Source organism: Drosophila persimilis, unplaced genomic scaffold, assembly GCF_003286085.1.
Source record: "Drosophila persimilis strain 14011-0111.01,24,50 unplaced genomic scaffold, DperRS2 tig00000686-arrow-arrow-pilon, whole genome shotgun sequence".
Classification (NCBI taxonomy): domain Eukaryota; kingdom Metazoa; phylum Arthropoda; class Insecta; order Diptera; family Drosophilidae; genus Drosophila; species Drosophila persimilis.
This window is the reverse complement of record NW_020825336.1, coordinates 1,576,186-1,677,267: the sequence shown is the minus strand read 5'-3', so window position 1 is coordinate 1,677,267 and position 101,082 is coordinate 1,576,186. Positions and strand designations below refer to the sequence as shown.

The 101,082-nt window shown below is 48.0% G+C and overlaps 8 protein-coding genes across 11 annotated transcripts; 5 read left to right on the top strand and 3 right to left on the bottom strand.

Moving 5' to 3' along the window:
• Positions 1-13,208: 13,208 nt before the first annotated feature.
• Positions 13,209-55,946, top strand: LOC6601689 (calcium uniporter protein, mitochondrial). Of its 3 annotated transcripts, XM_026991683.1 has the most exons (10): positions 13,209-13,595; positions 14,019-14,285; positions 24,261-24,360; positions 24,436-24,738; positions 24,810-24,905; positions 54,313-54,544; positions 54,608-54,713; positions 54,786-54,887; positions 54,956-55,159; positions 55,234-55,946. In XM_026991683.1, exons 2-10 carry the CDS (start codon positions 14,175-14,177, stop codon positions 55,492-55,494), a joined length of 1,515 nt encoding a protein of 504 aa, XP_026847484.1. In that variant the 5' UTR covers positions 13,209-13,595; positions 14,019-14,174; the 3' UTR covers positions 55,495-55,946. The 3 variants fall into 3 exon arrangements, with proteins under 3 accessions (XP_026847484.1, XP_026847485.1, XP_002026723.1); XM_026991684.1 differs by lacking the exons at positions 24,436-24,738; positions 24,810-24,905 and adding an exon at positions 50,283-50,609; XM_002026687.2 differs by lacking the exons at positions 24,436-24,738; positions 24,810-24,905 and having other exon boundaries at positions 13,211-13,595.
• Positions 25,924-43,689, bottom strand: LOC113566402 (protein javelin). The gene is made up of 7 exons (XM_026991830.1): positions 43,654-43,689; positions 39,617-39,708; positions 34,485-35,023; positions 34,069-34,399; positions 27,737-31,508; positions 27,342-27,603; positions 25,924-27,263 (listed from the first exon to the last, which is right to left on the bottom strand). The coding sequence occupies exons 1-7, from the start codon at positions 43,687-43,689 to the stop codon at positions 26,377-26,379; spliced, it is 5,919 nt and encodes a 1,972-aa protein (XP_026847631.1). The 3' UTR covers positions 25,924-26,376.
• Positions 55,947-57,832: 1,886 nt separating the features above from the next.
• On the bottom strand, positions 57,833-66,964 carry LOC6601690 (serine protease nudel). The gene is made up of 16 exons (XM_026991821.1): positions 66,620-66,964; positions 66,094-66,237; positions 64,438-66,030; positions 63,298-64,376; positions 62,754-63,236; positions 62,365-62,698; positions 61,189-62,308; positions 60,960-61,129; positions 60,785-60,898; positions 59,932-60,724; positions 59,685-59,876; positions 59,160-59,629; positions 58,797-59,088; positions 58,626-58,733; positions 58,420-58,563; positions 57,833-58,363 (listed from the first exon to the last, which is right to left on the bottom strand). Exons 1-16 carry the CDS (start codon positions 66,636-66,638, stop codon positions 57,946-57,948), a joined length of 7,473 nt encoding a protein of 2,490 aa, XP_026847622.1. The 5' UTR covers positions 66,639-66,964; the 3' UTR covers positions 57,833-57,945.
• Positions 66,965-67,598: 634 nt separating this feature from the next.
• On the top strand, positions 67,599-72,801 carry LOC6601692 (small RNA degrading nuclease 5). The gene is made up of 3 exons (XM_026991781.1): positions 67,599-67,699; positions 70,263-71,115; positions 71,187-72,801. The coding sequence occupies exons 1-3, from the start codon at positions 67,617-67,619 to the stop codon at positions 72,483-72,485; spliced, it is 2,235 nt and encodes a 744-aa protein (XP_026847582.1). The 5' UTR covers positions 67,599-67,616; the 3' UTR covers positions 72,486-72,801.
• LOC6601691 (innexin inx4) lies at positions 67,732-69,330 on the bottom strand. Its single transcript, XM_002026689.2, has 3 exons — positions 68,971-69,330; positions 68,597-68,898; positions 67,732-68,531 (listed from the first exon to the last, which is right to left on the bottom strand). Exons 1-3 carry the CDS (start codon positions 69,248-69,250, stop codon positions 68,007-68,009), a joined length of 1,107 nt encoding a protein of 368 aa, XP_002026725.1. The 5' UTR covers positions 69,251-69,330; the 3' UTR covers positions 67,732-68,006.
• A 728-nt stretch (positions 72,802-73,529) lies between the features above and the next one.
• On the top strand, positions 73,530-82,959 carry LOC6601693. The gene is made up of 4 exons (XM_026991742.1): positions 73,530-73,600; positions 80,379-81,140; positions 81,204-81,855; positions 81,920-82,959. Exons 1-4 carry the CDS (start codon positions 73,562-73,564, stop codon positions 82,144-82,146), a joined length of 1,680 nt encoding a protein of 559 aa, XP_026847543.1. The 5' UTR covers positions 73,530-73,561; the 3' UTR covers positions 82,147-82,959.
• A 6,239-nt stretch (positions 82,960-89,198) lies between these two features.
• On the top strand, positions 89,199-94,120 carry LOC113566411 (glutamate receptor 1-like). The gene is made up of 5 exons (XM_026991855.1): positions 89,199-89,337; positions 90,503-90,655; positions 91,155-91,282; positions 93,795-93,924; positions 94,113-94,120. Exons 1-5 carry the CDS (start codon positions 89,199-89,201, stop codon positions 94,118-94,120), a joined length of 558 nt encoding a protein of 185 aa, XP_026847656.1.
• A 2,187-nt stretch (positions 94,121-96,307) lies between these two features.
• LOC6601663 (glutamate receptor 1) lies at positions 96,308-99,704 on the top strand. Of its 2 annotated transcripts, none has more exons than XM_026991757.1 (9): positions 96,308-96,556; positions 96,723-96,902; positions 97,006-97,242; positions 97,315-97,675; positions 97,745-98,007; positions 98,070-98,528; positions 98,613-98,830; positions 98,887-99,292; positions 99,371-99,704. In XM_026991757.1, exons 1-9 carry the CDS (start codon positions 96,368-96,370, stop codon positions 99,404-99,406), a joined length of 2,349 nt encoding a protein of 782 aa, XP_026847558.1. In that variant the 5' UTR covers positions 96,308-96,367; the 3' UTR covers positions 99,407-99,704. The 2 variants fall into 2 exon arrangements, with proteins under 2 accessions (XP_026847558.1, XP_026847557.1); XM_026991756.1 differs by having other exon boundaries at positions 98,586-98,830; positions 99,371-99,703.
• Positions 99,705-101,082: the final 1,378 nt, after the last annotated feature.

Sequence of the window (101,082 nt, the reverse complement as noted above, 5' to 3'; positions counted from 1 at the left end):
AAGAAGGACATCCATTTTTTCACGATTTTCGCAAAAAATCATGATGGTTACATCATTAAATTTGCCAAAAATCGGCCTCATTTTCGAAGTCGAGATTTTGGTGCAAATCGACAGTCTGGGTCCTCGCAATCCTGGGAAAGTAGGTCCTTCACCGATCTGGCCTTATAGTTCTGAGATATAGCTTACCCAAGATTGGCATATCATTCAAATACTGGTTTTTTCTGTGCGCTATATCTCTGCAATACGGCAGCCGATCGGGGCGCGGCATGCCATTCCGTGCTCGGGAGAGTCCTGCCAGTCGACTGCCTTCGGAAAGAAGGACATCCATTTTTTCACGATTTTCGCAAAAAATCATGATGGTTACATCATTAAATTTGCCAAAAATCGGCCTCATTTTCGAAGTCGAGATTTTGGTGCAAATCGACAGTCTGGGTCCTCGCAATCCTGGGAAAGTAGGTCCTTCACCGATCTGGCCTTATAGTTCTGAGATATAGCTTACCCAAGATTGGCATATCATTCAAATACTGGTTTTTTCTGTGCGCTATATCTCTGCAATACGGCAGCCGATCGGGGCGCGGCATGCCATTCCGTGCTCGGGAGAGTCCTGCCAGTCGACTGCCTTCGGAAAGAAGGACATCCATTTTTTCACGATTTTCGCAAAAAATCATGATGGTTACATCATTAAATTTGCCAAAAATCGGCCTCATTTTCGAAGTCGAGATTTTGGTGCATATCGACAGTCTGGGTCCTCGCGATCCTGGGTAAGTAGGTCCTTCACCGATCTGGCCTTATAGTTCTGAGATATAGCTTACCCAAGATTGGCATATGATTAAAATACTGGTTTAATCGGTAAGCTATATCTTTGCAATAAGGCCGCCGATCGGGGCGCAGCATACCTTTCCGTGATCGGGAGAGTCCTGCCAGTCGACTGCCATCGGAAAGAAGGACATCCATATTTTCACGATTTTCGCAAAAAATCATGATGGTTACATCATTAAATTTGCCAAAAATCGGCCTCATTTTCGAAGTCGAGATTTTGGTGCATATCGACAGTCTGGGTCCTCGCGATCCTGGGTAAGTAGGTCCTTCACCGATCTGGCCTTATAGTTCTGAGATATAGCTTACCCAAGATTGGCATATGATTAAAATACTGGTTTAATCGGTAAGCTATATCTTTGCAATAAGGCCGCCGATCGGGGCGCAGCATACCTTTCCGTGATCGGGAGAGTCCTGCCAGTCGACTGCCATCGGAAAGAAGGACATCCATTTTTTCACGATTGTCGCAAAAAATCATGATGGTTACATCATTAAATTTGCCAAAAATCGGCCTCATTTTCGAAGTCGAGATTTTGGTGCAAATCGACAGTCTGGGTCCTCGCAATCCTGGGAAAGTAGGTCCTTCACCGATCTGGCCTTATAGTTCTGAGATATAGCTTACCCAAGATTGGCATATGATTAAAATACTGGTTTAATCGGTAAGCTATATCTTTGCAATAAGGCCGCCGATCGGGGCGCGGCATGCCATTCCGTGCTCGGGAGAGTCCTGCCAGTCGACTGCCTTCGGAAAGAAGGACATCCATTTTTTCACGATTTTCGCAAAAAATCATGATGGTTACATCATTAAATTTGCCAAAAATCGGCCTCATTTTCGAAGTCGAGATTTTGGTGCAAATCGACAGTCTGGGTCCTCGCAATCCTGGGAAAGTAGGTCCTTCACCGATCTGGCCTTATAGTTCTGAGATATAGCTTACCCAAGATTGGCATATCATTCAAATACTGGTTTTTTCTGTGCGCTATATCTCTGCAATACGGCAGCCGATCGGGGCGCGGCATGCCATTCCGTGCTCGGGAGAGTCCTGCCAGTCGACTGCCTTCGGAAAGAAGGACATCCATTTTTTCACGATTGTCGCAAAAAATCATGATGGTTACATCATTAAATTTGCCAAAAATCGGCCTCATTTTCGAAGTCGAGATTTTGGTGCAAATCGACAGTCTGGGTCCTCGCAATCCTGGGAAAGTAGGTCCTTCACCGATCTGGCGCCATTTGTCTGAGATATAGCCTACCCAAGATTGGCATATAATTAAAATACTGGTTTTTTCTGTGCGCAATATCTCTGCAATACGTCAGCCGATCAGGACGCGGCAAACCTCTCCGTGATCGGTAGAGTCCTGCCAGTCGACTCCCATCGGAAAGAAGGACATCCATATTTTCACGATTTTCGCAAAAAATCATGATGGTTACATCATTAAATTTGCCAAAAATCGGCCTCATTTTCGAAGTCGAGATTTTGGTGCAAATCGACAGTCTGGACTCTCGCAATCCTGGAAAAGTAGGTCCTTCACCGATCTGGCCCAATTTGTCTGAGATATAGCCTACCGAAGATTGGCATATCATTCAAATACTGGTTTTTTCTGTGCGCTATATCTCTGCAATACGGCAGCCGATCGGGGCGCGGCATGCCATTCCGTGCTCGGGAGAGTCCTGCCAGTCGACTGCCTTCGGAAAGAAGGACATCCATATTTTCACGATTTTCGCAAAAAATCATGATGGTTACATCATTAAATTTGCCAAAAATCGGCCTCATTTTCGAAGTCGAGATTTTGGTGCATATCGACAGTCTGGGTCCTCGCTATCCTGGGTAAGTAGGTCCTTCACCGATCTGGCCTTATAGTTCTGAGATATAGCTTACCCAAGATTGGCATATGATTAAAATACTGGTTTAATCGGTAAGCTATATCTTTGCAATAAGGCCGCCGATCGGGGCGCGGCATGCCATTCCGTGCTCGGGAGAGTCCTGCCAGTCGACTGCCTTCGGAAAGAAGGACATCCATATTTTCACGATTTTCGCAAAAAATCATGATGGTTACATCATTAAATTTGCCAAAAATCGGCCTCATTTTCGAAGTCGAGATTTTGGTGCAAATCGACAGTCTGGACTCTCGCAATCCTGGAAAAGTAGGTCCTTCACCGATCTGGCCCAATTTGTCTGAGATATAGCCTACCGAAGATTGGCATATCATTCAAATACTGGTTTTTTCTGTGCGCTATATCTCTGCAATACGGCAGCCGATCGGGGCGCGGCATGCCTTTCCGTGGTCGGGAGAGTCCTGCCAGTCGACTGCCATCGGAAAGAAGGACATCCATTTTTTCACGATTGTCGCAAAAAATCATGATGGTTACATCATTAAATTTGCCAAAAATCGGCCTCATTTTCGAAGTCGAGATTTTGGTGCAAATCGACAGTCTGGACTCTCGCAATCCTGGAAAAGTAGGTCCTTCACCGATCTGGCCCAATTTGTCTGAGATATAGCCTACCCAAGATTGGCATATGATTAAAATACTGGTTTTTTCTGTGCGCAATATCTCTGCAATACGGCAGCCGATCGGGGCGCGGCATGCCATTCCGTGCTCGGGAGAGTCCTGCCAGTCGACTGCCTTCGGAAAGAAGGACATCCATTTTTTCACGATTTTCGCAAAAAATCATGATGGTTACATCATTAAATTTGCCAAAAATCGGCCTCATTTTCGAAGTCGAGATTTTGGTGCAAATCGACAGTCTGGGTCCTCGCGATCCTGGGAAAGTAGGTCCTTCACCGATCTGGCCCTACAGTTCTGAGATATAGCCTACCGAAGATTGGCATATCATTCAAATACTGGTTTTTTCTGTGCGCTATATCTCTGCAATACGGCAGCCGATCGGGGCGCGGCATGCCATTCCGTGCTCGGGAGAGTCCTGCCAGTCGACTGCCTTCGGAAAGAAGGACATCCATATTTTCACGATTTTCGCAAAAAATCATGATGGTTACATCATTAAATTTGCCAAAAATCGGCCTCATTTTCGAAGTCGAGATTTTGGTGCATATCGACAGTCTGGGTCCTCGCTATCCTGGGTAAGTAGGTCCTTCACCGATCTGGCCTTATAGTTCTGAGATATAGCTTACCCAAGATTGGCATATGATTAAAATACTGGTTTAATCGGTAAGCTATATCTTTGCAATAAGGCCGCCGATCGGGGCGCGGCATGCCATTCCGTGCTCGGGAGAGTCCTGCCAGTCGACTGCCTTCGGAAAGAAGGACATCCATATTTTCACGATTTTCGCAAAAAATCATGATGGTTACATCATTAAATTTGCCAAAAATCGGCCTCATTTTCGAAGTCGAGATTTTGGTGCAAATCGACAGTCTGGATTCTCGCAATCCTGGAAAAGTAGGTCCTTCACCGATCTGGCCCAATTTGTCTGAGATATAGCCTACCGAAGATTGGCATATCATTCAAATACTGGTTTTTTCTGTGCGCTATATCTCTGCAATACGGCAGCCGATCGGGGCGCGGCATGCCATTCCGTGCTCGGGAGAGTCCTGCCAGTCGACTGCCTTCGGAAAGAAGGACATCCATATTTTCACGATTTTCGCAAAAAATCATGATGGTTACATCATTAAATTTGCCAAAAATCGGCCTCATTTTCGAAGTCGAGATTTTGGTGCAAATCGACAGTCTGGGTCCTCGCGATCCTGGGAAAGTAGGTCCTTCACCGATCTGGCCCTACAGTTCTGAGATATAGCCTACCGAAGATTGGCATATCATTCAAATACTGGTTTTTTCTGTGCGCTATATCTCTGCAATACGGCAGCCGATCGGGGCGCGGCATGCCATTCCGTGCTCGGGAGAGTCCTGCCAGTCGACTGCCTTCGGAAAGAAGGACATCCATATTTTCACGATTTTCGCAAAAAATCATGATGGTTACATCATTAAATTTGCCAAAAATCGGCCTCATTTTCGAAGTCGAGATTTTGGTGCATATCGACAGTCTGGGTCCTCGCTATCCTGGGTAAGTAGGTCCTTCACCGATCTGGCCTTATAGTTCTGAGATATAGCTTACCCAAGATTGGCATATGATTAAAATACTGGTTTAATCGGTAAGCTATATCTTTGCAATAAGGCCGCCGATCGGGGCGCGGCATGCCATTCCGTGCTCGGGAGAGTCCTGCCAGTCGACTGCCTTCGGAAAGAAGGACATCCATATTTTCACGATTTTCGCAAAAAATCATGATGGTTACATCATTAAATTTGCCAAAAATCGGCCTCATTTTCGAAGTCGAGATTTTGGTGCAAATCGACAGTCTGGACTCTCGCAATCCTGGAAAAGTAGGTCCTTCACCGATCTGGCCCAATTTGTCTGAGATATAGCCTACCGAAGATTGGCATATCATTCAAATACTGGTTTTTTCTGTGCGCTATATCTCTGCAATACGGCAGCCGATCGGGGCGCGGCATGCCTTTCCGTGGTCGGGAGAGTCCTGCCAGTCGACTGCCATCGGAAAGAAGGACATCCATTTTTTCACGATTGTCGCAAAAAATCATGATGGTTACATCATTAAATTTGCCAAAAATCGGCCTCATTTTCGAAGTCGAGATTTTGGTGCAAATCGACAGTCTGGACTCTCGCAATCCTGGAAAAGTAGGTCCTTCACCGATCTGGCCCAATTTGTCTGAGATATAGCCTACCCAAGATTGGCATATGATTAAAATACTGGTTTTTTCTGTGCGCAATATCTCTGCAATACGGCAGCCGATCGGGGCGCGGCATGCCATTCCGTGCTCGGGAGAGTCCTGCCAGTCGACTGCCTTCGGAAAGAAGGACATCCATTTTTTCACGATTTTCGCAAAAAATCATGATGGTTACATCATTAAATTTGCCAAAAATCGGCCTCATTTTCGAAGTCGAGATTTTGGTGCAAATCGACAGTCTGGGTCCTCGCGATCCTGGGAAAGTAGGTCCTTCACCGATCTGGCCCTACAGTTCTGAGATATAGCCTACCGAAGATTGGCATATCATTCAAATACTGGTTTTTTCTGTGCGCTATATCTCTGCAATACGGCAGCCGATCGGGGCGCGGCATGCCATTCCGTGCTCGGGAGAGTCCTGCCAGTCGACTGCCTTCGGAAAGAAGGACATCCATATTTTCACGATTTTCGCAAAAAATCATGATGGTTACATCATTAAATTTGCCAAAAATCGGCCTCATTTTCGAAGTCGAGATTTTGGTGCATATCGACAGTCTGGGTCCTCGCTATCCTGGGTAAGTAGGTCCTTCACCGATCTGGCCTTATAGTTCTGAGATATAGCTTACCCAAGATTGGCATATGATTAAAATACTGGTTTAATCGGTAAGCTATATCTTTGCAATAAGGCCGCCGATCGGGGCGCGGCATGCCATTCCGTGCTCGGGAGAGTCCTGCCAGTCGACTGCCTTCGGAAAGAAGGACATCCATATTTTCACGATTTTCGCAAAAAATCATGATGGTTACATCATTAAATTTGCCAAAAATCGGCCTCATTTTCGAAGTCGAGATTTTGGTGCATATCAACAGTCTGGGTCCTCGCTATCCTGGGTAAGTAGGTCCTTCACCGATCTGGCCTTATAGTTCTGAGATATAGCTTACCCAAGATTGGCATATGATTAAAATACTGGTTTAATCGGTAAGCTATATCTTTGCAATAAGGCCGCCGATCGGGGCGCGGCATGCCATTCCTTGCTCGGGAGAGTCCTGCCAGTCGACTGCCTTCGGAAAGAAGGACATCCATATTTTCACGATTTTCGCAAAAAATCATGATGGTTACATCATTAAATTTGCCAAAAATCGGCCTCATTTTCGAAGTCGAGATTTTGGTGCAAATCGACAGTCTGGGTCCTCGCAATCCTGGGAAAGTAGGTCCTTCACCGATCTGGCGCCATTTGTCTGAGATATAGCCTACCCAAGATTGGCATATGATTAAAATACTGGTTTTTTCTGTGCGCAATATCTCTGCAATACGTCAGCCGATCAGGACGCGGCAAACCTCTCCGTGATCGGTAGAGTCCTGCCAGTCGACTCCCATCGGAAAGAAGGACATCCATATTTTCACGATTTTCGCAAAAAATCATGATGGTTACATCATTAAATTTGCCAAAAATCGGCCTCATTTTCGAAGTCGAGATTTTGGTGCAAATCGACAGTCTGGACTCTCGCAATCCTGGAAAAGTAGGTCCTTCACCGATCTGGCCCTATTTGTCTGAGATATAGCCTACCCAAGATTGGCATATGATTAAAATACTGGTTTTTTCTGTGCGCAATATCTCTGCAATACGGCAGCCGATCGGGGCGCGGCATGCCATTCCGTGCTCGGGAGAGTCCTGCCAGTCGACTGCCTTCGGAAAGAAGGACATCCATTTTTTCACGATTTTCGCAAAAAATCATGATGGTTACATCATTAAATTTGCCAAAAATCGGCCTCATTTTCGAAGTCGAGATTTTGGTGCAAATCGACAGTCTGGACTCTCGCAATCCTGGAAAAGTAGGTCCTTCACCGATCTGGCCCAATTTGTCTGAGATATAGCCTACCCAAGATTGGCATATGATTAAAATACTGGTTTTTTCTGTGCGCAATATCTCTGCAATACGTCAGCCGATCAGGACGCGGCAAACCTCTCCGTGATCGGTAGAGTCCTGCCAGTCGACTGCCTTCGGAAAGAAGGACATCCATTTTTTCACGATTTTCGCAAAAAATCATGATGGTTACATCATTAAATTTGCCAAAAATCGGCCTCATTTTCGAAGTCGAGATTTTGGTGCAAATCGACAGTCTGGATTCTCGCAATCCTGGAAAAGTAGGTCCTTCACCGATCTGGCCCAATTTGTCTGAGATATAGCCTACCGAAGATTGGCATATCATTCAAATACTGGTTTTTTCTGTGCGCTATATCTCTGCAATACGGCAGCCGATCGGGGCGCGGCATGCCATTCCGTGCTCGGGAGAGTCCTGCCAGTCGACTGCCTTCGGAAAGAAGGACATCCATATTTTCACGATTTTCGCAAAAAATCATGATGGTTACATCATTAAATTTGCCAAAAATCGGCCTCATTTTCGAAGTCGAGATTTTGGTGCATATCAACAGTCTGGGTCCTCGCTATCCTGGGTAAGTAGGTCCTTCACCGATCTGGCCTTATAGTTCTGAGATATAGCTTACCCAAGATTGGCATATGATTAAAATACTGGTTTAATCGGTAAGCTATATCTTTGCAATAAGGCCGCCGATCGGGGCGCGGCATGCCATTCCTTGCTCGGGAGAGTCCTGCCAGTCGACTGCCTTCGGAAAGAAGGACATCCATATTTTCACGATTTTCGCAAAAAATCATGATGGTTACATCATTAAATTTGCCAAAAATCGGCCTCATTTTCGAAGTCGAGATTTTGGTGCAAATCGACAGTCTGGGTCCTCGCAATCCTGGGAAAGTAGGTCCTTCACCGATCTGGCGCCATTTGTCTGAGATATAGCCTACCCAAGATTGGCATATGATTAAAATACTGGTTTTTTATGTGCGCAATATCTCTGCAATACGTCAGCCGATCAGGACGCGGCAAACCTCTCCGTGATCGGTAGAGTCCTGCCAGTCGACTCCCATCGGAAAGAAGGACATCCATATTTTCACGATTTTCGCAAAAAATCATGATGGTTACATCATTAAATTTGCCAAAAATCGGCCTCATTTTCGAAGTCGAGATTTTGGTGCAAATCGACAGTCTGTGTCCTCGCAATCCTGGGAAAGTAGGTCCTTCACCGATCTGGCCCTATTTGTCTGAGATATAGCCTACCGAAGATTGGCATATGATTAAAATACTGGTTTAATCGGTAAGCTATATCTTTGCAATAAGGCCGCCGATCGGGGCGCAGCATACCTTTCCGTGATCGGGAGAGTCCTGCCAGTCGACTGCCATCGGAAAGAAGGACATCCATTTTTTCACGATTGTCGCAAAAAATCATGATGGTTACATCATTAAATTTGCCAAAAATCGGCCTCATTTTCGAAGTCGAGATTTTGGTGCAAATCGACAGTCTGGACTCTCGCAATCCTGGAAAAGTAGGTCCTTCACCGATCTGGCCCAATTTGTCTGAGATATAGCCTACCCAAGATTGGCATATGATTAAAATACTGGTTTTTTCTGTGCGCAATATCTCTGCAATACGGCAGCCGATCGGGGCGCGGCATGCCATTCCGTGCTCGGGAGAGTCCTGCCAGTCGACTGCCTTCGGAAAGAAGGACATCCATTTTTTCACGATTTTCGCAAAAAATCATGATGGTTACATCATTAAATTTGCCAAAAATCGGCCTCATTTTCGAAGTCGAGATTTTGGTGCAAATCGACAGTCTGGGTCCTCGCGATCCTGGGAAAGTAGGTCCTTCACCGATCTGGCCCTACAGTTCTGAGATATAGCCTACCGAAGATTGGCATATCATTCAAATACTGGTTTTTTCTGTGCGCTATATCTCTGCAATACGGCAGCCGATCGGGGCGCGGCATGCCATTCCGTGCTCGGGAGAGTCCTGCCAGTCGACTGCCTTCGGAAAGAAGGACATCCATATTTTCACGATTTTCGCAAAAAATCATGATGGTTACATCATTAAATTTGCCAAAAATCGGCCTCATTTTCGAAGTCGAGATTTTGGTGCATATCGACAGTCTGGGTCCTCGCTATCCTGGGTAAGTAGGTCCTTCACCGATCTGGCCTTATAGTTCTGAGATATAGCTTACCCAAGATTGGCATATGATTAAAATACTGGTTTAATCGGTAAGCTATATCTTTGCAATAAGGCCGCCGATCGGGGCGCGGCATGCCATTCCGTGCTCGGGAGAGTCCTGCCAGTCGACTGCCTTCGGAAAGAAGGACATCCATATTTTCACGATTTTCGCAAAAAATCATGATGGTTACATCATTAAATTTGCCAAAAATCGGCCTCATTTTCGAAGTCGAGATTTTGGTGCATATCAACAGTCTGGGTCCTCGCTATCCTGGGTAAGTAGGTCCTTCACCGATCTGGCCTTATAGTTCTGAGATATAGCTTACCCAAGATTGGCATATGATTAAAATACTGGTTTAATCGGTAAGCTATATCTTTGCAATAAGGCCGCCGATCGGGGCGCGGCATGCCATTCCTTGCTCGGGAGAGTCCTGCCAGTCGACTGCCTTCGGAAAGAAGGACATCCATATTTTCACGATTTTCGCAAAAAATCATGATGGTTACATCATTAAATTTGCCAAAAATCGGCCTCATTTTCGAAGTCGAGATTTTGGTGCAAATCGACAGTCTGGGTCCTCGCAATCCTGGGAAAGTAGGTCCTTCACCGATCTGGCGCCATTTGTCTGAGATATAGCCTACCCAAGATTGGCATATGATTAAAATACTGGTTTTTTATGTGCGCAATATCTCTGCAATACGTCAGCCGATCAGGACGCGGCAAACCTCTCCGTGATCGGTAGAGTCCAGCCAGTCGACTGCCATCGGAAAGAAGGACATCCATATTTTCACGATTTTCGCAAAAAATCATGATGGTTACATCATTAAATTTGCCAAAAATCGGCCTCATTTTCGAAGTCGAGATTTTGGTGCAAATCGACAGTCTGTGTCCTCGCAATCCTGGGAAAGTAGGTCCTTCACCGATCTGGCCCTATTTGTCTGAGATATAGCCTACCGAAGATTGGCATATGATTAAAATACTGGTTTAATCGGTAAGCTATATCTTTGCAATAAGGCCGCCGATCGGGGCGCAGCATACCTTTCCGTGATCGGGAGAGTCCTGCCAGTCGACTGCCATCGGAAAGAAGGACATCCATTTTTTCACGATTGTCGCAAAAAATCATGATGGTTACATCATTAAATTTGCCAAAAATCGGCCTCATTTTCGAAGTCGAGATTTTGGTGCAAATCGACAGTCTGTGTCCTCGCAATCCTGGGAAAGTAGGTCCTTCACCGATCTGGCCCTATTTGTCTGAGATATAGCCTACCGAAGATTGGCATATCATTAAAATACTGGTTTAATCGGTAAGCTATATCTCTGCAATAAGGCCGCCGATCGGGGCGCGGCATGCCATTCCGTGATCGCAATCCTGGAAAAGTAGGTCCTTCACCGATCTGGCGCCATTTGTCTGAGATATAGCCTACCGAAGATTGGCATATCATTCAAATACTGGTTTTTTCTGTGCGCTATATCTCTGCAATACGGCAGCCGATCGGGGCGCGGCATGCCATTCCGTGCTCGGGAGAGTCCCGCCAGTCGACTGCCATCGGAAAGAAGGACATCCATTTTATCACGATTTTCGCAAAAAATCATGATGGTTACATCATTAAATTTGCCAAAAATCGGCCTCATTTTCGAAGTCGAGATTTTGGTGCAAATCGACAGTCTGGGTCCTCGCGATCCTGGGAAAGTAGGTCCTTCACCGATTTGGCCTTATTTGTCTGAGATATAGCCTGGAGTGGATAACCGTCATCAAGCGTCCACGCGCTCGTATAAACCGAAAGACCAAGAAGGTGAAGCAGATGATAAACGATGGCGGGCACATCGGTGTCGGCCTAGTATTAAAATTGGTATTGATAAGTTACTTTTAAAATGTATATATTTCATGTACACCACATATAATATATCCATATAAACTTATATTTTCATATCGTGGGTTTCCTTTTCCACAGGTTTAAATATATCGCACATTAACTGAAACGGGTTTGCAACGGAAACGACGCGATTTTTGCTTTCGTATGGGTCAGACTCATGTGCCGAGAAAAATAGCAGCATGTCCCGCAACATGGGCAGAATTCGGCATACCCTAGGGAAAAGGATATTATAGGGTTGCGGAAATGTTTGTCATCCCAGGCTTTAATTAATTCAGAAACTAGTCAGAGACTGACTAAAGGTATTCCAACGATATTTTGCAATTAGTGGTCTTCTTACAGACCCCAAGAATGAGTATCGGATATACAGTATTTACAGGAATCTAATCAAATGCATAAATACGTTTAAAACATATCAGTTTGGGAAAATTGTTGTACTAATTACGTTTCAAAAACTGTTTGGATATCAGGATCTTAGTAATAAATCAACGAAATAGGGTAAACAAATGTCTATACTCTTTTTGATAAGCAATAGGTCTTGAAATACCAGCAACATTGACGTGATAACATTGCGACTGTTTTTTTGCTGAACTTTTTTGTTTAAACCTTGTTTTAGTCAAAATACAATAAAAGCAAGGACTAAAAACTAGCCAATATTGTAGAAAATGTATTGATCAATAGGATAAAACTATGTGGGCAGGGCTGAGAGGTCTATCTACCTAGCAATACTCGACGGAATATCAAAAACGTGGTATATGTTCATTTCAGCTGAGAAAAATCAGCTGATTTTTGCCTACCTTTTATCGATAAAATATACCAAAATATACCAGATTATGAGTCGGAAAAAGTCTAAAACTGCTGCCGGCGCTGTCGCTCTGCCAAAGAACTTTTTGTGCGTGGTGTTTACGGCAGGGTGACCGTTTACGGTATTTTGAATACTTTTCGGTATTTTTTAGGTCAAAATTGAACCGACGATATATTTGCGACATATCGGTATATTTTGTCAATTTCATCAATCTATTAAATTTCCTTTTCAACGTTATATAGAAATCCAATGAAAGCAAGTATTTAGAATAGGCCAGACAAATAGAAAATGGATTCATCAATCGTATAAAATTATGTGGGCATGGCTAAATGGTCTATTTAACTGGTAATATTCGACGGAAGATCAAAATTGGGGAATTCGTCGTATTTCTTGAATCGGTAATGGCCCGGTTGACAACAATGATTCCCGGCAACACTAATTTTCATACCCTAGGGAAAAGGAAATTATAGAATTGAGAAAATGTTTGTCATCCAAGGCTCCGTAGGTATCAGGATCGAGATAAATATATACAAGATACTAATCAAATACATGAATATGTCTAAGACATATCAATTTGGGAAAAGGTCTTTATAAATAACGTTTCATCTTCATATAAAATTAACGAAATAGGGTATACAAAGGTCTATGTTCGCATCATGTCTTAAAAACCAGCAACATTGCGACTGTGTTTTTTGGTGAACTATTTTGCTTAAACCTTGTTTAAGTCAAAGAACAATAAAAGCAAGGACTAAAAACTAGTCAATCTTGTAGAAAATTGATTCATCAACGGTCTAAAATTATGTGGGCAGAACTAAGGGCTTTAGTTAGCCAGAATTATTCAACGGAATATAAAAATTGAACAATATGAATGACTATCGTCTTTGGTTTTGTTCTGTGGTGTGTGCGGCCAACGAAATAACAGTCGCTCTTAGTTGCGTTTTGCGTCAGAAAAGTTCCGCGCGCGACGTTGAGAGGGCGTCTACGTCTGGTTTTTCTCCAAAAGCACTGGCAACAATTTTTTTTTAAATCGAGTGAATAATACATAGATAAAGCACGTGCAAACAGGTACTTGATAATTAGCGACAATTCGAGTCGAAAACGTCGTCGTGTGTTCAAAAAGAGAGCCGGTGTCTGGGTCGAGGGCGAAGAGAGTGCAAAAGAGAAGGGAAAGCAAAAAAGCCGACTTGTTAATAATTAATTGCGATAAGTTAAAGCCGGCGTTGTAGAATCCGAGTGCTTGTCGTTGTGCCGTTGTTTTTTTGTGCATGTTTTGTTTTATCCAGTGCTTCAAGGAAGAGTGAAAAAACTCCGGGAAGAGTCGCTGCCCTTCGGCCATCACCTGTCCACAGCCCAAACCGGTAATTCTCTCCTCCATTGTCATTCCACGTTTTTGGCGCTCGCTTTCGTTGTTGTTGCTGCTTGTTGCATTGCTGAACAACAATTGACATTGAAATAAATTACATTCGTTTTAGTGCTCAAACTAAATTTAAAGTAAAATATTTTTTATTATTGCAGTTCAATTTTTTGTCTTGTAAATTCGTACGGTTAAATGTTTGTAGAGTTTGATACATTCGTTTTTCGAACACAGAATGCGAAGATCGCAAGAACTTCGAAGACAAATCGAATTTTTTTGAAATTTTTGTGACCCGTTTGACCAAATAAAATTTTTCGTGAACCCAAGATCGTTTTAGTCGAAAAACAACAACAACAACATCGGAATTTCGAGTCAAGTTCGTGGAATAACCGTTACGCTCACTCATTTCTTCTTAACACGCTCGCAGTGTGTTTGTGATTCACTCAAGTCCCCCCCATCCCCCACAAACGTATTGCTGTGATCCGGTAGGCGTGACAAGCCGTCCCTCCGCCAACCACCCACCACCCCCTCGAAGTGCTGGTTTTTTTTTGTTGTAGTGTAGTGTAATCGGACGGAAAGCAGCATGTCCAGAAGCGGCGCTGCCGTGGTGAGCGCCTTCCGCCTGCTCCTGCGTCCCTCGGGTGTCAGTCGGCATCGTGGCCTGCGTTTGGGCCCTGTGACGGCCTTTGCTCTGGTAAGTGGAAGACAAAACCAAAAAAAAATAGAATACGAAAAAGATACAGACACAAACATACCCTGCGCTCCGGGGGAGCAGCTGTTGCAGACGTCACTGGCGGGTGTATTGGAATTTATAAAAATATACTCAATGTACACGCAAAGAGATACACAAATACATATGCATGAAGATGTTCGCCTCATGCGTGCGTTGTCCACGTTCTTGTGTGTGTGCGTGTGGCATATGTTTTATTTGAAATTATTAAAATTTAAGCAAAGAACCAGTCCGAAAAGTCAGACAAACAAACAAGCACTTTTGTTGTTGCTTGATTTCTTTCTTTCTGTCTGTCTGTTTGTCGCTCTTCTTTCAGCATGTGCGGCCCCCTGTTCGCACTCCACTCTCTTCTTGTTTGAGTCGGACTTCAGTTGGAGTTTAACTCCCTCTCTCTTTCGCTCTCGCTGACTCCGTTTCGGGGCTCTCTTCGAGTGAGAGTAAATGAGTTACTATGTAGTTCTGTAGCTTTGTGGCACCTGCGCGTCGTCAACTCTATCTCCATCTCCATCTCCCGCTCCCTAGACCCTGGGCAAAGGTGAAGCAAAAGAAACAGCAAACAAAACAGCTGTCAAAAATGTTTATCATTGCATTAGGGAGAATGACAGCGATGGCATGAGGCGGCGGGTGGGGGAGGGGTGATTGTTAATTGCGGTTTTTCGCGAGAGCGAGAGAACAGTTTCCTCTCACAGCAGGTCAGGCTTGAAATTGAATAGATTGTAGAGCTTCTCGTATCGAAATGAATGAATCATTCAATAATGATGCTGTTTCGGATTACAATGAGAAAGAAAGCACTGCTTATCAGCTCTCATACATACATACATACACACAGATCTCTGATTGTACGCGAATGAATCAGCAAAGGAAGCGTAGATACTAGAAGCAACATATAATGCAGGAATACAAATGCTTTTCCTCTCTGTTTTACTTTTTCATGTAAAACTCGATTTGCATGCAAAATGTTTAAATTCAAGCGTCACAGAGAGGCAGCACAAGCCGGCGTGCTCTCCCTATTATGACAGGCACAGAGAGAGAGAGAGAGAGAGAGTGGGAGAGCGGTAGGCACACGGGCAAACAGTGGAAGGGGTGGGGTGGTGGGGGGAGGTAGAGTGCAAAGATAGCGGCGCCACTCTTCGTGTCATTTCGGGGAGATTTTGTAGCGGGATTATTTACCTTTCAGCAAGTTATTTGTGCACACATACACACACACATATCTCTCTCTGTGTGTGTGTGTGCGTTCTGTCTATCTCAATTTGCATTGCTGTCTTTTTGCTCTCTTTTCGGCTGATTAAAGTCAACAAAAGCAACAACAGAAGCAGCATTGATTGCGAAGAGCATACAAAAAACACTCGCACTCGCACTCGCACTCGCGTATTTGAATAAAAAGTTTCGTCAACCTCCCGACACGGCTTTTGGCCTTTGGACCCTCGAGGCTCTGGTTCCCGCCTCCCGACTGATACATTGAGGAGGATATTCAGATTAAAGATTGGATGGGATCTCATATTTATTACCCTCCCTGCTTGAGTGAAGTTTTTTCTTCATGGCTTTCATTCTTTAAGCTCGAATTTCGGAAGTTTTTCCGGCCACAGGAAGATGGCTTCATCTTTAAAGTTTCGCCGAGTCCTTCCTCTTTGCTGCGTCGAAAAACTTTTATTGGCGCCATTCTGTCTGCCACACAATACTCATACACGGCGGAATGTGTGTGTGTGTGTGTGTGTTTGCAATATCTCTCTTTCTCGCTATGCTCTCCACTCTTTCGCTGTCTGTCTGTCTCTCTGTCTCCCGATTCGACAGACACTTCCCTTTTCAATGGGATTTTTGGCTTGCGCTCGGATTTTGGATTTGTTGGCCATTTGTTTGTGCCTTTGTTCCGGCCATACATATATTCGTGTTCCTGATGGGCGCTGGGGCGTGGCTGTTGCTACATATGTGATCAGCCCCCCCCCTACCCCGCTCTCTCTCTGCCTCTCTCGGTAAACAATTATTTTTGGCCCTGGGAACAAAGGATGGCGTAGCAATCAATTGATATTTGATTAAATATACGAATTCGAGTGCAATGATTCAGGCTTTGAAAGCCGGCTTTATTTCTGTCCGTGTGGAAAAACGAATAAACTATGCGACATTTATGCAAATGGAAATACATCCTGCACTCGTATGAATGGAAATGTGCCACACTGCCACCGCCACTGCCACTGTGCGGCCAAAGGTCAGGCTTTAAGCGGGAGATTATGCCCCCCGAGTACATCCATGATATGTGTCCAGAGGTCACTTTTTCCCCGTCGCCACTCATTAAATCAGGCTTAGTGGGTGATACTTAAAATTCCCCGCTTGGTCTGCCCCCCCGCACCTGCTAAGCTGAAGAGCTCTCTCTGCGCCGCTTAAGCACTCTATTAAAATCATTTTCTAGCCACTTGTCACCGAGGAAAAGCCAAAGTTTGTTCAAGAATTAGTTGGATTGTGGCAAAAAAGGCTTTTCCTATCTGTCGCCCAGCGCCTTGACTTTTGCTAATCTACAACTACCTCGAATGCTATCAAATATTGTTTGATCAACAAATTCCCACCCCCCACCCACCATGGGGTGGGGCACCACATGGCAGAAAACACACGACTTAAGCCCTGGCAAAGCCGCAGCAAATCTGCATATAATGGTAAGGGATTTTGCACCACCCACACCACCCCCCACCCCCCGTCTTGGGGGATTTGCCAACTTGTGCACGTTTTTGCACATTTATCAGCGGCTACGAAATCTTTTGCGCCCAAAACCGAAAAGTAGAATTTGCATATGGCAGAAGGGATATTCGCTTCCCTTTCCGTAGAGTGCAAGATTATATGCGTAATTAATGCTATCGCATGCAGGATGCTATCGCACGATGAGGGGCTAATTGGGCCCGCCAGGAGGCTGGAGGCTGGCCCAGCGAGCGACCTCATTAGGGTCCTTGTCGACGGCATCGGCGGAAAACTTCAAGTTATGCCTGCGGAGGAGGGGCATCTACCAGAGGGAGGCATCTACTAGAGGGGGCATCTACTAGAGGGGGCATCTACGCATGAGTATCTGTGTATCCTCTGGCCATAACAGTTTTGCAAGTACTTGCCATCGGAAAGCCAAAGCCGGGGGAGCGAAGGACATTACAAGTATCTATACAACTATTATGGCTGCTTATCTGGCACTCTCATATATACACATACATATATACATACATGTGTATTAAATACGTGTTTGTATGTGTATACCGTTTAGTGAAGTTGCCTCTTGCGTGTTATGGCCCTGCACTTGACTTTGGCTTTAAGTCGACTGCCACCCACACCGCCCCCACGCCGCCCATTGAATGCCACACGCTTTGATGTTTATCTAATGACTATTGGCTGGCAGCCACTGGAACCATGCCCCACTTGCTTCACGTGTATCTATTAGATAGAAAAACACGCTCTACCCCTGCCACCCACCCCCACCCCTCTCTTTCTCTAATCTACATATTTAAGCATTAGCTACTTCCCTCTCCCGCCCCTTCCCCTCTCCTCCTTTAACACGGAAATTTATTCATTCTTTATCAATGTTTTTTTTTTGCCGCCCAAAGCACTTAAACTGCCACAGCGATACCACACTCTTATCAGCAGCAAAGATTGCCAAAGGGAAACTATATATATATATATGTATATGTATATCCCCCCCCCACCCTTCCCCCTACCCCTACCATTCCACTGAATATTCTGCACACAAATAAATTGCTTGTTAAATCACAATTCAATTTAAGATTTCTCAAGTGCTGCCGCAGTTGAAAGATGAGATACATCCACGTTTTTTACCGGAATGGGAGGGGGTGTGGGGGGGGGCCGCACTTGTATTCCTGCAGTGTATTGAAGTCCATATATTGGACATTATCTTGCCATAATCCCCACCACAAACAGACAAGTACAAAGTGCGAGTTTCGAGTGGCAAATATTTGGAGCAGGACACCAATCTTTGAATAAATTTCGGGTGGCGGGTGGAGGGTGGAGGGGGGACAATTTAAGGGCTAAACAAAAGGGACAGCGAGCGAGCGAGGCCCGAGAACCGCATAAAAGGTTCCATTATTAATTCAGGCCATGTCTAAGGCACGGCACTCCTCTTGTGGCATGCACCCCAGCCCTGCTGCTGTTTGCCCCACAGCTGGCGAATATTCCTGCTATTATATGCAAATTTCTGGCACCGGCAGGCGGCGGGTGGCGGGCGGTGCCACACAGAAAATGAGCAACATAAATTCTGTCTCTGGTTTTTCCCAGGAGAGGGTTTGCTTAATATCCACTTAAGTCTGTCATACGAATGGGGATACGTTAACGGATGTGGATGCCACAAATGCCACAATGCCGCGGATGACGCGGATCTGTGGTGCATATAAATATTTCTGTGGACAAATACTGTATCTTTAAAGAATAATTGCAACAGTTTTTCACACACACACACACAGACACACACACACACACACCCACACACACAGACACAGATTCCACTGATTGAAACGATTGGCATTTTCCAAAAATTTTTTTTTTTTTTTTTTGGGAGATATTTCAAAAAAATATTCCACTCCATTTGCAAGTCCATGAATTCCATTAAACATTCCATCCCCGTGTGTTTTTTTTGTGTGCCTTTTTTGAAGCACAAAAAAAAGTGCCTGTCGCCTGGCGAGGCCTTTAGGCCATGCCCCCTTGGCCTTTTCGCTGATAAGCATTGGGCCGTGTCGCCGCAGTTCTGTGTCCTCTTTCTTTTGTCGCTGGAATTTATTTTATCGCTTTTTGTGAGTGTTAATTATATTTATATTAAAATTAAAATTACAAGCGACTGTCTGCCGCTGCTGCTGGAAATTGCTCATGCATATGGCCAAGAGGCCACAGCCACAGCCACAACGTGTGGCAGAGCAGGGCAGGGCAAGGGGCCAAGGGTCGTCCCTTTTCAAGATGCCGACAGCTGGATTTTCCTGCCAGCCGAAAGGCAAAAGGCGTGTTTTCCTTTCCTTGGGAGGAGAAAGAACGAAAGAAAGTACTCAAAGGGGGCAGGGGCAGGGGCAGAGAAGCCTCGGCTGGAAATTCTGGCGAGTATTCTGCTCATTAAAGCCTGCCCATTTTTCTAGGCAATCTCCTGGCCTTCCATTGGTCCTTCCCCCTCTTTCCTTTGAGCCAATGAGCCATTATTTTGAGTGAGTAATGCAATTACTGTCTGGGGTTTGGTTCTATGCCCACACACGGGCAGTGCCCTCCCCATTGAGGCGCTTGAATCGGTTGAGGCTTTTAGTGGCCGCACGAACCACTTAACCGGCGGGCAGGTGCCACACAGAATCTCTCTCTCTCTCTCTCTCCCGATGTGTGCCCCCTGGGGCATCTCTCTTTTTCAATTACAATTAAACCATTAATTAATGGAATTTGTTTTAGTCTTTTCGTAATCCTCTAATGGAATCAATGCTCAGCAAATGTCATATATTTTCACGCCACATACGGCCTGGCCATTATCAAAATTGGCCTAAGCGGGAAATTCCTGAATATTACGCATACGCCATGCAGGCCCGGCCACAGCCGACCCCTCAAGACGGGAGTCGGCAAACAATTCCCACAGCAGGCATTTAAACAGAAGTAAAACATTTATAAATGGTGCCATAAAACCCAAACACTTTTCGGCGAGGGGGGAGGGGGGGGGGGGGATAGGCCTGGAAAAGGCCTTAAACAGGCGGACATTCCGTTTCTGCCTGTGGAGGGTGGAGGAGGGGGGGTGGAAGGAGGAGGATGAGCAGCCTTCGTACGTGTATCTATGTATCTAAGTATCTTTGCATTCAGGTCGAAACTTCTGTCTATCTTCTTGGCCATTTAGTCAATATCTTTGCCCCCTCTCTTTCCCTCTCCCTCGCTCTCTTGGAATGTACATATCGCCAAAGTTCTATCAAAATATGATAAAACCGACAAACGAAAAACGACAAATTGTGGCATCTCTTTTCTCATGTGAAAAATCTATCTCGTTCCATTTATTTTCGGCTTTTGTGCCTGTGTATGCGTGCGTGTGTGTGTGTATCTGTCAATATACACGCTCGCAGCACATACTAATTTTAGTCCATCGTCTGGTCTGGCTTCTGCCTTCTGCCTCTTTCTGTTGCTTTTATCTAGTTTTTCGCTCTCCTTTTTTTTTCTCCGTGTTTTCTGCGAATGTCGGATGATTTCTGATGGTCTCTGGACTGTCTCTCTGTCTCCCTCTCTCTCTATTCCGCGGGTGGCAGTACGAATTTTAGCCAAGAAATGCCCGAATTCTGGGGATCTGTACAGACAGTTTCGGTTGCTCCTTGCTTGGCGATCGACCTGCAGGTCTTCTTCAATGTGTTTTTTTCGCACAACTAAATATTTACTTTGCACAGCAGAAATGTCTGCGTGTTTCTGGCATTTCTATTTACTGTGAAAATCAAGAGGAAAACCCAGAAACCACACAAAAAAGTATACAGAATTTTCCCACCGACTGCCGGGGCATGTGGCTAATTTATTAGTTGTGTTTTCCTGCGCCACACCGCTTTTCTCTTGGCTTTCTTTTGGTTTTTCCTTCTATCATATATTTATAGACAATCTGCGAGATTATTGACGTGTCTTGAGATCTGCTTTCAGGCTATATTTCATACTTTTTCCAACGCTTTGCCCCCGCTCGAAGGATGGATGTTCTCTTGTCCTTGCATTTTCAACGCTTCGGTTTATTGTTTCTGGAATTCGCTTTAGTTTTACGAGCTCTGCGCTCTGGAGAGGCTTTTCCTCAAAAGTATTTTGTTTGTTGACAAATGGATTCATTATTCCATTTGCTCCTTTGCCCAGCGAGGCCCCCTCCCCTCCCCCCACTTGACACGCGACTTTGTCAAAGAAAAGGAAGAACAAAGGAGGAGCCAGGAGCCAGGCAGGGCTTCTGTTTGGGACTCTCTTTGTTGCAGGCTCTTGTGTCCTGTTTCCTGTCTCCAGTTTCCCATTTCCCATTTCCCATTAAATGCAGCTGCTAAATGCCTCTAAATATTTAGTTTTTATTTCGAATGAAAGTTGCAAACAAAGTTTTTGTCTCGCTTTTATGCAAATTTCACTTTCAATTAAATTCTGGCTCGTAGATTTTCAGACGAAAAAGATTTGAGGAACAGCCGGAAGACAGTGTGACATTTCCAGGGAAGCCTCGTGTCCCTCCGCCTCTCTGCCTCTCTGTCTGTGTTTATTGTTATGGCCTGGCCTAAAGCCTCATCCTCCCCCCCCCTCGCCTTACGAGTGCCTTTTGTGATGTCAGCTTCCTTCTTGTTTGTTCTATGAGGATTCCCCCTGTTCCATTAAGAGGCAATTGCTGCCACATGTCCCGCAGACAGCCACTGTCGCTGCCACTTTCCTTTTGGGGGGGGGCAAAGCTGCCCCAAACACACAAATTAGCTGGAAATGATTTGACTCTGTCCCTGCCACACTACTTGCCGCAAACACAGGGAAAAGCAGGTGTAATTTATGAAAATACATTTCCCCAACCCCCACTCCCCACTCCCCCCACCCCACTCCCCGTGGTAGACGCAGAAAAGCTGAGCTGGCCCGAAGGTTATCCTCCCGCAGGAAGCGGCGGCTGCGATTTCAATTTATTTGGACAATCATAAAAACTTTTGAGGCCGTGTGGCAGCAGGCCGTGTGGCAGGCATGCCTCACCCGCTGTCGGAGCTTGTTAAATTCATGGCCCGCCTAATGTTTCATTTGGGCTGCCTTTTGGGGAGGTTGGGGGGCAACTTTTGAGCATTTTTGATGCTCCACCGACAGACCAGACGTTGGGGCGAGGGGGGATCATAACTTTCCTGCCGTTTTCCCAGGGAAATTCTCCGTGGAAACTCGATTTGTGGCAGTGCTTCTCCCGCAGGGATTTGTGTTTGTCTGTGGTGTGGCGGTGGGGTGTTGGCTGGGGGCACTGGGGGGAGGGGGAACTTTATTTTATTCACCGTTTGTGCAACTGTTCTCCCATTCTGTGGTGTCACTGGCGGATGGACAGGCGGCCAGAAAATCAGAAAAAGTTTTTTGGTGTCCCCCCAAAATCAGTGATCCTCTTGGCGGCGGGGGGGAGGTGGTGTGAGTGATGGCATGCTATTTAAATTTCAATTACTCCCTGGATACAATTTGATATTTCTTCAGTTCTTTAAGGGGCAAGGGCGTGGGGCGTGGGGCGTGGCGGGGCCATTTCCAATTGCCATTTGAATTATTGAAACGCTTGATTGGAGGAGGCCCTGAGCTTGAGCGTGAAATCCAATCAGAGAAAAAGTTACAGCACATATGTGGCGGTCTGGCAGGGGGTTCTACGGGGGGGTAGATGTGGCAGGGTGGCGGAGGGTTCCAGTCTAAAGAACTTGCAATACACATACATATGCCCACCTGTATATACATGTGTTCTCCCGTATGTATCTATGTGTATGTTGATGGAAAGAGGCCACGGATGGCACACAGATACAGACACAGCCACATTGACGGCTGCCGCCCAAAATTATGCAATGAATTTCTAAACATGAATTTCCAAAACATCATCTGAAGGCAACACAAGGGTCGGAGGGCACTCGGGTGGATGGAATATATTTTGAGAGTCCAAGGGACTTTTCCAGGGGAGATGCCAGATTTACACATTTCCATGGTTGCCTTTTTAGGACTTCCCCCAACAGGTTTTTAAAGAAAGAAATTTAAATATCAAAATTTAAAAAAAATAATCAAAATACAATCCTAATTATACAAAAAAAAAAAAAATAAAAATTTAAGATAAAAAAAAATTAAATTTACAAAATATTTTATAAAATAAATTCTCCATAAGTGCAAGAATTCTACCTGTATTTCAGATCTCAAACATATAGCATATATAGAGAATCTCTCGGGGAATTTGTGGTACGGAAAATTCGTAATATTTGTGGCACAAAAGTTCTTCATAAAGAAGTGCCACTGTAGCAGATTTCTGCCCATCGTTCCATGATATTTCCATCAAGAATCCACGAATTAATCCATCAATTAAATGTTGATCCTTGAGAAAAGTTTGGAAATTAAGTAATCTCTGATTGAATGGGTTTCCCTTTAGGTTTTGGTAAATTAATCGGTAAATTGGGGTCATCCGAAGCGGGGAAATCCTCAATATATATCCGATTTCAATCACTTTCGATGTCAGAAAATGGCAAAAACGAAGAGTTGGGATTTTTTGTGTGTGTGGTTTTTTTTTAAAGTAATTCCAATCAATAAATTGGCTTCATGTGGAGCTTGAGTGTGGAGCCTGGTCGGGATTAACCTTACGACCGTGGCAGGAGGTCCGGGCTCCAGGCTCCAGGCTCCAGGCTCCAGCCTCCCCCTCTGTTTCGGGGTCGGGGCGGCGGCCTGACAGTGTAAACAGTTACATTTTCGATTTCCTTTTTTCCCATTTCGAGTTTCGAGTTTTCCCCAGGTGTGTGAAGGGGGGGGTTCAGCAGGAACATAAAAAAAGGTTCTTGAAGAAAATTGACGTGGCAGAGAAACAGAGAGGCAGAGAGACAAGAGCGCATGCCATGCCACCAACAATAACTGTATTTACGCTTTGGAGTTTTTCCGTTTCCCCCCCCTCCCCCCTCTTTTCGCCGCCTGCCGCTCCTCGTTGGCCCTCGTTATGTGAAGCACGTGATTTCACTTGGGAGCATTTTAACTTAATTAGGAAACAGGTCCTGAAACGCGCTGAAACATGCAACAGCAGGAGGTGGGTGACACTCCTAAAGGGGGGCCAAAGGGGGGCGTATGTATCTGCAAGGATGTGCCACACAACTGATGGGCGGCTTATAAATTTCCCTCAAGGCTTTCGCCTTTTTGTTGTATTTTTGTGAATCTTTGACGCCACATTTAAGCCACAATCAATATTGCGGAATGGTTTCGGTTTCGTTTTCGTTTTCGTTTTGTGTAACATTAAATGTTAATCCTTTTCCTTTTTCCCATCGTTTGCAGCACTTGCGGCCTTGCGGCGGCCATGAGCTGCAGCAACACAGAACTTTCGCTGCCACAACGGAGGACGATGACAAACATAAAACGCCACTGGAAACGGGAGGTGAGTGGAGTCTGTGGCAAGGGATATACTCTTTGAGGGGGATCAATCATTTTCCATTTGCCCGACCTGTCGCAGATTCCATGGGGCATCAAGATGGGCAAACACCCGAGCAGGAGGGGGAACAGGGCCAGGAGAACAGCCACGACAGGGACAGGGCATCGGAAGAGTCCGAAGAAGCCAAGGAATCGATGGAGCAAGAGGAAGACCACCCGAAGCCCAAGCGCAGGGAAATTCAAGAATATCCATATCCCATATTGTTAGATCGAGGCCCAAGGGGCAACAGATCCAAAGACCAGCAGAAGAAAGACACCCAAGAAACCTCTAGAAACAGAAAGAAGATTCAAAGGCAGATTTTGGATCTGATCGAAAGGGAAAGAAGTGAGTCTTTGCCGCCTTGTCCATGGGGGGGCATCATTCCTATAATCTCTTCCGAAACTCCTCAAAAATAGCTAAATTTGAACCAAGGCCCATGAAGAAGAACCAAGAATACAGAATCAAATGCGTGGGCCCTGAAAGTGGGAGTGGCAAAGAAAGGAGTTCTGAAGGTAAGCCATAAAACTGAGGGGAAAAATCTAGATCCAAGGGAGAGGCAAGGGCTGGCAATGGGAGAATATATTATCCATAGATATTATAGCCAAATTAAAGCAAAGAAACACCAAAAGACCTGGAAAAGAGCTGGAAATGGGGAGGGGCTCTACATTTTGTGTTGCCTACTTTTGGGCTGTGTATTTTAAGAGATTTCCTTACCAGCCCTAATGGAAAGCCACACAAATTAGTACAGTTGTGCCGCCTTATAGCTAATCTTAAGGGGAATTCGCTACACAGAAATTCGTAGTCTGGAATTTATTTTACAGGCAAGGGGGCCCCCACTCGTATGTATCTGTAAGGATGTGCCACAAATTCCCTTAAGGAAGAAATCGCAGCTGCAAATCATCGGGAATGCCAAAATTATGAAATATAATTAAGAGACGTGAGTTCTAAGGCCACAGACATACGTGGGGGTTGCTGGGGAGTGCCAGAGGCAAATTCCAAGTGGCTTACATTCACTTTTCATGAGGGATTGATGCGGCCAATGATGGACCCTTGATGGACTTTAAACTCCAAAGAGTCTCTCAGTCAAACGATTCCTTAAAGTCTTCTTCAAGACGAGCTTTTGCTGGCTGCCCTTTAGGCCCTTAGTAGACCTTCCAAAACTCCCAGTAGTTGCTAATTTGAAGTGAAATTGAATTAAATTCAAAGAAAACTGATCCACTATCCATCCGGTGGTTTTCTCCGCTTTCCACTTTTCTGCCTGCCAATTTCATAAACATTTCTGTGCCATTAAAGGCTGCATAAATCGTTGATTAATTATAGATTAGTTCTGAGGCAATTAGTGGCATTTGTGGCCTGCACTGGGGCCTGCACTTCCCTCTCCTCTCCCCCCTCTCTCTCCCTGCATTTGGCCATCAATTTCATTAGCCATTAACTAAATGAAAATGCACTTGGTCGGCGGCTTGGGGGCTGGCAGGATGGACTCTTAATGGGCTCTTCCGCGTAGATTATTAAATAAATTGCATATTTATTTTATCATCAAATGTTTCTAATTTACAAATTGAACAAATCGCAGGGACATTCGATTTATGGGGTCATCGATTTATCGATTTATGGGGTTATAGATGGATATCCTATCCTCTCTTCATGAATTACTAACACTAACACACCTCTCTCGTACTCGTATTCGTATTCGTAATTTTCGAATTAATTATTCTCTAACATCGCGTCATGCGGCAGCGCCTCTCGGTCGCTTGCGCGTAAAAAAAAGCAAAAAAAAAAATACATATTTTATGGTAGTTTTTGGATAGTTTTAAACCTAAATTAAGGCATAAATTGGAGCCCGAATTGGGGCCCGAAAACCAAAAAAAAAAAAATGTGTAATAATATGATTATATTTTGGTATTCTTTATAGATATTATCGATGCGATTCGATTGTCGATTGTCGATTGTCGACTGAAACCCCCTTTGAGCATTTGATTCGTTTTACATTTTGTCGTCGAGGCTGTCGTACAGCTCCGCGTCCGTGGGGGGCCTCTCCTGGCGCCCCTCCTGGCGCCCCTCCTGGGGCTCCTTGCTGGGATCGTACACCTCGAACTCCTCGAACTCGATCTCGTCGTACTTGCGGCGCTCGTAGATGCTCCTGTCGTTCGCCACGTAGTGCCGCACCACCGTCTTGTCCACAATCGAGGCGGCACTGCTGCTGGCATTGCTCAGCCGTCGCTCGGGGGCAGCACTGGGCAAAGGACCTGCCACCTGCTGCTGTATCTGCTGGTGTATCTCCACTGGCACAATGATTTGTGGTCTGCCACTGCCACTGCCACTGCCATTGATTGCTGCTGCTGCTGGTGTTTGTTGCTTGCTGACAACTTTTGACACTGCCACATCCTCGTTTTGTGGCAGCCGCTGATTGCCTTCGAGGGCCGGGCAGGCCCTTGCCTGGGGCGTCGGCTGCTTGGCCAATGTATAGGCCAAATCCACATTTTTATTGCGGCAAACTTTGCTGGCACTCGAGGCACTGCCACGTGCCACATCGAGGCGTATGTTCATGGCCTGCGACTCGTATGTGGGATGAGATATCTCTGTGGCCTCTGCCCCAGCCGAGTGGCTGCCTCCATTGGAGCTTTCATTTCTGTGCACCGCCTGGACGTTGATGTGATTATTTACCGTCACTTGGAGGCGTCTCGGCGGGGCAGCTGCCTCCGTTATCTGGCTGTTGATGGTCACCGGGTCCGTGGCTGTTGCCTCGAAATGATGGACCATCTTGCGCACCACCTCGCTGTCGGCGGCGCCCCCGTTGACCTCCGTGTCGGCGCCGGCGAGCTCCAGGCGACTGCTGCAGCTGTTCGACTTGACCAGCTTGAATTTGATGCCTGCCAAAGAGGGGGAGAGCGAGCACAAGTATATCTTTCTCTCTGTCTCGGAGATCTGGGAGTATCTGTGGGCCTCACCCTGGTAGGAGTCCTGCGACTGCTGCTGCTGCTCCTCGAGGCTTTGCTTCGTCTGCAATCGGTGCTCGCATCTCTCGCTGGGCAGGCACACGTTACATGCCTCGATCTGGCGTATGCGAGAGCGTGTGCCGCCATTCGTCTGCTGGGCGGCGGCGGCGGCGGCCTGTGGCGGCGACATCTTCGAGGCGGGGCCACCATCCAGGACCCGGCCGCCGTAGTAAGTGACTGTGGAGCCGCACTCCCGTATCTTGGCCAGAATGTCCTGCAAAAGGCAGCACGGCGATTAGTGCTGGGACCCAGCTCAAGGACATCAAAAGGCTGCGCCACACACGCACAAAAAGAGTCGAGCCGCACCCAAAAAAGACAGAGAGGGAGGGGGATGGGGCGCTACTTACGTTGCTGACATAATAGTTCTCGCACATGTCCTGCTCGTGGGCCTGCTCCTCGTCCTCGTCGTCGTCCTCCTCCTCCTCCTCGTCGTAGTGGCCCTCCTCCTGCTCATCCTCTGCGTCGTGGCCCAAATTTTGTTCGTAAATCTGACGATAGAGCGAGTCGCTGGTGGCCGAGGCCCCGCCCATGCACCAGGTGCGTCGCGAGGCGAACTTCGCCCGGGCCTTGGCGTTCGCCGCATTGCTGTTGTGGCGCCGGACCACGTCCTGGACGTGCACATCCTTGCAGGCCATCACGGGCGACGACTCCTGCGGATGGCAGTCGCCGCAGGGGGAGCTCAGGTCGCCGCTGGAGATGCCGCTCGAGAGACTGCCGGTGTCCCAGTGGCCCAGCTTGGAGTGCTTCTGCTGCTGGTGCTGCTGCTCCTCCTCCGCCAGCAGATCCATGCCCTTGGGCTGCTCCACGCCCGACGAGGAGGAGTCGCCTCCAAAGCTCGTGTCTATCGTCAGATATCGGTACGACGATCCCTGGGCGGCCCGCCTGGCTGTCTTGGGACTCAGTTGACAGGCGGAGCCTCCGAACTTCTGCTGCGACTGCACGAGGAGGCCCTGCCCCGGCGACGGCATCACGTTCTGCTCGAAGAAGCGACGCACATTCCGCACGGTGTCCGGATCGGGCAGCTCGTCCTCGTACAGCTCTCGGTTGACCCTCACGGGCTGGTAGAAGAAGTGCCGCTTGGCCGCGGCGCCTCCCCCGCCGCCACCGCCCCCCATCTGCCGCTGGCGGAGGGTGGTGCGTCGCGGCTGCGACCCCGAGGCATGGATCACGCGCGGCGGCTTGGGGGGGCCGGCGGCAGCCACCCGCGGCGCTGGGCCGCCGCCCACCTGCAGCGGCCGCTCGATCTTCGTCCGCACGGGCTCCACGATCACCACGTTGTTGTTGCTGAGCAGCTCCTGGAAGGAGTAGTCCTGCAGGTACTGGATGAGCCCGTCGAACTGGGCCTCCTTCTTGTTGCGCGTCGAGTGGTGCAGGATGTTGCTGCGGATCAGCTGCTGCGACTTGAGCACCTTGTAGCGGATGTGATCGAACTGGGCCTCGTCCTGGTCGTCCTCGTCGGCATCCGGATCGGGGGCGGCACTCACAATGGTCGCCTTCTGGGCGCCCTCGCCCAGTTCCACGATCTCAATGGAGGGCGGCGGCATCATGCTGCAGAAATCGTTGCTGTGCGGCTGCGGCGGCTGCGGCGGCTGCGGCGGCTGCTGCTGTTGCAAGGCTGTGGTCTTGCCACCCAACTGGAAGTGGAGACCCGTGCGGCCCTCCGCCTCCCCCTTGTCCGTGTCTGCGGCCGGCGTTTCTGGTTCATTGCCCGCCAGCTTCTGCCAATAGCAGCGCACGGCATCCACTTTCTGGAGGTATTCCGTGGCCACTGCCGCGCCGCCCGCCCCACTGACGGTGGAGGCTATGCTCCTGGCACTGCTGCGGCGCCTCAGGCTGCCTTCGGCGGCGGCGCCTCCGTCCACAACGTGCAGGATCTGTGGTCGCGACATTTTGCCCCGGCCAAAGGTCGACTCGCCGTGGCTGTGGCCTGCGGCCAGGACTTTGATGGGCCTCGCCTTGTAGATGGGCGCCCCGCCGCTGTGCAGGATGCGGCGCTCCGGGGGCTTGCCACACGACGAGCTCTGGGAGCGGCGTACGGTGCGGGGTCGCTGCAGTGAGTGCTCCTCGTGAATGGCTTCCTTTTCGATGATATTGTTCTGGGCGTCGGTGACGATGATGTGGAACAGGGTCTCCCCTTCCGCTTCCCCTTCCGCTTCCCCTTCCTGTTCCGCCTCCTCCTGTGGCTGCTGCTGCTGCCGGCGCTGCTCCTGTCTTCCGTCGGGGTCCTTGCGTTCACGGATTTCCTGGGCACGTCGCTCGATTAGTTTGCTAAAGTTTGCCACTTCGATGACAGGCGCCTCCTTGGGTTGTTCCACTTGTGCAATGGACACTGGCTCTGGCTCTGGCTCGGGCTCCTCCTCGGCCTGGGGCTCCTCCTCCTGCTGCTCCTCTTCTGTCAATGGAGGGGGTGGTGGAGGCAATGGTGGCTCCTCCTCCTCCTCGGGCTCCTGCTGCCTTTGTGGCTCTTCTGCTGCAACGATTTCCTTTGTTATCTTTGGCTTTTCCTGTCTTTGGGCTTCCTTCTCCCCTCCTGCCGCTGCTGCTGCTTCCCTCTCCCTTTCGCGCTCCCTCTCCTGGTGCTCCTTCTGCCTGGCCTTCTGGTGGGCCCTGCCGAAGCGTCTGATGGAGTCGTAGGTCTCTGCGCGGGTCACCACCTGCGCCCCCCGCTTCGAGTCCTTCCGCTGCTGCTGGCGCTGCTGATTGTAGGAGGATCTCAGCTCCTTGTCGATGCTCTCGCACACCTTGAGGCTCACGCCGATGTTGACATCCGGCAGGCTGTGGTACTGGTTCTCCTGCAGATTGGACACCACCACAAAGGAGTCGGTGGCCGGCTGCTGCTGCTGCTTCCCTTGCGCCTCCTCCTGCTTGAGCTTCCGCTTCTCGACGACTGCCAGGATCTTGGGCTTGTTCTGCGGCGTGTGCTCCACCTTCAGGACCTGCGTGAAGATCTGTGCCTCGACCTTGGCGGTGGTAAGCAGCGGCTGCTGCTGCTGCTGCTGCTCCTCTGAGGCTCCGCCCTTCTTGTGGTGCTTCGCCTGCGGCTCGTACACCGTGTCCTCGATGGAGATGTGCAGCAGGCTGCGCGTCTCCAGCTCCCCGCTCTCGCCGCAGCTGGTGAAGGTGCGCTGCTCGAAGGACTCGCAGGACTCGCCGATCAGAGTGCAGTCGGAGCTGTCCTCCGACGACAGATACACCGAGTCGTAGGCAATCAGGTGCTCCCCGTGGCCCCGCTTCAAGGTGCTGTCGCTGTCGCTGGCCGGGATCTCCCCAGAGGTGGGGGTGAGGCGGCTCTCCTCCTCGACGTGGTCGGCTCCCTCCTGGTCGTCGTCCGCCTCCTGGTCGCTGCAGCTCTCCTCGAATCGCGTGGTCCTGGCCGTGGTCGTGAGGCTGATGATCTCGTAGCTCTCCTCCACTCCGTTAGCTCCCACTGCCACTGCCACTCCCACTCCGCCTGCCTGCTGCTGGTAGATCTCCTCGATGTGCGTGAGGTCGTACTCCTGCTCGGAGAGCGAGGGGCTGTCCGTCTGGTCGTCGGAGTTGCTGGTCGTTGTCTCCGGGAAGACGCTGCTCTGGCTGTGCTCCGGACAGGACTCGCCGCCCGTGTCCTGCTGCAAGTGCCGCTGCAGGTGGCACTGATGGTGGTGGTGGTTCCGCTGCTGCTGCTGCCTGCGCGACTGGTAGATGCGCGGCCGCTCCTTCAGCAGATTCACTGCCGCCTGTTCCAATGCCTCGAACTCCAAGGATGAGGGCCCCTGCTGCTGCTGCTGCTGCTCGAGATGGTTCTGATGCAACGAATTCTTGAAGTAGTCCGAGTTGAGGCTCTCCAAGTCGCTCTTGTCGTTGTGCCACGGATGCAGCTGCTCGCTGAGACCCAACGCCAAGGCGTCCAAGCGTTTCAGATTATCGTAGTACAAATCAAAGTCACGCGATTCCCCTCTTCCCCGGGGATGTGCCTGCTGTTGCTGCTGTTGCTGCTGCTGCTGCTGTTGCTGATGCGAATCACAAGTGCCGCTGTTGTTGCTGCTTCTGTGACTTTGAGTGTCATCCGCCGGTGGCGTCTCCAGTGGCTGCTCAATCGTGGAGGAGGTCGTCTGCTGCTGCTGCTGCTTGGCGTTCAATCTGTGGGAGGGAATCGAAATGATGATGATGCCATTGTCAAGAGTAAATCGTAAACTAAAGGGCCTCCAATCTGCCGCACTTGATGGCCTTGTTGGCTCCACAAATCGCATGCCCCGCCCCCGTAGCACGCACTCCAACAGTCAGTCAGTCAGTCATGTGACTGAGATTGTTGGTTCAATCAATCAATGGATGGCGACAAATCAAACAAACAACCGCCGAAAAGATGAATTCTCATTCCGCAGTGGAAAACGGAAAACAGCCACTGCTAAAGGATTGATTGATGAAGTTTGACAGGAAAAAGCACACGGGATTACATGTGTGTTGGCTGCTTGATTAGGGACTCAAGGTCCATCTCTGGCAGCTCTTTTGATTGGGGATTCAACCAAAAGTCGCAAGTTTGATAGAATACAGATCCCAACAGAAGTTGGAGCTGCTTGATTGGGCACAAAAAAGGATAGCAGGAGTATGAGAGACCCTTAATGCCAAGGAATATCCAAAGAAAGGTTCCCCAACAAGTGGCAAAGGGCTCTCCCATGTCCGTTCAAGGATTGCAGTGAGCTTCGATAGTTTTCCAGGCGCTCGTTCAAGGACTGGAATCCCGCAGAAGTTGAAAAATCACAGCGCAAGGGGAAGCTCTGCTTCGCCCATCAGTCAACATCTCGAGTGGCGAAAAATGAGCTTCCATTAGCCAATATCCGTGTCATCCTTTGCCATCCGACTGCAGCGGACATGGACATGCCCCCGATGGAGTCAGCTCGGTTACAGCTGCACGTGGCAGTGGCAGTGGCAGTGGCAGTGGCAGTGGCAGTGGCAGTGCCTGATAGTGGGATGCGGCGAAAGTTTACCCAGCCACTTGATGCGACGATTTGCGGCAAATTAAATAAAAAGCGAGGGACAGCGAAAGCTGCAACTGGCAGCAGACACATTGCCTCGGGATGGCAGCAGGAAGGAAGGAAGGAAGCTTCTTCCTCTATTCCATGCCGCATGCCCCATGCCCCATGCCTCAAGCCCCGGCTGTCGTTGCCAGGATAACGTGTGTGTCTGTGGCTTTGTGTGTGTGTGTGTGTGTGTGTGTGTGTGTGTGCTCTAATGGCATGACGAGTGGCACGAGGGCTAAAAGCTTTTCCATCTCGCTGCCATGCAGCGCCTGGAGGCAGGCGGGAGGCGTGGCAGGCATCTGCCCAAGCAATTGACAAACAAAAAAGTTTGAAATTTTAATTAAACAAGCAACCAATGAGCCAGAGAGAGAGAGAGAGAGTTGTGGCACTCTGTTATGCAACACGCGACATTGACACTGCCACTGGCACTGCGTGGACTTTAAACATTCTCGATCGCTCGATGGACTTTGCAGCTGTCACAAATCAGGGCTTAGGCCACAAGCCGCAGCGGCAGCGGCAGCCACAGCCACAGCAACAGCATCCGACGGCTGTGTTACGGGAGTGCAACAATAATGACCCCGCGAATGAAATGCTGACCCTGACCAGATGACAAAACCCATAAAACCAACACAAAACACAAACAGCAAAACACAAACAGCAAACAGCAGCAAACCAACCGCAACAATTTCGCTGCCGGCGACTGTCGGGTGGCGCGCGGGACGTGGCACGTACTGCGATTTGAAGCCGTTAATTTGCGCCGTGTGTCGCGCGGAGAGTTACGGGCGGAGATACCTGTTGCACTTGCGGTGAGCGTAGCTCGGCGACTGACAGCAGATCTAGCAGACTAGCGCAAGCCAGTGGTCTACGGGGCGTATGCGTGACGGGCACCAGACAGCATGAGAAGGTGTTTGGGCTGGCGGCTGGCGGCTGGCTAAAACTGATGTCTCTGTTCGATAAAACTAGTTTGGGGTAATAGAATTTCACTGGCTCGGCCTGGGGAAACCAGATTTAACTCAATTAGAAGACGTTTATGGGGGCGGGCGGTGAGTGTTACAGCCAGCACTAGACAACAAAACTAGGGTTTTATATACGGAAGGTTTATCCTAGATTTACTATGGGGTTTGTTTTTATTTTTCTGTAATTTTTAAGGCAATATTATGTAAAAAATCCTCCAATTTAATTGAAATTCCTAAAAAAAATCTATCATTTATAATTCAATAAAAACTCTAAAACGGGTACAAACTCCACACTAGAGCCCCGCCGAATATACCCTCGCTGCTGCTCGGTACTCAATTCCTTCGAAGACTAAAGCCCGTGTCTCTCTCTCCCTTTTGCCTTCTCCTTTCGCGCTTCATTTGATTTGCTGTTAGAGAGAACGAGAGAGCAATACAAAAGCGTCGCATCTGCCTAGAAAAAATATTATGCTTGTGTGGCTGTGTGGCTGTGCGAGGGAGGGTTCGTTCTCGCATGCAAACGAAGAGATAAGCCGATCAGCTCGACAGCCGAAAGCACGAAAGCTCGAAAGCCGAAATTCGAAACCCATGTAAATTGCAATACAAACAATTTTTGCCTCTCTTCCCCCTCCCTCGACCAGCAAGAACATTTCCTATCTTGTATTTGTGCATTTCCTTTTGTGCTCGGCTCAATTGCTGTGCAGCCCAGTGTCTGGGTGACTCACTTACCTCGGCGATTCACGGAAAAATCCACGATTAACGAGCCGCGCACGCGGTATTAGCTGCGATCTCCGCCTGCTGCTGTTTGCCGAACCAATTTGCAGGTCACTAAATGTCTCCTCACGGATCACCGCCAAGCTGCGCGATCGCCTCAGGCTGCACGATTCGCTGCCCAATAGATCGAAGAGTGTAGCGGCGGCAGTGGCTGTGGCTGTGGCTGTCGCTGTCGCTGTGGCACTGGCTGTTGTGCCACCATTTACTGTGCTGCTGGTGGCTGGTGGTTCTCCTGCTGCCGCTGGTGCTGCTGGAGTTGCCTCAAAGTTGTCGTTGACGGGAAGCACTGGGGAAGCAAGTTAATACAATATTATATTAATTGATTGAATTACAAGCGATATGCTTGAATGGATGCCAAGGCTGGCACTCACCCGCGTAGCTGTCGCCGTGGTCTAGCGGAGCTTCCGCATCGAATCGCCAGTAGAACTCGGCGATGTCCAAGGCGTTCTCCTCCCGCTCGAGCTGCGTGTAGTCCAAGGAGCGGGCGTTCCTCAGCTGTCCGCTGCCTGGTCCGCCTCCTGCTGCTCCTGCTCCGCCAAGGCCCACGCGGCACTGCGTCCAGTGGGGCTGGGCGTGCGGATGATGCGAGTGGTGGGCGTGGTGGGCGTGCTGCAGGTGGTGCGGATGCGAGTGGTGGCCGTGTGGGTGGTGCTGCGTGTGGCGACCTATGCCATTGCCAGCTGCTTCATGGCAGCTGGTGGCCAAATCGAGATGCGACACGGATTTGTGCGTGTGCCGCCAGCCAGCGGCAGCAGCCCGCAGTCCCTGCGGACACCTCGGATCGTGGACGTTGCTGGTGCTGCTGCTGCTATTGTGGTAGTGGCTGTGGTGGTGCTGGTGGCCCCCGTTCGTGTCCTCCAGACGCACCCGATCCACGTAGTTGTGCTGGTAGCTGTAGCTCTCCTTGCCCCTGCCACGGACACAGAATGGACGCCAAAGGTTAATTGATTTTATGGAAATTATCAGACATTTTCATGGGCCATTGCCACCTGTCGCGGCAATTGAATTAAGCCCCCCAAACGGTGCGAGTGATTCAATGGCCAATAAACAATAAACGTATTTCCCCTCCGCTCGGCAAAAGCCAACACAAGCTAAATGCAATCATTCATTCCATTCAATTCGATTCCATCTCCTCCTGCCCCACACACACGCGCGCCAGTGCCCCACCTTTACGATTCTCCGGTAGAACAGAAAGTTTCGCCATGAAAGCATTTAAGCCAAAGGACTATTTGCTCTTTGAAGGATTGGAGGGAAAATTGCTTAGCCACCAGTCGGCAGCCGGGAGTCAGGAGCCAGGAGTCAGGCATCCCATTCCGAGAGCAGCGCGAAATGAAGCGTGGGATCTGCGCCACCTGCCGCACGTGGCGTAGTTGTTGTGGGCGGATGCCATTTGCAAAGTGGAATACGTCTGCCATGGATTCCCAGATTAATGGCCAGAATTATGGCCGTGGCTCTGGCTCTGGCTCTGGCTCTGGCCGTGGCTGGGTTTTTCAATTGGTTGTAGCTTTAACTGATTGGCGGCTGGGGGGGGGTCCAGGGGGCTGCAGGGGGCTGCTGGAACCTCGATGATTCGGTGAAAAGTGCAACCCAAATCGGGAAGCACATTTGAGTGGGAAAAACTTCCATTTCGGGGCCAAAATGTATCTCTCAGATGATAATCTATCCCCAGGATTTGGTCTCTTTCTCCTCTCCCCCCTGCCCACCCTCCCCTCTATAATCTCTCTGCAAATAGTCGCAAGTGAACTTTTCGTGAGCCAAATCTCCATGAATATTGGAACTTTTGCAATGGCCTTGCCACCGATTGTTGCCATGCTAATTGTCAGTGCCTCCTGCCTCCCGCCTCCTGGTCGACCTCCTGGCATAGGCGGCGCCACTTCAGAGCACACATTTTACCGGATGGCTGCATATTGCAGGGGCATGGGGCACGGGGCACGGGCCACCAAGCAGGGGACCCAGCATTTGCCATTACAATTGCAAATGCTGCCAACTAATGTTTAACTATGCGGCGATCCATTGGATGCCATTGGGGCGCCATTCTGGCGGCTGCCGGATGGCTGCGGCCCCCAGCTCCGTCCTGCGCCCTCTGGCTACCGTTTCTATTCCTGGCTCCAGCCAGCTCCAGCACATCCTGCCGTGCTGTGAGTGTGTGGCGGGGCGGCCTTGTCCTGAAACAAATGCCACTCCGCCCTTCACATCTCAGAGCCGGCGCCTGGCCCCCACTTTATGGGAGGAACATAAAAACTAAGGAGCCAGAGAGTACTCTTACTCTGCTCGCCAGCTCTGGCCTCATTTCTGGCCTCGGTCTTTCGGTCTTGCATAGGTACTCGACGAGGAGTACTATTATTTATTTTCTATTTCTATTGCTCTCTCCATTTCGGGGGCACTGTGGGGTTAATGTGTCTGCTGCTGCTCCGCTTGTCCGTGCTTGTTTGTGCAACATTCTGTCGGGTGTTGCGGCATACCCTGCTTTCTGTTTCAATTAAAAGCCAATTGGGCGGGATGTCACCACACTGTGTGGCATGCCGCCCGATAATTCGTTGCGTGTTTAGTTTTTCCAGCCAATAAAATCGGTCACTTTTATGATTACGATTATTTTCGCTGATGAAATGTGAAATGCTTTTCCGGAACCCAAGGATTCGGGCCTCGGTTCCTGCCACATACATATGTATGGGGCATCCACTTGCTAATTACTTTTTACGAGTACCACCACGAAATGCCATAAACATTCATTGTGTCGGCATTATTTCTCTCTTGTTTCTCACTTTTTTTCTCCTTTTTCTCGCGTTTTTTTTTTTTTTAAACTGCAACAAAAAATTGCGAAAAATTGCGTTTCTGCTTTCATGTCACGTGCTGGCCTTTTGTTTCATTTGAAAACTTAATTTTATTGTGACACGCGCCGCATTTATTTCTCGGCAGCAGCAGCATCTGCTCTGCCGCGAGGCCATGCCACAAAAAAAAAAGCCGCACAAAAGCGATTTGCGTGCGATTTTCATGTGATTAGCAGGCGACTTTAATCGCGCAAAAAACGAACAACGAAAAAAAACCAAATATTTATTGCTTCGGACGCTTCAGGCGTTAAATAAATAATCTGAGAAACCAGAAAACAAAGCTAATTAAAGTGCCACAAATTATTTAGCATAAAACCAGCAAAACAGAAAAAAAAACCAATTCAAAAAGAAATAAATACAATTTAAAGGCCTTTAAAATATTTAAGTAAATTATTCAAACAAGAGAAAATAAATAGAAACTAAAAATCAGCATATTCGTGCTAAAATGGAAATGGAAATGGAAAATGCGAAAAACACTCGCATGACGGACTCAAATTAATTAACACAGATATCTATTGGATGTAGTACGAGGAGTACGAGAAAAACCAACAACAGAAAGCGCGATTTACATGGCCAACAACAACAACCACAGCGGCCCCGGCGCCCACGAATGAACAAACAACAAAAAAAATAAAACATTTGCAGAAAATCCAACAAACGAAGCGTAAATCTCCTGCCCTGCCCCCTCTCTCGCCCTCAGAAAAAGGCAGCAGCTAATAAAATCCATGAATAAAATCATTTTCAATTGGCATTTTCACACAGGCAGCAGACAATACAGCAGCACAAACGAATGTACATATTTTTGGAATTGTGAAAAATAGAATTAATATTGAATAAAAGAACGAACCCACCGTGCACCGCGCAACGCAGCGCATCGCAACGCAACCGGAATAATCAGAGCGTATTGTCAGAGACACAGATCCAATGACTAGACATCTATAGATATGGATACCCGAACTGCATTACCAAATTTGTGAAGCACGAAGCCCCAGGGTGCCGCCGCTGCAGATACCCTGTCCACAGTCTCTAAGCAGGGCATATATTCTGTCGTTTAACATGCCCTTCTGCTTAGAGGAGGAAAAATACCCCACAGGCACTATAGGGCTAAAGGGAAGGCAGCATGCGAAGAAAGTCCAATGTCCAATCGAAAGAGCGAGCGCCGTCGGCTGCGTTTTGAATGGCAAGAGAACGGGAGAGGCAAAATCATGCGATCGCTCAAAAATGCGTCACACTCCAGACTGAGGAGAGAGAGAGAGAGGCAAACGAGCGAAGTGTAGGAAAAGGAATACAGGAAAGACGTCCGATTCATGCTGGCCAAACTTCTAATCGGAACAAAAATACCCTCTTGAAAGGGTATGAAAAACCTGTCGAAATCCAGATACGGGGCCCAAAGCGATGAGAAGAAAATAATGATGACAACAATAATGAGGATGGGCATGACGATGGGACGATGACGATGACGGTGGCGAACGACCGGCGACATTTCAAATGACATTTTCGGCTAAATTGCTGGCTGCTGCCGCAACATCATGGCTGCTGCTGCAGGCCAATGGAAGTACAGAAGAAGCAATGAAGAAGGGAGGGAGAGGGAGAGGGGAGTAGGAGAATAACGGAATAGACTGCGTTACTGACGGGCGAAATAAATGCTAAATCAATTTGCTGTCGCTGCCGCTGCTGCTACTGCGGTCGCCCACAAATTGCATTTGCAGCCTTTTGCACGCGATCTGCTTCGCGCGGTCCCGTTGTAGAGAGACACTGCTGCAGGCAGGGACATCAATTATGTGAAAAGTTTGCTGCAGGAGCAGCCAGAGGACAGATGAGAGCGGGGGGCGGGGAGCGTGGAGCGTCCGTTGTCAATGAGCAGACAAATAAGTTTCGCAGTTTGTCGCAGGATACTCAATCATCGGAAAGTGGAGAAACGAAAACACGATTATGGTCCCTGTTTTGAGGGTAATAGGTTTTCAGGTGCATATTTGCCCGGATTTTGTCGGGGTGGGATCATTAGCCCACCGATAGGTAATGGCCACCATCAGAGAGAAGCCTTGGCAGGATTGCACTCCAATTAATTGATGGTTTGAAGCCCAGCCTGAATGGCAAATCGAATGCATTCCGAAATGTTTAATTCATGTAAATTAATGAGCCATTCAATGCGCCTCATTGATTCCTTAAGGCCTCTCCTAATGCAAACGATGATGTGTTCAGATATTCGAAAATATTTACAGTACAGACACACACACACACACACGCACACGGACACACAATGACCGATTGATGTTGCTGTTGTTTGTCTGTGGTTTTGTGGCCCACATCTTCATTGCGGCTTGAGCTGCGGCGGCGGCGTCTTGGCCAAGTGCAAATACATACGGCCCTCCCCTCCCTTTTCCCCCCCTCCGGCTCCCACTTGGATGAATGCTTTCTATTGATGGGCGGGGCGCCGCGGCCGCCTTTTGCACAGTTTGTTGATTTTTGTGGTTAATGCAAAATGTGTTTATTGTCCATGAAATGGCCAAAGCGTCATGCCAAAAAAAAACAACAAAAAAATATGTGGAAAACGCGCGAAATTTCTATGCTGCACACACTTTTCTCTCTCTCTCTCTTTCGCACTTTTTTTCTCATACACTTCTCTCGCTCTCTCTCTCTCTCTCTTCTCAGCTCGGCTTTTCTCTACGGTTTACCTTTCTCTCACTTTTTCGCTATTATTTTCTCCTCGCACCCGCTTCGGCTTTGATTTCCTCTGGTTGTTGCCGCTTTTACGTCTCGCCGCTGACTGAAAATCCACAAAAAGTTGAGCGCAAGCGCCGCTGACGCAGACTCTGAGGCAAGTGGCGACTGCGCAGCGGCAGCGGCAGCAGCACCTCTGTCAACGCTGACGTCGCTGGCATTTGTTTATTATTTTGTTAACCTTTTTCAGTGGCAAGTGGCACAGCCCTCCAGCCCTCCAGTCCCACTCCACTGTGCACCCTTTTTTTTATTTTTGCTCTTTTTTGTGTTTATTGTTCGCTTGCTACAAACAAAAGAGTGATTTTACGAGCAACTCTCGAGTTACAAAGTTTTTGTTGTTGTTTTTTATGGTATACCCTTTAGGAGTGGCGGCGGGGGTATAGGGTTTTTTTCGGACCAGGAGCCAAGGCTCTAAAAATATATATTTTTTGTGCAAATATTAGGAATATTTTTTCTATAATTTCCCTGGGCGCTCGCTTTGCTCGGGCGCCAACCCCAGGCTCACTCGCTTTTTGATATAATACAGAGATGTTTTCGCACAATCCAAGAAGGTTTTGTGCCAATCGAAAGACTATTTATACATATATAATAGAAAGGCCATTGGAAAAATCTATCTTTTGTATGGAAAACGATGTAGTTTCTGAAGATACATCTTCCAGATCACAATTCAATCGAATCGAATCACTTTTAAAGGGTTAAAGGGTATCAAACCGTCGGCCCCCCACTTTTGGGGCCGCCTTTCGTGTGCTTATGGCCTCGCGCTGTTAATGAAAATTTCATGTTTAATCGTTATCGCAAAGTGAAAAGTAATTTGGAGCTCAATTAAACAAAAGCCAGTGGCAGAAACTCGGCTCATTATTGGGCGATTGGGCTGTCGTGCCACAGCTGGTGGCAGCTTGAAAATTGCAATTGCCGCACCATCAAAAGTGAATTTGTAATCCGCACGGGGGAGGCAACCCTTTCGCCTGCGAGTGGATGATGCCTTTTGAATGACAAATGACTTGGGAGCCAAGCTGTTGGGGCACGCAAAAAAAGGGAGAGAGAGAGAGGGTGAGAGGGAGAGATTTGTTTGCTTGCCAACCGAAAATAAAAACAAACATTGGGAAACATACAATTTTCTTCAAGTTGAAGCCCACTCGAATTTTCACTCTTGAAGATGTTGCCTCCCCGCCCCCCGCCATCCCTCGTGGCACCTCTGGGTACGCCATGTGGCAACGTGCTCGTGAATAATGCAAAACGAAAAAGTTCCCAATGGGCAATGGGTCGGCTTTTGTGTGTTGTTTGGGCTTTGAACTCGGATGAACTATGGGGCGATGGGGCGATGGAGCCCATGAGTACACTCGTTGAACCTTTGACGTACACTCGCACTTTCGCAGTGCCTGCCGCTGCTCTAGTCAGGTGTTTCATCATCGGAGAGCCGGACTCTGCCATGCTGGAGCGCCGGAAATGCGTTTACTCACGCTCTCTCTCTCTCTCTCCCTCGCTCTTTGCCGGAAGTGAGCGGCTTGCACCACTCAGTGGCTTATTGTCGCCACACGGTGGGGCAGTGAAGCGCAGAAGAGCCGTCAAATTTGATGCAAATGCCACCGCGTGGCTGGCTCCGTGCCACTGCCACCGCCACCGCCACTGTTTTTGGCCACCTAAAAATGACTTTTTAATGCTGTTGTGACGTGTGTGGGGGGCGACGACAGCCAACGGTTGGGAAATGACCTGTCCAGAGCGGGCCGGGCTCTGCTTTTCCCCACTGCTTTTCCCACTGCTTTTCCTCTGCTTTCGTTTGCCCATTTTGACTGGTTTTCTGAATTGGTTGCCAGGCACGCATGGAGCTCTGCCACTGCCACTGGTTATGCCACTGCCTTTGCTTCGGATTTGGCTTTTGATTGGAGCTTAGGGGGTGAATGGGCTTCCTGTTTTGTCGCCTTTTGTTTTTTTTTTGTTTTTCGGTCTCTCTGTGGCTCTCCCTCTCTCGCTTGCTCTCTGTGGGGGCTAGTGCTCAGCCACCGTGAAACCAATGAAATAATTTTTGCTCTTTCAGCCCCTTTTTCAGAGCCGCACCGCACAAAAGAGTTGTGTTTTTATGAAATACGATTTTGGCAGAACTCCGTTTCAGCTTTTTGGTTTTTGGTGCGAAATAAGTCAACTGTGACGACAGATTCTTTTAAAAAGAGTTCTTTGGTGGTGGGGTGGGAGGGAAATGCGGGAAAAGCTTTTCGAAATAAAGGTTTTAATTGTGGAATTCCATGGGGAATATCTTTTATCTTTGATTGGCATTACGCCATGATTTGGTTATAGTTTTCCCCTGGTTTTTCCCCTCTGGCTTTTAAGTCTCGCCCTTCATTTGGTGTTGCCCCAATTTATATCCAACTTTGGGGGCAGCATCACGTCCTGCATAAATTGATATGAACTGCTCTTTGGGGCTGCCGCGCCCCCCAGATGATCATTGGGATTGAAGAGAGCTGGCATGTACTTGAGCTACGACCTGGCCCTCGCCCTCGCCCTCGCCCCCCGCCCCCAATGGCGCCATCAACTTGAATCCTCCAGCGGAATATTGTACTGCTAGACGTGTGGGGGGGCAACAGCAACTGCCCCACAATGCAATGCCTTTTGGCCAATTTCGAAGCTGAATACTCCCTGGCCGTGGCTGTTGGCCGTGGCCGTGGCCGTTGGCCAAAAAGGAGTGAAAGGCAATGTCTAATGCAGTTGCAACGTGCGCTGCAAGCGATTGACAGACCGTGCCCCTCCGTGTTGAATATTTATAGAGCGCTGCGCAGCCAGTGATTTGTTGCCCATTGATTTATCCTCCGTTTTGGCTCGTCTCTCTCTCTCTCTCTCTCTCTTTGGGAGATGGGAGAGCAAAGCAGAGGCAGAAGCAGAGGCAGAGGCAGAGCAAATATCTTCAAAGTGCATATTGAAAATGCAACGAAATGGAAATGAGAGTTCCTTTAAATTAAAACAAATCTTGCACAAATGCCCGCTCGTCGTTTCATTTTGCTCGCTTTCTCCGCTTTGCTCCGCTTTCCTCGCTTTTTTATTTCTCTTGGGCTTGAATCGTTCTCGAAAGTTGGGCAAATCATGGCCGCATGACACAACAAGCGCTCTTGAGCGACGGGGATACCCTTTCCCAGCTGCTGTCACGTTGTGGGCGGCTGGCGGGGGGAGGGGGCGGCACTGGGTGCCTCCTCTGAGACATGAGGCACGTTCTGGACGAGCAGAGATGTAATGGCTGTTCGCTGTGTGTCCTCCTCGACTGCAAAAGTTCCACTCGGGGGTTCCTTGATACCCTCTAGCACCCCCCGAGCCATGGGGTGTATCGTTTCCAAAGAATATCGTATGTTATTTCTTGTGGTTTCCACATTTTTGAAGCCATGGATTAAATACAATGATAATATCCCCCTAGAAACCCAAAATCAGAACAAACGGTTAATAATGGCAGCCAGGACACCCTTTGGACACCAACTAAATCCCTTTTTGGTAACCTTTTGAGCTCTTTTCGACTTACAGGGTACCCCTTTGGTCTCTGGGCTCTCTGGGGGGGGTGGGGGGGGAGTTCTTGCCTGCTTTGCTGTGTATTTTTCTGCCGCTTTAAAGTTGCCAAAGTCGAGAAGTGCAATAAAGCGTCCTAAGCCAAAGCATTGCCAGCAACAAAGTGCACAGAATAAGAGGGAGAGAGAGGGAGAGAGAGAGAGGGAGGAGGCTTTAAGAATGGAGGTGGAAAGCGAAGCCAGAATAGAGCCAGAACAAGCGGAGGAGAATAAAGTTCTAAGCAGCAAATAAATAAAACATATGCCTTCCATCCACCCTGCCCCCCCGCACCCCCGCACCCCTGGACCCCTCACTTTTTCCCTGTCTCTCTGTTAAAGAAAACTTAGTGCATTGTTTTTGTTTTTTGCTTTTTGCATTTTTCCAGAGGGGCCAAGAGAAGAAATTGCAAACTTGTTTACGCTGTTTTGACACATAAACTAGAATGCATGCATAAATTTATGTACTGCACTGTACTGGCCGTATCCGTGTCCGTGTCCGTAGCCATTTTTACGAATAAAATATTGCGTACTCCAGAGAGTCCCCAGGACGGAGATCAGGCCAAATATTGTTGGCCGCAAGGATATGAAAATATATGGAAATACTCGGATGTATTTTCCTGTATGCGTACTCGGAAAATACAAACAATTCGATGGAGTACGTGTATGTGTGTGGGGGGTGGGGGTGGTTAATGGATCGGTGGTAGGGGCGTCTCTGCTTCCCCCAAATAAATGCAAATGCAAATAGTTGCAAACGTGTGTTTACTTAAACGTCAGTCAGTCGATGGATAGACAGGCGGATGAATGGATGCATGTGTGCCCGCGGGAAGGGGGGCGGGGGGTGGGGGTACTACTCTTGCAAATTGCCTTGGGCCCAGGGCTGGGGTCTGTCTGTCAGTTTGTGCATTACGAAAATCTGACTTGGAAGATAATCAGACAGGTTATCAGAGAGGGAGGTGGAGGGGGAAGGGGAGAGCCTGTAGGGCCAACAACAGCAACAGACTTGACATCGAGACAACCCAGAATATTATCCGCCTCGCCGGACAGACATTGGCAGCCTCCCAGTGAAAGCCTGAGAGAAGAAAGCCCCAGCCAGCCAGGTACGGGTAGACAATGAGTTGTTGAGGAGTAGCCGGGTCTCAAGCGATATTCTCGCTCGTTACGCCATCACCCGCCCCTCCTCCCATAGGCTGGCTGAATGGCTGGCTGGCTGGCTGGCAATTTTGTGTTGCCTGCTTTCAGGCGGCTGTCGCTCGTTCGCTCGTTTTGCGGAAATTGTCTCAGGTTCTGCTTTATTTTGCCCCCCGCTTAGGCTGTCATTCGCAGACACACACACACACACACACACACACATTTGCCGACAATTTGTTGCCCCTCACTCATTCGGTTCTCGTTTCGCTTCATTTGAGCCCCGATCCGGGTCCTGGGGCCCGGGGGCCTGTCTCTCGTTTCGCGTTTCCTTCTTTAGCCTCTCTTTTAACACTCATTGTGCAATTTAGTGTGAAATATTTATTATGCTCGTGCAGTCGTCATAAACCGCAGCGGAAGGATGGCAGCAAATGGCAGCGAAGCGAAAGAGAAATGCAATTATTTTGTACTTATTTTTGTGTGCCACAAAAGTTGTGGCACATTCTAATTGGTAAATTGTTGCCGGTCCTTTCTCGCTCTCCAGCTCTCTGGCTCTCCAGCTCTTCGGGGTTTTTTTTGTATGCCTTGGAATTAAATTCCGAAATATATGCGCAAAAGTTGTCGGCTGTCGATTATCCCTGGTACTTGGCAGCTCCTGTTGTTGGCTTTATATATATATTTTTGGGGGTTTTTTATTGGGGCATGGGCATGGCCCGAATGGGCTTCAAACTTTTTTAATGAACATCGAAATGTTCGTTAAAAAGTTTGCAGCCCGAAAGTATGCAATGCCGCTCGACGGCACTCTCTGCAGTGTCATCAAATTTCGCCCGCAGCCCAAAAGTATGCAATGCAATTCGAATTAAGCCCAGAATTAAGCCCTTTATGTGTCGTAAAAACATTTTGCTAACGATCTATTTCCTCGTTTTGATCTCTCTTTTTTTTGTACTCCATTTGCAGGTGAGTTACGAGGCGAAAAGCGGCTAAAACGAGGCGAAAGAGAGAGAAGTACAACAAGCCTTACGTGTTACATGCATACCACTACACCCACACACCTATAGACATGAATCAGTCATCCCCCACCCCATGGCCATGCCCCTAGACATCTTTTTCTCTATATGTATGCGTGTGTGTCTGTGTGTGTGTGTGTGTGTGTGTAGACATTCAATAAAAATTCACAGCTACAACGTTTGATACGTGACCAAATGCCATCACCATCGACAATCCACCATCATCATCGCCGGCCATGAAGAACGGAGAGTGGTGGACGGATGTGCCCCTCTGTGCCCCTCTGTGCCCCTCTTTGTGTATGTTATGCATAAATCGATTGGTGTTTGTGTTTGTGCCGCCCAGTGGCCGAAAAAATTGTCATCGAATCGCTGTTGTATCTCGTGGAACATCTTTATGTATCATTTTCCTCCTCCTCCCCCCCCTCTGGCTCGACTTGCTAACGGGCTGTCAATATCTCCACCCCCCACACACACTCTATATGCAAATGAAGCCGTATATTCCCTCCCTCTCTGCCTCGTCCCTGTCGTAGCAAAAGCGGCACAAGAAAATTTACAGCCAGAGAACAATTCAATTTTTGGAACAGGAACAGGGGCAGGGGCTTCAGTGACAGGGATACTCTTGTGTGTGTGCCTGCCCCCCCGAAACGAGGTGTGCTGCAAGTCTACGCATAGCTGCCACAACCATCTAAGGACCAACTAATTAGGGAGTGAATTCTAGAAGCGCAGTCTGGAAAACTTAATTGAAAAATACCTCGCATGGGGAATGCGCCGCCTCTCAATATTAATTGGAAAATGTTTGCGGCCGCCCTCGATGGAGGAGCATTGGAATTCGAGATGCAGCCCGCGTCCTGGACCTGGCCCTGGACATCTATGCCACCATTTATCCGTCTCATGTAGGCAACGCGGCGATGGCCATTTTTAATTGCCGCCCCTTTCCGGCTGGCTTTGGCGTTTAATTAATTGCCAGACACCAAATCCCTTATGCCTCTTCCTTCTCTGCCTCTCTCAGCTCTCAGCTCTCTGCTTTCTGTTCTCTTTTGCTGGCAATTAACTTGGCAAATCAATTCGATTTTGAGCCCCTACTTGGGTATTCAAAGGTCAACCAGTTGTCCCGTCCCTACCGTCCCTCCCGTCCCTCCCGTCCGTCCTGGCGCTCGCGTAATTGTGTTTGCAGCAAATCCCAAGGAATTAACATTTCCTTTTGGCCCTCGAAAGTTTTCTCTTGCATTCCCTACTTTCACACGTGCCACAAAGAAGCTTCTGCCTGCCACTGCGACTGCGACTGCGACTGTGAACACAATTGAAAAAGTTGGCGCTCCTCTCAAGTCCTTGGAAAGTGGCCTGTTGAAAGGATTTATTCTGGCTGGGAGGCAGGAGGGGCTGGGAGGGGGACATTCCTCACAGTTCATTAAGTGGCACAAGAAATTTACAAGAAAATACTTTGGTTTTTCGGTCGACTATTTGTCAAAGTCATAAAGTAAACCCAACCACATGCCACATGCCCCATGCCACATGCCACATGCCACAACTATCGATGTTCTGATTAAGGCGACAGATGCTGACAGCGGCAGCCTCATATGCTTGCAACTTTTATGGCTTTCCGCAGCCCCCCCCTTGACCGCCCTTTATTAGCCACAACTCCCTGTCTCTCTCTCTCTCTCTCTCTCTCTCCAGAGACTTGACCCACAATTCAGGGGGGTGGGGAGGGGGGATGTCCTTCCACTTACCGCTTATCCCGCTGGCGGGACGACGATGTTGATGTTTGTGACGTTCGAAAATATCCGTTGCCCATCGTGCCGCCATAGCAGAGGCTGTGACTCTGTCCGGAGCCTATTTTGACGTGCAAAATGTGCCGGGACGGACTCGTAGCCAAATAAAAATCAAGCTCAAATATTTAGTCCTGTCCGGGCTCCTTCCTGGCGCTCTGCTCGCTCTCCTTCAGTGCTGCAACGGATAAAGTAGTGTTTGGCTTGACATTTAATTTGCAAAAAGTTTGTGCAATTAATTTAACTTCTGGGTGCCCTCAGAGGCAGAGGCAAGGGGCAAAGAGTGAGGCAAGGGGCAAGTGGCAAGAAGGAGGAGCCTGCCCGCAGACAGACACGTCACGTTGTTGTGTCGTCTCCCACTCGACAGCCTCAATGTCCTCGTTGGCGCCCATGTGAAGTGCTTAAAGAGTTTACCCAGGCATGCGAGGCTTTCCTCTTGTTTTCCCAAAGGGCCAGAGGATTACACATGGCGCACAGAGGCGCCCAGGGAAACACACAATTTCCGCCCTGTGCGTCGAGAGTCCAAGGTGAGCGGACGAGAGGGAGAGATGGGATCCCTCAAGGTTCAGTGGTTCAGTGGTTCAGTGGGTGCCTAAAAAGGGAAGCCGCACATCAAAGGCAGGACTTTATAAAGAGAATACTGTTTCCAGAGGCCACTAAATGATGGGCCATCTCCGAGATTTTGATGGGTAACAAAAACCGGGACATAACATATGCATTACCTCCGAAATCACATTTCCCTTCCAAGTACATAAATAACGGCACATCCTTTGGGCCCAGCCATGACCTCGTTTAGGCCTGCACTCTCCGCTTCAATCGCTTCAATTTTTAATGCAATGCTAAAAACAGATTTCTTTCTTTGGCCATAAATATTTCCCACACGAGTGTGTGTGTCTCTGTGTGTGTCTGTGTGTGCACTCGACGGCACAAATTGCATTAGAGATGGCTTCCCGATGGCACTCGATGGATTTCGTGTACCCTGGCTGCACCCTCGATGGGTGGACACAAGTTATGGATGGAATGGAATCAGAATCGAATAATTATTTTGCGGTTTATGGCAAAAAACTGTGGGATTTGTCCCTTGAGAAATGTTTTATTCGAATATTCGATTTATCTCTCGATAATCCCTGGGGGTCTGTTGACCTTCTTGGAGCTTTTATCCTGGCCAAATCGGAGGCCAAAGGTGTGTAAGAAGACGATTAACGAATATTTTAATGCAATATTCTCACGAATCGCTGGGTTTTTCGGGCCCTTCTGGCCACAGCGATTCCTTTTTTCGATTCCCAATTGCTTCCAAGTTTAGAAGGGACTGTCCTGGGGAATACTCTACGGGATTGCAGCGTTTGAAGGTTTCCACTTCGCGGAAGGGCTGGCAAACAGAAGAGCGAAAATTCGTTGCCTACTTTTGTGCGGCAGGCCACTCGACGGGGCCCTGCATTTGAAGTTGCCATCCATCCAGCCCATCCCCATCCCCCTCTATTATTGTTTTGCAAGGTGGGGCAGGGGGCAGGGCCAGGGGGGCAGGGGGTACTTGCTGTTTGTCTTGGCCCACAGTTCGGGGATTACTCTGCAGTTGAGGCTGCCTTCGGCTTATGCGGCGGAAAATGAAGAACATATGCGGGAGAGATGCAAGAGATGCAGATGGAGAGGGTGCCGTGCCCCAAGCCGCAGAGCCACAGAGCCACAGAACCACAGAATAGAATGGGGCTCAAGGTGAGAGCCGGAGAACACGGCGTGGAATAAAATATAAAGCAAACGGCGTTCCGTTGAAATATTAAAAGGCCTAAGCACAATGCAAAAACACAAAAGAGGTTAGCGCTGCGGTGCGGTGCGGTCCGATTGTGGTTGCCACAAAGCCTGCCTCCCCGCTTGCCTCACGCTTGTTTGAGTTTCGAGAATCAGCGAAAAGCGGCCTGCAATTGAGGGCGGGGCAGGCGGCGGCCTTTTTCCATTAATTAAGTGGATACCCGGCGTGGCAGCAGCCGCAGCTTTCATGGCAACAGTATCCGTGTCTATCTTCCTCCCCCTCCCCCCCCCCCCTAAATGATGCCGAATTTAATTGTTGGAAAATATGATGCGGATTTAATTGTCGGAAAATCTGCATTGAAAGAGCGCCAGCGGGGGGCAGGGGGCGGGGGCCTTCTGTTACCTGGGGGTTCAATCGATTTTGGAGCAGGCTTTGGGGAAATCTGTGTCTGTTTCTGTTTCTGTGATTATATGATGCCCATTGGCCAAATGCCAATAAATAAACCCGACAGTAAACCGAAAAATAAACCACAAATAAAGGGCCACATAAAACAGGGATATTTTACAAGATTTTTGTGTCTCCTGTTTCGGCAATTTCATAAATATTTTATGAGCTTAAAGTCGCCTGGCATCCGATGTGTGTGGGGGCGGGGGCGGAACTTTTGGATGGAAAATTCATTAAACAGGAATAAATGAATTGCGAAGCGGCAGCCTGGAGAACTTTTATCCTTAGTTTAGCAGGGGGCAGAGGGGTTGCGGGGTTCAGGCATTTATGAACAAATCAGGGAAGAAATGCCACAGTTTTTCCTGCCTTCTTTCCTTTATTTTTCCATCATAAATCCTCATGCCATCCGTCATTCGTTCTGCTCGGATCTGATCTGTTGTCATGCCTCCTGCATGATGGCCATCGGGACTGTCATTGTGTTAATTTTAAGGCTGAAGCCTCACAGAGCCATTAAATTTAATGTCCTTGCATTTCGTTTGATGGCCCTCGCCCACGCAGCCTCCTTACCCCCCCTTTTGTGTGTGTGCGTGTCATTTCCCGGTTTTCCCGATAAGAAAAAGAGACGAATAAAACAGATGTCACCGGTCCGGAGGCGCCTCTTCCTGCCCCTTGGAGCGTGGGCCTCGGCGTCAACATTTTTCATGCTTTTTCCTTGTGTACATTTTGTTAAACTCATTTTCCGACTCTGCTTTTCATGTGCACTCTTTTGTGGCGTTAACTGCACGTGCCACCATTTTTACTGCGCTTCCTCATCTTTTTGTTTGCCCCCCCCTGAACCGTGCGGGTGGGGGGGAGGGTGGGAGGCAGCGCACCTTTTGATGGAAATTTTCCCTTTTTAATTTCTTCTTTTTTTCTCCATCACCTTTTTTTTTGTCGGCACGCCTCTATTTGCGCCCCGCCCTGCTCTGCCACGCCTATCATTATCTTGTGGGGGGGGGGGATGGGTGCAGATATCACGCGACTCACTTTGCCCGAGCTGAGGACACGCCTGCGAGCCCTCGGACTGAGTGCAACGGGCAGGAAGCAGGCGCTAGTCGAACGCCTAACAGCGACCCAGGCAGGTCCCACGCCCCCCCGAGCAGCCTCCCCTGCGGAAACAGACTCCAATTTGTCGATGATGGAGGTGACAGGTGGCGGGGGCCAGGGCCCTGGCGCTGGCGCTGGCGCTGGGATGCCCGGGACGGCAGCAGTGGCAATCTTGGCCGTGCAGCAGCTCGTAAATAATTCGAACACGAGCGGGAGTCCTGCCCTCGACAGCCAGACTGCAGCACAGCATGGTAGGTAGCACCCGAGGAACAGGACTACGAGGAGCACAGGAATGCCAGTGTCCGCCAATCAAGTACAGGGCGGCGCACTTTCGTGTCTTTGGTCGGGTCTTTCTAATCCCCGAAACCCCAGCGACTTACCCGCTAAATGGCCTTGGCTCCGGCCTGTCCTGTCCGGGCGGCTGGAGCTCCCCTTTGTTTTTATCGTTCAATTAAAGCGTTTGTTCGTTTATTTTTTATTGTATTTTATGCCTGTTCTGGCTGCAGCTTGGGGCTTGCCTCGTGCTTCGTAGTTCGTACTGTATTATGCATTTAAGGCTGGCCAACAGCTCAGCGACTGCGCTGCGGCTTTATAATTTGATTTAAATGCAGAGGCACGCGGCATGGCCACACACACACACACACTCGCACACACTCGAAGGGAGGCAGAGAGAGAGCGAGAGAGACAGATCCTGTGGCAGTGGCACGCGAATCTTGCTGAAAATGTGGTACCGACAAAAATTAAATCACAAAAAAATATGCAAACACGGAGGCGGCCACAATTCCTGGCATTTTTAATACTCCACAAAGGACAATTTTTGCATGTGTGGCAGAAAACGGAGGCAGAAGCGGGAGGATGGAGCAGACAGCTCTTGCTCATGTAATCACACACACACACACACACACACACCACACACACGTGGAAAGAAGCAAAAGTCAGGCACACATTTGTCGGGGGCTTTTTCCGAGATTGCAAACTCAACGGGAACGGAGGGGCGTGGTGGGGAGGGGGAGGGGAGGGGAGCGGCCGGAAGCGCCACCTTATCGGAGAAAATGAAACTTAAGTGCTGGCATAATCATTCCTATTCCTGTTGCTATTTCAGTGCCTAGAAAGGGTGGCCCTGGGTGCCACCTTCGCTCTGGCTCAGAATTCCCTGCAACTTCTGATTCCATCCAACTCTTGGCTCCACCCTGACTTCTGGCTTCTTTCTGCGAATAGCCCCTGACTTCTGAATCGTTCTACGAATAGCCCCTAACTCCATAATCCTTCTACGAACAACTCCTGCTTTCTGACTCCTTCTGCGAGTAGCCCTTGACTTCTGAATCGTTCTACGAATAGCTCCTGACTACTAACTCCTTCTACAAGTTACTCCCGACTTCTGACTCCTTCTACGAACAACTCCTGCCTTCTGACTCCTTCTGCGAGTAGCCCCTGACTTCTGGCCCATTCTACGAATAGCCCCTAACTCCAGAACTCCTTTTTCAAGTTACTCCTGACTTCTGGCTCCTTTGTTGCAATTAAATAAAAGAGTGTGCTACTAAATTTAAATAAGAGTTAATTGCAAGGGCTATGGCCAACACACACACACAATAACAAGGAGAAATGGCAGAGAAAGTCCTGTTGCCGAGACTCCAGCACTGAATGCCCTTGCAGATCCTTTCTGTTCACTCCTTTCGGCTCAATGAGAAATATAAACAGGCTCTGCTTCCTTTTTATTTGTTTACATCTTGTGGGGGTTTGCACGAATTTCTCCAAGAATCAAAGGGGATGTTTTGTTCTGGAACTTCTTCCTTAAAAAGATTGATATTTGTGCCCTGCTTTTAAACGATTTTTGTGATATAACGACTCCAGTGAGTATTGAGCGGCGAAAACTGAAGGATTTACTCCATATAGATCTCTGTTTGAATGAAGGATTAATCTTCCAAAAAGAGTCGGCAAGTTCTTGCCGTTTTCCTGCATTGCCAAACCCCTGCACACGATCGGCAGAGCCCACCGAAAGGGTACCAAAGGAGCCCCTTAAAAAGGAGTTTTCTCGTTATAATATTGTGGGCTGGGGGCTGATTGCCGCTTGCATTTCCGCCGACGCTGCCAGCAGGCGGAAGCGGTCGCAGGGCCACACTTCACCTCCCCTGCCCGGCCCTGCCACACTCTGCCCTCATTTTGAGTGGCAGCCACGTGTTTCAGCCACACATGCAGCAGAAGCAGCAGGGGGTGTGGGCCGTGGGGGGGTGGGAATTCCATCAGGAACGTACTCGTACGAGTATGCTTGACACTTGTTAGCCCTGTTTTGGCAGGGATGCGGAAACTGCCTATTAAGTTTTGATGAGGCAAAGTTGTTGTTGTTGTTGCGACGCCCTATCAAAGGATGTGCCCGGACTGCTGCCTGACAGGACAGGGTATTATCAGTGTTGGCACGTCGTCTGTGGCAGAGGTACGACGGTGCTGAGGCACGGAGGCACGGAGGTGCGGTACGGGAACACAACCGAAAAACCCCACAACAAAATCAGTGACAGACCCACAGAGAAGTTTTTCTTCCTTTCCCCGTGTGTGTGTGTGTATCTGTATCTGTGTGCGGCTCTGTGGCATGTCATAGTTTGTAAATTAAACTTTTTCAGCGATGTTATCTGCTCCGTTCTGCTGTACGTTGGATGTGTGTGTGTGTGTGTGTGTGTGTTTTCTGGGGGCATGCCACACAGAGAGTGGAGTTGAATTGAATTTTGCAACGCGGGCTGGGGATGTTCTCCTGCTGTCGGTTATGTCAGCGACTGTACTGTGCCACAAGTTAATCAAATACAAAAAAGTCTCTGTGGCACGGTCAGCTGTGATTGTTGTGATTGTTCTGATTGGGCTTTCGTGTTGTGTGGCTGTGCTGGTTGCTGCCACGTACACACAAAGAAAAGAAAACACGCCGGAGACCACACACCGTAGAGCACGGAGCGAGAGATCGGAGACGGAGAGCAGACGTCTGCCAGCGCGAAAATCTGAAAGTTAACTGAAAATTATAACAAAAATCTCAAACTATCAATAAAAGAAGAAGCGGCCAACGGCAGAAGCGGCCAAACAGAAGGCACAAGGCAGAAGGCAGAAAAAGAAAACATAAAATGTTTAAAATCCCAAAAAATCAAAGTCCATGAAAATAATCATCATAGAAGAAGCGAGCGGCACAGAGCCGCACAGAGCCGCAGAGCCATGGCCATAACCACTACCAGCAAAACCATTGCGATGGCGATGGCGATGGCTAACACACTAGTTACCCACATTTGGCGCCGACTGCAATTGCTAATGGGTTGAACAGACCCAGACCCAGGCACTGGCACTGGCACCGGCACCCTCCCGCCGAATCTTCATTAGAAGAGGAGCCACATCCAGCAGATTGGCGTGTGGTGGTTGCATCTTGGCTGCTGGCTGCTGGCTGCTTGCATGAGTGGCAGCGATACAGATAGATGGATATACTCGTATGTTTGTGCTACTTCATGGCTGCATAAATCCCACATGCGACAAAGTGAAAACTTTTCACTCCGAAATGAAGCTGTGCCTCTGCCTCTGCCTCCGACTCAGGGAGCGGGTAGCAGGGGGGGGCCCTGCTAATTGAATTGTTTGTCATCTGGCAGTACGCTTATGGTGTGTGTCATCTAGATCATACGGTAGACAATAACTGGTGTTGCCGTTGCAGCCTGTCTATAGATCCCCAGGTATATTGCACTCTTAGCCGTCGTCATGCCTCGGCGGACAATGCGAGCGCCTAACTGCATTCGACTTGCAGCAGCGGCAGCAACGGCAGCAACGGCAGCCCACTCGATGAGCAAATAACCTTGAGTGGCTTTTGATTAATTAAAACAAAAGCCGACAACTGTGCTCCACATTACAGAAACCGCTAAGAAGGGAGGGAGTACGAGCCGGCTGTACGCCAAAACCAACAGCAGATAATCCAGCAATCCCCCTCTCTCGTTTCAGATGACATCTTCGTGGAGTACGTGAACGGTATGCCGCACATGACCGTTCGACTGCCAAGTCGCAACGAATTATGTCAGTTCGCCCTGAAACCGATCACGCACAACGTGGGGGATCTCCTGTCGATGCTGAGGCAGGAGGACCGGGGCATTGACCGGGCGGCGGTGATCAACAAGAACGGAGTGCGCATCGCCTCGTCCTGCACGATCGACAGCCTCCTGGACGATACATTTAGGTGAAGTAGCGTGCTCTGCTCTCACGAGTGCCCCTGCTAATCCATCCCCCTAATGTACTACAGCATACAAATCAACAATCGGACTATGGAAGTGAATCCACCGAAGCGCGACAAGATCACAGTGGAGTCCATGGACAAGGTGGGCGACGTGCGTAAGGTTATTGCTCAGGTAAGATACACACACACATATATCCCCATTAAGTGTGGCTTTTAATGTGTGGCCATAACTCTCTGTTGGCAGCTCTATGAGGCATTCAACGTCGGCGAATATCAGCTGGAGAAGAGCAATCAACTGGCCAAGGAACTGGAGAGCATACGCTACGAGCTGGAGCCCCTCGAAGAGGTACGATTCCATTCTGCGAGCGACTTCCACACGTGCGAGTGTTCCCATTGTTCTCCCTCCACTTGCAGAAAAAACTGGAGCTGAGCAGAAAGGCCGCTCGTCGCACCAACTTCATGACCTGGATGGGTCTCGGCCTGATGTCCGTGCAGTTCGGCATCCTGGCCCGATTGACCTGGTGGGAGTACTCTTGGGATATCATGGAGCCGGTCACGTATTTTGTTACCTACGGCACGACAATGGCCATGTATGCCTACTATTGTGTGACCAAGAGGGTAAGCGGGGCCCAGAGGATGGGAGCCACGGGAGCCACGGGAGCCATGATACTACATATGTCTCTTCCCCCTAGGAGTACATGATGGAGGCTGTGAAAAACCGCGAATACTCGCTGGCCATCTACAAGAACGCCAAGAAGATCCAGTTCGATGTGGATCACTACAATCAGCTGAAGCGCAAGACGGCGGAGCTGGAGTACAATCTGAGGAGGATCAACGATCCGCTGAACATGCAACTGCCGTCGCATCTGGTGCGCACCCAGGAGAACACGCCCCCGACCGAGGAGCAGCAGCAGCGGCAGCCGGACGACCCCAGGGAGGGTAAAAGTAACTAAGGACATGGCTGGACTTTGCGGCAATCAGCCGCAGGAGGACACCGAAAGAAGGAAATGAAACTCAAACTAATTTTTAAATGAAAAATAAAGGCCCCCCCCACCCCCGACCCCCACACTTAGCAAATGTTCAGGGTGCAACCCCCCCTCCCCCCAGCAAGCACAAAAACTCTTTGGGAGTTTCCCCATTTTGTATGTTAACTAAAATGTTTTAGTTTTTTATGCCCATGCTTATAGTTAATTAGCGTAAGCCCAAGAGTGGAACGCATACTTAAATGTCTGACGCAGGCCCAGTTGTAGAGCTTACTTTATGTTTAATCTTTATTTATTTTAGTGCAAGAGATCGAGATTTGTTTTATGCCCAAGGCGCCCCAGTCTACTCTACCCCTATACTCTACCATCTGTGTGCAAAGTTCTAGTAAAATATATGATTTATTTATTGACTATTTTTTGCATATTGAGTTTTTCCTTTTTTTCGTTTTCGTTTTAGCAGAAACATCCAAGATTACCTTTTGGGGAATCCAACAGTAGCTTGTAGTCGAAAATTGTGGGCGGGGAATGCCGCTAAGAATTTCCACAACAATTTACAACGATAGTTATCAAACCGTATAGAGAGATACATTATAGAGATACACAAACACAGAGATGATCAGCATACTGTGGTCCAATCTACTCGTATCAGTGAAAACTCATGAAAACTCATCCAGTGAACTCTACTAACTCTTCATAAGCTTTAATCTAGCATACTATATATACTATAAACTATACAAGTACATATACATATACATATACTACCGTGAACCACTAGAGAACGAGAACAACAATTTGTACATAAAAACGCACCAACTATTCCATTAAGATTTTAGCAACAGAAACGGAAACAGAAACAGAAACAGAACAGAGAGATTCGTAGTTAGTAAAAGTTAACGAAATCCTAAACGTAATTTAGTAGATACGATTAGATATGTAAATATTATAAACTGCTGTGTTTCATGACAACGTAAACGATATGATGATGTGTGAGAAGAAGAGTCGCCAGTCGCCCCAAAAACGAGACAACATTTAGCTTAATATTAGTTTAGTGAGAGGCATCTACCCAAACTTGTACCGCAACTTACGCTTTCTTCAGAACTCTGCTCGGACTCTAGATGCGGGGCGATATGTACTTTTAAAACTTAGAAATTGCCAAAAGGTTGTGTTTGAGAACTGTTTGCCTGTGCTATACTATACTATACTATACTATACTACTATACTGTACACATCCCCAGGAATCCTACAAGCCAATCCGTAGACTACTCTACCTACTAGTACTATTCTCTGAAATTTACCTAAAAAAACCAACAAACACCCAAACAATCTCTACACCTGCATCGCTTTTCAATGCACTCACACATACACGCGGGATGCACACACACACACTAAATACTAACTAAAATTTGGAAAGATTAACTCTAGCCTAAGAAGCGCACTATCTATGCCTCTAAATACTTTAATGACATTTGTGATTCAATTTCAAATTATAATGGTGGAGACGATTATTTACTGTACAAATCGAACATTAACTTTAATCAAAAAACAAACAAGCGAAAACCAAAAAAAAACTAGCCCGAAACTAACTTTGAAAGTTTATGTATTTTTGCCTAATCCAAGTCCCAACTAATTAATGTTTATGTTAATTGTATCTAATGAATTATACACTTGAATTACCTCCTACACGGGTACGCGTATCTCTTATCCTATACACACACACACACACACACACATATATGTATGACATACGAGTATATGAATCTTAATCCTAATCAGCGCCAAAGACTTATGAAGAAATTTAACAACTAGTTCCCCAGTTACTCCCCCATACATCCATCCCCCCACCCCCCTTAATGCTCGTTCAAGTTTTTTAAGCCTTTACTATTTATACGCATAACGCATGATTATATAATTACCAACGATGCGCCTGAGGGACGGGGACAGTCCCTAGTTTTCTGCTCTCGAGGGGTGCATATATTTATAATTCTCAAGTACCTTCTTTCATAAAACATAAAAGAACAAGAAACAAAAGAAAAAAACTAATCTTAACTTACATCCTTTTTAACGAATTTAAATGGAATCCAACATTTAATTAAGTGCTTTAAGTAATCAAATTGTTTGAATTTTGTCTAAACAACAAAGTGAATTTTTTACATTTATAAAACAACCAAAATTCGTTACGAAAATTCCCAAGAAACCCAAGCTTAAAAACAAACAAAAACAAAATCAAATCAAGTAAAAAATATACAACATATGCGAGCGCAAACTGATAAAAGAACTAATACAAAATTAAAATAATAAAACAAAGTTATAAATTATATGATTTCTCTCGCATTTATTTGCTACTAAAACGCACAAAGGATAATCGCGGGAGTTAGGGAAGCCTTAGGCACTTCACAGAGGGGGAGTCTAAGGACTGCCCCTTCAGGCACAGCGTATCTCCAGCCTGTAGCACCGATCCGAGTCGGTGGCATTCCACCGGACCAACTCGGCAATGGGCCGGCTCGACTTGAGGAAGAGCGTGAGCCGTTCGTTCAGCTGCAGTGGCGAGAACTTACTGACAATCAGGGCCTTGGTGGAGTCGCGGTATTTGCCCACAAGCGACTCATTGCTGAAGCTGCGTCCCCGCTGGTCCAACAGCTCATACGTCTGGACGGCCTTGTTCTCCTCGTCATCGATCAGGCGATAGCTGGGCTGCCGGTACGGGTTGTAGCCCAGCTTCTTGCATATCTCCCGCACTTCATCCATGTTGGGCGGCGCGCTCTTCGGGAAGCACTTAGTGTGCCAGATACCATAGGTTTGCTCAATCACTTGTCCATACTGTGGGGCTATCTCCTTTGTGCTGAAAAAGAGAGTCCGATGCACATAGAATTGACTTGGATTTCGTTGGATATTTACTTGAACTGGCTGTATGCCCAGAAGTCCTTCTTTTGCTGCTGCAATGGATGCTCTATGCCAAAGCAGTATCGCTCATCTTCGCCATTGGGGCAGTCGGGCTCTTTATCACACACGAAATCACGTGGAATACAGTCCTCAGGGGATCTAAGAGTACCAGTCACTTAAATCTGAGCTTCCAATACAATAAAATTAATCGTTTAACTCACGAACTGCACTGGAAATGATCTGAAGTGCAATTGCACAGCACAGAGCTCTCATCGCTCTTGTCCCAGCAGTTTCGCTTGCCATCGCATATCTTGGAGGGATCCGTGGCTCTACAGATGAAAAGGGAAACATATAGCAGTGCCCATTCTGAGGTTAGTTTAGCTAGAGCTCACTGTAGATAAGTAAAGCAGCTGCAAATCGTCGGCTCATCTGTCATGTCCTCACAGTCAGGCACATGATCACAGAACTTGTTCTTCGGCAAACATTTGAAACTGGAGCGGCACTTCATCTCGCCCGGGGCGCATCTGTGCTTTAGCTGTCGACATTTTGCCTCCTCCTCATCGCTTCCGTCATGACAATCGGATCTATCATTGCAAATCGCCGACTGCGGCAGGCAAACGCCCAGCGGGCATCGATGGGTGCTGCACTCTGGCGGTGATTGTGGATTTTTGCAGTTGGGCTCATCTGTTGGGGTAGAGGATTAAAGTTTATTGGGTCCGGTCCGTAACTAGTAATTAGGTCCGCAAATAGCCCACCTATGCTGTCCTGCAGGGATTTGTAGGCCCGCTCCAGTGTCCCAATGCTGAATGGATGTTTGAAGCTCTGGCAATCGGAGTTGTTGTAGTTAAACAGAGCCGTGGGGAACCAGCCCGTGTGTGGGTCGCGACAGACAAGCACTCCCTGGTCGATGGGATTGTGGTGCGTGTCAGTGAGGTTCTTCAGGCCAAACTGATGGCAACTGGTGAACTTTGTGATGGCTGGGAGTTCTGTTGCGGCCGCACCGTTCATCAGCTCCACCTCCTCCGATATGGAGGCCATATCCTCGGCACTGACGTTCAGCAAACGCATTAGGTTCACTGGCGGCTGCTTCTCCTGCAGCTTATAGCACGACGGGCACTTTGGGTCATTCCTGATCTGTGTGATGGCAACCGTTTTAATTCGTCCCGTGATCTCGTCGTGCAGGACACTGATGCAATCCCGCAGAGCACTGCCATTATGGTGAGAGCTGCAATGAAAACAGCGATTAGGATAACTCCCTAGATGGCTGTTGAGCCACTCACCTGTCGGGCAGGAAGGTGGGCAGCACATGTTTGGTAAAGCGTGCGGGTTTCTCCAAATGAAACAGCAGCACATTGGACTTGGGCACTGCCTCAGAGCAGTCCACGCGCCGGATTTGCTCGTGATTGCTTCTGTGGAGGGACCGCTTCGTTTTGCCACCGCCCAGCAGTGCGCTAATGTAGTGCGTCTCGAGGCTAAAAGGGATTCACAAATAGGATATAAATGCATTCAATAGAAGTGTTTACTTACCTTATTCCCGAGAGGCAGCTCTCGTGGACCAGCAGCCAGTGCTTGTCGATAAGCACGCCAAGGCACCATAGCTCCCCATTGGCATAGACATCGGCCAGCCAGGGCCAGTGCAGCTCCTCGATGGCTTCGTGCAGCTGCTCGTTCACCAGCAGCGTCTTGTTCTTCTTGCTCTTGATTAGGTTATCCAAACGGTCGAGCACTTCATCCTTCTTGTTGACTATCATTGTGGCCGGCACTTGCGGCTTAAAGTGGACATTGGGTCGGTTGTGCGTCTCGATGGTGGGCAGTAGGATGGGCATCTGCTCCGCAGGCTTCTGCTTGACCGCCTGTCCCGCACTCAGCGTCTTCAGGGGCGTTGTCTGGTTGGAAAGGGGATTGCACTCCACATAGATACCCAGACACGTGCTGGGCAGCAGGCGGTCCTTCTCCGGTCTCGACGGCGAAAGCAGGCCCTGCTCAGGCATTGCCTCCTCGTTTTCCGAGAGCTGGTCGTTGTCATTGTCCATTGAGCGGAGCTCCACAACCAGCTGCGTCTTGCCCGGTAGCTCTGGCGTAATGGGATGCACATCCCGCTGGCTCACAATCTCCGAGCTGTTGAAGTAGTGGGCTCCCTTGAAGCCCAGCAGGGCGCAAACAGCATCCGCCGTGTTAGCCTGGTGCTCATGGTAGCCCGTCTCATGGGCGCACACTACACGCCACACGCCATGGGCGTTTTTGGAGAAGATTCCGGCGCTACTAAACTTGGGCTGCTGATGCACATCAAAGTGTACATCTTGGCCATTCGTCAGGGCAACTGTTTGGGGGGATACATGAGCTTCTTTCATCACGACTAATATTCTGTTCTCTCACTTACAGCAATCCTTTTCATCCTCCTTGAACTGGCAGTCCGCTTTCTTGTCGCAGCGCTTCGACATTGGCAGGCAGGTCTTGGACAATGGGCAGCGGAACTCATTTGTTTTACAGCCCACTGTTGGGATTGAAAGCAAATCTTAGACGGAACCGAATGGGAATTGGTTTTTGGAGCCTACCGCAATCCTGTTCATCCGTTAGATCCTCGCAATCCGGCTTGCCATCGCATATGAGTGCGCGCAGACTGCCCTTCATGTAGTCCCGACAGCTGCACCCCAGCTCATCCGTGCCATCCTCGCAGTCGACTTTCCGATCACAGCGCATCTGCAGCTCCACAATCTGAGCCATTCTGAAAATAATTGCATACAAATTAATGGGTTTATCCTCCAATAATTGGATTTTACTCACTTTTTGCACACAAATTTATTGGGAATCTCCATTTTGTTGGTCGTTGTCTGTGGAGGAGCACTTGTAGTCGGCGCCGAGACTGTGCTTGTTGTGGGCCTTGTAGTGGTGAGCCTTGTAGTTGTTGTAGAGGGCGTACTACTACTGCTAATTGTAGTTGCGGCTTCTGTGGTTGTGCTTGTGGTTGTGGTTTCCCTAGCCCCCTCCGCTGTGATTGTTGTTGGAGGAGCATCTGTTGTGACTAGAGACAAGGGGGTGGTCATCATTGTGGTGCTCTCCTCTAGGAATTGTGTGACCAAATCGGAGAGCTTCTTGAAATCCTCTGTCGAGGTGGGTATCGTTGTAGTTTGAGCAATTGTTGTGAATGCAATAGTTGTCGTTTCTATTGTCGTAGGTGCAGTAGTTGCTGCTGTCGTCGTTGAGTCGATTTCTGTCGACACTCCAGTGGTATCCTTTCTTGTTGACACATCCCCTGATGGGGTGGACGTTACATCAGCAGACAGAGTGGAATCAATTTCATTTTCACTTTGGAAAGTGGTGCTTTGCCACACTTCCTCCTCGTCTTGACTTGCCAGCAAATGGTCATCTTCTAATGCAATTTCCTGGCGGTGTTGGGTAGCCTTTAGCGGATGATAGTCACTCTCCGTTGTGGTGCTTACATTCTGCCGAGTGCCTCCCACCATATCGGGGATAAAGTTGTAGACACAACCCACTTCATCCTCACCGCCCAGACAGTCGACATTGCGATCGCAGCGCTGACGCTTGGCTATGCACCGCTTGCCACCCCACACGCAGATGAATCCCGGACAGAGCTGCAGCGGTTTGCGTGCGGGCAGCAGGCGGGGAGTCACCGCCAGCTCCAGCCAGTCCAAGTAGAGGGCCACCCTCGTGTATACGCCAAACTCCTGGGGACGCGCACAGCCATTACCATGGCTCACAACTCCTGCGAGATAGAACTGCTCCGGCTGGGTGACGCTGCGGCAGAAGAGTGGACCGCCTGAGTCGCCCTGGCAGGCATCGCGTCCACCGTCCGGATCGCCAGCACAAATGTCCTCCGAGGCCCTATCCTCTGGATCTGTGCAGCCCTTGCGTATGGGCACCGTCACTTGTCGCAGGGGATCGCCTACCAAAGATTCACACTTCAGAATATACTTAAGGTCAGCGTTCGTCGCAACTTACTGCTTGGACCCTTCTCCCTGATGGCTCCCCATCCCACCACCGTGCAGAGGGTGTGCTCCTCGGGACCCCATATCCAATCGTCGCCGAAGGTCGTCCTTCCCTGGTCGGGCAGACAGATGGGCTTCACCCAGCGATTGAAGTGCAGCGGATTGGCAAGTCGCAACAACGACAGATCGTTTCGCATGCTCCGCCTTTCGTAGGCCTGGTGGACGACCACATGGGACACTGGCTGGATCTGGGTGGCAGGAGAGTAGCTGGAACGACGCAGGAGTCCAGCACGCACCTCGTAGTAGTATTTCGCATAATTGATGACACAGTGGGCGGCACTGATGATCTGTAAAATAGAGATTTAGACCACATCGAGAAGGAGAATCCTTTGCTGAACTCACCCAACGATCCGAGTAGATGGTGCCACCGCAGTGGAACTTCCCGTCCCGATAGATGGCCACCACAAAGGGCCACTGAAGGGCACTCGTGTAGCCTCCTCCAACAATGCGTCCTTCGCCGACGGTTTCCTTAGCTTCCGCCACAGCTCTCTTCACGCGCTTCGAGTGCTCCATTTTGGTCGTATTCTTGGGCAATCCACATTGTGTCGGAGGACACCGGACATAGGCCACATGATCCACTAGGGAATCTGCGTTGTTGCGACCATGACAGGCCTGTGCAAAGTGGATTCCCGCATGCAGCGATGGCTCAATAAAGGGACCCGGTAAGATCAGCGGCTTAAAGGTGAGCTCGGGCACAGCTCCTTCCACCTTTCCATCCTGCTCGCAGGCAGCGTCTGCCCACTTTTCGCCATTGTTGCACACCGGGTGCCAATCGCCGCGATGATTGTGATAGAGATACCCCTCAGAAGCAGAGGCCGCGTGTGACTGGAGAAGATTAGAACGGATTAGAAGGGAGTAGGGCTGGAGGAGAGTTCGATTCACCTACCATGTGATGAGTGACATCTGTGACTAGCATACTGCACTGCTGCTCATCGCGACTATTCAAGCAGTTTAAGAAGCCATCGCAGCGCTCTAGGCGGCTGTAGCACATGGATATCGTGGAGCGATTGTGACGGGCATATTCCTCCAAATTCTCGTAGCAGGAGAAGGCCAGAGGCTCGCAGCCAAAGCAGCCCAGCTCATCCTCGCCCATGGGGCAGTCCTGATAGCCGTCGCACAGACGCTCCTCGTTCAGACGGTCGCCGCAGGTGCAGGCCGACTCATCGCTGCCGTCCTTGCAGTCCACACGATTGTCGCACCAGTGGGCGGCTGGAATACACTCCTGGCCCCCGTAGCACGAGACCTGATCCGGTTCCGGGCACTGCGAGCGCTCCATCGGTTGCTGTGGGAGTCCCGCATAGCTGGCGTAGATGATCTGTCCCTGATGATGGACGGCACTCGTCAGGTTGGCGTCGTGACGCATCTTGAAGTTGGCATTGGAGAAGGTCGACTGGCCGACTCCCTGCTGCTGGTTGAGTCCCTGGGACTGCCCTTGGCCCTGGCCCTGACCCTGGCCCGATTGGTTCTGCATGTAGCTGCAGTAAACCTGCTGCTGGGCATTCGACAGCTTCTGCGGCGAGGCATTCTTCGAGAAGATGTTGGCGCCCTGGCCACCCGCTCCGGAGCCGCTGCTGCCACCGAAGAAGTTGCCGCTAGGCCCAAACTGCTGCGGCACAAAGAAGACTCCGCCTCCTCCGCCATTGTTGGATGGACCACCGAAGTGTGCCCCCTGCATGCCCATAAACGTGGGCGCGGCCGACCACATGGGCATCCGGAAGTTGGCCGGCGTCATGTAGAAACAGACGGGGATGCTGGGCATCCCGAGATTCGGATTGAACATGAACTGTGCGGAGGCCTTCATCGTCTCTCCGGAGACAGGGAATCCGCCGGGCGCCCGGCTGGTAAACTGCACACTGGGCGAGGCCGTGAAGGTTTCTCCTTTCTGCTTGGTCTGTTCTCCATCCGCCATGGCGGCCACTTTGTTCCGCATCCGCTCACATAAGGTCATCAGCTGTGCATCCGCAGCTGTGGAGGAGAAAAGAGGGTTAATGTTGATCAGAATCAATCGATTGAATCCGCTTTTTACCATTCAGGAGATGCCCATTCAGTGGATTGATCTTCGGTCCCATTTTGTCCAACACTTTGGCATCCAGCGCCGTGCCGAAGGTGTCTATCAACTCATCTTTTGTTTCCATGGCCTGCGCCTCGAACTTCTTCAGCCAGTGCTGGCGCTCGTACAGATCTGTGACTGTATCCTCTGAGGATTCGTTGCTGGACAGCACCTTTATGATGGGCTTCTCCGGTTCGTGCCGCTCGAAGCTCTCGAGCATGTTCTCAATGCTGCTGGGATTGTCCAATGGATGACCGGGAATACGGGAACCTTTCTCAGTGGTGGGTGTCTCCGTGGTGGTCGTTAGCTTGGGTTGACTGGTCGTGCTGCTCACCTCTGCGCTGATCACATCGCTGTCAATGATCCAGCTAATCTTCACTGGCTTTGGCTTGGTCGGATATGCCGTAAAGTTATGCGCGTCGCTGGCATCTGTGGTGCTGACTGTGGCTTGGGTGGTGGTTGCGGTGGCACTAGAGTTTCCCATCTCTGGCTCCGGCTCAACTACTTCCTCGCCATCAATGATCCAATCGAACTGCAGCTTCCGTGGCACTGTTTCGTTGTGGGCTACGGCAGGAGTGGTCGTGGACAGGGCTTCGGGTGCGTCTGTTGTCAGCTTTGTCTCCCAGACAACGTTTTCCGAGGTGTGCTCCAGCCCAGAGTTCGGTGCGGCTGCCGTGGTGGTCAGCTCTCTGGTGGTACGCTGTCTGGGCCCCTCTGTGGTGTGCACAATCTCCTTGGGCTTGTCGAAGCGGTCCAAAATCCAACTGATTTGCTCCGTTGTGGTCCCCACAATCACCTCAGAGGGTCCCACGCTTGAGGGAGAGGTCTCCTCTACCGTTGCCTGGGGTGTCGTCGTCTCCACCAGCGGCAAAGTGGTGTTCATTGGCTCTTTGGTGGTCAATGATTTTGGCGTATTATCCGTATAGACCGCACTGTCGTCATGGTCATGGCCGTCTATGATCCAGCTGATTCTCGCTGGCTTTATTTTGGATCGGACGGGCTTCTGCGAGGACGTCTCCTCGGTGATGTTTGCTGCGCTTGTCGTGGGCCCAGCAGTCGACTCCTGGGTCTTCTCGCGGGTCTCATTCGACTCCATGCTCCCAGACTCCAGCTGGGGCTGCTGCGCCCGCATGATGGCCTTCATTTTTTCCATTTTTTCGGTGATTTCCTTGGCCATGTTGTACATCCGCACAAAGGCGGACATGCAGTCGTGTGGGGTTTGCTTCTTGCATCTCACATACTCGCTCTCCAGCAGACTGAGGGCCTGGCGGGCCCGCTTGCTCCTCAGCTTCGAGTAGATCTGCTGCATGTTGGCCTCCACCTGAAGGGGATCGAGTATGTCACTTCTGGACAGGTCACGCGGCACACGACGCTTATTATACAATCGGAACTTCCAGCGCAAGCTGTTCAAGCGGCTCTGCCGTTCATTCATCCCCGCGCTTTGTCCGCCGGTCTTAAAATTCACGTGCAATGTCTGTGGGCTGACGATCAGTACATCCTTATCCTCATGGACGGGCTCCTTGAACTGTCGATGCTTTTCGTTCAGGGCGGCGATTTGCTGAACGCGATCTGGAGGTGGTAACACTCATTAGTTTACGTAACAAACTCATCTTTTTCTAGTAATATTCTTACCCATTCTCTCCACCACAATGCCATGGTAGATCAGCATTAAGAACATCGCCAGGATCACCAGCACGGTGATGGCCAGGACGCGTTTGTTGGGCGTACGGGCACACCAGTAGCGCGGACTTCGCAATAGCCTGGTGGCCTCCAGGTCTAAGAAATTCATTTTCTCCAAATTATAACCGTAATTATCTCGAATGAAATTCAAAGTCGGCTCTTATTTGAACTAAATTGCTTAAAATAAAATACTAGTTGTTCCTCTTTTGACAATACGGAAAAAGTGATGTGGACGTTGTTTTAATTTTAACACGATTAAAAATTCTTAGCCGATTCTTCGTTTTTTGGTGGGGGCTTTATTTTGTTCAGCAATTTCTGTGCTGCTCGGCAATTTCGCAATAATTTCAATTTCAATAAAAATGCTGATGCAAAAATGCAAAACAAAAAATTGGAACTCTTAGTCGAAGAACTTATTGGAGATTAATACGATCTAGAATGTATTCCTGCTTAAAATCGAACATATATGTGTTCCACGTACCATCCATACTGTAAGTCATTTTGCTATCAATTCTTCTCTGGGGTTTCCGGAACAGTCGCTTATGCACTATACATTTTGGACACCAAGCTGGAAATGCGACAAGCAATTCGTATTCTTCTTTGCTGCTTTATTTTGGTTGTTCTTCACTTTGTTTAATTAGCTTCCCAACAAGGAGCCTCGAATTACAGCGGTTCACTCGTGCACTCAAACAAAAATCCACAAAAGGCATAAAGCAACCGGCAAAAGCGAATCTGATATCCACGAGAACGACAAAGACGACGACGACCACTTATTCCACACGGTACACACGGCAAACGGCAAACGGCAACTGAAGCCATCGCCGGGTGCTCGCTGCGCTTATGAAGGCTTCCGGAAAGTGGATCATCGGGCGATCGACCCACTTCCAAAGTACATCGCTGCCAATTTTTATGCTACGTTTCGAACTTTACAGTTTTTTGGTTAATGAAAAACGGGCTAATACTTGCAGAGGTCAGCTATAAACGACGACCATCGGACAAAAGTGCAAGTTGAAGGGGAATTTGCAGAGCAACGAACCACCCACCATCCATCCAGCAGTAACCCCCACTCCACACACACACACACACACACACACACACACACACATACACACAGAAAAACTAGAAACTCAGCACCCTAGGCAATGTTCGATTAAAGTAAGCCTTGCGACTCATTTCTTGATAGAAACACAACCTATTCCGAAATTATTTTGATACAAATTTCATACACCTCAAGCAGAGAAAAAACAACTTTTGTTTTAGTTGCTTTTAGTTTTAAAGGTTCCACACTAAAAACCTCCATTACTGTAAAAATAGCAACCACATCCGATTGTACACATGAAAATTCAATTAAAAATTGTCAAAAATCCTATTTCAAAATTTTATCAACGGACAAAGTGTGAGTAATATAATAATAGATGCAAATAGATAGAAAAAAAAGCAAAATCTCACCACCAAAACAGAGTCGACAAGGAATACAAATGGCACCCAATCAGCAGAAGGATCCCCAATCGGTGGAGGCGAGCGGAAGGACACCTATGGTACAGCTGACTCGAGCAGAACGGTGAGTACTCCACCTGATTTGTACAAAGATTATAAAGGTAGAAAATTATATTCATTAAGATACGTTTTAAAGTACATATGTGTATGTACACAACAAAAGTGGTACATTTCGCTTAGTTAAGAAGTAGTGACACTTGAAAGGAAATTATGAAATTATGTTAAGTACAATGTCGATAATTCTTACATATCGATTATGATGTGAATATGATTGAGCCATCTCCGAACATCTCTTGAAGGCACGCGAAAAAAATAAAAGAATAGACAACTTCATTGGTAGGAAAATGTCAAAAATTTAGTTAGAATCATGGTTAGATTTCATCCGCTCCAGGCGGGTGCTTGCGCTGGGACTGGGTCGCGTAGAGCTCTTCGAGCAACTTGCGAAACATCTCCGGACTAATATTATTGCCCACACGCATCAGGACAAACCAGTCGCCGAAGCTGCAGTTTTGCAGGGCGCGCTGCAGATGTGACTTGGGCATGAGACGGGCTCTGGCCCGCAGAATGTGGAAGCGTATGCCGCTATTGAACATGGTAATCATGCGGAAGAACAGCTTGAGTCCAGCCAGAAAAGTCATTGCCATAAACCAGACCCACAAGAAGGCAAAGATCTTCTCGTTCAGAATATTTAGGGGCAGTAGGCAGAGGGTATCCATTGAAGAGTCCGATCCGCTAGGCCCGAATCTGACTACCTCGCACTTTGCGCACTTGGGAAAGACGCGCTTGGTGATGCTGCTCCACATCTCCCAGTCGCCAGAGTACACCGCAAGGAAAGCGTCCACATAATGAGTCCAGAAACCTTCAATGAACACATCCAATAGCAGCATGTTCACAATCTGTTGAGAATGAGTTGAATGAGTTACAGGGGGGGGCCACAAATGGTGAGGCGTTGTCTACTTACGCTGATCCCTAAGTTCAGGACCTCGCAAAACACATAGCTGGCAAAGTAGCGAAAGTGTGTCTCCTTGTAGTCGCTCGTAAAGTATTTGACCAGAACACCCAAGTGAGCCTTGCTCCTCTCCTTGCTGACTGCGGTCTGGTGAAAATCCATGCACAGATGCTTTAGGCGGCCGCCCTCCCAGATCTTCCACAAAAATGCCGGCAAATAAAACACAAACGACTGCAGGAGCAGCACTAGAACAACCCACTGGTAATAACGCAGATATCGGCGCTGAGCCATAGGCACTGTTCCTCCCAAACCACCTGCGTAAAGCGAATAAATGTTTTAAGTCACAAATCGAACGCTGATGGATGAACGCATTTTGCAATTCTTACCCGGCTTGCAGCGCTCGTGTCCAAACGGATCAGGCGTGTACGTTATGTTGGTCGATACGTAAGCGCCGTACATCCAGCAATAAGCGTGAATAAAGTCCATGTCATTGTGATCGCGCATGCACTGTATGGGATCGCCAAAGTACTGCTTGGAGGAGAGCAGAAAAGTGCAGGCCAACAGCAGGGCCACCGTGCACTTGGAGTGGATGGTGAAAACGGCATCGTAAATGTGCACCGACTTGAATTGCAAGTACTTAGACAGCGGCTTAACTGCGGCATACATTTTGTGGATCTATATTCAGAGCACTACACACTTTTTTCGTTGATTTCACGCAGCCCTTTTTGCACAAGTTGAAAATAAGGCGCAAAGCACGCGGCGTTCTAACGGTGAGTTTTGGCTTATTGCCATCTCGCTCTTATCTGTGGCAGACGGCATGTAAAAGAACGAGAGACATATATATATAACCGGAATCTTATACCAGCCAGCTTTCGACAGCAAGTAACTTTATTGGCGCTGCTACATGCGGGCACTTTTTGTACTAAATAGGTATTTTTCCACATGTAGTTATTGTGTAGTTACCAGGTAAAAACATAATTTTTTGTCGACCAGGTTCTGTTTAAACCTTATTTCATAAAAAAAACAGTAAGCGGGGTCGTTAAAACTAGCCAATCTTGTAGAACATTTATTTATCAATGGCCTAAAATGATGTCGGCAGAACTAAGGGTTTCATTTAGCTAGAATTATTCAACGGAATCTCTAAATTGAGCAATATGAACGACTATCCTCATTCGTTGTTTCGTTTTGACCTATTTCGCTAAAACCTTTTGTTAAATAAAATCCAATAAAAGCAAGTAGAAAATAGGTTCATTAATTGGTTAAAATTATGTTGGCAGAGCTGAGAGACCTATCTAGCTAGTAATATTCGACGGAATATCATAATCGAGGAATATGGTTTCCAATCCTCGACGGAGAACGATTAACCCATTGCAAGCCAAGGGAGTATTTAATATTTTACCGAAAATAATGCAAATTTTTGCGCAGTTCAGGTGAAAGATATCGTGTTTTTTTTTAAGTTTAGAGGAAAGATGGCATGGATCTACAAGGAGAGTTTACAATCAGTAATATTTTCCGTCATTTACCTCAATTCGTTGAACTTTTTAATAGAGGGTGGTGAAGTGGGCTAAGTTCGATTTCTTATCGATATCCGATGTTTCTCCATGTGCTCAATTTGTTTTGATTGAAAAATCGCTTAAAATTGCTGGATATAAAGACTTAGTAACCTTTTGTGTTGCAGCTTAAAAATCAGGCTTGTCAATATGAAGGAGCAAGTCTCAGCAAAACAGCAGGAACGCAGCGAAAAGAAGAAAAAGAAGCTGGCCGCATTGGCAAATCTGATGGACCTGAACGATCGGGATCGTGTACATGAGGCGGAGCTGGCGAGGAAGCGGGATTCCGAGTCCAAATCAAGCGGCGCCGAGGCTGATCTCACAGATGAGCCACAGACGAACAAAAGTCACCATGAGGCGGAGCGGTCCAGCGGTGTAGAGGCGGCAGACGACGGCTTTTTCACCGTGAGCAGCAAGCGAAAAGTCAAGAATCGGCATACCATCAGAAGCACCCCCGAACAGACCTCGACAGCGGATGCCACAGATGCGGAGACGGTCCACATAGATCAGCCACAGACGAAACGGATTCGCAAAGATGAGGCAGCTGGTGGCGACAGCCTACCCGATGACACGTTGGTTACTCTTAGCGAAGAACAATACAAGGCCCTTTCGGCGGATCTGCGGCGACGCAAGCGGCGACTGCAGGATGTTCCCGCCTTGCGGCTGAGGGAGATGGGGCAGCGTGCGTTGCTGGAGACGCCTCAAGATGCGCGCACGCCCATCTTCCTCAGCGATATACAGAACCTGCTGATGTCGGGCATGATTGGCCAGAAGAGTCCCTGCCGGCCAGACCGGTGGTGCTCCACCGAAAAGTGGGTGAGTCTCTCGCACAGCGTGGTGGTCATCCTGGAGGGCCTCTCCCTGTACCACTACCTCTCCAATGAGAGCCAGTTCGAAGCCACCAATAGGATATTCAACGCGAAGCTGGAGCTTATGCTCCCCCAGCAGGCTGAAGGCATGATTATCGATGAGATCGCTCAGGTATGTACTGCTTTAGGCCTATCCACTGATTGCTAATCGCTAATCGATAATATATTTATGGTTCTTTCCAGATTCCGTTGACCAGTGTGCAAGCCAAGAAGCTAATTGACGAGCACGGTTGCCTGGAATCTGCAGTTGCCCTCAACCAGGATCCCACACTGTTCGTGAGGGGTATTTTCAACATTAGTGGCGAGGGGCCGGGCATGGAGCTGCCTCATCTGCATCCAGATGACAAATTCCCGCGGACCAAACTCCTGCTCTCCGCCCTGCAAATGGTCGACGAGGGCTATCCAATCCCCTTGCAGGGAGAGCTCCACAGCCGCTTCAGGGCCTACAAGTTCACAAAGCCATCGTACAAGCCGGTCAACAACCACAGTCCCATGTACGGCGTGGACTGTGAAATGTGTCGCACTGTGGCCGGGGTCAACGAGCTGACGCGTATTTCCATTGTAGACGAGGAGTACAGGACTGTTTACGAGACGCTGGTGATGCCCGACAACAGGATCGTGGATTACCTTACCCAGTACTCGGGCATTACCGAGGACATCATGAAGCAGGTGACCAAGCAGCTGAAGGATGTGCAGAGGGAGGTGTCAGCACTGCTGCCAGACGATGCCATCCTCGTGGGACAGTCCCTTAACTCCGATTTGAATGCCATGCGGATGATGCATCCGTATGTGATCGACACCAGCGTGTGCTTCAACATGTCCGGAATTCGGAGGCGGAAGAGCAAATTGAAGCATCTGGCCATGACTTTCCTCAAGGAGACCATCCAGGAGAACGAGTACGGCCACGACTCGATCGAAGACTCCAGGGCAACGCTAAAGCTCGTGAAGATGAAGCTCGCTAACAGCATCGAGTTTGGCGACGAGATTATGACCCAACAGAAGCGTCTGCAGGAGATCGCCAATGCCTGCAGCGGCGACAGCATCACGAACAACATGTTTGCACATTCGGCCAAGCGGGACAGGAGGACAGCGATCGTGAATGTGGGAGACCTGCAGCCGCGCCTCAAGGAGATCATCCAGAAGGCCGAGCAGGTCGTCCCCAAAGACACCAGCAGTGCTGTCCTCGTGCACGAGGTGGCCACCACCAAAGAAGCTGTACGAAAAGTCACCGAAATAGCGCTAGAGAACTCTCTGACCATTGCCAATCTCCCAATCCCCGAAGAGGACTTCCTCCTGGATAAAGCTGAACGCAGTGCTGCCAAAATCGACAAGGTCATCGAGCGTCTGTGGAACACAGTGGCCCACAATGGCCTCTTCCTCGTTCTCATGGGCGGCTCGGCAGAGTGCCCCAAGGGTGTGGCCAAAATAGCCATCAAGCGATTGAATGGCACCGAACAGACTAGTGCTCCAATCAACAGTTAGATTCGTGGCCCCACAGCCTGAACTGCATCCCATCAGCCCTGACTTTAATCTAATTTTATGCCCCGGAAATGTCCCACGAAAACCATCGATAGCTTGGATCAAACCGCTGACGCAGCTACAAGACAGCAGTGTCTTAGTGTCTCAAGCAAAATTAAATTAGCCGTACAGCCCAACCTCTGACGTACAATCAATTTCTCCATTCTTTTTTTTTCCTAATCTAATCTAATCCGAAATTACACTGCAAAAATGTAACGAAACTAAAGTTGTAAAATTTACAAATAACCGCAAGAAATCACAAAAATCAAATGTAAACAAATGCAACTGCCTTTTCCTTTGGGGGGAGTGGAATCTAGAAAATGAGAAGACGTGGAGGAGGAGCCCAGAATCGATGGCCCTTAAATATTGCCAAATGTTTTTACCAAATGGTTCGTTCGTTCGGGTTCGACTCCGTAAAGTGAGATTTGACCTAGTTTCTGGTGGTTTGCATTGCCCGATATTTTCCGTTGGCTTTCCCTTCCCTTCCATTCCATTTCCTTTCTGTTGGTCGGTCGGTAGGTCGACGGGTCGGTCGGGCGTTGATAAGAGCTATAAATTTCCTACCTCACACAATACAGCACTCCGTTGTCTAGGGCCCGAAAGAGGCAGCCCTCCCTATGATGCCCACGCACGCACTCTCGCTCGCCTGCTGGCCCGTCTCTCTCCCTCTCTCTCTCTCTTTTTGGAAAGGGAAAGTGTACGAAAGTTGTTGTCCGGGGCATCCGCATCAGTGTCCGTGTCTTATCACACGCTCGAAAATGTTGCGTCTTCTGGCTGCCAGAAGCACGACCTGTGGGTCGGAGAGAGCTCTCCCTCGACACGACACCCACTGCGCATGTCCGGCTGGGGAAAAGCTGCTGAGAATTTTCCCCATGCCCAGCAATAGGGCTGCCAGAAGGCTGCGATTTGGCTGTCGATTGTAATACATGCCCACAATAAGATACAATTTCTGTTGTGTTTCAAAAATTTGGGTTCTAATCTAATTTGTATCCAAACACTTAACGGGATTAATACTGACAAGTTGTCAGTGACAACACTATATGGACGGACCTGGTGGCAACGCCGTGTCGAGAAAGTGGGTATGTTTTCCTTCTGTCTCGCTTTTCTTGTACCTTGCTTTGTTGTTGTTGGTGTTGTTGTTGGTGTGTGTGTTTTTTTTTTGGATTTGGCGCTCTTCGCTCGGAAAAGCGCACACGAAAGATTTTGTTGTATATACGGTTTTCGGCTCTCGAGAGGAGACGTTGTCGTTGGTTGGTGGCTGCCTTTCCCAATTCCGTTTGGCACGAGGCGCGCGCAAAACTCTCGGATTCGGATCGTACTATATTGCATATATATATATTTTCACCACACACCTACGTATGGTATAGGAGGTATATGAATATAGTACATGGGCCAGTGGAGAGTGGAGAGCATAACACGGGCATTACGGGCAGAACGGGCAATACGGGCAATACGGGCAATACGGGTAGTGTGCGGCATTAAATTGGGCATAAACAAATTTGCCCAAAACAAATCGGAACAAAACAAAACAAAACACTAACTAAACAGAATCGAATCGAATCGAATCGAAATCTCGCCAAAATACTCGGTATCTGTTGTCTGCTGTTTGCGGAAATCGGCAGTCAGCAAGGAATATCTTTTGCCGAACTATTTCGAAAATTCTCATTCAGAATTCAGAATTCGGGCCATAAACTCGGGTAAGTCGCGTAAGGCGCAAGGCCCGTGTGTAATTAATCAAAAGTCCATTCGTATATACAAAACATGAGCGAGCAATTGGCTAACATAAATTGTGTATCCATAAGATACACAGACACGCAGGCACACAGCCACAGACACAGCCGCAGCCACAGATACTTTGCCAAGCGAAAGCCTGTTCAAAGGAATTCAGGGAGAACTTTCTCTGTATATGTGTGCCTATGCGGGTGTCTGTCTGTGTGCGGGTGTGTGTGTGTATGTGTGCGTGTGCCCATGTCCGTATAAGCGAGTGGGAAACTCGTTCACTGTGTCAGTGTTTCAGTGTATCATCCGCCACATCAGCTGGGCCTGGCATCCATCGCGCATACGCCGCATTGTCAATTGTTACGAGCCCTCGCGTCCATTCCGCCTCGCCTCTTCTGCCACTTCGCCCTTGGCACCAACTGGTTGCCCAAGCGACCCCAATCCCTTCCTGCTCCCCATTCCTGCCCTGCCGCTGCCGTCCCTCCAACGCATGGATCCCCATCGTCGCGCTCTTGATATTGGCTATTGGCCTAGCCCAAGTCCCATCCCGCATCCCGCTTCCCGCTGCCCACTCCACTCCCCTCCAGCACTCCGCTTTCTTTATTTCCTTTGTCTGCAATTGCAAATTTGTTCGCTGTGGACTTCGTTTTCCCCCGAACTGTTTGCTCCAGTTTCTGTCAGAGGCCACCCCCATGCCCCACTCCATGCCGAACATGGAACATGTTGCGTAGGGTTTTCCTCTCCCTCTCTCTCTCTCTCTCTCTCTTCATCCATTGAGGGTGAGTTTTTCCGCTTTTTCCGTTTTCATGTTTTGTTTGCATTTCGGAAGGCGACGCACCCACACTCCTGGCTCCGGATAAAAGAGAGAGCACCAGGGAAAACCAGGTGAAAGTTTCTGCCAAAAAAAAAAAGTTTTGCTTGTGACGAAACTAAATTCTACGTTTATTGTTTGCTTACTTGGAATATACCTCACTTTATGTACATATATAGCGATTATTAGTTGCTATCCCATAAATAGCAATTTGTTGCTGTTTTAATACGTCAGTTACTTGTCTGATCCAAGCTGGGCTAGCGCCATCCACACCCCAACCTGCATCTGATACCACGTTACAAGAGAATGAATCAGGGGAAAACCAGAAACTGATTGACTAACTGACTGACTGACTGACTGACTGACTGACTGACCAGCTGAATGACTGACGCAGTAGCCTGGTACACTCTTTGTGCACAAAGGCTATGCCCCGGCTATTACTACCCCAATAGTTATTGGAATGTTCTGTCATATTCAGAGTCTGCTGTTACATTTGGAACGTAGCCAAGTGGGCAGAAAAAGTTTTGACTGCGTTTTTGCACGGCATCGCGATCAAATGATGTCATTTGTCTGTCCTGTTCGCAGTCGGACTCATAATCGTAGGTTCCAACTTGACACAAATTGAATTACTTGTCCCGACTCGAGCATTTAACGGGCTTCGAGCGGACTAGAGTCCAACATCCAAATCGCATTTGCTGTGACCCATGTGGGATGTATGACTCTACTCTGGATATTTCCACTCGATTCAAGGTATTTTTTACTTAATTAAAGTTCTACCGAGTGTTTCATAACCACACTCTCTACGACTACCCAATAATGCACCACATTAGGGCGTTCAAATGGGGACCGCGGAGCCATCGCACTTGCTGAACTTTTCAGTGGTCGCTGAAGAATGCGGCAAGTGTTTTATTTTTGAACTATAGAAATATCTTCAGGGCTTGTTTGTGATGCAATTGCCGGCTATATTCCCAGGAAGCAAATTGGGCTGGGTGCGTTTTTTGTTTCCATTTCGGTTATACATAAGTATGTACGTGTCTTCCCATCGATTTCTATCGTCTGTTTATTTATTTGCACTTCTGCTTCTACTTCGGCATCGGCATCGGCTTCGGCTTCTGCGGCGTATTCGGAGATGTTTACCTTTAGCCAACAATGTGAATAATTATGTTAAATTTAACTAATTAAACAGTTTTTCCTCTCGCCCCGGTATGGGGTATACACACAAACACATGTACATGCATAGGTGTGTATGCGTGTATCCGTGTATGTATATTGATTCTGCTCCACTTTGCTCCGATGCTGCTAATTATATTTTTTCCCTTTATGAATGCAAATATTTGATTCGCTCCGACGCCGTGCCCGGCCGTTTGGCCGTCCGGCGACCGTAAACGGGTTTTAATGATCATCATATGCTGGAAATGGGGAAATGGGGCCCACTACAGAGAGCTGCTGTTGTCACGGCTAGGCGTGTTTGGGGAGTTCGCTCGGTGTCCTAGTGTCAAGGTCGTGCGTGAGTCTGTTATGGAGTCGACGTCAGTGTTAACTGTTAACAGTTGTTGTTGTTGTTGCCTTAGTCGTAGGCTTTTCTGGCACGGCTTCCGCTTTGCTGGCACCGCGACTCATTAGCGGTTGACGCTGCCTCAGCAGCCGCCTCAGCCGGCTCAGCCGGCACCCTATGCAGGGCGAGGTAAGATCGAAGACTTTGTGGAGCAACAATATCTGAAAAAATTACCTTCTCCTTTTTAATCTAGTAATATTGGAAAATCACTTACTATAAACTTCGAAAATTATTTGTTTTGATCCAGGTTTATTTCTTGCAACTTTAAGTAATTATAAAAGTACGACAACGCTTACATATACACATACAAATAAAATGGTAAATATAAATCATATAAAGTGGCTCTCGAGGAAAACTTGACTCATATAGTATATGTATGTATCTCTTGTTCCAATCCGCTATAATCTGCTTTCATCTGAACCTAATTTCCTGCTGCAACTTCTGCGGCAAACCTCGTCGAGTGCATGAATACTTGTCCACACACACAAACACACGAACTCGTATGCCTGGGCTCAACCAGGCACCGCCGCAGAGTTGCAGCTTTTGCCCTGCTGTTCTCTCTGTGGCCCTTGCCAGCACCTATCATTGTTGCTATTATTACATGTGTGGTGTAAATGCACGCACTCACACCCAGACACAGATTCCGCAAAAAAAGGTGCACACATACATCCATGGGTATGATTCTGCCTCTACATGTTGCCTTTGCCTTTGCCTCATATTTGCATTGCTTATCAATAATATGAATATCGTGCCTACACAATGGAGCGACGACAATTACAGTTGTCAAATATGTACAACCCTCACACCCACTTGTAGTTCCACTCCCACTCCTACTCCCCACCACCACCACCCACACAATCTTCTTGTTAATAAGAAAGTCCAATAGTCAAATCTTTTGCCAGCTGCAGCTCCCTTAAACTGAGATACGAGTGCCAGTGATATTAATTTCTTTACTGGCCATCTGTCCCCCAAAAATGAGGCTAGTATTCACGGACTTGCGGCTCCCAAACCGACGCAATTTAGTTCATTTCCGGTTGGCCTGCATATAGCTGATATTATTTTTTTGCAATTTAAAAGTTTCCATCAAAAAGGGTTGTTTTTAATCATTCAATTCTATTAATTGTGATTAATTTAGAGAGTATTCCACTTCAAACCCAATGACACTCTCAATAAAATGCAAATTTCTGTCTATTTCTGTGGAAAGAACCACACTAAGATCCACTACTAATACTGGAAATACGATCCCATACCATCATGTGTGGATGGAATGTGGAATCATGCCAGAGTTCGGATATTTCGATTTCGCCTTATGACGCATTATCAAACTTACTGCTGTTGGTGTTGCTGCTGCTGTTGCTGCTGCCGCTGCCGTTGCCGCCATCGCAGGGGCTCCGTCGCCTCGCCGCTGATGTCGATGTAGTGGCCTGCGAGTCCGCTGGAATGGCAGTCGAGTTCTCAAACTCGTGGTGTTCGGTTCGCCCTTAAGGAAAATCGTGAGAGTTCAACTCACTTTCCTAACCAACCTTCCCACCCCCAAGCCACCAACCAAAAAGACAAACCAATTAGTGTGTGATTTACAATATTGGAAATATACTCGTATATGGCAAAAAATAGAGTTCCAAATATAAATACTCGTTTATGAAGAACACCTCCCCCCAACACAACCCAACCCAAACATATCCACAGACAGCGGCAAGCCGAAGTAAACCGCGTTTGATTGATTGATGGAACGAGCCCCGGGCCGATAAGCAAAAGGAACAAAAATACAATAAAGTGTAAGAAGTGCATGATATACATGATAGTAAATGATAATTTGCGATAGGGAATCGAATGACATGCGCTGTAAAGTTCAAGAACGTCTCCGGGCAAGGTCGGGGGCTCTTTATTTACGGTTACGGGTTTACTGGTTAACTGTGGTGCTGGTGGCAGCCTCGAGGCACTCCCCATCGTAAATGCCCACGCCTGGAATCCAGAGCGGTTCAGTGCCATCCATCCATACAACCCACTGATAAAGGAAGCCCATGGAACTTATGACTACCATCCGAGTGCTAATTCGATGCCTGTGCTACACATAAAACTTGAGAATCAGATCAGACCTCTCAGAGCACAGACCCCAGACCCCAGACCCCAGATCCCAGACCCCAAAGCTCAGTGGCAGTGGCAGAGGCAGTGTGCAGATGATAACGCACGACGCTCTGAATCGATGAACAGCCATAAATTTATTTGCATACGATAATTTATTTATTGCACTATCACACACTATCACGTCGGTCGTCACACTTCCCCCCATTGCGGTCTCTCTTTTTCTCTCGTTCTGTTTCCTCTCTGTCCGAGTCTGTCTGAGTCAATATTTAAATATCAGCGCTCATAGAGAGTAACTGGGGGAACTGTTCTCCTTTCCATCACGAGTCGGATGGAGTCGTCAACACTTCGTTTCGCCTTCCTTACAACTGTTCAAACACCGAAGTACGAGTGTCGTCATATAATTTATTTTATTTATAATTATTTTCCCCGCACATTCTTTCTGCGAAGTTCTCTATGTTTGCACTGTTCTTGTGGCATAAACAAGACAAGCAACTACAAATCAAGTGCTGGCCAATGAACCAATTTTTTTGTTTTCAAATACAAATGTCTGAAAGCCCTTCGACAATAGATATGGGTAGTTACCTTTCACATGATCTCAGCTTTTCCAGGGGTGGTTCCAGGGCTGCTCCGTGTAATAACAAGCTTTTATGTGTCTATAATATTATCAAAATGGTTACTAAAATGGCAAGAGATACTATCTGTGAAAGTTGGGGCAGGTCTAGCAGAAGTTTCTTGCGCTGTGATTTATGAAAAGCAACTTCTTAAGCTAAGGAACAACCTTTCCATAAGTTCTTATTGTGAGAATACTATTCTCTACTTATAAAGAACTGTGCCAAACTATCATTGCCTTCATTGAACTTTTATTTTTGTAAAGATAAAGACTGTTGCTTCTATAGAAACCAAATCGATTTAGTATTATATGATATGGGCCTCAAATCAGGGGGCATTACTTCTGTCGCCTACTTGACGTCATAATTAGTCTCCACCGATCAACGTGCCAGTGCCACTGCCCCTGCCTGGATGCTCTTTCCCTTCGCTCCCTCGGGGACGCTGTCACTATCATTGGTTCATATATTTTCGGGGAGGTATTATACAATTTATGGACATATCACGCGGCTTGCTTCGTGATAGGCTGCTTCTGGGTTAGGTTTCGATACGAGAAGTGTTGCCAAAATGATTTATAGTCCTCCGATGATGGATTGCAACCGAACTGGTGGCAATCAAACGATTCAAATATAAGGAAACTGATCCCAGTAGCAGTCCCCTCCCCAAAAGAACTCGGTTCGCCTCGGCTCGGCTCGTTAGCTAATTAGGCGGCACTACTTTAAGATAATGAGTATCACTTATTTATAGTCGAGTGCAAAAATCAGCGATTAAGTTCTGACTCGAACGCTAAACGATTTATGTTGCTGAAGTGTGGCAATCGACTGATAAGGATAAAGATAGCTGCGAGTGGGTCTCGATCATTAACTTGGGGAAAGCACTTGCAGGGCTCTACTTTATGGCACTCTGATAGGTTTCCGAGCGTGGCGAAATGGCCCGCACTCGAAACATGACTAATGGTCAATCCCAATCCTCGTAAAAATATTATCCAGAGTGATTCTGATAAAGAATGTAGTTCCCTGAGGAGACCCTGGGGACCTAATACTCATCCAATACGAGTACTTAACGGCATTTTTTCTTACAGCTCAAGAACAAAGATTGGGTGTTCACTGAGGGCAGGAACACAGAGTTCCGCTGTGGCAATAAATACCGCCAGAAGCGCTTCGATTCCACACTGGAGGAGGCGCTATACAAGCAGAAGCGCATCACCAAATTACCGCTGGTGGGTGGTCCTCTGATCCGCAAGGCTCTGCACATTCGGGAGGAGGATACCGCATCCGAACAGGAACCACAGCCGGTCGACAGCAACAACAACGATCCACAGATACCACAAGTGGGCGACAGCAGTGAGAACAACAACAACAACAAAAACAAAAACAAAACCAACAGCAACGACGCAACAGAGAAGTACAAAATGGTACTGCCGTTCGGTCTCGGCCCCGACGGGCACCACGTGGACGCCATTCACAGTGTCCCGGCGCCCAGTGCCCCACCAGCCCACTCGATGCCCCCGCCATACGCCAAGGGCCAGACGAACATCTACACAGGAGTCCCCGTCATTGTGAATCCCTACATCGACTTCATTGTGGTGAACGGGGACGATCGGTACATGATCCGATGCGAGCGCAAGTCCGTCGTGGAGCGCAGCGTGGAGCTGGCGAAGCTGATACACGCCGGACCCAACAGCGGCCGCAAGAGCGACAACCACTACCAGATCCTCAATGTGGACAAGAACGACTTTGAGCTGGTCGTCCGCTACATGGAGAAGCACTTTATACCTTATCGCGATCACAAACACTTGCTGAAGATCCTGGAACTATCGGATCGCTTTAACGTGCCTGATTTAGTGAGTTCTTCGAGAGGAGATTCCTTGTCTTCTGTTCTTTAACCAAGGCTCTCTTAATTTCAGATCATATACTGCATTCGGGAGCTTGATCTCAGAATTTCCAGTGCCACCGCATTGGATATATTCAAGGCGCTGTGGTTCTACCAGGGCATAGCGCTGACCAACCAGCACCAGACAGTGATCACCACCCAACAGAGTGGCCAACAGCTGGCCCGCAAGCAGGCCTCCAAGGCGAAGGCCGCTGCCAAGCAGCAGGCGGCGGCCAAGGCTGCCCTGGCGGGCGAGAACCCACCCGAGGGGGCCGATGGGGCGCAGCTCAATCTCATACCCAATCCGAATCCCTTCACCACCGAGGACTATGGCGTGGCCCTGCTGCACAACACACTCCAGCTGATCGACATGCACGCGGAGCTGATGCTCTCGATGCCCGAGATCTGCGACCTCCGGTTCGAGGAGCTGGAGACCGTGGTCAAGCGCGACACCCTGCAACTCCGCTCGGAGGTCACCCTGTTCGAGTGCCTGGCCTCGTGGAGTCTGGCGGAGTGCGCCCGCAAGAATATCTTTGGCACTGCCGAAAACCGACGCACTGTGCTGGGACCCCTCTGCCTGACCCCCAGATATCTGCGGATGAGTGCCTCCGAGTTCCGTCGTTGCTGTGAGCGCATCGAGCTTCTCCCACCAGTCGAAATATCTCTCATCAGTGATGCCTTAGAGGGTGAGTCCACAAGTTGATTCGCCCCAAGCTCTGTTTCGATTACTAAAACCTCTGTCAATTGCAGGCAAAAAGCTAAGGAACCTCACCGACCAGCAGGCGGAGCTGATGGAGAAGTTCCGCCAGCCACGTGCCGAATACGCCCGCATGCCAGTCCATCTCAGCGATCGCAGCAGTCCCAAGAACTACCCCAAGAAGATGCGCCGCGCGAACGAGGGCCGCTCCACGGAGGAGGGTTGCTGGGAGAAGCTCGGCATGAATTGCCTCCGTGTCTTTGTCTGCATATTCGACTGATCCGAACAGTCGGACGACGAGGAGGATGACGATGAGGATGAAGACGACGGGGAGGACGAGGAGCAGGATGAGGACGAGGACGAGGATGAGGACGATCCCACATAGACTTGTTGCATTAACGAATATTAGCGCTTATGAACTACATATATACACACATATAGATAGTTAATGATTACGTTAGTCTTACAACAGAAGGGAAGGGTGCAGAGCTGGCCAAAAGTGGCAGTGATTTTATAGCAGCCGTTTCTAACAAAACTATATAGTGTTATTTATATACATATGTACATACTTGCTCGTACCTACATATGTATGTATGTGTGTGTATGTGCGAGTGCATGTATGTGTAGGGGTCGATCGATTCGTTTTTTTGTATTTACCCGCTAGTCAAATGATAACAGAAGAAACTCGTAACCACAAACTTTTATACAACTTTATGCAACGTTTTGTAGCTGGACTCAAATTACGAGTACAAACCAAACAAATACCAAAAAAAAAACTAAAAAAACAAAAACAAGAAGTAAATCTAAGACACGCGGATCTTACATACATACATACATACATATACTATATCGCGCGAGTATCACAGGTCTGTGGATCAGAAATATGTATGTACATCATGAAAATACATCAAGCTACAAGTTAATCAAGCAAACAACAACTAAAACATAAACAAACAAAATTATAGTGCAAATTGTATTTCGGCCCGGCCATAGCAAAAAATAATTATTAATTGTTTAATATACTGTTGTGCAAAATGTAAAAGAAATGGAATTTATTATATACGAAACACACACCAATACATATGTACACACAAAAAACACACACAAATACATATATACGATATATGCAGATATATGTACATACAATATATATATAGAGCAAAATGCGTTGAAACACACCGAAAACTCTGTTGCCGTTAAATCGGCTCTTGGCTTTAACTCCTATAACGAAGTGCTATAGCTAATTCGCATAAATACCAATTACAATCAGATTAGCATTAATCATAGTGAATGAATTACTTATGTAAGCACACACAGATACAGACAGACACACACAGCCACACACAGCCACTCAACACACAAATTGTTAACAGAATTATGCATTTTATTAGTTAATGTCTAGATCAAAGAGCGCCGCCTCGAATTCTTTTTGCCTAAGTTGCGATATGGAAAACTCACACGCTTCAATCGCAAGGACAGCAAGGAAATCTCATCAACCATAGACAAGAAGATTCAAGCAAAAAAGTAGTTAAACAATAATTAATAAAAACGTATGTACACAATTTTTTTAAACAGTACTAAATGAGATGGTGTTTTTTTTTCAATGGGTAGAACGATGAAAGCTCAAAAAGGGCATTGCAGAGGTGGATTGGATCACCCTTAAAGCTTCCCGGAGGAAAGCTCTGCAAAAGCAATGTTTGGAACCCAAATAAAAGAAAGCTTTGCGGAGACTTTTACCATGGAGGAACAATTTGCAAGGGGTGGTACAAGTATTTATACATACATACATAGATGGATATGTAAATATATTTTGGATTTTACAAGACTGCTCTTCTCAAACGACTCGACCGATTTTTGTTTTATTTTAGTAGCTATACGAATATGTTATTAACTACTTTTCGACTTCTTACCGCCCACCATTTTTAAGCTGGATTTTAGTACGTGATTATGGAATATTCCATTCATCCGAAAGTGCTGATTGATGGTATGTGTTGCGGATCAGGAAAAGTGCAACTACATAAAATTGAGACACCACCAGAAGCCGTTCAATGCTAATCGGCACGAATCCAGATTCAAGCCAGTTCCTGCAGTCCATTCGCACATTCAACTCATGCGTTCAAATGTCATCTTTTGGAGCAACAGAAATAGTTGACAAGACTGCGGAAAATGGTTTGCCGGGTCAGCTAGTACTCGTATACAATCTCAACAAAATACATGTTATAGTTACTAACTATTCCGAAATGTACACAAATTATCTCTGGTACATCTCTGTCACTCCTGCATCACCGCTTATTGAATCCAACTGTCCCCCCAGTCCGGGGACTGCCACATGCTGCTATCGCTGGATAAGCTTACCAAAGTCTAGACGCTCGGACGGAATGTACTCCATGGTCAGGCCACACACACACACACCCACACCCACACCCACACCCACATACATACTCGCTCGTTTTGGGGTACCATAGCGTTATCGTAGTTTACATTTGGGGGCTTACCACAAATGCACTCAAGCAAGTCCGAGCTTTCTCCTAGCTCTAACTCGAACCTAACCCTCCCCTACTTCCCACTCGCATGTGCACACAAATGCAATATAATAATAACAGGAAACCACCCCCACATACACACACACACACACACATACACCCGCATGTTCGCTCGTACTCGTACTCTGCACTTGCCCCTCAAGCGTTGCAGAATTTATGATTTTATTTCACGCTTGCTTTTCATTAACATTCTTCTTACGGCACAGCCCTTTTTCTAGTTTTTTCGTTTTTGTTGCTGTTGGGTTCGTGGCCAAAAATTATAAGTTCTTGTTGTTTTTTGCTGGCTGTTGCTGCTGGTAATGTTGTTGGGTAATTTCCCGCTCTTGTTGTGGGCTGTCTGACGCTTGTTAACCTTTTCCAAGTTGAATTTTCCTTTGGCCTGCATTTTTTCCGTTTGCATCTGCTTTCTTTTCTGCTAATTTTGTGCATACAGACGACGGCGGTGGACAGGGAACAGGGAACAGGGAACAGAGAACACGCTTCGGTCGTGGAGTGAAATCTCCGCCAAAAGTTATGCACCAGTCGCCGTGGAGCGGCAGCATGGTAGGAACGAATATGTAGCAGTGCCACACATTTTCTATTTTTTCCTAGGAACTTTCAGGAGGAGCTGAGCGGAGCGACTGGTGCACTGCCCGCAGCCTGTCGTCGTCGTCGTAGTCTGACCGCATATATAATTATTTCATATATGAAACATGAGTGGGGTGTGGAGTGGAGTGGACTGGAGTGGAGTGTGGTCGGGAGGCCCTTGCTCTCAAGGCATTTTTCGCATATTTTTTCCAGAGGAATCAGCAAAAGTGAATTAGTGCAGAGAGCGGGAAAGCGGAAGAGCGGTAGAGCGGTAGAGCGGTAGAGCATGGGAACCTGCAATGCAGTTGGCCACCTAATGAAAATTGTTGTGAAATAAATCATTTTAAATAATTTTCTACTCTCCATGGCTCTCCATGTGTCTGCCCCTCAGCTTTGTGTGTATCTGTGCGCAAGTGTGTGAGTATGTGGTATGCAATGCTTGTGTGTGTGTGTGCTGGCTTTCTAAAGTTTAAATTGAAATGAAAGCCAAGTAGCTGCAATGGACTTTACACTTTGCCTGTTACTTCAGCCGTGGCTAACTTTTTTGCAGCTTGCTAAATTGCGCTAACTGACCAAAGCGGAAGTTTCAATTACACCAACCATATACCAACACACTGACACACGCATACATGCACACATGCAAAGAGGGGAAGGAGTGAGAGGCAAGGCCAGTGCAAACAGAGCATGCCTATGGCAATGGCTTTCCCTTTGGTCCTAACAGCATTGACCTACACAGCGTATGCGTGTGCTGATATGACGCATACGCCCCCATGAGCCCATTGGAGCCCCCCTGCTCCAGCCCCAGTCCCAGCCCCAGTCCCGGTCCCAGTCCCTGACCAACTCTGTAACCAAGGCCACAAATCTGTGTTGCAGCGGTGTTAGAAGCGGGTGGGCTTCTGTGTGTGGCTAGAGCTGTGACCAAATTATAGCCCAAAGTTGGAACATTACTTGCAGCAACAGCAAAGACTTTTCATACCTTGTAGTTAATACCCTCTAATTATGTTGCTTAAACTAAAGGTGTATTGGTCGAGCTAGGCTGATGATTTGTATTGATTTGGAGTCATTTGTAGATGTACAGTTGATGAGAGCAGAGTGAAAGGATTGCCCAACGCTAGACACCCACCAATCCTTGGCCTGATGTATCCGCCCTTCAGTCTTATACCCCGCACTGACTTACTGCCACTTTCGCCGTGTCTTGAGGGTATTGCAGAGTCCACAAAACTGCCATCAGCTCTAGCTCTGACAGGACCAACAAAGTGAACCTAAAACGGATATTACTTTATCAAGCGGCATAAAAAATGAGTCCGCGTAGATGCCGACTCCCAGGAAAGTGGGAACGGACGCAGCAAAGTGGGTGGGGGGGCGGTGGCGACGCAGTGGGGCAAAAGGAAAAAAGTCGGAAGCAATCAGCGAAATTTATTGTAGAGTCTCCTTTTTGGCGTAACTGATGAAGTGAGAAGCTGAAAGACAGTCGAGGCCAAGTCGCGGCAGCCAATACAGATGGGGTGGATGTGGATGCGACGGCGGTGCGGGGCTGAAGCGACAGCTGCTACTAACTGAAAGTGCTAGCCACCCACTGGGGAAGCTCCCTCGGCACTCCCGCTCCTTCCTCTGTCACAGAGCCATCACTTTGGGTTGGCTTCGTATTCGCGGCGTGCTGCTTTTTATTGGTTTCTTTTTGTGCTTTTAGCGGAGGCAAACGCCTAAATATAAAACCAGTTGGGAGTCTACTTATATACCGCTTACAACGACCCACACACACACACACACACACACACGCACAACCGTATACAGAGACAGAGCCAGATACTGATACAGAAACACAGACAGAGACACAGATACTGATACTCACACAGCCATCTGCAGAGCGATTTGAATGCAAATGTTGCAGCCGGAAATGAAACCGACAATGCCACTTATTTATCTTTGTACTTGCGGCTTTGATTTTGTTGCGGCTTTAAGAACTGCCTGACAAAGTGCTTTGTTTGAGCGATTTAATTAAACGCTTTAACTTTGTTGACTTAGGCACTCGGATAAATGGTAATTTATAATTAAATAGCCCTGGCTTACGGCTTACAGCATACAGCATACAGCCACGCAGAAAAGAGCGTAGAAAAAAACCCAATTAAAATTTATAAACGTTTGCATTAAATAATTGCATGAAAGCAAGTTTGTTTGCGAGCTTATTAAACATAAAAAGGAAATCAAACCAAAGACGTTTCTATCCCCAAGACCTTTTCCCTTTCCGCTGCTCGAGAGCCATGAAAATCGCAAGTCATAAATGTTAAAATTATGCCATCCTGAAGAGCAGGAAATGAGAGCAGAGGAGCTAAACAGCACAGCAAAATACACAGCACACCATAATGCAGAAAACACAGGAGAAAGTGCGGAAAGTTCGCCCCCGAGAGTGAGGGCGGATCGGATGAAAGAAATATTCATTGATTTTCTTAATTAAAAAATTTCACCATTAGCTTTTATGTTTATTGGCTCTGCCCCCCTGTCCACTGTCCCCCTGTCCCTCTTATCGGCTTCTGGCTCTTCGGATTACTCCTCTAACTGAGGGTTAAGTCGGGAGTTGTGGCCATTGTCCGTGTTTCCTACCATTTCTGTTTCTCTTCTTTTCTCAAAGTTTTTTTTTACTTTTTTTTATTTCATTCCTGCTAGCATTTCCTGTGCGCATTATAAACTAATTACAGATTATGACGAAATCGTTCGCCATGAGACCCCCGTAATATGCTGACTGGGAGAGGGGGAGAGGGGTGCGGACAGCAGAGAACGAGTAGTGCAAAGTTAGAGCTGCTGCCGCTGCTGCTGCTGCTGCTCCGATGGGTTCCTTCATACTCGGCGCACTTAAGTTTGTTTGGAAAATTAAAGCCTGTTAATGAGATTTCATTTCGCGAGAGAGCGCGAGGCGGAGGAAAGCACGGAACGGGCGCGGGTGCGGAAGCGGGTGCGGGCACCCAGATTGAACGGAATGGAGCGACTCCGGGCCGTGATGTTGGTAATGGCGCGTAATTGACAACGTAATGAGATTTGTTAAAAGGATTGTTCGTCCAAATCATTCGTAATTACCAAAAACAAAACAAAAAAAAAAACATAACAGAGCAGAACATCGCGAACAAGTTGGGGAAAAACCTCACAAAATGTTAAACCTCTCATTATGCGAGAGTCAACTCGAAAGACGAGCAGATGCCGCTGTGGCATGCCCCGGATCATCTGCTGCTTCATCCTCGTGCTGTTATCAATTATGCAGCCGCCCAAAAAGCGCCAGCATAACGTAAACAAACGTTTAACCACCGCCAGGAGGAGATGCAACAAAAGCAACAACTTGCAACAGCGACTGCGACTACGACAACTTGCTACTTGTGCGGCATCCAACATGCCGTCTGCAGTAGGTCAGTTACAGCATCCACGCCACGCTCTCTCTCTCTCTCCTTCGCCGACGCTCGTTCAGCCTCTCCTTCTGGGCTTTGCAGACACACACGAGCGGGGCTGTTCGGGTTTTTAGTACAAAGAGCACAGCATCCCTTGTGGCGCTCTCCCGAGCGACAAAGCGACATTGTGGCCGTGTCGCCCGGGCGCTCGCTGCCTCGGCTCTGGGCCTCGTATTACTAGGCAGCTTAGGTGTTTTTTAGTGCTGATTACAACGCGTTGCCGTTTGGTTCAAGTGAGCGGATGAGCAAAGGCGAGACGAGAAATTCCTTCGATTGGGGCACATCTCAAAGCAGCGCCAAAGGCGGGCAGGCGGCCCGAAGTCCGAAGTTAAAGTCCAGCGAATCGCTACACTACAGTTCGCATTTAAAGTCAGATTATTTTTTGTGTCAACTAGGTAGTCCCGGCAACACTCGAAATACTTCAATTTTTTAATGTTTAGCGTTTCAACGTTGACAAAAACTATCAGAAAATATCATAATTACTATTAGTAAATCAACAAATATTCAGTTAGTGATTTAAGCTGAAGTGAACCTTTTTTTTGAGACCACTTTGATACTGCTCCTATAAGTAGCAGCACATTTTTTTCTCCTGCCAGTGGAAACTTTTCAAGCGAAAACCCTCAAAAAATATAACAACGTGAAGCCCCAGCGTAATGGGCAACCAATTTGAGTAACAAATAAAAGATATACTCTATCCATTGCATGGGCATAAAAAATACACGAAAGTAGAAGTGGAAAAAACTTGGAAAATTGCTACAACAACAACAACAACAAAATACAAACGCAAAATGCATTCGAGGCTAAAATTCTTGGCATATTTACATTTAATATGCGCCGGCAGCATTTGCTGGCTGGAATTCAGTGCCGCCCAACAGCAGCAGCAGCAGCAGCAACAAACGGCATCGTTAACCGAGAAAATACCATTAGGTGAGTCTCAAAAGCGTCGCACAGGAGGCAGCCAACAGCCAACAGCCAGCAGACCATGGCCTGGCACTCACTGCGGAACAACATAAGCACGGCCCGAGGCGGCAGCTAAGGCTGGAACAGAAATTGTCACTGCCATTGGTGCACTTGGTGCTAGGATTTTGCTACAATGTATAGCCGTTAGTCGTTGTTGTTGCTGGAGTGCCTGTTTGTGTGCTTGTGTGTGTCTGTCATTGGTGATTCCCGGAATGGGTTCGGGTTCCTGAAATACTTTTCGTAACTCGTTGGGGAAATTGTCCACAACTGATGCATGCAGATTATCCCCAACCATCTTCCGCAATGGGCATGGGGAAGCATTACAATTTTGGTGGTTTTCTCTGAACTCTGCCATGGGGAGTACTTCCTGTTATACGAGTACTAATTTGTAGCTTTCCGAGAACCTCCAATTTTTCTTATATTTTTGTGCGATTTTTCTATGAATGTCCTAGCACCGCACACCGTTCATTTCAAGTTGAAATTCTTTTCCAGAACTTTACTGGCTTTTTTTATTTTCTGCTGTCTTTTCGTTATTTTTATTGCACGATGGCGCTTCAGTCATTGCACCTGCAGTCATTTTGGTTCTGTATATATATGTATATGTATATAATCGTATAAGTATTCGTACCTGTACGTATGGTGGCTGCTAATGTGACAGTCATGCTGACTGGCTTGCACTCAAATCCTGCTTCCTGGCTGCTTCTCTTGCTCCTGCTCCTGCTCCTGCTCCTGGCTACTAGGCTTCACACCTGCACAGGCACGTTAGCACGAGAGCACGAGAGCGCGGGGGGCACCCAGCAAAAGCGCAGCACAAAATTGCTGCATCAACACTTCGTTTGCGCTTTTTGTTGCTGCTACTTGTCTCTGGCTCTGGCTCTGGCTATGGCACTGGCACTGGCTCTGTATCTGTATCTGTGTGTCCTCCATCTGCATATGTGTGTGGTGCTTGGCGCCTGTGTGTGGGTGTGGGTGCAACATTATGCTATCATTTGTGTAAATATTTGCCCTGTGCGCTCTCGTTTAATATTAACAGGACCGTGTCAAAAGCTGCCTAAATATTTAACGAAGCAAAAAATATTTTCCCCCAAGCTTCTCATTCTCATTGCATATCTCTCTGCCTCTCTCCCCACAGGTGCCATCTTTGAGCAGGGTACAGATGATGTGCAATCAGCCTTTAAATATGCAATGCTCAATCACAATCTGAACGTTAGCTCCCGGCGCTTCGAGCTGCAGGCGTACGTAGATGTCATCAATACGGCGGATGCATTCAAATTATCCCGACTGAGTATGTGTTTCATCCGCACCATCTGCAGATAAAAAACAAAAACGAAAATCCATTACACAATACATAGAACCCATTAATTATGTGCATTTTTTATTGAAAATTGGTTTTACTTCACATTTCCACTCCGCACGTCCGCACTGTACAACACTGTTCACTGTACACTCCAAGCTGCAATTTAATTGTGCGCTCTGTGCTGCTGCTCCTGCCCCTGTCCCTGCTCCTGTTCCTGTTCCTGCTCCCGACCTAGACACTGTCCCAGACCTACTCTCCATCTGTTCTCCCACCCAGCATATCATTCCAGCACATCACATCCTTCCATTCTCTCACATTGCACTACAATCAATTTCTCACTACACTCCTCTCCACACTCCACAATTCCACACTCCACCATTCCACCATTCTTTCATGCTGCAACCGAAACTGTTGCCATTCCAATACTCCTACCAAAATGAAACAAAACGAAAGAAACACAAAAAGAATTTATTACTGTAACCTCCAGTTTGCAATCAATTCTCGCGCGGAGTCTACTCAATGCTGGGCGCCGTATCGCCGGACTCCTTTGACACATTGCACTCCTACTCGAATACGTTCCAAATGCCATTTGTGACGCCATGGTTCCCCGAGAAGGTAAGTCCTGAAGCGCACCCTATGAAAGAACAGAACAGAACAGAACAGAAAAGAAAAAACTGTCATATGTAATTGATTTCTGTGTCGCTCTGCGCAATTATTTACATTTTGTGGTTTCGATGCGAGTGAAGGGGTGCAAGTGCGCACTGGGATGGAGATGGGGATGGAGATGGGGATGGGAATGGGGATGGGATTGGGGGTTTGATAAACTCAGTTATGCGTTAATGAAGGTTGATGAAACAAAGGCAAAGTTTTAGGGTCGAAGCCAGAGAGTGGGTGGCGCTTACACAATTGAATTATGCCTGAGTGTGTGTCTAAAGTAGTTTATTTTCCACATCAAAGTATTAGAGAACTTCAATAATTAACTGCAGGTGAATTTAGTTGTTTAAGAATCTACAACTAAATATTAAAGTGTGTTTCTGTTGACAAAATGATGCGGAAACTACACTGACATAAAAATGGCAATGTCACACCGAGCACACCCATATTTAAATAAAATTAAGTGGTTGTTAAACACAAATACAGCACGTAGTAAAATGAAATAGAACTTACATTGATTTGAATACATAGTAAATGAGTCAAAAAGTGTTTTTAATACGGCACATATTTAATTGCAATATTAATTGTTTTACATTTGTATAAAATGTATTTAATTAATTCCAAAATGTATGTGAAAACACATTTCAAATCTCGGGTCCAAATTAATGGCATAAATATTTAAATCTTAGTGAAAGTATAAAAATTTCAGGGCTTTTTTCCTGGCTGTATGTGTGTCAATTACCATAAAATTACACATCGAAGAAAGTTCTTACAGAAAATATACCTATCTCTGCAGGCCTGACACTAAACTACTGAATATTTTGACACTGTTTTTGAAAAATGTGGCATTTTTATAGTATGCAAATTTTTGAGATATGCAGATTTTCCAAATTTATGTCTAAAACTTAAGCCAAACACGAGTTTTGTTTGCCAAAAATGATTAAAATTCATTTAAAAGTTTCAAATTGAAACATAAGAACGTTTTATTTCTTTCGGTTGAAATAGTTTATCACTATTAATATATTTTCTATAATGCCTTTTGAGGCTCATATGCTTCTACAGAATTCTGGATGTGGTCAAGAAACCGTAAAGAGCACAGCAGAACAAATTGAGAAACATAAGTAGACAATAAAAAGACATCGATAGACATCGGTCACATTAATAGAAGTGCAAATATTGAGAGCAGAACACACGGTCCGAAAGAAATAGATGTGCCAATATACTAGTAAGACCATCGGTGACAAGCAAACATGTACATACTCGTTTGTTTTAGGAAATCAGGTCACACTAAATCAGCACTAATTTACTTATTAGTACTCGTATTAGTCATTATACCCAAGCCACCTTTAGCTTTCCTCGACTGTTGGCCGGGTTTTCACATGAAATTTAGTTTTCCATTTCGGTATTTCCAATTACCAATCCTAATTGGCTGGGATTGCAACCTCCACCTACTCCTGCCCCTACTCCTGCTGCTCCTCCTTCTCCCCGCAATCACTGGGTGGTTCAAGAATTTTGTCAACTTTTATAAAAATGAAGTCATTGCCTAAAGTGGAGCATTGGGTATCGTTCCGGGTTCGCAGTTCACAGTTCAGACAGCTTCCCCCCAGTGCCCTCCGTGCTCTCCATGCTCTCTGCTGTTGTCCTCAGACAGTGCACTAAATCAAAGCTCAAGCACAAATCATAATAATTGTAATTTGAAGAAAATTTACTACCAACAACAGCTATGGAGACACAGCGACAGAGAGTGCTTGTTGTTGTTGGTGATGCTACTGTGGCTGTTGGCGGTGCCATAGTCTGTAGATGTGGATGTGGATGTGGATGTACGAGTAGCTGTTGCTGGTGTTGTTGTCACTTGCGAAACAAAAAGCCAAACCAAACGCTCCACTCCACTCCCATCCGCATTCCACACTCCACACTATGCTCCAATCCGCTCCACAAGGCGGAAGACAATGCCAAACGAGCGACGAAGACTCCTACACTCGCTTTCCCATACAGCGGGAGCACAAAAAAATTTATGACACGCTCTTGGCCTCTTTTATTTCAATCACTATAAATCAAGATATGGCGGCGGGGGCCAAGGCAGCCAGCAACCGAAGGCACCAGCATCAGCATCAGCACAAGCACACATATTCGTATAGACTGCGCATTTGCGTGCTCCTCGGGGCAGGCTATACTCTGTAGTGTACGAGTATGTGTGTGAGTGTGTGTGAGTGGAGCTAAACGGAAGCGAGTATCTGTGTGTATATCTCTTTGGATGTATCTGCTTGTTGGCGGAGCCACCTCTTCCTCCATCGTTCCTCCTGCTGCCTCCGCCTTTGCCTCCGCCTCCGCCTCCGCCAATGGATAGACTTACATGACGCTGGGAGGGCGCAAAGCGGAAACGCGTTTCATTTTATTATTGCTTCATGTAGCGTACACATTACATTGTTACATCCAGTTCATGGCCTTTCTCTCTGGTTTTGCATACTTTTAGGTGCTTACACCCTCGTCGGGTCTGCTGGATTTCGCTATCAGCATGCGTCCGGATTACCATCAGGCGATTATCGATACCATCCAGTACTACGGCTGGCAGAGCATTATTTATCTCTACGACTCGCACGACGGTGAGTATTTCCCCCTCATATTCATAAAAAGGGAACACACACATTATCCCTGCGTGTATTTCCTTTGTATTCATTTCATTTCATTTGACTTTCATTTCCCTTTAAACAAATAAAGCGTCAAACAGGCAGAAGGGTTATGGCAATATTGCTGCTGGGGATTAACTCTATTCTCTATGCTCTATTCCTAGTCCTATAGAGCATATCTCTGCTCTTTCTGTTCCACTTTTGTATCTCTAGCCTTTTCATTTTTGCTAATATGTAATTAAATAAGCGGCACAAAGAGCGCCGTGCCTCGCATCTAAAAGAAAAACGGGAAAAAAACCAGAAAAACAGACGAAGAGCTTGCCAGACAGCCTGCTCTCAAGTGCCTTCAAGTGTGCTCTTTCGAGTGGCTCCTCAGCGGGGCTTAAGCTGAAAAGAGAAGGACACACATGAGCACATACACTGGGACACACATATGGTTAAGTTTACCTCTTAGTCTGTAGTCTGTGTGTATATAGACCCTCCATGTGTGTGTGTGTGCGTATCTTAGGCTGCTTTTTGTTGTATTGAAATTTATTTCAAAGCAATTTCCTGCCGTCTACGTGGGACAATACGACGACGGCAACAATTACGGCCAAAGATGAAGACATCAGATGGCGGAAAAGACACACCCACACCCCCTCGCACACAGCCACACACACAATAGTGGACGGGGGAGAGGAGGGAATGCTCTGGCTCAGTAAAAATTTCATATAATATTACGTATACGCCGCAGTGATTTTTTTTGCCAGCACACTCTCTCTCTCTTTTTCGCTTGCTGTCTCTTTTGTAATGAGTTCACACGCCGTTGTAATGACTGCTCATGTGTGTCTGTGTCTGTGTGTGTGTGTGTGTCATGTGTTAATGACTCTGTGTGAAATAAAATTTATGACTTTATGCAACTGCTGCCTTCAGCACTGAGTTCTGTTCGGTCCTCCAGATCCTGCTGCTACTGCTGCTGCTTCTGGTCCTGCTTCTGCTTCTGCCTTAACATTATTATTATTTTCCCTTTTTGGGCCATTTTTTAATATTTGCCACGGCGCCGAAAAGTAGGCCGACATTGTTGCCGCTGGCATTCGTTGCAGGAAAAGGAAATGCCGCAGTAGCAGCAGTAGCACGAGTGGCAAGAGTGTGGCAGGCAGTCTCACCAGCTTGTGCCCCATTTGCTCTGGCTGGTGCTGCTGCTTCTGCTGTTGCTGTTGTTGCTACTCTCGTTGTACCCCATCTGCCCTTCTGCCTCTTGTTGCTGCTGCCGCTGCTGTTGTTGTGAGGAATTTTTTGGCCGACATCGACTCCGATTCTGGCGTTTACATTGTTAACGAAAGGCACCACAGCGGGACTTTATATTTTAATGCCGCTGTCAGCAGTTTGTTGTTATTGCTTTGTGTTCTGCTCTGCTCTGCCCTGCCATACCCTTCGTCGTGCTTTTTTGGCCGTCTTTTTCTGCTTGTTATCACTCCGAATGGGGCTGCTGCACACGGCGACAAATTGGTAGCATATTTTTTGGCGCATCCATGAATACAAAAGTGGCAGGGAAAAAGCAATCCACCGAATCCATCGACAACATAGGAAACATTCAATAAAACAGCAACGGTAGCGGCAGCGGCAGCGGCAGCGGCGGCGGCAGTGGCAACGCACAGTGGAATTTTTTGGGTTGCTATTTATTGAAATGTTACCAGCACACCACAAAAAAGTACTTCAATTGTCTGTGCACTTCCGTTTCCGCTTTTTCACGCGACTGTTTACTGTTCTCCCACTTTCCGTCTGTTGTGTGTGCTTTCCTCTCTCTCTCTCTCTCCTTTTTTTTTGTTATTATTTGGGGCATGGAATCAATGCAGGCAGCAAATCAATGACAGCAACAACAACCACATGGCGGGGCATATTGGACGTGCAACAAATGGCGTGTGAAAATGTATTTTGTCTACCCCCTGCTCGCCCGGCTGCTTCTCTGCGGCTTGTGAGGGATTTGGTAGGGAGGCGAGATTGAAAGATTGAATGAAGTTTCGGGGAATGAGGAATGAGGAATATGATTAAATGACAGATCCCATGATGGGAGGAGCGAACAGAAGGAGCAGGCTTGATTTACTCTATAAAAGTGATAGATCTATTCGTATATACACTCGGATGCTGGAAATTGTTTATGGATGGCAGCTATTACCATAAAACCCTAAGCTGTCTTTCAGTTTGTGGCATTATCAGATTGTTTTTCGTGCCTCAAGATACTTTAATCCCCCACCAACCATCTACCATCTTCCCTCCGAATTACCACATCCACAAACAATCCCAACACTGGGTGATTCGTTTAACCATTCAACCATTCGACTGACCTGACCAACAATCGCTTTGGAAACCGACAGGCTTACTACGGCTGCAGCAAATCTATCAAGAACTGAAGCCCGGAAATGAAACATTCCGTGTGCAAATGGTGAAACGCATCGCCAACGTAACAATGGCCATTGAGTTTTTGCACACGCTGGAGGATTTGGGTCGCTTCAGCAAAAAGCGCATCGTGCTCGACTGCCCGGCGGAAATGGCCAAAGAGATCATCGTGCAGCATGTGCGGGACATAAAGCTGGGCAGGCGCACCTATCATTACCTGCTCAGTGGTCTGGTGAGTGGAATGGAGAGCAGACCCCCCTGGGCTTGCCGAGGGGTGCGGGACTTTAATAAGCAATTATTGCTAGCTTCCGTTCGGGGATCCTTCATTGCGTTGTGTTACATTTTTATTCTTTTTCCCATCTTGTCTCCCTTTCTGTTCTTTTTTTTTTGGGGCGTAGGTCATGGACAATCATTGGCCCAGCGATGTGGCAGAGTTCGGTGCCATCAACATCACCGGCTTTCGCATTGTCGACACTAATCGGCGGGCGGTTCGGGATTTCCATGATAGCCGGAAACGCTTGGAGCCGTCAGGCTCTGGCCTGGGCGCAGCGGGAGGCAACAGCTTACCAGCCATTTCGGTAAATTTCCAACGGGGCATTGATTTGTGCTCTCCCCCAAGTGCTGACCTCCTCCTTCATTCCTTCATTCCTTCTTTCCATCTTCCTCCGATTTGGTCCACAGGCTCAGGCGGCATTGATGTATGATGCGGTTTTTGTGCTCGTCGAGGCCTTCAATCGCATTTTGCGCAAGAAGCCGGATCAGTTCCGTTCCAATCATCTGCAGCGTCGCAGCCATGGCGGTGGCTCGAGCTCCTCCTCGGGGACGAACGAGTCGAGTGCCTTGCTGGACTGCAACACGAGCAAGGGCTGGGTGACGCCGTGGGAGCAGGGCGAAAAAATCTCTCGAGTCCTACGGAAGGTGAGTGACGAGTGACGGACAGGTTCTGCGAGCAGTGCTTGAAACATACCATTGATTCCGCCCCGGAACCAGGTGGAAATCGATGGCTTGTCCGGGGAGATTCGCTTCGATGAGGACGGGCGCCGCATCAACTACACGCTGCATGTGGTGGAGATGTCCGTGAACAGCAGTTTGCAGCAGGTGGCCGAGTGGCGCGACGATGTGGGTCTCCTGCCCCTCCACAGCCGCAGCTATGCGACTTCATCGCGCTCTGCCTCGGCCAACTCAGGGGACTATTCCAAGAACCATACATACATCGTGACTAGTGTCCTGGAGGAACCCTATCTGATGCACAAGCAGCCCCACTATGGCGAGGAGCTGGTGGGCAATGATCGGTTCGAGGGTTATTGCAAGGACCTGGCCGATATGCTGGCAAATCAATTGGGAATACGATGTGAGCTATATTCCTGAGCTTCCCTTTCCTTTCCTTTCCTTGGATCAATCTTGCCTCTCTATTCCTCAGACGAACTCCGTTTGGTGCAGGATGGAAACTACGGCTCCGAGAATCAGTATGCTCCTGGCGGCTGGGATGGCATGGTGGGGGAGCTGGTGCGCAAGGAGGCAGATATTGCCATAGCGGCCATGACCATCACAGCGGAGCGCGAGCGAGTGATTGACTTTAGCAAGCCCTTCATGACCCTGGGCATATCCATAATGATCAAAAAGCCCGTCAAGCAGACTCCAGGAGTATTCAGTTTCCTCAATCCCCTATCGCAGGAGATCTGGGTAAGTACTGGGGATGGAAAGGTTTCCAAAAGAGTGTCCCATACGATGGAGGTACCTTTCAGATGAGCGTGATCTTTAGCTATCTGGGTGTCAGTATTGTGCTCTATTTCGTCACACGTTTCCCGCCGTACGAGTGGCGCATTGTGAGGCGACCCCAGCCAGAGGGCGCTGTCCAGCAGCCACCCGGGATCATTGGTGGGGCCACTCACAGTGAGCCGCCGCAGCATCAGTCTCCTGTTCCGGCCAACGACTTCAGTCTGCTCAACTCGTTCTGGTATTCGCTGGCCGCCTTCATGCAGCAGGGATGCGATCTGACGCCTCCATCCATTGCCGGACGGATTGCCGCCGCCGTCTGGTGGTTCTTCACCATCATTCTGATCTCCTCGTACACCGCAAACCTGGCTGCCTTCCTCACCGTGGAACGCATGGTGTCCCCCATCAAGTCCCCCGAGGATCTGGCCATGCAAACGGATGTGCAGTATGGAACGCTCCTACATGGCGCCACTTGGGACTTCTTTCAGGTGAGCTCTGCCTAGCGTTTCCCATTTTTTCCCTCTTAGAATGGAGATGTTTTTCAGCGATCGCAAATCGAATTGCACAAGAAGATGTGGGACTACATGAACTCCAATCCCCATTTATCGGTCCATGCCTACGACGAGGGCATCCGCAGGGTGCGCACCTCCAAGGGGAAGTACGCCCTGCTGGTGGAGTCCCCAAAGAATGAGTACGTGAATGCCAGGTCCCCTTGCGATACCATGAAAGTGGGCCGCAACATCGATGCCAAGGGATTTGGCGTGGCCACACCCATAGGATCGCCCATAAGGTTAGTTTGAGGTAATTTTAGGGGTGAATCGAAAGAATATTCCTCTTCCCCACCAGAAAACGCCTGAATGAAGCCGTGCTCACGCTGAAGGAGAACGGAGAACTACTGAGGATACGCAACAAGTGGTGGTACGACAAGACCGAGTGCAACCCCAATCTGGACAGCCAGGAGACCTCCACCCCCAACGAGTTGTCGCTGAGCAACGTGGCAGGGATCTACTACATACTAATCGGCGGCCTGCTCCTGGCCGTGGTGGTGGCCATCGTGGAGTTCTTCTGCCGCAGCAAGACCTCGCGCCTGAAGGCCCCGTCCAACGGCACCGCCGGCGGGGTAACCGTACCCGGCATGATGGGCTCCTCTACATATCAACGGGACTCGCTCTCCGATGCGATTATGCATTCGCAGGCAAAGCTGGCGATGCAGGCCAGCAGCGAGTACGACGAGCGATTGGTGGGCGTTGAGGTGAGGCCAAAGGCTTACTTACCGAGAATACTCGTAATTCCACTGAATATCTTTTCCAAAAAACTCTCTCCCCCGCAGCTGGCATCTAATGTGCGCTATCAGTACAGCATGTAAGCGATGTCCCGGCCACCAGCATGCTAGCATTGCGGAATTTTTGTAAATAATTAACGCATTATCCGATAACGCATAACTAAACGACGCTGGCAATCAACTCTCGGGTCTACATAGAGCGAATACCATGGGAATGATGGCAGGCGGCGTTCGAAAACTGTACAGAATAATTATAATATAATTACTATTATTGTATTTTTGATAAATGTATACAAGGGCGTGCGTGCATAAATTAACTATAACTAATACTAATACTAATACTAATAATAATACAAATACTAACCCTGTACATAGGTTAAGTGAAAATTACTTATTCCAAAAATACTCTAATAATAAAGCCGTATGTTGTAAGCAAAATCAGAAATTGAGTTTTCATTTCCATTCCAACGGGTTACACGTGTCGCATGAGTGATGTCTATACATATGTATGTAGGTGTGGGGGTGTATGATGGGTGTGCCTATCTACCAGAGTGTGCTGCCAGAGTGTGCTGCCAGAGTGTGCGTTTATGTATCTCTAGCAGCGGTGGCCTGTGCATCTGTCTGTCGATGTGGAGGTAAGCCGCTTAGTTGACTTAAAGTTTTAACAAAACCCGGGCAAGGGCAAACGTGGCTCAAACCTAAGAGGCTTTTCAGTGCAGAAACTTTGCTTTCCGCCTGCGCCTCTTACCTCTCGCCTCTTACCTCTTACCCCTTACCTAGATGGGGTGCGTTCTGGCTGCGGTCGTTTCCCAACCGATGTACCCGCTAAATTATGTACGAGCATCGAAGTTAAAGCAAACACATCTGGGGGGGAAAGGCAGGGAAAGTCGACAGCAGCCACATCGCAGCGCAGCGCAGCGCATCGCAGCTTAGGCCTTCGAGCGGCTGGCTCGAGCTATATACATACATAGTTTCATTCGTTTCAGTTTTAAATTGAACTCAAATTAATGTAAGCTAATGCTAATATAATTATTTTAATTGTTATTATTTCCCCACCACGCCACTCCTCACGAACGAGTGCACGGCTATTTGTGTGTTTGCGTTTCTGTTTGCGGTTTTCCTGATTTAATTAGATATTGCCAATCGAATGAAATGCCAATGGAAATGGAAATGGAAAATGGAATTTGATTTCGAGCAACTGTCTTGCACATTATTTTAATTTTACTAAATTTGCGGCCAAATCGGCTTTGTGAGCATTAGCCTTATTTGATTTGATTTCATTGCGTTCAGCTCGGTTTTTGCGATTTTTATCGCGATTGTGGTTGTGGCGTTTAGCAGGCGGTGTGTTTTTTGTCGCTTTTCTTTGTCAGCGGCTTTGCCGCTCCACTCCGCTCCGCTCTGCTCCTTTGTGGGGAGTTCTCTCTCACTCTCTGTATGTCTGTGTGTGTGTGAATGTATTGGTGTGCGAGATTGCGGCCTAATTTGCACATTGTTTGTTAACATTTTTGGTTGGTTTGTTTTTGGCAAAGTGCTTTGGGGCTTTGTTAATTTGTAATACAACGAATGTGTAATTGAAGCTCACCTGGGAACATTTAAAGCAGGGAATGGGATTACTGCTGGGTATTGGGGCGTTCACCTCTTAGTTTTGCTGCAGACTTGTTTCCCAGGCTTGGATTATGCAAATCTTTTTGTAACCCATCATCAAAAGCATTTTTTCGCCCCCCCCTGATAACTCGCCAGGCCCCAAGCCCCAAGACAAC

Coding starts and splice junctions, on each gene's coding strand:
- LOC6601689 (XM_026991683.1), top strand. CDS start 14,175: ATGTCCAGAAGCGGCGCTGCCGTGGTGAGCGCCTTCCGCCTGCTCCTG. Junction 54,545..54,607: donor CTCCTGGACGATACATTTAG/GTGAAGTAGCGT, acceptor AATGTACTACAG/CATACAAATCAACAATCGGA. Junction 55,160..55,233: donor ACTATTGTGTGACCAAGAGG/GTAAGCGGGGCC, acceptor TCTTCCCCCTAG/GAGTACATGATGGAGGCTGT.
- LOC113566402 (XM_026991830.1), bottom strand. CDS start 43,689: ATGGCTACGGACACGGACACGGATACGGCCAGTACA. Junction 39,709..43,653: donor ACACGGATACGGCCAGTACA/GTGCAGTACATA, acceptor GTGGATTTTCAG/TCAGCGGCGAGACGTAAAAG. Junction 35,024..39,616: donor AGCGAAAAAGTGAGAGAAAG/GTAAACCGTAGA, acceptor TGTCCGTGGCAG/GGGCAAGGAGAGCTACAGCT.
- LOC6601690 (XM_026991821.1), bottom strand. Junction 62,309..62,364: donor CAGGGAGAAGGGTCCAAGCA/GTAAGTTGCGAC, acceptor AATCTTTGGTAG/GCGATCCCCTGCGACAAGTG. Junction 60,725..60,784: donor GGAGGATGAAAAGGATTGCT/GTAAGTGAGAGA, acceptor CCCCCCAAACAG/TTGCCCTGACGAATGGCCAA.
- LOC6601692 (XM_026991781.1), top strand. CDS start 67,617: ATGGCACCCAATCAGCAGAAGGATCCCCAATCGGTGGAGGCGAGCGGA. Junction 67,700..70,262: donor CAGCTGACTCGAGCAGAACG/GTGAGTACTCCA, acceptor TTTGTGTTGCAG/CTTAAAAATCAGGCTTGTCA. Junction 71,116..71,186: donor TTATCGATGAGATCGCTCAG/GTATGTACTGCT, acceptor GGTTCTTTCCAG/ATTCCGTTGACCAGTGTGCA.
- LOC6601691 (XM_002026689.2), bottom strand. CDS start 69,250: ATGTATGCCGCAGTTAAGCCGCTGTCTAAGTACTTGCAATTCAAGTCG. Junction 68,899..68,970: donor ACACGAGCGCTGCAAGCCGG/GTAAGAATTGCA, acceptor CGCTTTACGCAG/GTGGTTTGGGAGGAACAGTG. Junction 68,532..68,596: donor TCCTGAACTTAGGGATCAGC/GTAAGTAGACAA, acceptor CATTCTCAACAG/ATTGTGAACATGCTGCTATT.
- LOC6601693 (XM_026991742.1), top strand. CDS start 73,562: ATGGACGGACCTGGTGGCAACGCCGTGTCGAGAAAGTGG. Junction 73,601..80,378: donor ACGCCGTGTCGAGAAAGTGG/GTATGTTTTCCT, acceptor TTTTTCTTACAG/CTCAAGAACAAAGATTGGGT. Junction 81,856..81,919: donor CATCAGTGATGCCTTAGAGG/GTGAGTCCACAA, acceptor TGTCAATTGCAG/GCAAAAAGCTAAGGAACCTC.
- LOC113566411 (XM_026991855.1), top strand. CDS start 89,199: ATGCATTCGAGGCTAAAATTCTTGGCATATTTACATTTAATATGCGCC. Junction 90,656..91,154: donor ATTCAAATTATCCCGACTGA/GTATGTGTTTCA, acceptor TGTAACCTCCAG/TTTGCAATCAATTCTCGCGC. Junction 91,283..93,794: donor CGCCATGGTTCCCCGAGAAG/GTAAGTCCTGAA, acceptor GCATACTTTTAG/GTGCTTACACCCTCGTCGGG.
- LOC6601663 (XM_026991756.1), top strand. CDS start 96,368: ATGGTGAAACGCATCGCCAACGTAACAATGGCCATTGAGTTTTTGCAC. Junction 96,557..96,722: donor ATTACCTGCTCAGTGGTCTG/GTGAGTGGAATG, acceptor TTTGGGGCGTAG/GTCATGGACAATCATTGGCC. Junction 99,293..99,370: donor AGCGATTGGTGGGCGTTGAG/GTGAGGCCAAAG, acceptor TCTCCCCCGCAG/CTGGCATCTAATGTGCGCTA.